Genomic DNA, 142,918 nt, shown 5'->3' with positions numbered 1-142,918 from the left:
TTTCTAAATACCAAAATATCACAAAACACAAACATATCAAAGTAACATCGAACATTGCAAGCATACAACGTAAATTATGTTTCGTTGACGCAATTCAATGTAGAATGAGGGCAGAGAGTTGCGTATTGTCAAAGCTCATATGACAAATTTTTAACAATTCGATAATAATTTATATGCTGAGTTTGTGAAATTTAAAATCCACAGAAGATGTATTTATGTCTAAAATTTATATGAAACATAGATAAATGTACTAGGAATAAACACATTCAAGTTGCAAAATTTAGTAAAATTGCTCTTTGCGCAATGTCTGTTTATTGCAGGTCAAATTATCCAGGGCCTTATTATGTACTGACAACCCTTAGCAGAAATTATAGAGAGTTAAGCAATCAAAATATGCATAAATCGATTATAACTGTTATGTCTAATAGCTCAAACTAAATACAGATTGTTTTACGCTGCATTAAGCCAAACTGTCATGGAATTGGGGGCTACTGTTTAGTTTGATCAGGAAAGAATGGAAATTAATTCAGTCTGGTGTTTCAACTGAATAAAGCAGTATTTTAACTGTTATTTTTAAGTATATAATTCATCATCTATATTACATCAAATCATTTACGCCACGAGTAACAAAAACTTTGATTCAGTTAATTACCTCAGACTGTGAAAATCTTTAGCGATCTATCTATGTACAATTGCCACTGACACTACACTTTCAGTTTCCTTAATTCACTTATAGGTGAGAAGTCGGAGTTAGACTCTATGGACCTTATGCAGAGTCGTTCTGACGCGGGATTAGTGTCATACTAAAAAGTTCGACTAACTCCGCCTTATCCAGAGTCGTTTTGACATATGATTAGCGTCATGCTAAACGCCCGACTTCTGCAGGAAGCATATGTAAGTCGAACGCTTTAGTATGGCACTAATCACACTTCAGAAGGACTCTGCATATGGCCCACTATGTTTCCTGCAGCGGTCAGGTCTTTAGTATGACTCTAATCATACGTCAAAACGACTCTGGATAAGGCCCTATATTTCTTTTGGAAAGTGGATACTGCATTACCAAATTCCTTTGTTTGTTACAGTAACAGAAGCGTTGCACGCCACACGTTGTTGTCCTCTATAGAAAATATAGAGTTCCCTTTCAATAAGTTTTCTGTCTTGTCCTAGAAATCAATTTAGTTGAATTACAAAGGACTAAAAAGCACGATTGTTGTGTAAGGTTTATTTCAGTAATAACACTTTATTCTAAAAAGTTTCGTGATTTATTTAATATTTAAATTTTCCCTCAGTGGACCTTCAATAAACAGGAGATGAAAGTAGTACAATTACTTTCACATTTTGAATGTATATGTGTACTATTAATTCTTGTACTGTAATAATGTATATTTTGACGAAACCATAAATGCAGAGTTCTTAAGGCGGAAAACGAAATAAATAAATAAATCTCCTGTTGACTGAAAGTCCAACGAGGGAAATCTGAAATCATCACTGAATGTATATACACATAAAAGAATGATGCTTAGATTAAAAGTCACTTGTTTATGCTTTTATTCTTTCAATAACCTCTTAGACATGTATTAATAATAATAATAATAATAATAATAATAATAATAATAATAATAATAATAATAATAATAATAATAATAATAATAATAATAGTATAGCCTGATTGAAATTAATATTTATTTCGTACTTTCACTCCAACAATTTATATCGAGAAAAAGTTCTCCCAACAGTTTGCACTATTCAAGTATTTGTAGAAGAAGGGGAAACAGAAATAATCTGAAGGGTCAAAAAATAATGTATCTTCTAAGACTTAATAACCTTTGATTTCATTTGTTACAAATATTTGATTGGACATAACAGAACTTGAGAATCGAGGTAAAATTAGTCATTTCTATCAGTTCGTGTTCTTTTTTTACTTTCACATAATTATACATTTTGTTTAAGACTGGTAATATTTTATTCAACATAATTCCTTATAAAGATTTATCATTTTACTTTGTTGTAGTTTTTTCCTCTGATGGAAAATTAATTACTTCTGTAGACTTCTTCTTTTTTTCTAAAATGGTTTTAATCGAGTATTCTTCTATTTCTAATACTACTTTTATAAGAAATGTTGCAGAAGAGTACCATCAAGTCATATGTGTATGTGAACTTGTTTTCAGAAATGAGATTACATATCGAGTTTCATCTTCGTAACATGAGAAATTCGTGAGACATTCTAATTTTTACATAAATTTTAAATCGTTTCTTCAACTTTGAAACCCCCTCTTTTCCCCTTAGGATACGACAAAAAGTTCTATATAGTCTACGATCTTTTCCGAACTATGATCTGCTTGATAAAATTACTTTGAAGTATGCCAAACCAACAATGTAGATTTGTATATCGGACAAAGCAACACACAAACATAAGTAGTATAGTGTCCTTTTTTCACGAGAATTGAGAAAAGTGCAAATTTCTCACGAGAATTGGTATAATTTTGCCTTATTTCTTACGAAAATTGGTACAAATTTCCTTTATTTTTACGAGAATTAGTGTATAGTGCAAAATTCTCACGAAAACTGGTACAAATTTCCTTCATTCTCACAACAATTGGTCAACAGTGCAAATTTCTCACGAAAATGGGTGTAAATTTCCTCTGATCTATTTTATCATATATTTTAATACAATTTATGTTGATTTATACAATTTATGCTGATTACTTACCGTTTTTCCTCAATTCTTTAAGAAACTTGTTTCCTCCTTTCTTATTTCGCCCTCAAGTGGTGAAGAATAGCTGAAGGAACTTCACATCATGTCCACACAGGTCTTTTTTGTTAATCTTGAACACAGTTGGTCTTGCTATTCAAGAAACTAATTCTATAGAAAGAATGGGATGTCGTAAGGTGAGATAACTAAAGGGGGAAGAGCACAGGAAGAGGGGGGAGGCAGTAGGCCTATGGCTATATGTGCTCAAAACAAGGGGCGGTAATTACAATAGCAAATGCTTGTAAACGTGAGAGAAGCTCTTATGGAGCTGTCTCGTAATTTGAACCTTGTGTCAATTAAAGAAAGAAGGAGCTGTCAATTTAATGTGAGATATGGATGTTGGACAATACTTTAACTGTTGGAAGGCAGAGAGACACGTCAAATAACTTTTAGAAACATGAGAAACATGAAAGAAAAGGATACAATTTGAAATTGAGAAGGTTCTTGTAACTGTCTCGTAATTTGAACCTTGTGTCATTAAAAGAAAGAATATATTGTCACTTTAATGTAACATATAGATGTCGGAGAATACTTTAACAGCAGGAAGTGAGAAAGTCATGTAAGCTAAGAATGGCATGGGTAGGGAGAGAACCCTTTGATGGAAAAGAGTAACGAAAGGAACATAGACACCTGCTTGTATGTGTGTGTTCCAAGGTGATGGAGTTGGGGGCGAAGTGTAGTGTCCTATGGAGTAAAAGACCATGTTTAATTGGGACTGTGACTTCTACCGCATGGAGACTGAAAATATGTGAAAAAAAGAAATAGGAATTATTATTCTAAGGACAGAGATTTTAAGAGTGAGATAGTTACGTGTCACTTTTTAAAAGTTAATGTATTGCTTCCCATACTGAGAGACCGCACATAAGATTGGAGGGGCGAACTGTGCTCTTGTTTTGTGTGCAAAGGACCAGTTTTTTAAATTGGCGTGGGAATTGTTACGCATTTTGTTAAGACCTTGCCACATACGTAGAGGGGAGAGAAAGGGTGGCTCTTCCTACCTGAGTTGCAAAGAGGAAAAGACTGAATGAGTCGTGTGCGTAAGGGAACTTTCACTTTTGTGCTTTTGGAAGAAGTGTTGAAAGAAGATTTTTTTAGGTATTTCCGCATAAATGATTTTATCCTTTTAAAAAACTAGATTATTGAATTAATTATTTATGAATATTAATGAAATGATAATGAATATTAATGAGATGGTAATGAATATTAATGAGGGGGTATTTTATGTATTGATATTGTATTTTCAGTAGCTGAAATGTGATTTTAGCATAGAATATCATCTTTTGGATACTGTATGGGTCTAATGGTGTACGAAGCTTAGACGAATAAGAAATTGCATGTATATGTGATTAGTTTGTAAGGGGGTACATGTATGTGTAGCTGATATGTGATTTTAGCATAGAATATTGTCTTTTGAATACTGTATGGGTCTAATGGTGTACGAAGCTTAGACGAATGACAAATTGCATGTATATATGATTAGTTTGTAAGGGGGTACATGTATGTGTAGCTGATATGTGATTTTTAACATAGAATATCATCTTTTGGATATTGTATGGGTCTAAGGGTGTACGAAGCTTAGACGAATGACAAATTGCATGTATATATGATTAGTTTGTAAGTGGGGTACATGTATGTGTAGCTGATATGGGATTTTAACATAGAATATCATGTTTTGGATACTGTAGGGGTCTAATGGTGTACGAAGCTTAGACGAATAAGAAATTGCATGTATATATGAATAGTTTGTAAGTGGGTAGATGTATGTATGTATGTATATTGGTTTTTGATATCGGCATGAATATATGTATCATATTGTAGACATATTATCTTTTGTTTGCATGTAAGTGTTTTAAGCATGTGTTGTTGGCTTGCATAGCTTTAGGGGCTATACTAGGCTGGATGCAAACACCTAAAGTGTTTCTATTGTAGGGTTATATATTGTGACTTTTTATTGAGGTAGCCTTATTTATCGTATTGTAGAGCTGTATATGTTGTTGTGGGGATATGGTATGTGAATGCAAACACGTATATTGTAGGCTTATATTCTGAATCCGCATGTATATAGATTACCTTGAATACCATGTTAGAATGTATATATTGTGATTTTTTATGTATTTATCCTCTCATAATAAATTACTCGAACATTTTGTGTGAGCATGCCATAGATGTTTGCTGATATTTGAAGCACAAAGGATATCACTGTGTTATAACCCATTTACATATAGATATCTTTGCACTACAGTATTCTAATCCTTTACTTACTTACTTCTAAGATGCTTGTTCACCTTATAGTAGACATTATGACATCAACATGGTTTCCAACTTAGAGTCATTTATTGTAGGAACATAAAATATGATAAATACGTATAAATAACCTTATATGAAGCATACGTATTCTTCCTTTATCTTATATAGAATACATATACTTCGTATTATATGAATATTTGTTTGGAGAAATAAAACATATTATTATAAATTGTAACGCTTTATTGTATTTATATACTCTACAATATTGTATTTTGGCATATTGATATACATATATAGTTATATTTAAATAAGATATTTACTATACTTAGAATATTTTTAATAACTTATTGACATATTTACATTATATATACGTAGAAGTACCAATTGATAGGAAAACTTATGGACATATTTGATGATATTATGACATCATGATACCTTTAGACAGTTTACTATTTACATATACACAGAATACCAAATTATTTAACACACTTAATACTTTGATAACCATATGGCAATGTTCTATAGTCAGTAATACTGTTATGATTTAATCGTCGTCTTTTATTTTGAACTTTTTGATGTGTTTTAGTTTCAGACTTGGATACGATGACAAACCCAGGCTTACGAACAATTCTTCCTGGATTATGTAACTGTTTTTTGTCAGCTTTATCTCGAACTAGTTGATAAAAATGATCAAAGTTAATTTCTTGTCGTGTACGATGATTTAAAGTAATTCCTCTAATTTTAAATACATAATCTACTTTCCCTGTTTGAACTTCTTTCATTCTATAGGCATAATTTTTTGGTCCTAAGCCTATAAAGGCATCAATTTCCCAGCCATCAGGAACTTCATTAGTTAACTGACCTAAATAGGAACCCAAAGAAAGTGGAGGCTTTTCATTACGTTGCTGCACAAACATAATACTATCAGTGTCACAGTACAATACACGCTCAGGATCTATAGCTGTTAGTAACTCATAAAGTTTTAGACGCGCCCAAGAGGTGATGAAGGCTGCAAGGACAACATTGGAAAATTTCCATGGTTTGTTTTTGTTTTCAATGTTTTTATATGATACAATGAGATGCCGCTCTCCAATAGGCAATACAGTTTGTACCTCATATTGCCTATTGCAGTTTGTAACTGTACAGTTTGTACAGTTTGTGCCCATAGATAACTTAAAAATTTTTCTGGAGTATCTACAATTACAGATTGAGATAAATCTGTTCTTTGTCCCCATTTCCCATACAAGGAATTGAGAAATATTTTGGAAATATATCTTAGACCAGGATTTGATTCAATGTTATTTTCCGTTAACTGAATGCATTCATGTTCATAATAGTCTGCAATATATTTTTCTTGATCTTGTTTACTTTTGCACCAGATAGGAAATCCTGAAGACTCCTGTTTCATTTTTAAGAAGGAATTGACATAATCTTTAAACAAATTATCTTCTGATCCGGATAATTTGAATTCCCAAATTTCGATAATTTGTAGAATTTTGTATCCGAGATCTAAAGCTACATGAAGTTCAGGAGTACAGTATGTACCAGTAAGGAGACGCTCGGCATCATTATGGATGCAATTGTTGTCACTTTGTTCCATACACGTACGACATAACCCAAACAAAAGGCGTTCATTACATGTATATGGTAAAATTGGAAAATATAAGTCTTTGGGAGGTAAGATACTACATTTGACTAATCCATGAATGCTTTGCACTTGTGGAAAGTCAGGCCCCTTGTATATTATAGGTTTACCTATAGGCAATGGCTTACGTGCCATTACCCACGGGTAAAGACTGGTAATATCATAATATGCCACAAACTCTTCGCTGGTACATTCGTACAAGGCATTAAAACATTCTGTACGTCCCCCATGAAAACTATCTTTAGGTACCAGATGGTCGACAAGATCATGACACTGTGTTTGAATAAACTGTTGTAATTTTTTATCATTTTTTACCATGAGGTCCCATTCACATTCCCACATTTCAATGACATTAAGATTTAATTTTTTAAGAAATGCTATTTTTGTGGTGGTGTTTTCATACCGATCTTGTACTGATGTACCTTGCTTAGAGGTTGAATCTAGGGACACGTGGCGTAGTGTAGGATAACAGTTTAAACACCCGTGATAGTAACATCCATGAAATTCGTAAACTGTATTTGTTTTAGTTTCAAATCCATCAACCTTATACCTCCCAAATCGTTTTTCCAAACCATTTCCAGAATGAAGAATTTTATTACCAGTAGTACGTTCTAAGTATCGCAGCCAGTACATTGCCTTTAGACTTTGACGATCACGATGGTCAAACCCATAAGGTGGAATAATTGGAATAATTTCTTTGGGTAAATATAAGGTACGATATGTTAGTATTGCCAAACTAGCAATAGTTGGTGCAGCGATAAAACATTGGATACCATTTGTTTTGTCTTCAATTAAGTTTGAAAATTTAATGACAGCCTCTGCTAAAATTTTAACATCATTCCGACAATATTCAATCATTTCCTTTTGGAGATTATACTCCTCATTACCTGCAACACGTTCTTTGTGCCATATGATAAGTTGCTCTCGATCTTCAGTGCTTCTTGAATCAGCATCAAAATATTTTAGATCAGGAATTTTGCCTATATAATTTTGGTTTTCTAATGTATTAAACAAGTACGGAAAATCTCCCTTTCGTAAATTTGCAGAAAGACCTAACGTCTTAGGTAATTTAGATAATTTAACTCCCATATACAAATATGTGTCACGAAAGTAAATCTTTTGTCCTAAACGCATTTCAATAATTTTTTGCCCTGACATTATTACTTCAGGTGTAAAATGATGGTTTATGATCAAAGTTTTAGCACAGAATTGCATATCATAATTACTGCCATTATGGGAAAGCACAATGATTTTTTTAAACATTGGTCGAGTTATTAATACATGATTAACAAATTCTTCAATGTTGTGAAAATCAAACGAACGGAATCCATTTTTATCGCCGCATACAAAGCATGTATCATCAAGCTTCATGTCCTTACACTTGTAACAAGCATGAATACAATTTACGAAATTTACGCGATGTTCTTGTTCTCCCTGTTCATTTTTAGGAAGCAACATTGTTTCTACATCAAAGATAATATACAAAAAGGTATCTACATGTTGCATCATAGCCGTTTGAACAAAACAAATATGGTCATCGCTTACATATGTGTAACATGTTTTACAATAACGTTCACCACATTCATGTTCAGACTTGCGTGAACGCATGTCATTCATAGTACCACAACGGACACAAATTTTCTTTGTTTCGCATAAACTTTTTCCGCAAACATTTATCGCTTTATGATTAGCAAAACATTCTTCTGAAGAAAACAGTCTATGACAATCAAGGCATTCAACTTTAATATTATTATCATTATTAGAAACATTATGATACTTTTCGCACATTGGACATTTGAAGTTACACTTATGATTTTGTGTATGATGATAACCTTTCAAACAATACTGACAATATTTCCGTTTGTTTAATAGTGTTGTAATGTTGGTAATTAATTCGTAGTGTCCTTCACTGTACAAAATCAAAATTTTCTTTGATGCATGTATTCCAGGATAAATTACATTATAGTTTCGAGTCAATCCGTTCTTTTCGTAAACAACAATTTGATAATGAGGCGTTAGCTTATTTTGAAACTTTTTTACATCATCAATAGTACATCCATCATGGATTTCAATGTCAACTTTAGCATTGACACACAATTGCTTTGCTTGTTTCATCAATCGTTCAGGATGATTTTTCAATTCATATACGTAGTTATAACGATGATCAGCCCTACCTATTCCAAGAATAATACTTTTAGGAAGACAATACACATCCTTTTCTACAGGAATAGTACATTGTTCCAGGTGTGTTACAAGATCAACAAATTTTGATGAACCCCTTGTTCGTCCCCTACCTTTACGTGAATCAACAATATGAATTTTGAAATTTACTTTATCACCTAATAAATAATTTTCATTACTATTTAAAACATTTTCAATTTTACGAAATAAAATGTCGGAGCTTAAATCCGACTTTTGACGCCACGAAATGTATATTGGTTTATTAATCGTAGAAGCAGAACTTTCTATTGTTATACCAACATACATATCATCATGGGCATCATTTAAAACATGATCCTTTACAAATTCAAATAACAACTGAATATATTTTTCAGGATCATCTATTCCACTAGTTTGCATACGTTCAATTGTGACTTCCTTTCCTGTAAGTCCAAAATAAGTATATTGTTTGATTTTACTATTAACAATACGAAAATATTCATTTGTTTTACCACTCCCATACATGGTAGGTTGTGATACAGTATTAGTATTAGGACTTGGAAACTTTATAAAATTTTCCATGAACACGCTAAAATCATTTGTAGTTAAACTATTAGCTTTTCCTTCAGACACAAGTTCCATAAACTTTTCACGAGCTAAATTCTTTATATTATCTTGACGAAAGAAGCCTACATGATATAAATCAATAATATCTTTTGCAGACTTACATTTTTTCAAAACAACATGAGGATCACAACCAAAATGCATAAACAACGCCTGCAATAACTTGGAATAAGCTTCATTGCTTACCCTTGCACCCGTAGCATGACATTGTGTTATCACTTCCCATGTAAATAAAACTTCGTTTGGATTTTCATATCCACGTGCTTCTTGTGCTGACAACATGGTACAGATGACAGACTGTCCTTCCATTGTATGATTGACACACTAAATATGTAATTGCAATTTGAATTTTTGTCTTATACAGTAAATATTTTATACAATGATGTACACAGAACTTTGATATTTCTTTTCACAGTTTTTTAAATGACAAGGTTTCGTAAGTAGACTTGTAACAGACCGACTAACGGCTGTTTACATTCTATTTAAGTTGGCTCCCGGATTGTAATTCTTACCGGTTGCTTATACAGTGTTGTAGTTGGTTCGTGCATTGTAATACTGCACCTGAGTGCCTCCGAAGATTCGTATTGATATTAGTCTGTTTCGTTGCCAATGAGATAAATGGCACAAAAAGGGTTACTAGTTTTATATGCGATATGCACACCTATGAGATACGCAAACACACCAATAATTCACCGCAAAAATTCTGAGTTGTTTCTTTCTTTCTACAATTGTTTCACGTTACGGTAATAATTCCACTCATTTACGGCTTAATATAGTGAAAATTTAATTTACACTCTTATTCTACTTAAATTTACTTTACCTTATCCGAATATCAATCTAAAACAAGTCTTGGTTACAGAAAATTTAACTGCTCGTGTTAGTTTGCTGTTTTCGTCGTTCATCTGTTATGAACGTAGCGATTATTTCTGGTTACTACCGCAAGAGGGCATTCGGATCACTATTAGAGAAAACGAAATGTCAGAATTCTCAATATGGCGATTTCGTTGTGAGTTGATTCCGCCGTCTCTAAGGAGATTCACAAACAACGGCCAGACAAAATCAAAGGAACATTTAAAATTTTAGTAAATATGGTTATCGGTAAGTTAGAAATTGGAAAATTATATAGATATTCGTGATCTCTAAGGTTAGACTCTTGTATCGATATGTATTTATGGTAAAATTGTGTTAATTATAGTCGAAGATGCAATATTTAAAAACGCGTTTATTAAGGTCTGGTAACGCGAAGATGATGACGCAGTGAAACGCCGTTTTACAATATAGAAAGAACGATGGCTTAAGTCGGTTCCTTAAAAACAGAAATTTTGTAATCAAAAGTGTAAATTTTGGACGTTAATCTATTATAAATTATTTATTGGAAAACCTAACTTAGTTTGGGAGGAAAAGAAACACTGAGGAACCGACAGAAGTGAAAATTCATTGAAACAATTTTTGGCCAAAGCCATCGAATATCACTTCCGCCATTACGAGTAATATGAAGTAATGGGGCAGGAAGTATAGCAGTTGGAGTTCATCTCGTCGGATAAAGGGACCAAGTCCCATATTCAATAGGACGTGGAACGATTATCCGAAGAGATAGATTGCGACGTGTAATAAATAGGTTTGGTAACCTATTCTGTCCTGTGAAGCCAAGGATCCAGGTGACAAGGACTGAGAGGAATATCTTGTAGGAACCCCATCGATTTGGTAATCTCTATCCATTTTATCTTATTTTCTTCTTGTTCCGATCATAAACAGATTCATTAACTCATCAAATGGAGTGCTTTGAAATAAATATGTGTAGTTAAAGTAAAGGGCGTTACGCGTTTAGACAGCTCATCTCGTTACCACTCAATAGAATGATATTATAAGAATATGTGATCAACATCGAAAATTGTTGGTGAACTTTACTTTAAGCGCACCGCTTGATATTAATATTTTCCATGTGAGAATTGATACGTTTTCCTTTATTGTTAGATTAAGTAATGTTTTGCTCTGAGATGTCATTTTAACGTGTGCCTTACTAAATAATGTATTTAGGTTGCTTAGATTAGGTAAGATTTAAATTTAACGTGTCCCATAATATACATCTATCTTGATTGTTAGGTTAGGAAATCAGATTGTGTGCTTGCTGTTGAATAATGTAGGAGGTAAAAGATTATATAGATATTTGATAACAAAATGGGAATTTAGAATTTTGATCTAGAAACTTCTCTTTTAGTGGCTTTATTGAACCTAAGAACTGAAATTGTGTAAAAGAACGGCAAGTTGAGTCAAATTCGTTTAGTCAGTGGAAATGATAATTTCAGCTTAAAAAAAAATAGTTAAACTCGCTGAAAAGGATATTTTCTTTTTGAAAAGGGATTATTCGGACTAACTTTGAACATTCAGGATTTGTTTACGTATCAGTATAGTATGCAGTATCAGAAATGTATAATCTAACAGTATAACCTACCTGTCAATTAATTCCTTTTGGGTCCAGTGATTCCTCTGTCTTTTTCAAACGTACTAATAGGTACTACGATCACATCTTCGTTATATTGCCGTATTCTTTTGTTGCAGCGAAGCTGGTCAGTAATAATAATGATAATAACAATAAAGTTTCCCATTTTGTTAGCTACTTTGATCTTAATTCGGGAAAGCAGATTAAGCAGTTGGTATTAAAGGAAAGCGATAATTGCTTGACTGAACTTCTCTCCTCAAAACAATATTTTAAATGTAAAATGACTTCGTTTCGAGATGAAGTAAGTTTGTACTGCCTTCCTTTAAAAAAAAATTATTGATGTATTTTGTTCTGAAGGAAGAAGGAAGAAGTACAGTGAATCGAAATAGGAGTAAAATGTATTCTGAACACAGGAGTCGAGCTGAACTTTTAAAATTATAATATTTGGCAAACCTTTTCAAAAAAAAAAATTCTTTTCGTTCGGTCAAGATCGACCTGTGCCCAGTATATATTTAAAATGCGGTTTCGGGAAAATGATAGTCTTCCTCTAGTATACCAGTATTTATAGTTAGAAATGAAAACTGAATTAAATAAGATGAGTAGTGAAATTTCGTCCTTGAAAGAATCTTTTGTGTTAGTAAAAGGGGAATTAAAAACCGAAATATCTAAGTTAAGAATGGAAATTGATGAGACAAAAACTAATTTAGGACAAACCGTAGAAAATGTACGCGATAGTTGTATGATGGAAGTAAATAATGTAAAACAGGATATGACTAGTCTTAGGTTAGATTTAGATAAAGTAACTGTAGATGTTAGTGAATTTAATGAAAATGTGAATTGTAAATTAGAAGCTACTACTAAAGAAGTGTCAGTGTTGACAACCCAATTCGGGAATATAACTTCCAAATTTGAATCTGAATTGAAAGGTGTCAAAGAGCGACAAATTGATGACTATAGGAAATTCCGGGATGTAAACGAACATACCGTGAATATGATAAAGATGTTAGAACGTGACATGGTGGACGCATATCGTCAAAATCGGGAACGATGTGAGCGGAACACCGATACTTTGAAAAAAATACTCGAGTCGGGTGATATAAATGTAAATAATGAAAACTTTCCTCTTGAAGAGAATTTGACGGCTAGTAACCGAGGTCATCAAGATGATAGGGAACCTTCAGTTCCAAAATTAGATGAAAGTCGATTTAAATAAATTATAAATATGACTGAGATGTCCTCCTCGTCCGATGTGGAAGAAATTAGGAATAAACCCCCACACAAACATAAGAAAATGAGACAAAGAAAGAAAGAATCGCGTTGTGAAACATGCACTGAGCGGTGTCCTCCGTTAGATCTTGTTGTTAATAATCATGAAACCGAGGGTATACCTAAATTAGATTGTGAACATGGAAATAATGACAACGGTCCTTCATATAAAAGAGGTGCAGGAACCTATTTGAAGGAATTGCATCATTTCCCAATATTTGATGGGCAGTTGACCCAGGGAATGGCGAAAATCTTCCTAGATGATCTTTTACACACGATGAACATGTATGTTCTCACGGATAGGGATAGGATGTATATCGTGGCAGGACTCGATTTTCGAGGAAAATAATTTGTATATTTTAATTTTATTTTTATGTTTGTGTCACGAAATCATTAATTGAGGTTATGGGAATTGAATGTTGTATATGTGAGTAAATGCAAGCTGCACAATGTCGTCAATGTTTGTGTCAGCAGTTTATTGTAAGCATATGTGTACAAGAATGTCATCGTCAATGAGTCTGGCAATGTAGGAAGGCAATGTTGACAATGTGTCTATCCTCACATTAGCCAGATTCTAGAAATTGTATAAGGTGAATCTGTAAGATTTCACGAATTTCATGAGATTACGGATGTACAGAGAATTGCTTAGAATCAGGAAATCAGAGCGTGTCGAGGATTGCAATTTTGAGTTTTGACACATGGAAGGAATTTGTCTTTCCATGTGAAAACGGTGTTACACGTGCCGAAGCAGACGAAAAAGCAGACGATGGTAGTTGGACAACGCCAAACAAAACCGGAGGACGAGAAGGTTTTGGGAACAGTTCCCTGGGAGTTTGAGAGACAGTTCTTGGACAGTTTACCGAGATTCTACAGTGGACAATTCTTCGAGAATCTATGATCAAGTAACCGTGATCATTCTTGGGTTCGAGTTTGGAGAACCCAGTTCTATTGGAAAATTAGCCAAATGATAGGAGGAGACAATACTTTGTATTCCAAAACATCATAACGACGCAGAACTTCGACAGAGAGTTGCATTGAGAGGAGCCATTCCTCAATGCTCATTTTCGTCTTCTACCAACAAGGAGTATCAGCTTAAGGGAGCAGAGTTCGACGCCAGAACGATGTGGGAATACACCAGTTTTATCCAGGTATGTGTGGCACCGAGTCAGAATTCAAAGCTCAATACTTGATCGTTCTGTACCTGTCTGGCAAATGAATCTGAATATCCGTCATAACTAATATTCTGAGATCTTACAGTTCACTCATAAGATTAACGAAATACAGTGTTTTATTTTAAATGAAGTGGACGTATCTTTATTTAACTAATCCCCAAAATGAGTAACCTCTCGCAAGTAAATCTTATAGTTTGTCCCACTCATTCTAGATGGTGAGTGGAAGGCGCCTAGTAGCACTCATCTTTGCATCCCCAATTAGGCACAGAGTGGCTAGGTTGTCATGATGGAGATACTGTTAGACGTAAAAGTCATGGTAGCGATTCCAGTGAATTATGTGAGTTTAGTAAATTTAAAACAATAGTAAATTTAAAAAACCCTCCCTACCCACCCATTCATGGTGAAATATGTAAAATTAGTAACTTATATATTTGTAAATGAAACCCACCCATCCCACCCTCGCTTCGATTCAGTATAAGATTATAACAAGTGCGACGACTGAGTTCGATTCTCGTCTATATAACAGAAATGTGCATCAGTGATATTTTTAAATCAAATAACGTATTACGTTCATCAAACATAGTAATTTCATGGTAGTTTGTGTTATAATATTCGGGTTAATAATAATAACACATATAGTGATAAGATATTACAAGTCTACAACAATAATAATAAGTGAAAAAATAGTGAAATAATTTTGTTGTTATGTGTATTCAGAACGTATATAACGTATATAGCACACAGAACGGGATGCATGTATCAGACAGGATCTGATGAGCGGACGACGATTGTCGCTCAAGCGCTTCAGCACGAGTGTAGCCGAGTAGACACGACGGCACACGATTACGTCAAGAGCCGCACGAAAAATCTGCTCCATTCCAAAACTACGAGCAGAGCAGGCAGAATAACAAAGACAAAACAGTTGTCGTATAATAGATTAAATAACCTACAATAATCTTAGAAGTAAACTATTTAGTATTTAATTAGTAGTAAATAGTAATTGGTTATTGCAATGTTGTCCTTAAAGAACAATCACAGGGTGCATTATCCTGTTCTTAAAGACAATGGAAAACCTGCGACGATGTTCAGTAAATCAAGGTACTATTCCTTAGATTTAGGAGTTTTAAAATACTTTGCGGAATATTATCCGACATACAACGAAACGAAGGAACAGACGTTCAGAGATAACGTTCTGGGTAGAAGATATAAAAACTATTATATGATTGAATTCTCAGAGAAGAATTTCAGCGTTGATGATTTGGTAGAATTAGGATTCAGGAGACACTTTTTGTCTATAATTACTGGTATTTCAGAGACAAATACGTTGATACGCAACGCTATATTTTTCGCGATCAAAGAGGATCAACTAAAATACAAAGTATGTGCGTTATTCACTAGTGGTGCTAGTCAAGAACTAGTGAATCAATGGCTTGATCGTTTTAGGAATAGATTTGTCTGCACTCAGGCAGTAAAAATATCAGATTTTATTAGTACCATAGCGTTATATGAGAAACAAGCAAAAATCGTAGTGGCGAGCGATAAATCGTTGCTAGATTTAGTAGCTTTTGCGTTGTTCTTTAAACAACGGACACCTTGGTTATTAGCCTAGAGATGACCAAGAAAGTAGAAGAGTTTTGTGTATAGATATTAGTATTATTATTAGTTAGATATATGTATAGGATAAGGATATATTATTAGTAATTATTAATGTTTTAAATATTTAGTAAGGATAATAATTTGATTGTTAGATATTTTGTTTTAGTAATAGAGGACATAAGTATATGGGTAGTTATAGTAGTATTATTAATATCGGAAGAGGAAAATCTGACTATCAATTGGTTTTATTGCAGTATGTCTTTATGGCATATAGTTTTAATGTAATTTTAATAGTGACGTAATAAAAAGAATAAAAGTAGGAAAAAACTATGGAGAAAAGAAAAGCAAAACAAAGAAAATGAAATATGAATGATTTTGTGATTAGTTTTTGCATTAGGATTTTAGATGTAAGAGAAGGCAAGAATGAGAAAAAAACAACAAAAATGAATGATGCAATTGAAGTAGATTTAATCTAGACATAAGTTAAAATTAAGAAACCCTGATAATTAGGCAAACCTTTCATTAGGGGAAACTCTAATCAGGAAGGAAATCCCATTCTCTTCGAGTTAAAATTGGGCGATTACCGAACGTCGATGAGAATATTTTATTTATTATGCAACATAAGTCTTCCGTGATTGTTGAAAAGAGACACAGGAGTTGACTCGTACATCACGTGAAAGCCGTGCAAATTTTTTTTTGGTGGAGATATCCTTCATTTTTAGCTAATCCCTTAGCGTAAGATTAAAATTAAGATAGAAATAATTAGTGAGTAAATCATTCGATATTCTAGGGAATACTAGGATAGTCAGAAGAGAGAGAGATGTTAGTAGAGCATCTAATAGTAGAAATAGAAGATAGTTATATTCTTCTAGTATAATGTAAAAAATAGTCTAGATTAATCGATTCAGTTGTATTAGTTAGTTAGGAAGAAAGAGGAAAAGAGTTGGTTTTAGGAATGAGAGTATTGAGAAGAAGGAAATTTTAGTAGAAGATAGATTTAGAATGTAAACAATCATAGACGTTAGACGTAAAGAAGTAACCACCAGTAGATCTATAACATAGACTATAATTAATAATAAATGTGGATAGAGAGAAGAAGAGAGAAATAATAAATAATGAATAATGTTTAATAAGTAAATAAGAGTAATAAGATAGAAGTAAATAATGAGGTTATAGATTTAAGCATGCATCGACGAATAGATATATATATGAAAATGTATGCATTTGATTAGCGCTAGGAGTACTCCATGAGAATATAAGAAGTAGATATATATATATGAATAAAGCGCAAGAAAAGAAGAAAATGGAAAAATGTTATCGGGGACATGCAGAGGATTTTTCCTGCAGAAGAGAAGCCCTGAACAGATCTAGAACTTATTCGAGTTGGAAATATGAAGTAGTTTTAGACTTTCTTCGAAAGTAGTCCTTCTCACACGCTATAGGCCCTGTCGGCAAATGTTAAAATAATGTAATAATTTAATATGTTAATGTAGAAATAAGTATAGTATAATAAGTTAAGAAGATTAATAGTAATAATAATAAGATGAAGTGTTAACCTAGTGTAATTGTTGCGGAATGGCCATCCTAGACAATGCAAGTAGGCAAATAAGTAAATAAGTAAATAAATAATAAATAAATAAGTAGTCTATGGTTATGATCTAAGAGAATAAATAGTCACGTCTTCGATATTGATATTGAAAAAAAAAGAGAGTCACGTCACGTTAATTCTATCAAAGTTAGGTATGGAGAAGAATTAAGTTTTAAATTTTGAAAACCGTTAGATTTTGTAGAACCATGTATATAGATAGTTATAAATATGCTAACTGTAGCCAATTGTTGATTGAGATGATACGGCAAGTCAGGCTGCCGTATTTAACAACCAAAGCCTTCAGGATTTTTAGGAAATGGAAAATCCATCATTTCTCTGAATCACAATCAATTTTTGTATGCAGTTAACAAGTGTTAGGGATAATAATAATTATAGGTTAAGAACAAGTAAATAGTCATAGTATTTAAATAAATATATATATTCGCGTGTAAAATTTTTGGTACTTACCCATATAGATAATCCAGTAAATAGTCCATTGTGTAATCCTGTGTAATGTCCATAAAGGAATTATATCCATTTAGTATATATCACATATTAATCAATAACATTTTCACTTTTAAACATTTTATCACTTTATAATATTTTAATTTTTAATATATCACATTTTGAATATTTTAATCACGAACGGATATGCCAGATTGGTAGAGTAATGGTTGAGTACTAGTATGAATTTTGAATATCGGTAACACTACTACAGTGCAAGAGATCCCGCACGCAATCCCACGAATAGATGTCAAGAATTGGAACATTTTAGTGAATCCATAAACATTCGGCATGGAAAAAGTATTCACATACATCATGCGACATAGTGGTTTTGTGAAATAAAGTGTTTTAAAACGAATAATGTAATAATTGCGACGGAATATTAGCACTCGATGTTATCCAGTCAACGGTGACGCGTGAATAGAAAGGCAGGAAGTTAAGTTAACCTTGACAAGCTTGATTGAAAACTGTTGATCTTGCAGTTACCATCCTGGAAATAGATTCAGGATATCCAATGCCCTGCGGCAGGATTTTCTTTCCGTTCATGTTAAAATGTCAGTGAATAAAATTTTCATGAAAATAAAACAATAATATTTTCAAGTTTTTACAGTGCAAAAGTGAATAATTTAACTAACTATGTTCTAAAAACTATGTTACAAGTTTTTGTTTTAGATTTCCATTCACATAGCGGTGGAAGTTGAACCATTACTGATACGGCCAATAAATTCATTGGTTGGCACGTATGGACAGTCAGAGTAATGGAAGTTTTTGGTAATATGACACTTTAAAAGCGTTGTCGCTAAGAGGAGATAACTCAAGAGTACTTGCAAACTAACATATATGTATTTATGCATAATCACTCTTGACAAAATGTGATGTGCAAGTATTTCAGCAAAAACTCGCTAGATGTCGCGAGGATATACTTTGCTACATTACATTTGAAATATTGTATTTTATAATTTTAGGAATTAAGAGAAAGATTAAAAATTCAAATATATATTTTTTGAATAATTTTAGGTGAAGGAATATCGATTACTATTTATATAATTATTTTTGCATAATAATACACATTTTATTTCATTTCAAGTTTATATTTATCTTTCAATATGGTTTCAGTATATATCAAGTACAGGGTGTTTATAAAAAATCGCCCTCTTCCGATGTCGAATTTGGTTTGCGGAGCAACCAAAGTTTTAAGGGGAGGCCATGTGGCAGGACTCGATTTTCGAGGAAAATAATTTGTATATTTTAATTTTATTTTTATGTTTGTGTCACGAAATCATTAATTGAGGTTATGGGAATTGAATGTTGTATATGTGAGTAAATGCAAGCTGCACAATGTCGTCAATGTTTGTGTCAGCAGTTTATTGTAAGCATATGTGTACAAGAATGTCATCGTCAATGAGTCTGGCAATGTAGGAAGGCAATGTTGACAATGTGTCTATCCTCACATTAGCCAGATTCTAGAAATTGTATAAGGTGAATCTGTAAGATTTCACGAATTTCATGAGATTACGGATGTACAGAGAATTGCTTAGAATCAGGAAATCAGAGCGTGTCGAGGATTGCAATTTTGAGTTTTGACACATGGAAGGAATTTGTCTTTCCATGTGAAAACGGTGTTACACGTGCCGAAGCAGACGAAAAAGCAGACGATGGTAGTTGGACAACGCCAAACAAAACCGGAGGACGAGAAGGTTTTGGGAACAGTTCCCTGGGAGTTTGAGAGACAGTTCTTGGACAGTTTACCGAGATTCTACAGTGGACAATTCTTCGAGAATCTATGATCAAGTAACCGTGATCATTCTTGGGTTCGAGTTTGGAGAACCCAGTTCTATTGGAAAATTAGCCAAATGATAGGAGGAGACAATACTTTGTATTCCAAAACATCATAACGACGCAGAACTTCGACAGAGAGTTGCATTGAGAGGAGCCATTCCTCAATGCTCATTTTCGTCTTCTACCAACAAGGAGTATCAGCTTAAGGGAGCAGAGTTCGACGCCAGAACGATGTGGGAATACACCAGTTTTATCCAGGTATGTGTGGCACCGAGTCAGAATTCAAAGCTCAATACTTGATCGTTCTGTACCTGTCTGGCAAATGAATCTGAATATCCGTCATAACTAATATTCTGAGATCTTACAGTTCACTCATAAGATTAACGAAATACAGTGTTTTATTTTAAATGAAGTGGACGTATCTTTATTTAACTAATCCCCAAAATGAGTAACCTCTCGCAAGTAAATCTTATAGTTTGTCCCACTCATTCTAGATGGTGAGTGGAAGGCGCCTAGTAGCACTCATCTTTGCATCCCCAATTAGGCACAGAGTGGCTAGGTTGTCAATATAGTGGGACGAGTTTTAGAGAAATCTGCAAAGATCTGGTATCATAGTGTTGTTTCTCAGATAAAATCTTTCCCTGACTTTCGCGGCTTTTCAAACTGCAATACATATCGGAGCGGTTAGAGAGGGCACAAAAGCGCCACCTCTACTCGCTACGATATGACAAATTGAAACATTCTTCCTTGCTAGGGTTTGTGCGGCATATTGTCGAAAGATATAATTCAATAGTAACTTCACCTTCAGATCAGGAGTTGAAGGATCTGATTTTAGATTGCCTTCCTGAGGAAGAAGCGAAAATTTTGAAGTTAGGTTCAGTCAGCACAGTGCAAGATCTGATGCTACAAAACCCATTTTCAATCGGATGCGTTTAAGAAAATCACACATAAGTATATGCCTGTATTCACAGGGCCTTTTGTTGCGACTCGAGTGCATCACAACTCTGTTTCTTTAAAAGATTTGGAGGGGAGAGAAGTGCCGACTCAAAATTTATTAAATATAAAATTGTTCAATTGCTCTCCGGAAAAGAGAGAAGAATTGTTAAAAGACTTTAAATAGTTATAAAAAAAATAATAAACTAAAAAAAAATAAAAAAATAATAAAAAAATTATAAAAAAATAAATAATTTTAAAAATGTTGATGTTTTAAGTAGTTAAAAAAAATTTTTTTTCTTTTTCAAAGCCGCCGGGAAAAATGTAACAGACCGACTAACGGCTGTTTACATTCTATTTAAGTTGGCTCCCGGATTGTAATTCTTACCGGTTGCTTATACAGCGTTGTAGTTGGTTCGTGCATTGTAATACTGCACCTGAGTGCCTCCGAAGATTCGTATTGATATTAGTCTGTTTCGTTGCCAATGAGATAAATGGCACAAAAAGGGTTACTAGTTTTATATGCGATATGCACACCTATGAGATACGCAAACACACCAATAATTCACCGCAAAAATTCTGAGTTGTTTCTTTCTTTCTACAATTGTTTCACGTTACGGTAATAATTCCACTCATTTACGGCTTAATATAGTGAAAATTTAATTTACACTCTTATTCTACTTAAATTTACTTTACCTTATCCGAATATCAATCTAAAACAAGTCTTGGTTACAGAAAATTTAACTGCTCGTGTTAGTTTGCTGTTTTCGTCGTTCATCTGTTATGAACGTAGCGATTATTTCTGGTTACTACCGCAAGAGGGCATTCGGATCACTATTAGAGAAAACGAAATGTTAGAATTCTCAATATGGCGATTTCGTTGTGAGTTGATTCCGCCGTCTCTAAGGAGATTCACAAACAACGGCCAGACAAAATCAAAGGAACATTTAAAATTTTAGTAAATATGGTTATCGGTAAGTTAGAAATTGGAAAATTATATAGATATTCGTGATCTCTAAGGTTAGACTCTTGTATCGATATGTATTTATGGTAAAATTGTGTTAATTATAGTCGAAGATGCAATATTTAAAAACGCGTTTATTAAGGTCTGGTAACGCGAAGATGATGACGCAGTGAAACGCCGTTTTACAATATAGAAAGAACGATGGCTTAAGTCGGTTCCTTAAAAACAGAAATTTTGTAATCAAAAGTGTAAATTTTGGACGTTAATCTATTATAAATTATTTATTGGAAAACCTAACTTAGTTTGGGAGGAAAAGAAACACTGAGGAACCGACAGAAGTGAAAATTCATTGAAACAATTTTTGGCCAAAGCCATCGAATATCACTTCCGCCATTACGAGTAATATGAAGTAATGGGGCAGGAAGTATAGCAGTTGGAGTTCATCTCGTCGGATAAAGGGACCAAGTCCCATATTCAATAGGACGTGGAACGATTATCCGAAGAGATAGATTGCGACGTGTAATAAATAGGTTTGGTAACCTATTCTGTCCTGTGAAGCCAAGGATCCAGGTGACAAGGACTGAGAGGAATATCTTGTAGGAACCCCATCGATTTGGTAATCTCTATCCATTTTATCTTATTTTCTTCTTGTTCCGATCATAAACAGATTCATTAACTCATCAAATGGAGTGCTTTGAAATAAATATGTGTAGTTAAAGTAAAGGGCGTTACGCGTTTAGACAGCTCATCTCGTTACCACTCAATAGAATGATATTATAAGAATATGTGATCAACATCGAAAATTGTTGGTGAACTTTACTTTAAGCGCACCGCTTGATATTAATATTTTCCATGTGAGAATTGATACGTTTTCCTTTATTGTTAGATTAAGTAATATTTTGCTCTGAGATGTCATTTTAACGTGTGCCTTACTAAATAATGTATTTAGGTTGCTTAGATTAGGTAAGATTTAAATTTAACGTGTCCCATAATATACATCTATCTTGATTGTTAGGTTAGGAAATCAGATTGTGTGCTTGCTGTTGAATAATGTACTTTTGTGTGTTGTCTTGTGATATATTTCGGGAAATTAATATTTCAATTGCGTGTTTAGGTTAGGTAAATTGAACTTGTGTGCTGACGGTTAAATAATGTGCTATTATTTTGTCTCGTGATATATATTTTGGGAAATACATATTTTGATTGCTTGCTTAGGTTACGTAAATTGAACTTGTGTGTTTACGGTAAAAATAATGTCCTGTTATTTTGTTTCGCGATATTTTTTTTTACATGTATTTCCAATTGCGTAGGTTAGGGCTTTATGTAGGTTAAGAATTTATATTTCGAAAATGATTTCGTCCATATGACTCGGGTCTTAAATGTGAAAAGGGTTTTGGTAAATTTAGGATAGTAAATATACCGGTTTTTCATTGTTGTTGTCTCATGATATGCGAGTGCATACTTGATCTATGCAGATTTCAGATATATTTAAAATCTGGTTCGAATATGCTTCCGTGCAAGACTCTGTCTTGGGCATATATTTAGTTTAAAGGTGCCATTCACGCGTCATGGAATTTCTTACATATTTGCCTCATCGGAAGTCAACGTAGCTAACTGATGCTCAACTTTACTGATAAACATATACGTACTTACATTTATTCAATTTGTCGATCTTAAACACAATTTGAAATTTATTATGTGTCCATTGCTCTTGAAAATTAATGACATTATATTATGAAGTTAAAAGTGATAATAATGTTGATAATGACGTTCTAATCTCTCATAAAATATGTAAACCCTGGCGTAGAGAAGTAGAAGTAGAGCATTTTTTCATTTGTAAATATATCATCTCATTAATAGTAGATTTTTTTTGTAGATGTATTATGTACGATTGATACATGCTACTTGATTGTTCTAGAGTACAATGAGAATGTAGTAGCAGTCATGTAGGCTTATGTTGTCGCCTAACTCAAATGATATTTACAGGGTTATGAATCGTGAACGTCTATTTAGTAATAATTTTAATAATGATAATGTCATCTTGTTAAATGAATAATTAGAGCATATGGACTGTTATTAAGATCAAAGTAGCTAACAAAATGGGAAACTTTATTGTTATTATCATTATTATTACTGACCAGCTTCGCTGCAACAAAAGAATACGGCAATATAACGAAGATGTGATCGTAGTACCTATTAGTACGTTTGAAAAAGACAGAGGAATCACTGGACCCAAAAGGAATTAATTGACAGGTAGGTTATACTGTTAGATTATACATTTCTGATACTGCATACTATACTGATACGTAAACAAATCCTGAATGTTCAAAGTTAGTCCGAATAATCCCTTTTCAAAAAGAAAATATCCTTTTCAGCGAGTTTAACTATTTTTTTTTAAAGCTGAAATTATCATTTCCACTGACTAAACGAATTTGACTCAACTTGCCGTTCTTTTACACAATTTCAGTTCTTAGGTTCAATAAAGCCACTAAAAGAGAAGTTTCTAGATCAAAATTCTAAATTCCCATTTTGTTATCAAATATCTATATAATCTTTTACCTCCTACATTATTCAACAGCAAGCACACAATCTGATTTCCTAACCTAACAATCAAGATAGATGTATATTATGGGACACGTTAAATTTAAATCTTACCTAATCTAAGCAACCTAAATACATTATTTAGTAAGGCACACGTTAAAATGACATCTCAGAGCAAAACATTACTTAATCTAACAATAAAGGAAAACGTATCAATTCTCACATGGAAAATATTAATATCAAGCGGTGCGCTTAAAGTAAAGTTCACCAACAATTTTCGATGTTGATCACATATTCTTATAATATCATTCTATTGAGTGGTAACGAGATCAGCTGTCTAAACGCGTAACGCCCTTTACTTTAACTACACATATTTATTTCAAAGCACTCCATTTGATGAGTTAATGAATCTGTTTATGATCGGAACAAGAAGAAAATAAGATAAAATGGATAGAGATTACCAAATCGATGGGGTTCCTACAAGATATTCCTCTCAGTCCTTGTCACCTGGATCCTTGGCTTCACAGGACAGAATAGGTTACCAAACCTATTTATTACACGTCGCAATCTATCTCTTCGGATAATCGTTCCACGTCCTATTGAATATGGGACTTGGTCCCTTTATCCGACGAGATGAACTCCAACTGCTATACTTCCTGCCCCATTACTTCATATTACTCGTAATGGCGGAAGTGATATTCGATGGCTTTGGCCAAAAATTGTTTCAATGAATTTTCACTTCTGTCGGTTCCTCAGTGTTTCTTTTCCTCCCAAACTAAGTTAGGTTTTCCAATAAATAATTTATAATAGATTAACGTCCAAAATTTACACTTTTGATTACAAAATTTCTGTTTTTAAGGAACCGACTTAAGCCATCATTCTTTCTATATTGTAAAACGGCGTTTCACTGCGTCATCATCTTCGCGTTACCAGACCTTAATAAACGCGTTTTTAAATATTGCATCTTCGACTATAATTAACACAATTTTACCATAAATACATATCGATACAAGAGTCTAACCTTAGAGATCACGAATATCTATATAATCTTCCAATTTCTAACTTACCGATAACCATATTTACTAAAATTTTAAATGTTCCTTTGATTTTGTCTGGCCGTTGTTTGTGAATCTCCTTAGAGACGGCGGAATCAACTCACAACGAAATCGCCATATTGAGAATTCTGACATTTCGTTTTCTCTAATAGTGATCCGAATGCCCTCTTGCGGTAGTAACCAGAAATAATCGCTACGTTCATAACAGATGAACGACGAAAACAGCAAACTAACACGAGCAGTTAAATTTTCTGTAACCAAGACTTGTTTTAGATTGATATTCGGATAAGGTAAAGTAAATTTAAGTAGAATAAGAGTGTAAATTAAATTTTCACTATATTAAGCCGTAAATGAGTGGAATTATTACCGTAACGTGAAACAATTGTAGAAAGAAAGAAACAACTCAGAATTTTTGCGGTGAATTATTGGTGTGTTTGCGTATCTCATAGGTGTGCATATCGCATATAAAACTAGTAACCCTTTTTGTGCCATTTATCTCATTGGCAACGAAACAGACTAATATCAATACGAATCTTCGGAGGCACTCAGGTGCAGTATTACAATGCACGAACCAACTACAACACTGTATAAGCAACCGGTAAGAATTACAATCCGGGAGCCAACTTAAATAGAATGTAAACAGCCGTTAGTCGGTCTGTTACAAGTCTACTTACGAAACCTTGTCATTTAAAAAACTGTGAAAAGAAATATCAAAGTTCTGTGTACATCATTGTATAAAATATTTACTGTATAAGACAAAAATTCAAATTGCAATTACATATTTAGTGTGTCAATCATACAATGGAAGGACAGTCTGTCATCTGTACCATGTTGTCAGCACAAGAAGCACGTGGATATGAAAATCCAAACGAAGTTTTATTTACATGGGAAGTGATAACACAATGTCATGCTACGGGTGCAAGGGTAAGCAATGAAGCTTATTCCAAGTTATTGCAGGCGTTGTTTATGCATTTTGGTTGTGATCCTCATGTTGTTTTGAAAAAATGTAAGTCTGCAAAAGATATTATTGATTTATATCATGTAGGCTTCTTTCGTCAAGATAATATAAAGAATTTAGCTCGTGAAAAGTTTATGGAACTTGTGTCTGAAGGAAAAGCTAATAGTTTAACTACAAATGATTTTAGCGTGTTCATGGAAAATTTTATAAAGTTTCCAAGTCCTAATACTAATACTGTATCACAACCTACCATGTATGGGAGTGGTAAAACAAATGAATATTTTCGTATTGTTAATAGTAAAATCAAACAATATACTTATTTTGGACTTACAGGAAAGGAAGTCACAATTGAACGTATGCAAACTAGTGGAATAGATGATCCTGAAAAATATATTCAGTTGTTATTTGAATTTGTAAAGGATCATGTTTTAAATGATGCCCATGATGATATGTATGTTGGTATAACAATAGAAAGTTCTGCTTCTACGATTAATAAACCAATATACATTTCGTGGCGTCAAAAGTCGGATTTAAGCTCCGACATTTTATTTCGTAAAATTGAAAATGTTTTAAATAGTAATGAAAATTATTTATTAGGTGATAAAGTAAATTTCAAAATTCATATTGTTGATTCACGTAAAGGTAGGGGACGAACAAGGGGTTCATCAAAATTTGTTGATCTTGTAACACACCTGGAACAATGTACTATTCCTGTAGAAAAGGATGTGTATTGTCTTCCTAAAAGTATTATTCTTGGAATAGGTAGGGCTGATCATCGTTATAACTACGTATATGAATTGAAAAATCATCCTGAACGATTGATGAAACAAGCAAAGCAATTGTGTGTCAATGCTAAAGTTGACATTGAAATCCATGATGGATGTACTATTGATGATGTAAAAAAGTTTCAAAATAAGCTAACGCCTCATTATCAAATTGTTGTTTACGAAAAGAACGGATTGACTCGAAACTATAATGTAATTTATCCTGGAATACATGCATCAAAGAAAATTTTGATTTTGTACAGTGAAGGACACTACGAATTAATTACCAACATTACAACACTATTAAACAAACGGAAATATTGTCAGTATTGTTTGAAAGGTTATCATCATACACAAAATCATAAGTGTAACTTCAAATGTCCAATGTGCGAAAAGTATCATAATGTTTCTAATAATGATAATAATATTAAAGTTGAATGCCTTGATTGTCATAGACTGTTTTCTTCAGAAGAATGTTTTGCTAATCATAAAGCGATAAATGTTTGCGGAAAAAGTTTATGCGAAACAAAGAAAATTTGTGTCCGTTGTGGTACTATGAATGACATGCGTTCACGCAAGTCTGAACATGAATGTGGTGAACGTTATTGTAAAACATGTTACACATATGTAAGCGATGACCATATTTGTTTTGTTCAAACGGCTATGATGCAACATGTAGATACCTTTTTGTATATTATCTTTGATGTAGAAACAATGTTGCTTCCTAAAAATGAACAGGGAGAACAAGAACATCGCGTAAATTTCGTAAATTGTATTCATGCTTGTTACAAGTGTAAGGACATGAAGCTTGATGATACATGCTTTGTATGCGGCGATAAAAATGGATTCCGTTCGTTTGATTTTCACAACATTGAAGAATTTGTTAATCATGTATTAATAACTCGACCAATGTTTAAAAAAATCATTGTGCTTTCCCATAATGGCAGTAATTATGATATGCAATTCTGTGCTAAAACTTTGATCATAAACCATCATTTTACACCTGAAGTAATAATGTCAGGGCAAAAAATTATTGAAATGCGTTTAGGACAAAAGATTTACTTTCGTGACACATATTTGTATATGGGAGTTAAATTATCTAAATTACCTAAGACGTTAGGTCTTTCTGCAAATTTACGAAAGGGAGATTTTCCGTACTTGTTTAATACATTAGAAAACCAAAATTATATAGGCAAAATTCCTGATCTAAAATATTTTGATGCTGATTCAAGAAGCACTGAAGATCGAGAGCAACTTATCATATGGCACAAAGAACGTGTTGCAGGTAATGAGGAGTATAATCTCCAAAAGGAAATGATTGAATATTGTCGGAATGATGTTAAAATTTTAGCAGAGGCTGTCATTAAATTTTCAAACTTAATTGAAGACAAAACAAATGGTATCCAATGTTTTATCGCTGCACCAACTATTGCTAGTTTGGCAATACTAACATATCGTACCTTATATTTACCCAAAGAAATTATTCCAATTATTCCACCTTATGGGTTTGACCATCGTGATCGTCAAAGTCTAAAGGCAATGTACTGGCTGCGATACTTAGAACGTACTACTGGTAATAAAATTCTTCATTCTGGAAATGGTTTGGAAAAACGATTTGGGAGGTATAAGGTTGATGGATTTGAAACTAAAACAAATACAGTTTACGAATTTCATGGATGTTACTATCACGGGTGTTTAAACTGTTATCCTACACTACGCCACGTGTCCCTAGATTCAACCTCTAAGCAAGGTACATCAGTACAAGATCGGTATGAAAACACCACCACAAAAATAGCATTTCTTAAAAAATTAAATCTTAATGTCATTGAAATGTGGGAATGTGAATGGGACCTCATGGTAAAAAATGATAAAAAATTACAACAGTTTATTCAAACACAGTGTCATGATCTTGTCGACCATCTGGTACCTAAAGATAGTTTTCATGGGGGACGTACAGAATGTTTTAATGCCTTGTACGAATGTACCAGCGAAGAGTTTGTGGCATATTATGATATTACCAGTCTTTACCCGTGGGTAATGGCACGTAAGCCATTGCCTATAGGTAAACCTATAATATACAAGGGGCCTGACTTTCCACAAGTGCAAAGCATTCATGGATTAGTCAAATGTAGTATCTTACCTCCCAAAGACTTATATTTTCCAATTTTACCATATACATGTAATGAACGCCTTTTGTTTGGGTTATGTCGTACGTGTATGGAACAAAGTGACAACAATTGCATCCATAATGATGCCGAGCGTCTCCTTACTGGTACATACTGTACTCCTGAACTTCATGTAGCTTTAGATCTCGGATACAAAATTCTACAAATTATCGAAATTTGGGAATTCAAATTATCCGGATCAGAAGATAATTTGTTTAAAGATTATGTCAATTCCTTCTTAAAAATGAAACAGGAGTCTTCAGGATTTCCTATCTGGTGCAAAAGTAAACAAGATCAAGAAAAATATATTGCAGACTATTATGAACATGAATGCATTCAGTTAACGGAAAATAACATTGAATCAAATCCTGGTCTAAGATATATTTCCAAAATATTTCTCAATTCCTTGTATGGGAAATGGGGACAAAGAACAGATTTATCTCAATCTGTAATTGTAGATACTCCAGAAAAATTTTTAAGTTATCTATGGGCACCACAACATGAGGTACAAACTGTATTGCCTATTGGAGAGCGGCATCTCATTGTATCATATAAAAACATTGAAAACAAAAACAAACCATGGAAATTTTCCAATGTTGTCCTTGCAGCCTTCATCACCTCTTGGGCGCGTCTAAAACTTTATGAGTTACTAACAGCTATAGATCCTGAGCGTGTATTGTACTGTGACACTGATAGTATTATGTTTGTGCAGCAACGTAATGAAAAGCCTCCACTTTCTTTGGGTTCCTATTTAGGTCAGTTAACTAATGAAGTTCCTGATGGCTGGGAAATTGATGCCTTTATAGGCTTAGGACCAAAAAATTATGCCTATAGAATGAAAGAAGTTCAAACAGGGAAAGTAGATTATGTATTTAAAATTAGAGGAATTACTTTAAATCATCGTACACGACAAGAAATTAACTTTGATCATTTTTATCAACTAGTTCGAGATAAAGCTGACAAAAAACAGTTACACAATCCAGGAAGAATTGTTCGTAAGCCTGGGTTTGTCATCGTATCCAAGTCTGAAACTAAAACACATCAAAAAGTTCAAAATAAAAGACGACGATTAAATCATAACAGTATTACTGACTATAGAACATTGCCATATGGTTATCAAAGTATTAAGTGTGTTAAATAATTTGGTATTCTGTGTATATGTAAATAGTAAACTGTCTAAAGGTATCATGATGTCATAATATCATCAAATATGTCCATAAGTTTTCCTATCAATTGGTACTTCTACGTATATATAATGTAAATATGTCAATAAGTTATTAAAAATATTCTAAGTATAGTAAATATCTTATTTAAATATAACTATATATGTATATCAATATGCCAAAATACAATATTGTAGAGTATATAAATACAATAAAGCGTTACAATTTATAATAATATGTTTTATTTCTCCAAACAAATATTCATATAATACGAAGTATATGTATTCTATATAAGATAAAGGAAGAATACGTATGCTTCATATAAGGTTATTTATACGTATTTATCATATTTTATGTTCCTACAATAAATGACTCTAAGTTGGAAACCATGTTGATGTCATAATGTCTACTATAAGGTGAACAAGCATCTTAGAAGTAAGTAAGTAAAGGATTAGAATACTGTAGTGCAAAGATATCTATATGTAAATGGGTTATAACACAGTGATATCCTTTGTGCTTCAAATATCAGCAAACATCTATGGCATGCTCACACAAAATGTTCGAGTAATTTATTATGAGAGGATAAATACATAAAAAATCACAATATATACATTCTAACATGGTATTCAAGGTAATCTATATACATACGGATTCAGAATATAAGCCTACAATATACGTGTTTGCATTCACATACCATATCCCCACAACAACATATACAGCTCTACAATACGATAAATAAGGCTACCTCAATAAAAAGTCACAATATATAACCCTACAATAGAAACACTTTAGGTGTTTGCATCCAGCCTAGTATAGCCCCTAAAGCTATGCAAGCCAACAACACATGCTTAAAACACTTACATGCAAACAAAAGATAATATGTCTACAATATGATACATATATTCATGTCCCGATATCAAAAACCAATATACATACATACATACATCTACCCACTTACAAACTATTCATATATACATGCAATTTCTTATTCGTCTAAGCTTCGTACACCATTAGACCCCTACAGTATCCAAAACATGATATTCTATGTTAAAATCCCATATCAGCTACACATACATGTACCCCACTTACAAACTAATCATATATACATGCAATTTGTCATTCGTCTAAGCTTCGTACACCCTTAGACCCATACAATATCCAAAAGATGATATTCTATGTTAAAAATCACATATCAGCTACACATACATGTACCCCCTTACAAACTAATCATATATACATGCAATTTGTCATTCGTCTAAGCTTCGTACACCATTAGACCCATACAGTATTCAAAAGACAATATTCTATGCTAAAATCACATATCAGCTACACATACATGTACCCCCTTACAAACTAATCACATATACATGCAATTTCTTATTCGTCTAAGCTTCGTACACCATTAGACCCACCCCGTCATTAATATTCATTACCATCTCATTAATATTCATTATCATTTCATTAATATTCATAAATAATTAATTCAATAATCTAGTTTTTTAAAAGGATAAAAGCATTTATGCGGAAATACCTAAAAAAAATCTTCTTTCAACACTTCTTCCAAAAGCACAAAAGTGAAAGTTCCCTTACGCACACGATTCATTCAGTCTTTTCCTCTTTGCAACTCAGGTAGGAAGAGCCACCCTTTCTCTCCCCTCTACGTATGTGGCAAGGTCTTAACAAAATGCGTAACAATTCCCACGCCAATTTAAAAAACTGGTCCTTTGCACACAAAACAAGAGCACAGTTCGCCCCTCCAATCTTATGTGCGGTCTCTCAGTATGGGAAGCAATACATTAACTTTTAAAAAGTGACACGTAACTATCTCACTCTTAAAATCTCTGTCCTTAGAATAATAATTCCTATTTCTTTTTTTCACATATTTTCAGTCTCCATGCGGTAGAAGTCACAGTCCCAATTAAACATGGTCTTTTACTCCATAGGACACTACACTTCGCCCCCAACTCCATCACCTTGGAACACACACATACAAGCAGGTGTCTATGTTCCTTTCGTTACTCTTTTCCATCAAAGGGTTCTCTCCCTACCCATGCCATTCTTAGCTTACATGACTTTCTCACTTCCTGCTGTTAAAGTATTCTCCGACATCTATATGTTACATTAAAGTGACAATATATTCTTTCTTTTAATGACACAAGGTTCAAATTACGAGACAGTTACAAGAACCTTCTCAATTTCAGATTGTATCCTTTTCTTTCATGTTTCTCATGTTTCTAAAAGTTATTTGACGTGTCTCTCTGCCTTCCAACAGTTAAAGTATTGTCCAACATCCATATCTCACATTAAATTGACAGCTCCTTCTTTCTTTAATTGACACAAGGTTCAAATTACAAGACAGCTCCATAAGAGCTTCTCTCACGTTTACAAGCATTTGCTATTGTAATTACCGCCCCTTGTTTTGAGCACATATAGCCATAGGCCTACTGCCTCCCCCCTCTTCCTGTGCTCTTCCCCCTTTAGTTATCTCACCTTACGACATCCCATTCTTTCTATAGAATTAGTTTCTTGAATAGCAAGACCAACTGTGTTCAAGATTAACAAAAAAGACCTGTGTGGACATGATGTGAAGTTCCTTCAGCTATTCTTCACCACTTGAGGGCGAAATAAGAAAGGAGGAAACAAGTTTCTTAAAGAATTGAGGAAAAACGGTAAGTAATCAGCATAAATTGTATAAATCAACATAAATTGTATTAAAATATATGATAAAATAGATCAGAGGAAATTTACACCCATTTTCGTGAGAAATTTGCACTGTTGACCAATTGTTGTGAGAATGAAGGAAATTTGTACCAGTTTTCGTGAGAATTTTGCACTATACACTAATTCTCGTAAAAATAAAGGAAATTTGTACCAATTTTCGTAAGAAATAAGGCAAAATTATACCAATTCTCGTGAGAAATTTGCACTTTTCTCAATTCTCGTGAAAAAAGGACACTATACTACTAAAATACATTCACTCTTATTTAAGACTAAACTTTTGCTAGCAGGGGGCTCCACCCTCAGACATCCGCGTTTGCTCAGCCTACGGCCTCACACCTCTTAAACCCACAATTCTACCGAATTTCAAGTTTCTTTTCGTATTTCAACCACCTAAAAGTAAGATTTTGTAGCCCAAGAAAACGCCCATTTAAATAACATGGAGATTTTTCTTTTCCTCTTTAGACACCCCCTAAAAACTAAAAATATTTAGGTTTGGAATTTTTTGTGTGGGTTACTCCTGGAAGGATAGAATCATTTCAAATTTCATCATTGTAACTATATAATAAATGCCTATACATTTTGGGATGTAGATGTCCCAGATATGGATGAATACCAGGCAGGATTCAGACCGGGAAGATCAACTCTAGACTAGGGATGGCCACATTTTTTCGAAAAATACTTTCTCGAAAAATGGATTTTTCGAAAACGAAAAACGAAAAACGAAAAATTTTTCGAAAAACGAAAAACGAAAAATTTTTCGAAAAACGAAAAATTTTTCGGAAAACGAAAAACGAAAAATTTTTCGAAAAACGAAAAATTTTTCGAAAAACGAAAAACGAAAAATTTTTCGAAAAACGAAAAATTTTTCGGAAAACGAAAAACGAAAAATTTTTCGAAAAACGAAAAACGAAAAATTTTTCGGAAAACGAAAAACGAAAAATTTTTCGGAAAACGAAAAACGAAAAAAATCGAAACAGAAGGAGATGGAACACGAAGGGACGAAACGAAACTGATGAGAAATTTGAAGTTGCGAAAGAGCAACATTTCCTTCCCTGCCTGGTTTGATTGAAGTTATAAACAAAATAAAAGAAACGCATCATTACATACAGATAAGCTTTACTCCCTGACTGAAATTGAATAGTATCTTATTTCGCTGATGCGGCGTGTTCTAATCGTAATAGCTATTTGAGACTGCTTTTAGCTAGCTATCTCGTACTCGCCTTTGTTGATACGGTACGTGGTTTCGTATTCGCTGTGACTGAATATTTTGGTAACAATAAAAGATTGTTGTTTAGAGAAAGGACACGTGTTCTACGATATCAACACTTCTGATATGTTTATTGGCCTAGTGGGAGAAGCATTAGTTCGTTATGAGGAATACCCAACTGAGTTCATTATATCAGTTACCAACGCAGAGCTTGTTTCGAACTATATAAGATAACTGCAAGAAGAGATATTTTCGGGAAGTATTTACAATGGGAAAGTCGAATATATGGGAACATTTCACTCGTGAAAATGATGGTGTTTCTTCAAAATGCAATTACTGTCGAAGTATTATCCACAATCGAAATTCAACGACTGGCTTGTGGTACCATTTAAGATCACGACACGTTGGTCTTATACAGGAAACATCAAGATAGCAGTCACTGGAAGAGATTATTGAGGCCGAGGGTGATCCAGAGATGGAGCCACAAAAGAAACAGAGGTAAGTGATTGTACATTGGTGTCATTTGAATCTTCTAGCCCCCTCCCCGAGTGGGGTAGATAAGATTTATTTAGAGGATACTCGTGTTTGACACTCTTAGAGTAAAAATAAAAAAATAACGTGACACGAACACACTTAGTGGACTATTTATCTTTACACTCTTGTAACTTTTAGAATAATATAAAAAAGGCTGAAATTTTGTTACAAACTAAGGATGCTACAGTATCACAAACATCCACAAAGATCCAGGCCCGTGCTGGCTTACTAATGAGGGCGGTGGACAAGTCTACCAAGAGGGCGCTCATACAAACGTGATTACGTTATATATATATATATATATATATATATATATATATATATATATATATATATGTGTGTGTGTGTGTGTGTGTGTGTGTGTGTCTGTGTCTTTTGGAAGATTTAATTCCTGTCTCCAAGATAAAAAGAAAAGTATAGACCAACCTGGGTGTAGAAATGCCTCGGAGCGATGACCATCCGAAAATTTTCGGAAAAATGCAAAAACAGACATACTCCAGAACAAAATGTCGGATTGAAATTGGGCAAAAGTGAATGTCCATTATTTTTAGTCATAGATTCCATTAGTGTACAATCGGATAAAGTGCAGTGGCGGTGCAAGGGTGGCTCCCAAAGAAACTGGGGGGGCACAGTTGTCTTCAATATTGGGAGACGGGCAGATTTAAGGCTTTTTTTGGTGGCGAAGGGGCAGATGAGACTCAGATGAATCTGCTTTCTGAGGTGAACATGTATATTATATATCAGGCGATGTAGATGAAATAGTGGTAAATATCAGTATTACAAATCAGTGCCATGAACTTATTCTGAAATCTGAATACATGCATATTTGTAATTGGTATGCTTCTACTTAGACCGCATTAAATTTTAGGACACTTATTTTATAATAACTTAAATAATGACTTTCCCAAAACTATGAAGAAAGAAAATAAATTATGTATGACGCAAGAATACTATTATTTGAGAAAAATGATGATGATCTCAATAGCATTATAGGAATCGTTACAGGAATTAAATAAATAGACTAACAATAATTAAAGACGAATTTAATGTATTGAAATTGGGGGGCAGGCTCCCCATTTCCTCGGGATTTATGCCCTATCTACAGCTGATACAATTTTCCAGCATGAGGAGAGGCACATATCCTTTTCTGACACTTATTGCAATTTGTGTCCAAGTAACGGGAGCTGAATTAATACAGATTGGTGTGACGTAAATACGCCAGGATACGAAGTTCAGTTTGAAATATGAAAGAATACGATTCTTTTTTTAAAATGAAACAAGCCAAGAGACATCAATTTCATCTCACTTTCCTTTGTGGCAGTCGGACACAAATCATCACATTTCTCCCCCAAAAACACATTTCAAATCGAATTATTGAGGGGACAGTCCCTCGTAGTTCCAAGGTTGGGGACATGTCCCCCTCATCCTCTCGGGATTTGCGCCAATGACTATATGAATTTACTATATAGAACTGATATACAGAAGGACAATTAAAACCACTTCCCTCTAACGTGGTGTTTCGCAGGGTGCTGTATGCGCGGGACGCACTGCACCCTTCACGGGTTCTTCACCCACAGTAACAGCATGTATTCATTTTATAGAACTAAGCCATACAGAAAAATAAATAAAACCGTTTATCTTTGATGTTGTTTTGCAAGGGTGCCTTGACGGGTTCTTTTCCAACGATAACAGTATGTATATTGTATAGAACTGTGCCATACAGAAGCACTAGCGGATCCAGAGGTATCGTTTGGAGGTGCGGTTCGCTTTCTGGAAGATGAGATAGCCTAAAAGTGACCAGAATTTTAATTTGCAAAAATGGGACACATATGAATCCGGGGCTGGAGAGGAGGGGGGGGCGTAAACCTGATTCTCAGATTATATTTTGTGACCCGATTTATTATTATTATTATTATTATTATTTTTATGAAAGTATATTCTTTCTCTAGAGTTAAATTAAATACGAACTTCCGTTTCGGAGGCGTGGCGGTATCATAATTCACTTCACACTTAGTCACCACAATATATCAGATGCACTGTCTTGCACAGTACTTACACAAAGTACTATATTGACGATTGCATTTATATGTCACCTGTTATCTGCCACGAGCCTCTCCCATATCTCCTCTGTGTATATAAATATAGCTTCCCTTTGTTTCACTAAAGTGATCGCAAGAAAACATGAAGTTTGATATAACTATCAATTTCATTATCCAATAGAATGCCTTGACGTTCGTCGACCCCTATCCATGACATTTTTTTTTCACTGTCTCTCTGATCTGATCTTTGATCTATGGCGCTATGGAAAGAACATTTCCTGAGGGCAAGATGTTGGATTTCCGTTACGTTTCGTTTTGCTAAACTCAATATTTCACCATGATTTCAGTTTATCAACATTATTGACATTTTCTTAACTGCGCGTTAAGATTGCGGCTACATAAGTCGTACCAAAATCTTCTGATGTATCAAAGATGAAGAAAACATTTCTATGATTGGTATAGAACCCAGGATTCACGAGGAGTTGGGGAGTCATTGATAAGCCTTGACGTTATGTGTGCATGGAATAGTTCATTTCTCAAGAAAAGCTCCCAACTATACTCAATTGATGCATTTAAAGATGAATGTGTAAGGAATTCAATTTCTGGTACATTCAGGAATTTTTAACTTAAGCAGGAGAGAGCAAGAAGACAAATATAGGATACTATTACAAAAGTGTAGACCTCTATACATAGGATATTTTGATTTGTTGCTTGAGCTTAACGTTCCATGGTAGTGACATGACGGCTAAAGGAGACGTGCACTTATTGATTGTAATGGAATCCGAACCACATTTTTCGTTGAAATGTACCCTCAACGGGAATCAAACTGGGGACTTTAAACACCGTATAGGGTATTTTGTCCGAATACTCTGCTTTTGCAGTGGTATAATTGAGTATGTAAAAAAAAAAAAGACCAGACGAGGAAGAGGGTGTTGGAAATTGGCTCTATTAATTAATTTCTTAAAAGCAGCATTTAGAAACATGCATGCCTACAACAACAATAAAATTATATTATAGTAGCCTTTACCTAGGTGGGATTTCGCTCCCAGACCCCCAATTTGTTCGGAATACGGCCCTGTACAATGTAGAAAATGCTTCTACGTGTATTGTGGCACAATATTTTGCGTTCTCCCTTCTGTGTCTTTCATATACATATAATTGAATCGAGCTAAAATGCTGTCACGAAATTCAAACACCTCGCAAGGCATTTTAGTCAACCCTCACCTTTTTTTTTTTTTTTTTTTTTTTTTGCCTTTCTACTGTACGTTAAGTGGCAAAAAATGCTCAAATACATGTTTCATTATTTTAAATGAATAATCAAATTAGCAACTTTCATGTCTCTAGCCGTAAGGAATCCCGAAATATAGGCATCTTATAATAATAATAATAATAATAATAATAATAATACAAAACGCTGAAATATATATTGAATTGTTTTAAGTGAGAAGTCCATATATCTAATTCCATGTTTCTAACCTTCAAAGATTCTTAGATATTGATATCTTATTATGATAATTGCAATCCCCGCCCCCTTTTCTTTACACCTCTTTTCCCCATTTTACTGAAGTATCAAAAAATGTTGAAACGCATTATTTTAAATGAGAAATCAAAATCAAAATTTCAGTTTTCTAACCTTAAGGGATTCGGAGAGATGATCATCTTATTAAAATAATTCCCACCCCATTCCCCCTTCCTTTCTTTGAATTTCCCAAAAATCCTTCCTTAGTGATACCTTAGATCGAAAATCTTATCTACTGTCCGAATTTCAAGTTTCTAGCTTAAGCGGTTTGGCCTGTGCGAAGATCAGGACGACTTCTTTATATATGATTACAATAACAGCTTGTAGCTTGTATTATTTCCTAAGAAAAGATGAAATGCCATTAAAAGTCACAATGAATGTTTCCGTGTTGAACGCCAAAAGTCACAGTTCTTTGTTGATGTAGTAGCTAGCGGACATACCTTTGATAATTGATGCATGAGGTTCTGTGGTTTGATACAAGGTAAGTGAACATAGAACGCACTGCAGTGGTTCAGATCCAACTTTAAACTCTAGTTCTCGTTCTGTAAAGCATCGTTTTTGACAAACGACATAAATACATATCAATCAATCAACCAACCGAAAAGTCTCCTTTTAGATTCAGAGAGCTTTTCGGTAAGGAGCGCTGAATATTCTATATTTCTCTTTATTCAAAGTAAACGTAATTGAAGATTCGGGTTTTGAATCACACATCATTTTTTTCTAGGATATAGTTTTAAAATATACATTTTTAGTTCAAAGAGTGATCCATCTTTCCTTCTTCCTACAGCTGTTCGTTCAACGAATAACTCATTCTCGCTCGTTTGCGGCTTATGGTGACAGTCTCAAGGAACTAGGGACAGAAGTATTCACAATTCAAATATGTCTGTATTAAGTACCATACATTTTGATTAGACTCTGTTAGGCTTGTCACACAGATTGGATCGGCCAGATTGAAAAGACAATATTTTTATTTCCGAAAGTAAACTGGAAGTAAAATACCTTTGGGGGAGCGGTCGCCCCCTCTGCCCCCACGTGGTCGTGGATCCACCAATATACAGAAGAATAAATTAAACTTTTATCTTTGATGTTGTTTTGCAAGGGTGCCTTACGTAAAGGCGCACTGTACTCTTCACGGTTTCTTTACCCACAGTAACAGTAAGTATTTATTGTATAGAACTGTGTCATACCGCAGAATAAATTAAACCGTTTATCTTTGATTTGGTTTCACAAGGGCGCCTTACATAAAGGGCGCATTGTACCTTTTACGGGTTCTTTACCAACAGTAATAGTATGCATTCATTGTACAGAACTATGCCATACAGAAGAATAAATAAAACCGTTTATCTTTGGTGAGGTTCCGCAAGGGCGCCTTATATAGAGGGCGCACTGTAACCTTCATGGGTTTTTTTACCAACAGTAACAGTATGTATTCATTGTACAAAATTGTGCCATACAGAAGAATAAATAAAACTGTTTATTTTTGATGTAGTTCGCGAGGGCGTCTTATGTAAAGAACGCGCTGTATTCACCACCAGTTCTTTAGCAATAATAAATGTAAGAATTTATTAGATCTATATATATAAAAAAGTTGTACCTTTATTTATAATGAGATGTTTGGGAGGGCGCACCGGGACATGTCCCGGTGTCCCGGTGGGCCAGCACGGGCCTTCAAAGATCCAAATGTTTTAGGCTTCTATAATACAGTAAAACCTGTCTTCAACGGACCCTTTATTAAACGGAAAACTGTCTTAAACGGAAATATTTCACGGTCCCATGAATTTTGGAGAACAAAACTTGTAAAATTCCCTTCATTAAGCGCAAACTGTGTTACGCGGACAACGGAAAGAAAAATAAACATTTAACGGAAAATTCTGAGTTCCGGACTACAGCGTTTAGAAGATGTTTAGACATTCTGTGAGACATATACATTACACTGTCTGCGATAAAATGTTCGTTCTTTTGTTAAATATTTCTGGACAGTGTTGACCTTCCCCAACCACCAGGTATACTCATATTGACCCCCACAAATTGTCCTTAATCCCCGCAACTTAATCAAGAATCATACGAAATGTCGGAAAGAAGAAAACGAGATAGAGGAAGAAGAGGAATACGATACCGAGTTCCAAGGAGAGTGTAGAATAAATACATGAAGATTCTCTCAGAAGTTTAAAGGAACTGCAAAAATTTGCCTTACGAAAAAATTATTCTGATTCACTTAGTATAATTTCTCAGGCTAAAGTGTATGCGGAAAGTCAAGCAGCAATGTACACAGAAAACCCTGCTTGGCTATTAGAAAAATAAAGAAGACGTGTGCATAGCATATTTTGTATTCATTTTATTTTATTTTTTTTTTTTTGTGTGTGTGTGTGTATTTATTCGTAGAAGAAAGAAGTACTGTAATCGAACAATGTACGTACAGCAATATATTTTCCCAGTATTCCCCTTTATAAGCATGCATTCTTTTTAAAGAAAGGAAAGGTCTACCTCCACTAAGCGGAAACCTGACTTTAACGGAAATTTTTGCAAGTCCCGCTCGATTCCGCTAAAGACAGGTTTCACTGTAGTAATAAATAATAACTTGGACGGGGCATGCACATCCACAGCACATTAGCACATTACATACTATGATCATGATATGATTTATTTCAAATAAATAGGTACAAAGTTGTCATCATAGGTATTCTGCCATTATTGGCAAGTCACTTGCCGCAACTGAGAAGCTTCCATGCTCCTTAGTCTTCACGTAAGGGATTGAAAATTTGACTTTTTTTCCAGAAAGATTTTATTTCGATAACTGCTTGGATGAGTATCATATCCAACAACATAGAAGGTTTTCAACGGACGTAAAGATCATAATGCAGTTTACAGCAATTTGATATCTCAAACTGATCTGGAGATGTGATACACATTGGTAAAGTTTGCAACACTGGTTAAAATTATGTAATTGCAAGAATTTATTGTAATTACAAGTACCAAAATCTGTTTTTGTAATGTTATAAAAGCAAAGAGAATCAAGATACATTACGAACAATCCCCAAATACGTCATTTTTAGGAGTATCATTATCAGTATTCGCGTTTTTCATATCTCCTGAACGATTTGAGATATCAAATTGCTGTAACGGCTCCGAGAAGTTTACGTCTTTTGAGAATCACCTACGTGATTAGACGTTCTGTTTATGTAAGAAATTTTTCGAAAACAGTCTAATTTTTAATTTCTTGTATTCATTCGAAATAAGCCATGGTCATAGTATTCGACACTAAGGTATTTCGGGTTTGCATTTCACTGTCCGTCTCACTTCTATTCATAGACAGATCCAGGGGGGGGAAGGTTATTCACCTCCCTGAGTTTCACAATCACCAGTGCTGCAAAAGTCGGTGAGAGAGAAAACAGAATCTTTCACTACCTTCTTTCCTCACCGTTGAATTCGTCCTGAATCCGCCTCTGCTTTTATTAATACTATTATCAGGTTTCTAAAGTTTAGATGCTTGTCATATTGCAGCGTCCTTAATTTGCAACACTGAATAACAAATTTGTGTTGTAAGGTTTCGTTTAATATTTAGGTTTGAGATATGTAATAACATGGCATAGTGGCGTTAAAAATATAACTTTATATTATGTTGGCAACACTATTAATTTGTTGGTACTGCAGAGTTTATTAGACAGAGTTCCCTTGTCGTTATTTGCATCTTACAAAATTCCAGCCATTTTTGTCAATTAGTTTCCAAATTACATGGGCGTATCAAGATAAATGGCCCATCTCAAATTTTTATACTATAAAGTGGAGAAGTTCCATATAATATAAGCCTAATTAATCATTTTTTTCTTTCTTTAAATGTAAAATCTCAAATGATTGTTGTGTTTTCTTCTTTTAAAGAGACTCAAAATATTTTTCAAGTGAAAAGAAAACATATAAATAGAAGATTCGCAATCTAGTTTTTATTTTAAGCTCAACACCTTGCAAATGTGTTCCGATGATGATGAGGATATTGGTTTTAGTTTAGCATCCTACTCAGCTATAGAGACGTGAACTCAGCATAACATGAGATACAAACCACTTAAGCTCCAGGCTGGAATCGAACCCGGTCTTCCGAACCGAAAACGCATACGCTAAACATATAGTCACGAGGGACCTCGAATGGGGCTGCGAAACTAAGGGAGATGCTGATGAGCAAAATAATGGATGAAATGGTGCAACGCTATGAAATGAGGAAACGGGAGAACCCCGAGAAAACCCACGAGCACGGTGTTTGTCCACCACAAGGTCCACACGGTGCGAGCTGGGATCGAACCAGGGACCCCAAGCACCGAAGGTGAACGCTCTACCACTGAGCCACCGCGCCCCCATAGGAAATTGTTCAAGGTTATGTACATACAAAGCTCAAGCGACTGAGACATTTTCTCAGGTCAACATGTTCTCTCAAATTATGAAGTATTGACTGTATCCTATCGTCAACTTTCATATACATGGCTTTTCCGTTCTTTTGAGTAATGCTCAGCATTTCCATTCTTCTGAAAACATGATTACATATAGAATCTTCCCTCAATAGTCTTCACAAGATTGGAAATGTGCAGGGGTTCTGGATAATATTTTGTTTAAGCGTTTGTGTCAGTCTTCTACTGCTTTATTTGTTCGATTCCTGTGACTGTTACAATTCCAACTTTCCGGAGAAAAAATTCGATTTTCCAGCCATTGCTCCTAATCATTGAAGACTTCGACTCTTCGTCTAATCGGACAGCCTCCATGTTGATCAACAAACCATCAGAAATATACTCTACGGGTACTAGTGCCAGTGTTGGACACATCCGGACGTGACTGCGAATCTCTTTAATCTTGAGATTAGGGATGGCCACATTTTTTCGAAAAATACTTTTTCGAAAACTAAAAACGAAAAACGAAGTTTTATTCGAAAAACGAAAATTTTTTCGAAAAACGAAAAATTTTTCGAAAAACGAAAAACGAAAAATTTTTCGATAAACGAAAAACGAAAAATTTTTCGATAAACGAAAAACGAAAAATTTTTCGAAAAACGAAAAACGAAAAATTTTTCGAAAAACGAAAAACGAAAAATTTTTCGAAAAACGAAAAACGAAAAATTTTTCGGAAAACGAAAAACGAAAAATTTTTCGAAAAACGAAAAACGAAAAATTTTTCGAAAAAACGAAAAATTTTTCGAAAAAGCGAAAAACGAAAAAACGAAAAATGAAATTTCCGAAAATCGAAAAACAGATTTTTCGAAAAAGGCCATCCCTACTCTAGACCACATATCTTCCATTAGACAAATGATAGAGAAAACATACGAATACAATATAAATCTACATCATCTGTTCATAGACTTTAGACAAGCCTACGACAGCCTAAATAGAATAGAATTAATGAGGAGCCTAAAAAGGGTGGGATTACCACACAGAGAAAATTGATAGAAATGACACTGAAAGACACAAAAGGAAAAGTTAAGGTACAGAACATCAGATCGGAAGAGTTTGAAATAAATAGTGGACTAAGGCAGGGAGACCCCTTATCTCCGGTGCTCTTTAACATTGCACTAGAACAAGCAGCAAGAATAAACGCAGGAGGATGCATTAATAACAGGCTAACACAGCACATGGCGTATGCAGACGGCATGCTAATATCAGCACGGACGGAACAGGCCCTAACAGGAACGTTTGAAGAGTTTGAACGAGAAACGAAAAACCTCGGGCTACGCATAAAGCGAGGGGAAAACAATGTATATGCTAACAACGAGAGGAGACGCAAGAGAACTAATATATATATATATATATATATATATATATATATATATATATATATATATATATGCTGAATTATACATTCGAACATACGGATCAGTTTAAGTATCTTGGTACCATAGTGACTGAAACAAATGACATAACAATTGATATTAAAGCAAGAGTAGAGTAGTAGCAGGAAATAGGTGCTTATACGCCTTACAGAAAATCATCAATTTCAAAAGGAGATCACGACAGGCGAAGGAAACCATATATAAAACAATCCTAAGGCCAATAGTAACATATGCTATCGGGACATGGACCTTAATTAAAGGAAACGAAACATTACTACTGCGATGGAAGAGAAAAATTCTGAGAAAAATACACGGATCGAAAAAGATAGAAGAATCGTGGAGGATAAGAACAAATGAAGAACGGTGCCAAATATATAAATGTTTAGACATAGTAGCACACATTAAACAACGAAGAATAAAGTGGGTGGGCCATGTCCACCGACTGCCGAAAAAATGCTGAATGGAAGGCCAGGAGGAAGAAGATTGACTGGAAGAGCTAGGCTGAGTTGGTTACAATGCGTAGAACAAGACTTGAGAGAAATGGGAATACGACGTTGGAGAACCGAGGCCGTGGAAAGAGAAAATTGAGACGTGAAGTTGAGGAGGCCCGAGTTCTACATGGACTGTAGCGCCGAGGAGTAAGTAAGTAATTAAGATGTCCCAGATAAATAACATGGGAAACATTTTTCAGTTACTCATAAAATCACTCTAAAGTTGTACATCTTCATTTTTGGTACTTCGCTTAGGTAACGCAACGGAAACGTACAAGCATATCAAATTTAAAGTTTTCATTCCAAGTACCTAAAATATGAGATTATAGGTGAAAAAGACCAAATAACCTTGGGAATTTCTTCATCTTTCTTACACCCTACTAAAAATTAAAAATATTCACTTTTGCCAATTTTCCTGTGGGTTAGTCCCGAAAAGCTGCAAGCATGAAAAATTTCAATTTCCTACGTTAACCAAAAGTACCCGTTTTTTTATGTCAGTGAGTATAGCTCCAGTACTATGAGACTTACTGTAGTCGGGTTAAGACTTCACTTAGGAACTAGTATGTGCCCTATCCAAATATCTAAGTTTCAGAATTCTGCAGTATTTCTGCAATACATTTTATGGAGGTAGTTCGTGAGTACTTCAAATTATATGCCCGTAGCCAAGTTCCCTCTATAAAAATTGTTGCGTGAGTACCTTAGGACTCTGAAACATGTATTTTAGGATAGTACGCATATTAATTCCTAAGTGAAATCTTGACCTGACTATAGTAGGTCCATTAGTTTTGGAGGTATGGACCTTTAAAGTTCATTTTTTCATGTTTTCGGCAGCCTTTAACTCCGAATGGAAGCATTTGTGCACCCAGGTTGGTCTATACTTTTTGTCTTATGTTGTTGTCAGGAATCACCTTCCAAACGTATGTGTTGTTTTGAAACACCCTGTATATATTGTGTCCATATATTTGTTTCTACCACACTGTACTGTTTATAATTACGGATAGGGTTTCCTAAAACAGATAGAAATTGTGTTGAACGTAGCTTTTAAAATCAGTGAGTTTTGTATTGATACAAAAGCATAAAATACGTTGTGTTTTCATTTTATTTTTAAATTTTAGATCGTACATTTTCTGAATTTGTTTGTATTACTTGATGGAAATAATGATCGAAACGCCACAGGAAGTTGTCAGTTTCTTGGAACTGAAACAATGTTTGTCACGAACGAGTGAAGAAATGAAGAAGTTCCAAGACTGCTTAAACCAATTTCACCCTGGCATACTGAAACAGCAAGATCCATACGGTTCGAAGGAAATGTTATTTACACATGGAAAATCCTCTAGAGAACAAATATGTACTAGTGGTTCAGAAACTGGGAGTAAACATTCGAAAGTAAAGCAATGGGAGAAAGGTTTATTACATTATCAAAGCCATCAACATTCAGGTAAACGTTTCTTACTATGTCTTTCTTTCGTAGTTAGCAAGTAAGATACATACATAGTTAGCAAGTAAGATAAGAAAAATAAATAATAAAACAGTTAAATATGTAGAAACTGCTACCTTTCTCGGAGTTAAAATATCTAATAATTTCAACTGGGAACCACATATAGAACATGTAAGAAGTAAGCTAAGCAAACTATGCTATGCAATTAGATGTGTAAGAGATAAGATTAATGTAAAAACAGCTAAGTGTATATATTACTCAAATTTTCATTCTACAATAAAATATGGCTTGATGTTCTGGGGAAATGCACCTAAAAGTATTGCTATCTTTAGGCTACAGAAGAAAGTAGTAAGAATACTTGCAGGAGTAAGATGGAACTCTTCTTGCAGAAATATTTTTAAGGAACTTGGAATAATGACTCTTCCCTCAATGTATTTGTTCCAAATATTAATGTATTTGAAAAAACATAGTAGTGAATTTATTGTTAACAAAGACATTCACAGTTATAACACAAGAAGTAAAGACGACATTCACTTGCATGCACATAGGACAAATATATACAATAAATCAGTTACGCACAAAGGTACTCTATTATACAATCTACTTCCATCATGTATAAAAAATCAGGTCTCTGTCAATAGCTTTAGATCCAAACTGAAAAGGTACTTGATAGAACATTGCTTTTACTCGGTTGAAGAATATGTAGAAAATAATTCGTATACGTAAAATTAAATGTATAGTAAGTAAATTAGTGAAACCATAAGAATCTATATGTAATAATAGTATGTATGTTTATGTATACTGGTATATATAGTCTATAAATGACACGTCCAATTTCGTTGTATGACGATGAACGGATGCAATAAATTATGATTATGATTATGCTATTTAATATTCTGTTAGAATTTTAACTGGGTAAAGTATCAATATAAGGAAATTTTGGGAAGTTTATTATCGTGAAATTCTGTTATACTGAAATAAGCCAATTCCCAATAACTCACCTCATATCCAATTTAGAATCTAGCTACCTTACTTCAACATAAATTTACGAACAGAGAAACTTTAATATTTATTAGATGAAAGGAAAATTATGGCATTCAACCTTGGTTTTAACAGGAAAAAGGGGGTAATAGCGGTCAGAGGCGGCGTTAGGTGCGCGCGGGGACTAGATCCCGCAGGGCCAGAGTATTAGTAAAAATTGCCGAGTGCTGGATTCAAAATTTAATATATATATAGTGTGTGCGTTTGTGTGTGTGCGGTGTGCTTTCGTATCTACTTCTTGGCCGAAAGATGCTTGGAACGCGGGGCCTGGGGCGGTTGCCTCATTGGACACCCACAAAATCCTTTTCTGAAATGAAATCCTCGAGTTTCGAGGCCCTAAGGTTATGCCAGCTAGGCTACAGAGAAATGAATGAAATGGTGGAATGAATAAAGTGAGAAAAAGAAAACGAGAGAACCCCGAGGAAACTCACGCACACAGTGTTAACCCAGCACAAAGTTCACTCGGCGTGAGAAAACCGCTTCTGACAGCGGTCCGGTGTTGGAATTTGTTCGTAAGATCCGTCATTGAATCTGCAGTGGCTTATTTCTACAATTAATATATTTACGGGAAGAAAGAATTATAATACTTTACTCTATTATCACACCAATCCAATCTGACCTGTAAAATGGGTGTGTATGGTAAATATACAAATATTTATTCAGCAATTAACAGTTTAACTTTAAAATCAAAGTTTTTAAACTGAAGTGGCTGTTCCAGATTTTGCCCGTTGCTTGCGATGTTCGTGAAATGGAGGTTTGTAAAACCGAAGGGTCAGCGAATACAGCAAGTACATTAATACGTGCAATATACAGTAATTGCAAGAAGTATTTCCATAGTTCTTCAGCATACCAAATTTTTACATTGTACACCTTGTCTCAAAAAGGTTGAGCGCATTCTTTATTGGTGTTTTGAGGCAAAAATTTTCTAAGTCCAGCTTCGGGTATCTTCGGGAAAAAGTAAGCCAGGTTCGAACCTCCAAGCCAGCCTTTGCAATCGGGAAAAAGTTTGCAGATGTGTTTTTCTTCTTTTAAATATAATAAGACTTGTTACCAAGTGTTTAAAAAAGCAACATTGATTGAAATACTTAATGATACAATATTTCGAAACCTTGCACATGCTTGTTTGTCATTTAGCTCTCTATACGTAATGGAGCATTTAAATACGTTAAAGAATCTTTCCATATGTAAAAGAATGCTCAAAGTTAAGAAATAGAACATAATTATCGCCTGAGTACTAAAATAAAAGTCAAAGTAGAACAGAAACAGCGTTTGTCATGGATATGAATGTCATAATTATCTTGAGATCCGTTATACATTGCTAGAAGCTTAGTTCTAGAAGTCCTTGTGTTAGCTCATTGGTAAGCTGTTGGATTTCAAATCATAAGGTTGTGAGTTCGAATCCAATCTGGGTCAATACTTTTTTTAAAATTATATTTTCCGCAATGCATGAAAAATTATATAAAATAATTACATTAAAATACATAAGTTGTTTATATATAACATAATAATTGCAGAACATAGTAATTATTATGTTTAAAATATAACATCTGAGATAATTTTCACAGTAGGTCGTTATTATATATGAGAATGTTAAATACAAGTTAGGAAAATCGTTTAATAGCAATAAATAAGTTATGTAGTGTATTTATTTGCAGCTATTTGTCATATAGAGAGTAATTCTCAACATTCATAATATAGAATGTCATTTATGTTCTTGAAAAGTTATTCGATGCATAAACAGAGGGTATAAACAGAGAATCCAAAGTCGGAACGCTCGCAAAAAAATTCATGAACCCCAAAGGTCACGTGAGCAGACTGGAATTGTCCTTATGAAGCATGCCACAGCAGAAAGTCTTTACATAGATTTTCAATTCAATTCCTGATATATGCTTTTGCAATGTGGAAGTGGTGATGCCTTGAGTCGCCCTCTCTCGCTCGCTCGCTCGCTCACTCTCTCTCTATTTATACAGAATATAAAAGTGGATTTATGTGTGTGTTTCAACATAATTCTGATATATCTAGAGCAATTTTAACTATATTTCTTACAGTCTGGAAAAAGAGTACTGTCGGGATACATATCAAAAATGCTAGAAACGGGTCGATATTATTATTGAATCCATAGTTTCGTGGTCGCTTAGGTGAATAGCTCTACTTTCAATTCAAGTCCAATTAAGCTCCCATTAGCACCCAGGGTGGTTACGTAGCGACATAAAGATATCGAAACCAACCGATATTAGAATCGAATCATAAGTTTTCAGCGCCGCTAGCAGTGCAGCATTTCCCATTAGTCCACATTAGTCCCATTGCCTAGAGGGCAACATATTTGCAGAGTGCAAATTTTAAAACTTGAATAATATTTTAATTTTTTCCGTATGAAAAAGTTAAAAATCATGAGCAAATATACTATTTCACGAACAATCCTCTTTTACTATTCTAATATGTTTAATAATAGCGTAAGAAATGTAATAGTAATTCAGAACATGTTTCACAGTTGTTATTTTTTCTTACATAGTTGTAGCTGTAGCATGTAGTGAGTGGAATTTAACTGTAATAAATTCACTAATTAACCATATTCGAATTAAGTTTTATTTTTAAGTTCGGAATGAAGGGGCGGAGAAATATGGAGTTATTGGGGGCACCGAGCTTTTCTACATTTTATTTTCAAGATCTCCATTTTTCTTTTGTCATTTGTTCCTAATAAAAAAAGTTCAGTCACTTTTGGATTGTCATAGGATAGTAGGAGTTGGATTTTGGGATGCAGCCTGTGAGATTCTAGAGGAGCTAACTGCTTGAAAAAATATTTTTGAATCATCTGTAACATATGAAATAAGGATATGTATCATAAAAAATTGAAAGTAACTATGTCTGCGTAATCATCACGGTCAAACTGCAAAGTCAAATGAATTGACGTTTGGTATATAATCAGGCTCCAATCCCAACTGGGAAGTTATCATACGCGTGTCACTTTCATTATAATACATATCCTTAGGGGGAGTAGAAGTCCGAATTTTTGCGAAAAATTTAGTATCTCACAAGCCGTTCAACTGAGAGCTGAAATTCAGCATATAACTCTTTATTAAAAATAAAGAGAATATGCCCTGGCATTTTTTAAAATTGTCTTTTATGAGCGGGGGGACGGGGGTGCATTTTCTATATATTGGAAATTGGTAGTGGGTTGATTTGTAAAAATAATCGAAAACGATTGATATTAGTTGAGAAAAAAATTGAGTAATGCAAACTAAAGTTCTTTTTGAATTTTATACCCACTGCTTTCTATTTATAATTGCTGAAGCTGGTGTTTAATATATGGAGCGTTCCGAGCATAAGGCAATCAAGCCATAAAGTTAGAGAAAAATGGCCATAAAATTTGTATTCTAAACTTAATTACATGGGCATTTCCAATTAGTACGGCATGCTTAATTATATAGAAAATTAGTTTTTCTCTCTCTCTCTCTCTCTCTCTCTTTTTTTTTTTTTTTTTTTTTTTTTTTTTTACGTTGGTCTACTTTTCCTTGATTTGAAACTTTTAAATTTCACCCTATTTTCTACTGAAATGTGTCTGTAAGGCAACAAAGAAATAATTACATATGATAAATTTAAATTCATTTTAATTCGGAAGATGAGAAACACTTTGCCATTATATATCGTAAAGGTCAGACCCACCAGTATTGTAACAAAGAGGTGCTTGAGCCAATGACGGTAGAAATTCAAACTCCGATAAGTGATAATTTCACAGTCTTGTTTTATTACAAGTGTAATCTCTTTAGTCAATGGAGAGGAGGACGTGGGTCATCGGTCAGAGTTGATGTCGATGGGTTTTGGTGGGTCGGAGTTGGTCGCAATGGTTCAGAGTGGTTCATAGTTGGTGGTGGGTCAGAGTGGATCACGATGGTTGATGGGTCAGAGTGGGCCAATGGGTCATTTGGGTGGTGGGTCATAGTGGGTCATGGTGGGTCGTGGATCAAATTTTCATTGACCCACACCATCTCTGGTTAAAATTGTACTAAAGATAAGAGGCACCGAAGATTCATGTCGGCTATTACGCTCAAATTTTGCGCATGGATAGTACTCCACCAGAAAGCAATAAATCTGAAACGGTTCACGGTATGACCTCCTAGAACTCGAGATGTAGGGGTTTGTCTGATTGGCTAAATTAAGACGTCAATGATTTATCCTTCAACAACCAAGCTTTTTATGATCGTTTCCGTGGGGAAGTCAGAAGAACACGTGCCTAGTAATCGTAATATTGATAGTTCGCGTCCACCCCGGGGTATTTGTTTTGTGTTTTTTTGTTTCACCTAAATATAAACAAATCACACATATAGGCATTTTAACATATTTTGGGAGAGTAATTTTGTGGTTCGTTGGCGTTTCATCGCGTCTCTGCCGCTGGTAGTAAAGTTTTCAATATGGAACTTGGGCCATCACGGATCGTCGCTGCGGGGCCACCAATTTCTGGCGAGAGGTTAATAGTTGACCATCTGTAGTCCACCTACGCTTACAGCTTAGGGTAATGAACGATGTCCTTGCCTTGTAGACTTCATGACTACCGACGTCGGCAGTCAACTAGCTTTTAGTATTCCTTTACTAACCATCTATCGTTCATGTTTGTACACGGTGTTGTCATAATAATAATAATAATAATAATAATAATAATAATAATAATAATAATAATAATAATAATAATAATAATAATAATAATAATAATAATAATAATAATTATTATTATTATTATTATTATTATTATTATTATTATTTGTAGTAACAGTAGTATAATTGATGATAGAATAATTATTGTCTATGTATTGTCTAGGTAGGACTACACACAGGATTTGGCTCGTTTTGGTTCGACTTGACTCTAATCCGAGTCGAGTTGGAAGATATTTTTCGCGCCGAGTCCAAGAGTAGACCTCAAAGATGTCTGTTTCGAGTCGAGTCGAGTTTCAAAGAAAAGTCGTTCGTGCCCATCCCTACTAATGAGAGCTTAATCGGAGTTAAGCGAAATTGAAAGTCTCACTATTTATCTAAGCGACCCCGAAAACTATGAATCTAATATCGATCATTTTCTAGCAATCTTTTATATGTATCCCCCTCCCATTCACCATAGGTAACCCGACAGCACTCTTTTTGAAACTATAAGAAATGTGGTTAAAATTACTCTAGGCCAGTGGTTCTCAATCTAATTCCTATCACGATCCCCTTTTATCACACGCTCTTGCCAGCGACCCTTTTATAATTTGTTTTATAATAAGCTTGTGTGGGATTTTTAACATACCTATTTCTATAATAGTAGAATCCATTTTTTTTGTTTATAGTGAACAGTGCCATGGAAAATCATTGCCCGGGGCGAGAGTATAGTACGATGTCACCGTATATATGAGTGACGTCGACAGACTAGCTACGAAGCGCCACCATGGTTGGCACGAAGCTCAATAACATTTTCAAAATAAACCCTACCTTTCCTTAATTTTGAGCACATTTTATTACGTTTTTCCTTCTATTTTACACATGTGCACATGCACTTTCCTAACTTGAGTAACACACTTCCTCCGAAATGTGTGGCCCCTCTTTTCGGCGCCCGGCACTGACAGTGGATACAGTAACTGTAATATCTATATTCCCAACGACGAATGTGCTGGTTCAAGATGGATGTTAAACTCCTTCATTGAAGAGGCCATTAACGTATCCGATCTAAGCCCACAACTTCTTGACCAAATAATAGAATGATCATGCGACAAGTCTTTGCAACTGGTTTTCTGTAACGAAGACTTGGACAAGTTCTGCCTGATGAGGAGAAAAGAATATCCTGGTCTGGTGATTGCTGCTTTAAAAGTAATAATTCCATTTGCTATATCGTACTTGTGCGAAAGTGTTTTTTTTTATGGTAAACATTAAAACAAAGATAAGAAATCGCTTATCAGTTGAAAACGGCTTGATAATATTTGTCATGAAGATTGAACCGGGCATTGCTGCACTAGTGAAATTACACCATGCTTAGGTATCTCATTAGGTTTTAATTTTAATTGTATTTCAATGTGCAGGTTTTGTTTCATGTGTATTTTTCTAGTATTTCTATATACAGTTCTCATTAGTTTTATATCATACCTCTTTGATTTAAATTCATTTTTAAACAACTCTACTAACTAACTAACTCTATGGCCTATGGAACCCGGAGGTTCAATGCCGCGTTCACAAAAGCTCTACACTGACTTCTATCCTTAGCCAATTGGATCCAGTTTCTACTTTGAATTCGTATCTCAGCGAAATCCATCTTAATATTGTCCTCCCATCTGCGCCTAGGTCTCCCTAATGGTCGTTTTCCGATTGGTCTTCCAGTCAAGATTTTGAAAGCGTTTCTACTTTCTTCCATTCTAGCTACATGACCTGCCCACCTAAGCCTTCTAGACTTGACGACCCTAACAATGTTGGGTAAACCGTATAAATTATGTAGTTCCTCGTTATGAAGTTTCCGCCATTCCCCATTCCCGTTCCTCTTGGGTCCGAATATTCGTCTAAGGATCTTGTTCTCAAATACTTTCAGTCTATGTTCTTCCCTCAGAGTAAGCGACCATGTTTCGCAACCATACAGAACAACAGGCATGATTATCGTTTTGTATATTTTAAGCTTCAAATTTCTCGACAGAATTCGCGATGACAAGAGACTTTGAACCGAATAGTAACACGAATTCTACACCCTTTGAAAATGTTCAGTAGACTTATTTTTTATTGTTCTTTACAGTGTGTATAAAAAATAAAAGTATGCCTATCAGAACAAAATTAAAAATAATATTTAAAAATAATTTCTGGTATTAGATTCTAACTATATTTGCCTCTTCCGCCTATCTTCGCGATCCCCTAGGGGCCGCGACTCCCAGGTTGAGAAACCCTGCTCTAGGCATACATGAGTTATGATGGAACATACATACATACACTTTTATATGTATAAATGCAGATAAGAGAGAGTTGAGAGAGAGCGATTAAGGAATTACCGCTCTCAATCTCTTCCCTTTACTTTTGCGATTCGTGAATTTCTTACGTGACAGTTTGGGGCTAGCTAGTTTTTTGTCTTGAACCACGATCCAATTTTCGATATGCTCTACCTAAATGCTGTAATGCGAATATTGAGAAGTTATCTGCGATGAAAGTAGCTGCAAATAAATATATTACATAACTTATTTATTGCTATTACACGATTTTTTAAATTTGTATTCAATATTCACACATAACACACCGACGTTCTGTGAATACCTCAGATGTTATATTTTAAAGATAAGAATTACTTATGTCGTGAAATGATATGAATATATATATTCAACTGATATATACAACTGATGATATGAATATATATATTCAACTCATATATACAACTGATGATATGAAAATATATATACAACTGATGAATTGTAATGTAACTATTTTACATAATTTTCATGCATTGAGGAAAGTGGAATATCATAAAGGAATCTCACCTGAACGGGTATCGAACTCACGATTTAAACGCTCGGTGGTGTACCACTGAGCTAATATGACCGCTTTTCGGAAGCTGCTTCTGAAATATAACTGAGCTCATACGTAAATGCTCTTTTCCGTATGGAAATCACAATGACGAAACGAGAGTGTGAATACATAGTCTCGAAATATTGTATCATTAAGTATTTCAATCAATGTTACTTTTTTCTACACTTAATACCATTTCAACATGTCTTATTATATTTAACAGAAGGAAAAACATATCTGTACATCTTTTCCCGATTACTAAGGTTGGCTTTGGAGGTTCGAACCAGCAGCTTTAGTTTACTGTTTTCCGAAGACACCCGAAGTTGGACTTCGAAAGTGTTCGTCTCAAAACAGCTATAATCATATCGCTCAATCTGTTTGGTATATGGTATATGTTTTTATACGTGTAAAGTCAGTATAACAATTCATTCTTTAAACAGCTTTTCGTATGTATTAATATTCCTTTATAAAAACTGTTTTTATTATTATTATTACGGCGCACCATTTTCAGATTTCTTTCGCGAGTCGTTGACCAAGTCGTTCGCCACCAGCGTTGCCAGACTCACAGCTCGGAATTATTCCAAAACCTGATCGAACTTATGCTAGATTCGGTCAAATTATGCTAGATCCTCATAATTACTAATTCAGGAGTTTTTTTAAAAAAAACAAAGTTGAGATACGATAACGTAACTTAAAATATACAGAGAGCAAGAATGCATGGATAGAACTCAATACTTCACGCACCAAAATTTTAACTCAACTAAATTACTGCAGTCGTTGCCAAACTCAATGGCGTATATATCGTATAAATGAATGCAAAGTTTTTGTTTACATATTTTGAAAGAAAATTACTTCGCAGCATAAGCGGAGTTGGGAATCGTCTGCTGGGGGAGGGGGCAGATTTTTGGTCGGTCTCGGAGCTGTCATTTCAGGAATAAATATGATCATGAAGTCAGAAGTAAAGATGGTGAAGTTGTCAAAAAGTTGGGGGGAGAATGGCCCCCATAGCTCCGCCCATACCTCGGAGTTAAAGGATTAGAAAACCCTGGGTGGAGCCACAAAAAAAAAGCCCAAAGCCGTTCCGAACTTACTTAGGAAAATAAGACTGCCTGTATGGTTTACCGAGTGTATGAATCAATGAAAGAGGATACATTTCTGCCGTTCTTTTTCTTCCCACGACCAACTTCTCCAGGTTTTACGGCTTTTTGATAACTTGCTGAAATTGTGCTAGATTTGGGCAGGATGCTAAAAGCAAGATGCTAGGTGCTAGAGACATGCAAATTATGCTAGATTTAGCATCATTATGCTAGATCTGGCAACGCTGTTCCCCACAATAGGCGTGTCGTGCAAGTAACCAATCACACGTCAGGTACTAGCTTTTACCTATTGCTTTCTTCTCACAGCTCAGAACATTGGTAACTATGGATAGACGTACAGCAGTAATTACTTTATGGGAGTTGGAAGGTTATTCTGCAACTGCAGCTAGGAGGCGAGTAGGTGTCCCGGCCTCTACAGGAAGGCAATGGATTCGGAAATATGGTGCTACAGGTCAGACTGGTAATTTACGATCTCCTGGTCGTCCGCATGTGTCAACCGAAGCCCAAGATGCGAGATTAGTAAACGAAGCCCGGTTAGACCCACTAAGGACGTCTAGACAGATAAGGGAAGCTTCTCTCTTTCCTGGTAGTAAGCATACAGCTCTGCGAAGGCTTCGTCATGCTGGGTTACGTGGCCGTGTTGCTGCCGTGAAGGAAAAACTCTCAGACGACCACAAAATTTACCGTCTCGCGTTTGCACAGGCGAATGTGGGTCTCAATTGGGAAAACGTAGTTTTCTCAGATGAATCCATATTCACAACATCAAAGGAGGGACGCCGTTTTGTGTATCGTCCGAGAGGCACCCGATATGACCATGGATATGTGGCTGCTTGCAATCGCAGTGGCCATGTATCTATTTTATGTTGGGGTTGGATTTCCAGTCGCGGAGCAGGACAGCTTCATAGAATTGAAGGACATCTGGACAATGCTCAGTACTTAGACATTATCAGTAATATCATGGTGCCATCTGTTTCAGCCTGATGGTGTAATTCAGTTCCAGCAATACCAGTCGCCAATACATAATTCCCGTGTGGTTCAGGGATGGTTCGCAGGGCACCCTGAGATTGATTTAATCGACTGGCCGCCTCGTGGAGCAGACCTCAATCTCATGGAAAATATGTGAGCAGAAGTGAAGCGTACTCTAAGGGAAAGTTGGCCTGAGGCAGATCCACCAAGAACTCAGGATGACCTGTGGCATCTTGTTTCCGAAGCATGGCTGGAGGTAGGGGAAGGAGATAGATTTGTCACCCATGTAATAGATTCCATGCCCAGAAGAATGGAGCGTGTAATAAATTCAGAAGGGTCTTGGACACAATATTAATGACCCCGCCTTAACTCCCGAAAACAGCCCTTTTCAGGGCTACCTAAACGCTTCTGAAAATATTTCTAGAAGTAAACCACTCCTTGTATCCGATTTCTGTGCAATCCTACTAACAAAAGAATGATAATTAGCTGTAGGCTTTGAACTCAAGACCTCTTCAGTGGCAAGTCCGTACTCTACCAGTGAGCTAACATGAACACGCAAAAATAACCTGAAGAAACACGACTTTCAATTTCTGGTATTCGATGACAATGATGCTCATATACTTTGCAAATGTTGTATTCAACTTGGGATATTCTGCAACACACACACACACATAAACAAAGCGAAAGAGAGAGAGAGAGAGAGATAGATGAATACACAAAAGCATATTCAACGTATTCGAATGAGACTCTAAGTAACGACATTCCGTTCTAAAGAGAATTTGTGTTTCTTCCCGTGACGTTAAGGGGATCGGGAAAAGCTATGTGTCTTGAAGCAGGATACGACTTTGGATACTCTGTTTATACACTTTCTATATCCGTAGGAATATACTGTATTTCACGAATATAAATAACATACTGTAATGAGAATATTGAGAAGTTAAATCTGTATGACAAATAGCTGCAAATAAATACACTACATAACTTATTTATTGCTATTAAACGATTTTCCTAACTTGTATTTAACATTCTCATATATAATAACGACCTACTGTGAAAATTATCTCAGATGTTATATTTTAAACATAATAATTACTATGTTCTGCAATTATTATGTTATATATAAACAACTTATGTATTTTAATGTAATTATTTTATATAATTTTTCATGCATTGCGGAAAATATAATTTAAAAAAAAGTATTGACCCAGATTGGATTCGAACTCACAACCTTATGATTTGAAATCCGACAGCTTACCAATAAGCTAACACAAGGACTTCTAGAACTAAGCTTCTAGCGATGTATAACGGATCTCAAGATAATTATGACATTCATATCCATGACAAACGCTGTTTCTGTTCTACTTTGACTTTTATTTTAGTACTCAGGCGATAATTATGTTCTATTTCTTAACTTTGAGCATTCTTTTACATATGGAAAGATTCTTTAACGTATTTAAATGCTCCATTACGTATAGAGAGCTAAATGACAAACAAGCATGTGCAAGGTTTCGAAATATTGTATCATTAAGTATTTCAATCAATGTTGCTTTTTTAAACACTTGGTAACAAGTCTTATTATATTTAAAAGAAGAAAAACACATCTGCAAACTTTTTCCCGATTGCAAAGGCTGGCTTGGAGGTTCGAACCTGGCTTACTTTTTCCCGAAGATACCCGAAGCTGGACTTAGAAAATTTTTGCCTCAAAACACCAATAAAGAATGCGCTCAACCTTTTTGAGACAAGGTGTACATAATATTCTGGTCTTTTATATCTTTTTTAAATGTAATTTTCTTCCAAACACATCGAGTGATGCAAAAGATCGTTGAAAGGTAGTCGCCATTCACAGCACGTGAATTTAACATTCTGGCACAACATCTTGTGACAGAAGAATATATCTTGGTTACGATTTAGTTTCTTATTTCTTCCATTGGAAAATGAGCTAATCTTAATTAATGGAATAACGTTCATTGGTTACTTTCGAAACTCACGTACACGTACACAGAATGGGTACCATATCATTTTAATAAAAACTATGTAATAAGAAAAAAAAATATATTATGAAACATGATCGTAGCACATACCCTGTGTGGTTTATCATTCATAGTATTATCTCTTTCTTCAATAGCCTATATAATAACACTAACAAGATTCATCATTCAAAGCAATATCTCTTTCTTCAATAACCTATATAATAACACTAACAAGATTCATCATTCACAGGAATATCTCTTTCTTCAATACCCTATATACTAACCCTAACAAGATTAATCATTAAAAGCAATATCTCTTTCTTCAACAGCCTATATAATAACCCTAACAAGATTAGTCATTCAAAGCAATATCTCTTTCTTCAACAGCCTATATAAAAACACTAACAAGATTCATCATTCAAAGCAATATCTCTCTCTTCAATAGCCTATATAATAACATTAACAAGATTAGTCATTCACAGCAATATCTTTTTCTTCAATAGCCTATATACTAATCCTAACAAGATTAGTCATTCACAGCAATATCTCTTTCTTCAATAGCCTATATAATAACACTAACAAGATTAATCATTCAAAGCAATATCTCTTTCTTCAATAGCCTATATAGTAACACTAACAAGATTAATCATTCAAAGCAATATCTCCTTCTTCAATAGCCTATATAATAACTCTAACAAGATTAGTCATTCAAAGCAATATCTCTTTCTTCAATAGCCTATATACTAATCCTAACAAGATTAGTCATTCACAGCAATATCTCTTTCTTCAAAGCCTATATAATAACACTAACAAGATTAATCATTCAAAGTAATATCTCTTTTTCAACAGCCTATATAATGACACTAACAAGATTAATCATTCAAAGCAATATATCTTTATTCAATAGCCTATATACTAACCCTAACAAGATTAGTCATTCAAAGCAATATTTCTTTCTTCAATAGCCTATACAATAACACTAACAAGATTAATCATTCAAAGCAATATCTTTCTTCAATAGCCTATATAATAACACTAACAAGATTAATCATTCAAAGCAATATCTCTTTCTTCAACAGCCTATATAATAACACTAACAAGATTAGTCATTCACAGCAAAATCTCTTTCTTCAATAGCCTATATACTAATCCTAACAAGATTAGTCATTCACAGCAATATCTCTTTCTTCAATAGCCTATATAATAACACTAACAAGATTAGTCATTCAAAGCAATATCTCTTTCTTCAATAGTCTATATACTAACCCTAACAAGATTAGCCATTCAAAACAATCTCTCTTTCTTCAATACCCTATATTATAACACTAACAAAATTCATCATTCAAAGCAATATCTGTCTCTTCAATACCCTATATAATAACACTAACAAGGTTCATCATTCAAAACAATATCTCCTTTTTCAATAGCCTATATACTAATCCTAACAAGATTAGTCATTCACAGAAATATCTCTTTTTTCAATAGCCTATATACTAACCCTAACAAGATTAGTCATTCAAAGCAATATCTCTTTCTTCAATAGCCTATATACTAATCCTAACAAGATTAGTCATTCAAAGCAATATCTCATTCTTTAATAGCCTATATACTAATCCTCACAAGATTTGTCATTCAAAGCAATATCTCTTTCTTCAATAGCCTATATAATAACAGTAACAAGATTCATCATTCAAAGCAATATCTCTTTCTTCAATAACCTATATACTAACCCTAACAAGATTAGTCATTCAAAGCAATATCTCTTTCTTCAATAGCCTATATACTAATCCTAACAAGATTAATCATTCAAAGCAACATCTCTTTCTTCAATAGCCTATATAATAACAGTAACAAGATTCATCATTCAAAGCAATATCTCTTTCTTCAATAACCTATATACTAACCCTAACAAGATTAGTCATTCAAAGCAATATCTCTTTCTTCAATAGCCTATATACTAATCCTAACAAGATTAATCATTCAAAGCAATATCTCTTTCTTCAATAGCCTATACAATAACACTAACAAGATTAATCATTCAAAGCAATATCTCTTTCTTCAATGGCCTATATACTAATCCTAACAAAATTAGTCATTCACAGCAATATCTCTTTCTTCAATAGCCTATATAATAACACTAACAAGATTAATCATTCAAAGCAATATCTCTTTCTTCAATAGCCTATATAATAACACTAACAAGATTAATCATTCAAAGCAATATCTCTTTCTTCAATAGCCTATATAATAACACTAACAAGATTAATCATTCAAAGCAATATCTCTTTCTTCAATAGCCTATATAATAACACTAACAAGATTAATCATTCAAAGCAATATCTCTTTCTTCAACCCAGACAACACGTACGTGTACGACACATGTGCACTATCCATGCATAAGCCGTACATTTGCACATGTGCATTTGTGTGGATGATGAACACATGCATAATCCGTGCATAAGCCGTACACGTGAATTTGCGTGGATGGAGCACACATACATAACCCGTGTTTGTGCGCATGTGCATTTACGTGGGTTATGCACACGTACATAACCAGTGGCTAAGTCGTGCATGTGCACATGTGCATTTGCATGGATAAAGTGCACATTTACATAACCCGTGCCTAAGCCATTACATACACATGTGCATTTGCGTGTATGAAGCACAACTACAAAACCCGTGCTTAAAGCCGCTATGTGCACATGTGCATTTGCATGGGTGAAGTACACATTCATGTAACCCGTGCTGTAGCCGTTATATACACATGTGCATTTGTGTGGATGCAGCGCACGCACGTAACCCGTGCTTAAGCCGTTATGTACACATCTGCATTTGCGTGGATGCAGCGCACGTACAGAACCCGTGCTTAAGTCGTTATGTGCACATATGCATTTGCATGGATGAAGCACATATTTATATAAGCCGTGCTTAAGCCGTTATGTACGCATGTGCATTTGCATGGATACAGCGCACGTACGTAATCCGTGCTTAAGCCGTTATGTGCACATGTGCATTTGCATGGATGAAGGACACATTTATGTAACCCGTGCTGTAGCCGTTATGTACACATGCGCTTTTGCGTAGATGCAGTGCATGTACATAACTCATGCTTAAGCCGTGCATGTGCACATGTGCATTTGCGTGGATGAAGCACATTTAAATTATCGGTGCTTAAGCCCTTGTGTGCACATGGGTATTTGCACGGCTATTGCACGTGTGTATGAGATGTCCATATTACCGTGCAAGTGTATAATTTTACTTTCATTCTTTTACTCTCATTCTCATCAACAGAAAGTAACCTCCATTTTTGGTAGGTGTCGTTTTCCCTTAAGGCGGGGTTATAGAGATTTTTCTACGAATAACAGCTGAATGATTGTAAAAACTCCATAACGTCCACTGAGCTAGGATACAAGATCAACAGGTGGCAGCATTGTACTGATGTAACTACAGTCAGACAGTTGATAGGTTTAAAAAATCATTTTCGTGACCGATTACAGCATAATATGTTGTGTTATTTGTTACTTGGCAAACATGTCAAAGATACTACCTAAAGCTTTGCTTGTTGCAAATAATAAACTCCAAAACTAAAATTCTCACTGACAATCATTATTTACGTGTTATATACTTTGAAGGTGATGGCTTTGCAGTTATAGATGGTGTTACTGCGTAAGACAGCAAATATATAAACTCCTTTTCGTTGCATCCCGAATTTGCTTTATCACCTCTGTACTACGAGGAAATCACCTGTGCACTACATGTAAGTCATCTGGGTACTGCTTCAAATCACCTCTATCGTACATGTAAATCATATGGGTACTGCGTGTAAATCACCTATGTGCTACTTGTAAATCACCTCTGTCCTACATGTAAATCACCTGAGTACTGCGTGAAAATCACTTGTGTGTTACGTGTAAATCATCTCTGTCCTACATGTAAATCACCTGGGTACTGAATGTAAATTACCTGTGTGTTACGTGTAAATCATCTCTGTCCTACATGTAAATCACCTGTGTGCTACGTGTAAATCACCGCTGTCCTACATGTAAATCACGTGTGAACTACATGTAAATCACCTGTGTGCTACTTGTAAATCACCTGCGCGGTAGGTGTAAATCACTTGTGCAGGACGTGTACGTGTGCATTGCACATGTTCTCTGCACGTGAAGATGTTGAATAGGACCTGGCATGTATATGTGCATCACATGTACAGGCGTGCATTTATACAGATGATGTACATGTTGCATCCGTGCAATTGTACATGTACTATACGGATACTGTACGTGCATTGTGCTGTCTGGGCAATAGCCTATATAATAACACTAACAAGATTTATCATTCAAAGCAATATCTCTTTCTTCAATAGCCCATATACTAATCCTAACAAGATTAGTCATTCAAAGCAATATCTCATTCTTCAATAGCCTATATACTAATCCTAACAAGATTAGTCATTCAAAGCAATATCTCTTTCTTCAACAGCCTATATAATAACACCAAATTAGATTCATCATTCAAAGCAAAATCTCTTTCTTCAATAGCCTATATAATAATACTAACAAGATTAATCATTCAAAGCAATATCTCTTTTTTCAATAGCCTATATAATAACACTAACAAGATTCATCGTTCAAAGCAATATCTCTTTCTTCAATAACCTATATACTAACCCTAACAAGATTAGTCATTGAAAACAATATCTCTTTCTTCAATACCCTATATAATAACACTAACAAAATTCATCATTCAAAGCAATATCTCTTTCTTCAATAGCCTATATAATAACACTAACAAGATTAATCATTCAAAGCAATATCTCATTCTTCAATAGCCTATATACTAATCCTAACAAGATTAGTCATTCAAAGCAATATCTCTTTCTTCAACAGCCTATATAATAACACCAAATTAGATTCATCATTCAAAGCAAAATCTCTTTCTTCAATAGCCTATATAATAACACTAACAAGATTAATCATTCAAAGCAATATCTCTTTCTTCAATACCCTATACAATAACACTAACAAGATTAATCATTCAAAGCAATATCTCTTTCTTCAATGGCCTATATACTAATCCTAACAAGATTAGTCATTCACAGCAATATCTCTTTCTTCAATAGCCTATACAATAACACTAACAAGATTAATCATTCAAAGCAATATCTCTTTCTTCAATGGCCTATATACTAGTCCTAACAAGATTAGTCATTCACAGCAATATCTCTTTCTTCAATAGCCTATATAATAACACTAACAAGATTAATCATTCAAAGCAATATCTCTTTCTTCAAGAGCCTATATAATAACAGTAACAAAATTAATCATCAAAGCAATATCTCTTTCTTCAAGAGCCTATATACTAACCCTAACAAGATTAGTCATTCAAAGCAATATCTCTTTTTTCAATAGCCTATATAATAACACTAACAATATTAGTCATTCAAAGCAATATCTCTTTCTTCAATAGCCTATGTACTAACATTAACAAGATTAGTCATTCACAGCAATATCTCTTTCTTCAATAGCCTATATAATAACAGTAACAAGATTCATCATTCAAAGCAATATCTCTTTCTTCAATAACCTATATACTAACCCTAACAAGATTAGTCATTCAAAACAATATCTCTTTCTTCAATACCCTATATAATAACACTAACAAAATTCATCATTCAAAGCAATCTCTTTCTTCAATAGCCTATATAATAACAGTAACAAGATTTATCATTCAAAGCAATATCTCTTTCTTCAATCTATATTATAAAAGAGAACGCACAAATCCTTTGTTAGCTCATCACGCTAATACGGCTGAACCAATTTCTTTTATTTTTGGGGGGTTATTAGGATTTGGACCCTAGATGGTTTTTATCATATCACTTTAATTTTTAATTACCAGTGTCTTGAGATAATTGACCATTCAAGTGTCCATACGTACAAATCCTTTGTTATTAGTTCATCATAGGTAAAAATAAACGTATTTATATGCAACCCGCATGACCGTGTCACTCGGCGGGTTAACATAAATGACAGGCGCTATAATTTTAACATTTACTGCAATTTGAAAGCGAAAAAGTAAAAATTATCTAAGTAACAAAGTTTATTGCGTTCCGGGGTGACCGCAGCGAAGCGGGGTGAACGCTGCTATCACTCGGCGGGTTAACATAAATGACAGGCGCTATAATGTTAACATTTAATGCAATTTGAAAGCGAAAAAGTAAAAATTATCTAAGTAACAAAGTTTATTGCGTTCCGGGGTGACCGCAGCGAAGCGGGGTGAACGCTGCTAGTAGCCTATATACTGATTAATAAAAATGGTAATTCAACATTCTTGAGTATCGGAAGTCAGTATTTTACTAAAGTTAATTTAAAAATAATGGTTCTTATCTCTTCTCTGAGGAAGTAAGTAAAAGAACCAGGAATTATACTTGAGCAAGCAACTTTATTAACACTGAGAGAGAGAGTATATGAAAATGCAAAAACACAATAAAATTACATTGAAATAAAGAGAATTTTGTAAACACAAAATATTATACACGAGAGACCTTACTTGGCTCAGATTCTTCTCTAACTAAGGTTTTACAAAGAGAGAAAAGGTCTTACATGAATGTTAGGTGGAATCCTCTCACCCACATGGCTGAATAACTTTTCTTTCGTCTTTGGCTGCTTCCGTCCCCTTTAGCCAGCCTGGATTTTCCTTATATCCCCCACCTTATCATGGTTTTCACAATTAAGAGGCCTTGTTCTTTTGTTTATCTTGTCCCTTAGGCCAAGTTATTTGAACAAAACATTTTAATAGTTCATCTTGTTAAAATTCATTTAACCACAGATTATCTTATCCATTTGTTTTTTTTCTTTAAATCTGTTTCCCAACACATTCCCCCACTGAAATAGTACAGGATTCGAATAACACCATTTAGTGTGTGTCTGTCTTATTCATATTTTTTTTCATTTTTTTAACCCGCAATTTTAGCTGTACGTTCAAAGTTAGTAATGAATAGGTCAGCTCTTTTTAACGGGCTAGCCGAAAATATGTTGAGTGAATTTGGATGTATGGGAATGGTGGGATCACTTGAATTTCCTTGTGTGGGTGGTGAAGTGGCCGATAATGTCGGCCCTGTGCTGTGAATTGGGGGATTAAAAACGGATAGGTTTGAAATGTTAGTTAAGGGCGATCCATTAACTTGAGGACTTGTTGTAACATTGTTAATTTGATGAGAGAAATGTTGTGAGGTGGGAGCTGGTGCTGGGGGGTTGGAATGTAACCAGGAATTAGTAAGATTGTTTGTAACCGACTGCATCTGGGTGAAGTTTACACCCAATTTCCGTGATTGAACTGCACTGCGCGTTAACGGCATACGGAATCACTCAACAAAACAAAAATTATAAGGATATTAAATTTATAAAAATAATTGCACTGAGAAACCCATCAGCCTTAACCAAGAAATAGAGAAAAAAATATAAAAAAATAGAATCTGGTATAAAATATGTAAAATGTAGCCAAAAAAGAATATGAGCATTAGTATATCGCCAGGGGAGCCATGATTAATAAAAATGGTAATTCAACATTCTTGAGTATCGGAAGTCAGTATTTTACCAAAGTTAATTTAAAAATAATGGTTCTTATCTCTTCACTGAGGAAGTAAGTAAAAGAACCAGGAATTATACTTGAGCAAGCAACTTTATTAACACTGAGAGAGAGTATATGAAAATGCAAAAACACAATAAAATTACATTGAAATAAAGAGAATTTTGTAAACACAAAATATTATACACGAGAGACCTTACTTGGCTCAGATTCTTCTCTAACTAAGATTTTACAAAGAGAGAAAAGGTCTTACATGAATGTTAGGTGGAATCCTCTCACCCACATGGCTGAATAACTTTTCCTTCGTCTTTGGCTGCTTCCGTCCCCTTTAGCCAGCCTGGATTTTCCTTATATCCCCCACCTTATCATGGTTTTCACAATTAAGAGGCCTTGTTCTTTTGTTTATCTTGTCCCTTATTCCAAGTTATTTGAACAAAACATTTTAATAGTTCATCTTCTTAAAATTCATTTAACCACAGATTATCTTATCCATTTGTTTTTTTTTCTTTAAATCTCTTTCCCAACACAATACTAATCCTAACAAGATTAATCATTCAAAGCAATATCTCTTTCTTCAATAGCCTATACAATAACACTAACAAGATTAATCATTCAAAGCAATATCTCTTTCTTCAATGGCCTATATACTAATCCTAACAAGATTAGTCATTCACAGCAATATCTCTTTCTTCGATAGCCTATATAATAACACTAACAAGATTAATCATTCAAAGCAATATCTCTTTCTTCAATAGCCTATATAATAACAGTAACAAAATTAATCATTCAAAGCAATATCTCTTTCTTCAAGAGCCTATATACTAACCCTAACAAGATTAGTCATTCAAAGCAATATCTCTTTCTTCAATAGCCTATTTAATAACACTAACAATATTAGTCATTCAAAGCAATATCTCTTTCTTCAATAGCCTATGTACTAACCCTAACAAGATTAGTCATTCACAGCAATATCTTTTTCTTCAATAGCCTATATAATAAAACTAACAAGATTAATCATTCAAAGCAATATCTCTTTCTTCAATAGCCTATATAATAACACTAACAAGATTAATCATTCAAAGCAATATCTCTTTCTTCAATAACCTATATAATAACCCTAACAAGATTAGTCATTCAATACAATATCTCTTTCTTCAATAGCCTATATAATAACACTAACAAGAGTCATCATTCAAAACAATATCTCTTTCTTCAATAGCCTATATAATAACACTAAGGTTAATCATTCAAAGCAATAACTCTTTCTTCAATAGCCTATATAATAACACTAACAAGATTAATCATTCAAAGCAATATCTCTTTCTTCAATAGCCTATATAATAACACTAACAAGATTTATCATTCAAAGCAATATCTCTTTCTTCAATAGCCTATATAGTAACTCTAACAAGGTTCATCATTCAAAGCAATATCTCTTTATTCAATAGCCTATATAATAACAGTAATAAGATTCATCATTCAAAGCAATATCTCTTTCTTCAATAACCTATATACTAACCCTAACAAGATTAGTCATTCACAGCAATATCTCTTTCTTCAATAGCCTATATATTAACACTAACAAGATTCATCATTCAAAGCAATATCTCTTTCTTCAATAACCTATATACTAATCCTAACAAGATTAATCATTCACAGCAATATCTCTTTCTTCAATAGTTTTTATAATAACACTAACAAGATTGATCATTCAAGGCAATATCTCTTTCTTCAATAGTCTATATAACAACACTAACAAGATTAGTCATTCAAAGCAATATCTCTTTCTTCAATAGCCTATATAATAACACTAACAAGATTAATCATTCAAAGCAATATCTCTTTCTTCAATAGCCTATATAATAACACTAACAAGATTCATCATTCAAAGTAATATCTCTTTCTTCAATAGCCTATATAATAACACTAAGAAGATTAATCATTCACAGCAATATCTCTTTCTTCAATAACCTATATACTAATCCTAACAAGATTAGTCACTCACAGCAATATCTCTTTCTTCAATAGCCTATATACTAACCCTAACAAGATTAGTTATTCAAAGCAATATATCTTTCTTCAATAGCCTATATAATAACAGTAACAAGATTCATCATTCAAAGCAATATCTCTTTCTTCAATAACCTATATACTAACCCTAACAAGATTAGTCATTCAAAGCAATATCTCTTTCTTCAATAGCCTATATAATAAGACTAACAAGATTCATCATTGAAAGCAATATCTCTTTCTTCAATAGCCTATATAATAACACTAACAAGATTAATCATTCAAAGCAATATCTCTTTTTTCAATAGCCTATATACTAACACTATCAAGATTAGTCATTCAAAGCAATATCTCTTTCTTCAATAGCCTATATACTAATCCTAACAAGATTAGTCATTCACAGCAATATCTCTTTCTTCAAAGCCTATATAATAACACTAACAAGATTAATCATTCAAAGTAATATCTCTTTTTCAACAGCCTATATAATGACACTAACAAGATTAATCATTCAAAGCAATATCTCTTTCTTCAATAGCCTATATACTAACCCTAACAAGATTAGTCATTCAAAGCAATATCTCTTTCTTCAATAGCCTATATAATAAGACTAACAAGATTCATCATTGAAAGCAATATCTCTTTCTTCAATAGCCTATATAATAACACTAACAAGATTAATCATTCAAAGCAATATCTCTTTTTTCAATAGCCTATATACTAACACTATCAAGATTAGTCATTCAAAGCAATATCTCTTTCTTCAATAGCCTATATAATAACACTAACAAGGTTCATCATTCAAAGCAATATCTCTTTATTCAATAGCCTATATAATAACACTAACAAGATTAATCATTCAAGGCAATATCTCTTTCTTTAATAGCCTATATAATAACACTAAGAAGATTAATCATTCACAGCAATATCTCTTTCTTCAATAACCTATATACTAATCCTAACAAGATTAGTCACTCACAGCAATATCTCTTTCTTCAATAGCCTATATAATAACACTAACAAGGTTCATCATTCAAAGCAATATCTCTTTATTCAATAGCCTATATAATAACACTAACAAGATTAATCATTCAAGGCAATATCTCTTTCTTTAATAGCCTATATAATAACCCTACTAACCCTAAAAAGATTCGTCATTCAAAGCAATATCTCTTTCTTCAATAACCTATATAATAACACTAACAAAATGTATTTATTTATTTAGTCTTATTTTACATGGCGAAGTTAAAGTAATCATGCCTTGTCTCCCACTTGACCATGCATTGATTAGAATTAATATGACAGTACCAAGTATTTAGAAAATAATAAGTGAAATTACGTACATTGAAATGACAACAAAAGTTACACTCATAATCACACACACACACATCATATAACATGCACACCTAGATTATTGCAATTAAGCATATATTCAGATATATCATTCAAAGCAATAGCGTATATAATAACACTAACATGATTCAACGTTCACAGCAATATCTCTTTCTTCTATAGCAAATTTCGAATTTCTCAGGTTATAAAGTAAATTTCTCAGTATAAAGTAATCACAATGTATTCTTCGACAGGGGTTTGCCATCTAGTGACTGTTCTAGGAACTAAGTGAAAGGAGTGTTCATGCACAAATGTTTATTACAATTATATTAATCTTAGTTCGTAACATGCCCTAAAGAATCTTCTAGCTTGCTCACCCAATATTGAATGCTATTCTCCCTTTATTTATGTTATTGATTAAGATTTGTGTATAAACATCTCTCATCTTAACACATAAATAATTTTCATAAATTAAAATTGTTTCTTTAGGACGGTTAACCGCTATTTTTGATATTTACAATTCTGTTTGCAAAAACTTTGAACTTCTTGAAGAGAATATACGAATAGCGGCATCTCGATACTTAGCGCAGAAGAAACAATTTGCAAAGAAAATACAAGAAGCAAAACAGGAGGAAGATCCTACATCTGTCAAGGAGTTATGTAATGAAGTGACCCAACAAGGTAAATAAACAAAGTACATCAAAAGCTCATATTAAAGGCATTCTAATGTCAAAGTACTTTAGGCCCAAATAACTAATGATTTTGACCTAAGCTCTTAAATAAACAACTCTAGTAGACCTCCAAACCATGGGGATTCAATATTTAAACCGAGCGATAAAGTTGGCGACAGACAGGGCCGTGCCGTGAAAAATCAGCGCCTGGGGCGAGAATATACGACGGCGCCCTCATATATTCCAAGCAATTTTTCCTATCTTTTTCCTTTTTTCTCCCGAATTTTTCGGCCCCTTACTTCGGCGCCTGGTGCCGTGGCCCCGCTCGCCTCTCTTCCACGGCACGGCACTGGCGACAGATGTTCTTGTAACACTGAACTCAAATCAGGAAACAGCTTCCCCGCTATCTATTACGAGGCACATGTCAAATAAAAGGTTGATTTTTTAATATGGAACTGGCAAAACTGACGATGCTGCGCGTGTACGGAAGCCTGCTCGAGTATTCTATGCCTACAATAGCGTCATAATTATCAGCGCGAGCTGCGAGTAGAAACAAGTTGACATGATTTCTGTCAAAGAAGATCTCGCCAAATACGAGATGACGTTTGAGATTCTATTTTCAACGGGAAACGACAGAGCACAGCTACCATCATAACAGATATGTACAGGTATTGCCAAACACTGTCTAATGTGTAGTGTGGAATCCAAAACCGGCGAGGAGGAATGTTACATTCGGTAATTTTTCTGATTCCTAAGGACGCCCGTCCACACACAGCTGTCCGTGCTTCTTAGATAATTCAAAAATTCCGATGAAAACTTTTTAATCACTCTTCATATAGTCCTGACTTTGCTCCTGGTGAAACAGACGAAAGAATTATCCTTAATCTATGCTAGTGGTTTGTTTATTTATTTGTTTTGTTCTTTCCTTGAACAAATGGTAGTTTGCTTCGCAACGTTTCAATGGCAGTGAAGTTTCAAGCAGTGATTCCTTGAGAGTTTATGCCACTCTACCCCCCCCCCCCAAAAAAAAACCTTGAAGCTTTATACTGACTATCTAGATAAATAGCCAAAGTATGTATTTGTATAGAATGGCAAAACTGATGATGCAATACAATTTTTCGCCTTTTATTTTCTTTGCAATGACAAATCGGCTTTTTTGCATGCGTTCCGTGTACCGTTTTTTTGTTCTATGGTGTGCAATGTTAAAACTGGAAATAGTTAGTTACTTCCAATTTTGGTTTTAATAGAAGATTAAGGGAAGAAATAGAATCCATATCAAAACACCGCTCCTACATATTTATTACCATTTTCCTTTCTTTGTGGTCAGTGTTAGAACTGGGAAAGGTAAATTTGTAGCCCCCCCCCCGGTTTAAATAGAGGGATTAAGGTTGAGATTAAACTTATTCTTGAGGCAGTGAATCTATATGAGAAAACGATTTTTATTTATTTTTATTTACTTATTTATTTTTGCACGGGATTAACCTAGACAGATATTCCCAACCACGAAGTGATGTCACCTGAACACATTTCATGAGCTCCTCCGTGGCTGGCTGATTAGTATACATGTTTTTGGTGCGGGAGCTCATGTAGTTTGGATCCCACGTTAAGCTGTAGTTCCAGATTTCATATAGCCTCGCTGCAGGGGCGTCATTTAGAGGGGGCTGGAGGGGGCAATTGCCCCCCCCCCCAACAGTTTGAGGAATACATATACTTTAATAGATTGCCTACTAATATACTAGTACAAAACGTGAAAGTCTTATGTCGGTGGTGCTCTTGCCCCTCCCCCAAGCGAAATCTGAAATGACGCCCCTGCCTCGCTGCTGAAAGAATCGCTAAACTCAACATCAAATCCAATCCAATGGACACATTTTACGTGGTCACAGACTGCCTAGTTCATGCAATCTGCAAAACAAGAGGAAAATGTTGTTTAGAATATTTGCCCATACTTTCACAAGAATCATTCAATTTAATCTTATTTTCATGGAAAATATTAACGTGTTGCAACCATTTCGTGAATTTACAGCCCACCCTGTAGTAGATTTATATTGGATCCCTATAATTTGGAAGTTTATCACAGTTTCGGAACGTTAAACGAAACTCATTTCTGTTGTTAAAGTTGCGAAGTTTTCCATCCGTCAATTTTGAATAAAAACAAATCCTTGGCTCCCTGTTCCACAGATTAGCCATTCAATCAATCATCATTACCCTAGATTCAAGGGCGCCGATTTCTCTATAAATTTGGCGGGGGGGGGGGGCATTCAGATGCAGAAGGCATATATGAGGATTTTTAAGACAAATTGCATTCAAATTATGGTAAATATTGTATATTCATAAATACAATGCGGAGGGCCCACATGAGCTTTGGGGGGGGGCCCGGCCCCTCCCGACCCCCTGAAATCGGCGCCCTTGCCTAGATTAGTCCAATATTTATTTCTATTGTAGATGTTAATACTATATGTTAGATGTAAAGAGTCATTCAATATTTTTCCCCCTGAATTTTAACCCTTCTAAAATGTTCTAACGACACTACTATCGAGAGAGAGTTGAAGAAAATGTTTACCTCTGTTCTAAACTGATTATTAGAGAAAGAAAGAAAAGACACAAGGATAATAAGCATTTCTGGAATTAAAAATTTATTAAAACAATATTGAATATAGTTTATTTTTTTCAGAACATGATCAGTATCATGATGAGGTAGAGAGTTTAGAGCAACAACTTAGAGTGAAAGAACTTGAAGTGGATGAGGAGTTAAATAAATTAATGAACTCGAAGGAAGTGTTTACAAAACTGAATAATGAAGTTCAAGAATTGACCAATAAACAGTTAGTGTTATTCTATTTAGTTATAAACTACTGTTTTAATACATTATTCCTGCAGATTCTAGTGTACAATTATAATTTTTACTTATGTGAATCGGGTATATATATAAGAAACAGGAAAAGATGATTCGGCTTTCGGTGAAAAGAAACCACTGTCATATTTACTTGAGTCAATGAACATATGACATTATCACTATCAAGGGCGCCCATCAGGGGGTAACGGTGGGGCGCTCGCCCCCCTAGGAGGAAATTGTGCTTCGGAAGATCGAAAACCCAATAGATATTTTAGAATAGTTACCGCAAAATTTGAGACTACATTTGAAATGTCGCTTATACTTGCCCCCCCCCCTCCCTTGGAAACCTCAACATGGGCGTCCTTGATCACTATATAATTCCAGAACATGCTGGAACATGTAAATAATAAGCATATTCCTCTGAATATTTGTGGAATCTGTAAGGCAAATTTTAAAATAAATGAAAAATGAAATGAAATCTTTGAGTTTTACGTCCCACGGATATGTCGGTGAGGCTAAAGGAGACGGTGATGATGAGTGATGAATGAAATGGTGGAATGAAGAAAGTGGGAGGAAACGGGAGAACCCCGAGAAAACCCACGCACACGGTGTTTGTCCACCACAAAGTTCACTTGGCGGGGGCTGGGATCGAACCCGGGACCCCAAGCACCAGAGGTGAACGCTCTACCGCTGAGCCACCGCGGCCCCATTTAAAATAAATAAATACAGGGTTTTCATAAAGTCTGGACGGATTCAATTTGCTTATAATTTTCATAAAAATGCTCATAATGAAATCAAATAAAGTGCAAACGGTAGCGGAAGGATTAAATTTTTAGTTGGCAACACTGTTAGATAAGCGGCAACTCTGAACACGTTGAGAGAGAGAGAGGGAAGGCAAGGGTCAGTTTCTTACCAAATTCCATCCATTGTTGTTTCAATGTTGACATAACTGTCGCGTTTGGGGCAAGGAAAACCCAAAGGAATTTGAGACACATGAGAGAGATAGCCCTAAAGTGAACGTTTTGTGCGCTGTGTCCTATGATCATCTGATTGGACCATTCTTTTTTGAAGAGGACACCGTGAATGGAGATTCGTACCTGGATATGTTGCAGAAATACCTCATTCCGGAACTGGAGGCACGTGGAATCCAGAACGACATCCTGTTCCAACGGGACGGGGCACCCCCTCACTATGCAATCAAGGTGAGACAGTTCCTTGACGAGAAATTCCCTAACCGATGGATTGGCCGCAGTGGCCCGACCGCTTGGCCGCCAAGATCACCCGACCTTACCCCCTGCGACTTCTGGCTTTGGGGTCATGTGAAAACGGAAGTTTATGCAAAGAAGCCAAGTGGTTTGGAGAACTTAAAGGACAAAATCAGGGCGTCTGTGGCTGGCATTTCGAATCAAACACGGCGGAACGCTGGGAGTGGATTCCAGCGCCGCCTACGCGAATGTGTGGACGTAAATAGCGCCCAGTTGGAGGTGTGGCGGTGAATGAACTGAGCTGGTGCAGATTACAGGTAAAAATTTAATCCTTCCGCTACCGTTTGCACTTTATTTGATTTGAATATGAGCATTTTTATGTAAATTATAAGCGAATTAAATCCGTCCATACTTTATGAAAACCCTGTAAATAAACTCATTGCTGTCGATTGCTATAGTTCAATTTTGCGTCATGTCTCAATAGATACACAGAATGATCTAAATCAATATTTTGGACAAGTAAAAGAATATCCATTAAGATGCGGTGCGGATTTCAAAAATTGGCAAGAATTAGGGTGACCAGACATCCTCTTTTACCCGGACTTGTCCTCTTTTTCAGACTCTAAGAGGGCGGACGGGGGAATTTTATAGAAAATAGTCAAAGAAATTCATTCTTTTTTCCGGGTCCTCTATGAACCTTAATGTTCATACAAATTAATATGTGAAAAGAAATATTTTTGACAATCCTAACAAAATTCCAGTCTTTTCTTAAATGCCGGTAATTTAGCAGATGGTGAACAGGTATCTAGCAATATTTGGGTTAAATACTTTTCTGAATCAAGAAAGGAAGAATGTTTCTTAGAGTTATTAAAAATTACTGATTTTCTTTTCTCATTGGTTAGTCATAATGCTAGCGTTGAAAGAGTGTTTCCTCTTATTAATATCAGTGGACAAAGGAAAGGATTAGATTATCCATAGAAACAATTAAAAGTATTACATGTGTACCGTATAATTTTAAGGAATATTTATGTTGTCAGGGGCGGACTGGCCCACCCTGCTACCCTGCAAATGCAGGGTGGGCCCCCCAAACAGGTGGGCCCCCTCCACCAATTTTAAAAAGATGTGCTCAATTAAACCTACCAGCATCAAAAATATGGCAGGGTAACTCCCGCAAACTTGTGTTTTGCATAATAAAGACGTAAAGTTAAACTTTCATGAACAGACCTTATTCTTCTTCACGTTTATCGACTTGAAAAGGTTCCGTCTATGAGACAATCAGGCCCTAAAACATTGCGGGGTTTGTGATACAACAACTGTTAAAAATGAGCACGTTAACTACTTTTTTTTTAATATAAGAAACACAGTAGATTTCAGGCTGTTATTGGATTTGGATATTATTGCCTACTCCGGTCCTCTTACAAGCCGGCGAGTGGCGATGTTTTAAAGAAACAATAGTTTCGTAGATATTGCTATTGTGGAAAGTGGAGGTGGAGCCGGAACGCTTTTGAACTGCATTGTCCTCAGACCAAGCTTCGAAGAAAGAAATCGGATCAGGGTTCGTTATTTTTTATTTTTTTCAGTGCGGAAAAGCGAAAAGAAATTAGTTGCCACTATCAACGATTGTTTTATACAAACCTCAAACAATTACTATGAAGTTGCTGCCCTCGGCTCGTGTTTTATTTGTATATTACATCGAAGAGCAAATCCGATAGCAGCAATTCAATTATTGGAACACCAGTTACGTGTCGTTTGTCGTGGAAGACAAATGTGGTTGTGTCAGTATGGATGGTAGTAGGAGTGATAGTAAGATTACTGTAAAGAAAAAATATAAAAATGGTGCTAAACAGCGAGAACACAAACGAAGATGTGATTTACAAAAACCTGCATCTGACCCAAAACAAAGTAGGCTATTTGAATCTGTGAAGCCCCAAGAAACAAATGAGCGTGATAGGACTCATTCGAGTACTGCAGGACAGTTTCCAGGTATTTGTTTTTGCTTTTCTGTCTAAGGTGTTTATAAATTATAATGTATACACCACGTCTTTGGATGATTTCAGTCAATTGTAGCTTATCTTTTATGGCTATTTTTACTTGAAATTACACTGTAACAGGCGAACACGAAATTAACTGAACTGTTCACTGCCGCGTAGTGCTTTCAAACGGGTCAGGGGTCGAGTCAAGCCTGCTTGAGACACGGGTCGGGTCAGTGGGAGACCCGGGTTCGATTCCCGGCGGGAGCTCATGTGGTTCGGATTCCACGTTAATCAGTAGGTCCACGTCTCATATAGCCTCGCTGCTGAAAGGGACGCTAACATAAAAATCATCATCATCACGGGTCGGGTCAGGTCATCTACGCTAGGGTCAGGGCTGCTCTAGCCACGGGTCGGCTCGGGTCAACTTTCTTATGCGCCGTTTCGGCTAAATCCTTCTCGGGTCGAGTTGAACGTCGACCCGACCCGACTCATGACCCGAATAGGTTTTAGCCAAAACAACGCATAAGAAAATTGATCTCATTTATTTAAATAAATGGTTTAAATTCATTAAATAAAAAAAAACAAAACAATAGCACTATATAAATAACTGAAAGCACCAATTCCGGTATTGTGTGTGTTTACAATAAAAAATGATAATGCCAATTACACACTGTATGAGTTACTATTAAGATGTTCCTACTTCAGATATTTTGAAATTAATGTTTTGCTTTTGTATGAATATATGGGATACTATTTATGGGTTCGAAGATGGACTTTTATATGTAATACATATGAAGAATGCCAAGTACATTTTTTACATTTTTATACAGTGGGCCCTCATTTCAGTTTAGCAGGGTGGGCCCTATGGTTGCCAGTCCGCCCCTGTATGTTGTAAATTTTATGATTTCCTTTTGAAAAATAAACAAATGTTAGGGGAGATAGGAGCATCAAAGAAATATGATATAGATGAAAATGAAAGCAAATCCAATCAAGGGCGCCGATTTCTCTGTAAATTTGGGGGGAGGGGCATTCATATGCAGAATGTATATCTATATATATGAGGATTTTAAGACAAATTGCATTCAAATTATGCCAAATATTGTATATTCATAAATATAATAGGGAGGCCCACATGAGCTTTGGGGGGCCCGAGCCCTCCCGCCCTCCCCCCAGGTTCGGCGCCCTTGATACAATTAACCATGAGTAATGTGTATGAGAAAATACATCATTAGTGATTCAGTGTAGCATTTTAAGTTTATTACAGTAATATAGTATACTATATTTTCTACTTAAATAAAGTTTTTTACACAATCTTACCGTTCAAACAATCATTTTTGATCATAATGCCAGGTTTAACAAAGGGATATAAAATTTATAAATATTGCTTAAAGCTCTCAGAATGTCTGTCTACATTATATATAAATTCTTAACCCTTTCACAGTATGATAGATAGTATGTGCTATTGCTTACTACTCTTACAACCACCTCATCAACTTGAAACGATCATAGGCGACACCCTAAATCCATAATGAAGCTATTTTCGGTATACGGTAATCAGTGGTGCCCACCCCCCCTTATGTCCATGACGCACCCCCCCCCCGCAATTGTCTATCCATAGGTATTCTTCCATGAAAAAATCTTTTCGATTAATTTTTACCCCCCCCCGTCAAACATTTATATAGATTTTTAACCCCCCCAAATATTTCAATGACGCAGTTTGCGTCATAGCCCCCTTGTGGGCACCCCTGCGGTAATTATTATAGGTATATATTAATTCGGTCCACGTTATTTTAGACAAATGTCCTCTTTTTTTGAAGTCAGTTAGCTGGTCACCCTAGCAAGAATACACTAACTTACTTGTCAGAACTGCTACAAAGTTAGTACCAATGAAAAAGTTAAAGATCCTTAAAAAAAAAAAAGAAAGAAAGAAAGAAAGAAAAGAAAAAGAAATGCTGTTTATAGTAAATATATATCAATATTCTATATAATGTTATAGAATATACAAAATTGAGCTACTGAGCTCAGAAGATTTATATTAAAGATGTGCATAGTTAATTAGGTATGGTATTCGTAGAATAAATTATTTTCGTGTTATTCACACACAAACAATGTACTCCAAAAAGATATCAGTAGTAGTGGTCCCCGTATGGCCGATTTGACCTTGAACTCATTTTTGTGACGTCATAGGTCAAAGGTCAATGACCCTGGCCCGGGGTCAATGACCTAGGGGTACCTAGGACCACCCCCTCTAAATTTTGGCAGGGGTACCATGGCCCACCCCCTAAATTTTGGCAGGGGTACATAGGACCACCCCCCTTAAGTTTTGGAAATTGCCAAATTTAAAAATTGGGTATGGTAGCCTAGGACCATAGTATGTACCTCTATCAGTATTGGGTGTCTATGTCGTTCCCTTTCATGGGTAAAAAATTGCCAAAAAGTCAAATTTCGGGGGTTTTTGACCTAATTTATCCCCTTGGATGAGGTGTTATTACCCTATATACTTATATGGGCGTATACAGGGGTCCATTACCTTTCATAAGACATGGGTATATTTGTGCACCCTTTGAAAAATTTGGGAGGGGTACCTTGGCCCACCCCTTCAATTTTGGAAATTGCCCAATTTCAACATTGGGTATTATAGTACAGGACCCTAATATGTATTAGGTTAAATTTGGGTGGTCCACCTCATTTCCTTCTAGGGGTACAAAATTGCCAAAAATATAAACGTAAGCAATACGTTATACCACGTGTTTGGTTTTTGGCTCAATTTATCCCCTTTGATGAGGTGTTATTACCTTATATGGTTATATGGGCGTATACAGGTGTCCATTACCTTTCATAAGACATGGGTACATTAATGCACCCCTTGAAAAATTTGGGAGGGGTACTTTGGCCCACCCCTTAAATTTTGGAAATTGCTCATTTTACATATTTGGTATTATACTACAGGACCCTAATATGTATTATGATACATTTGGATGGTCCACTTCGTTCCCTTCTAGGGGTATCAAATTACCAAAATATAAAACGTAAGCAATACGTAGTACCACGTGTTTGGTTTCGACATAAGTTATCCCCTTGGATGAGGTCCTATTACCTTATATGGTTATATGGTCATGTATAGTGGTCCATTATCTATCATAAGACATGGGTACATTTGTGCACCCCTTTAAATTTTTGGGAAGGGTACCTTGGCCCACCCCTTAAATTTTGGAAATTGACCAATTTCAACATTGAGTATTATAGTATTGGACCCTAACATGTATTATGATAAATTTGGGTGGTCCACCTCGTTCCCTTTTAGGGGTACAAAATTGCCAAAATTTTAGTACAACCACGTGTTTGGTTTTTGGTCGATTTTATCCCCTTTGATGAGGTGTTATTACCCTATATAGTTATATGGTCATGTATAGGGGTCCATTATCTATTATAAGACATGGGTACATTGGTGCACCCCGGGAGGGGTACCTTGGTCCACCCCTTAAATTTTGGAAATTGCCCAATTTCAACATTTGGTATTATAGTACAGGACCTCAATATGTATCATGATAAATTTGGATGGTCCACATCGTTCCCTTTTAGGGGTACAAAAATTGCCAAAATATAAACGTTGTACCACGTGTTTGTTTTTTTGGTCCATTTTATCCCCTTTGATGAGATTCTATGATTACAGGGGTTCATTTCTTATCATAAGACATGGGCACCCTTCTTAAATTTTGGCAATGGGGGTCCACTGAAATTGTCCAATTGAAGCATAGTACAGGACCTCAATATGTTTCGGTGGTCCTATTACCAAATTTGTTTAGTACAACCACGTGTTCGGTTACTGACTCAATTAAGGTTATAAGGTATGGATGGGTATCCCCTTTCAATTTGGTAGGACCCTTCGGGTGTAGTACAGTCACGTGATCGATGATTTGGTTTTAATGCGCGACGAGGTCCCTGGTCAATGTTCTCTAGGAATTAGGTGGAAACTTTGAACAAGATTCTTGGCATTTAAAACTTTTTTTTCAACTTTTCAAACTAAAAAAAATCAAAATAAAAATTGAAACGAAAACTTTTAAACAAAAATCTTGAAACTAAAAATTTTTCAAAACAAAAATTTGAAACGAAAAATTTAAAACAAAAATTTCGAAACAAAAATTTTCAACAAAAAATTTGAAACGAAAAATTTTCAAACAAAAAATTTTGAAACAATAAATTTACAAACAAAAAAAAATTTGAAACGAAAAAATTTTTAAACAAAATTTGAAACAAAAATTTTGAAACAAAAAAATTTTTAAACAAAATTTTTGAAACAAAAATTTCAAAACAAATTTGAAACGAAAAATTTTCAAATAGAATTTAAATCAAACAGTGATCAGCTTTCACGGTTAACCGTTAAACTTTATCCGGTTTTTAACTATTCGATTAACAAATAAACGGTTTTCAACTATTCGATTAACAAATAAACGGTTTTCAACTATTCAATAAACACATGAACGGATTTTTCCTTTTCACACCAGTGAGTGCAAGAATTGTTGTACTCGCTTTAAATACGCATCATTTTTGAAACAAGGTGTTAGTGTTCATCATGGATACACAGTGGAAACATCCATTTACCTGTATTCTCGCAGGGCCTAGTGGGTGTGGAAAAACGTATTTTGTGAAGCGATTACTGTCACATCTCCCAACCATGATCAATGCAAAATTTCGTAAGATATACTGGTATTATGCAGAATGGCAAGACGTGTATGCAACAATGCCAGTTCCAGTAGAATTTCACGAAGGACTTCCACGAATGAAAGATTTTCAGCCTCAAGATGGACCACATTTGATTATTATTGATGACCATATGCGAGAAGTGAATAGTGATATTGTTGATATGTTCACAAAAGGATCACATCATCGAAATATTAGTGTGATTTTTATAACACAAAATATATTTCATCAAAGTAAAGCAAATAGAAATATGAGTTTAAATTGTTCGTATTTGGTGTTGTTTAAAAATCCACGTGACAAGTCACAAATCAAGCATATGAGTTATCAAATCATGCCTGAGCATCCACTGTTTCTACAAGAAAGTTATGCAGACGCAACAAGAAATCCACATGGCTATTTACTGCTGGATCTTAAACAAGATACACCCGATGAAATGCGATTTCGTACAAATATTTTTCCCGACGATTTGCATCATTATGTTTACGTACCAACAAAACATGTTTAAATTATTGTGCATGTGAAAAGAATGACTTAGTCTGTCACGATGTCTCCTACAGTGAAACACGCTGATCTGCTACGTGCTCTGCACAAAGCTAAACCAAGATTGCGTAAAGCTATTATTGCCAATGCAGACGCTTCATTAATTCATAGTATTTGTGAATGTTGTTATAATGTCTTAAAAGGCAATGTTCCACTGACAAGTGCGCAGAAGTCAAGATTAAAGCGTTACAAGAACACGCTCCGCTATCTCGTAGACAATACAAAATCATTGGATAAAAAGAAGAAACATTTAGCCGTACAACAAGGAGGATTCTTACCTGCATTACTTGCACCTATTGTAGGAAGTGTGTTATCCAGTATTTTGTTTAAACAATAAACATCATGGAACATAGCAAGAAGATGGTTTTAGTCCCACCAGAAATGCTTCAACGAATGCATGCATCATCATCCCGTGTGAGTGAAAATCGAGAATCTAATCTCGATCGTGAAATGCAATCCATATTGAATACATCGTATCCAAGTGATGAAGAAAAATGGAATCAGTACAATAGAATATTACAGAAATATCTTTATGTGATACGTAAACAAGAAGAACCAATACCACTTACAATTACATCAATGAAACCTGATGGTGACGTCCCGAATGTTGACGATAGCACGAAACAAGAAATTTTAGCCGCAATACCACAAATGTATCGTAAGAAAGCCGAACTACTATTCCGTCGTTTAAAACAAGATGACGCAATTACGTGGGATCATAAAGGAACAGTGTACATCAACGATAATAAACTACATGGATCCAATATTGTAGATTTAATGTGCGATGTGACTCGACCGAGGAAACATTCTAATCCTCAAGGCTGGGAATTGTTTTGCAACTACCTTGCATCGTCAAACACACCTCAAGAATTGATTGGTAATCCACGAAGATTAAACTATATTGTCAAGCATAATAGTACAACAGCATCTGAAGGATCTGCACCACCAAAACCGGCACCTGAATTATTTTCTTCCGGAGAAGAAGAAGAAGAAGAAGACGATGATGATGTTTTAGAAGTCCGACCAAAAAGAAAACGTATCATTCCACAATGGTCAACGTACAAACCATGAACAAAAAGTTGAAATCCATTTATTACAATCCAGCACATCCTGCATCGTTTTCTACTGCAAAGAAATTATGGCAAGCCACAGGAAAATCTATACCTCTAACCAAAATAAAACTTTGGTTAAACAAACAACCTACCTACACGTTACATCGTCCTGTACGTCGTCGTTTCCGTAGAGATTTTTATCTTGTCAACAATATTGATGATCAATGGGAATGTGATTTAAATGATTTACAATCCCTTCAAAACTATAATGACAATTACCGCTATATTCTTACAGTGATTGATGTGTTTAGTCGGTACGGGTGGGCTGTACCACTAAAATCAAAAAGTGCCGAGGATATAGTGAATGCATTTGAAATGATTTTCCAGGAGAGGAAACCAATTGTACTACGTAGTGATCAAGGAACTGAATTTACCAACAAGACAGTACAAAAGTTTCTCAGAAAACACAACGTGCAACATGTTACAACAACGGATCCAGATATTAAAGCCAGCATCGCAGAAAGATTTAATCAGACATTGAAACATCGTATGTGGAAATACTTTACCAAATATCAAACATACAATTACATCAAAGTATTGCCTTTACTTGTAAAAGCATACAATGAAAGTCGGCATTCCAGTATTAAAATGGCACCTGCAAACGTTTCTCAGGACAATTTACTGGAGGTGTGGCATAACTTATACGACAAAAAGCTACAACGTTCAAAACAAGATACGGATTTATCTGTTGGTGATACTGTTCGTATAAGTAAAACAAAACGTATCTTTGACAAGGGTTACCTCGAGAACTGGACTTGGGAAATATTCAGAGTAAAAGCCATTGTACCAAGAAACCCACCAGTGTATCGACTAGAGGATTTAAATCATCAACTTATCGATGGTGTTTTCTACAGAGAAGAATTACAACCAGTACCGCTCCCTTCGATGTTCCTCATCGATAAAATATTACGTACAAGAACAAAAGGTCGCAGAAAGGAGTATCTCGTCCAGTGGAAAGGATATCCTTCCTCATTCAATTCGTGGATCCCTGCAACTTCATTGAAGAAGAAGAAGAAGAATGGAACCTGATCAAGATTTTTACGTTACACTTCCCAGTAATAGTTCCATGGATTATTTTCCAGAAAATACATTGACTTCATATATTACGAAATTACAACGACGTGTAGAGTTTCGCCAGAAATGGGATGTGGCAATTGTAGAGATTCATTATCCACATTCTTTGCTGAACATTAACAGTAAAAACAATAAAATATATTACAAATCATCAAGTAGTAATGATCAAGAACCGTGGAAGGTTGTAACGATCCCTGTACGCTATTATAACAATATACGGGATCTTATTCATGCAATTAATATACATCATAAAGAAACCAATTTATTTATATCTCATGACGCAACTAATAATATATGCCTCATAAGACATCCCAAAAAGGAAATCCATACTTCTGTACAATTGTCACCAAGTGTTAGTTTAATGCTTGGATTTGACCCGAAAAGTGATTTAAAAGATATGGAAAAGGGACAATATACACCGGATGTACGATTAGGCTTACCATCACAAATGTACGTCTATTGTGACATTATTGAATCTGTCATTGTTGGAGATACAATGGTACCATTGCTACGAATTGTCAACATGGATCCTGTGAATCATACTTTTGGAAGTCATGCAGTACAAATCTTTAATCCTGCACATTATGTTCCGGTGGAAAAAATGAATTTTGAGCAAATACAAATCGATATAAGGGATAGCACAGGTCATCCTATGCCATTCACCTTTGGAACGGTGTGTACAAAACTACATTTCCGACGTCGTCGTCATGACTGATCCGTATTTGCAATACTACCAAAAACAAGCGTTATCCGGTATCGGCAACGTCTATGTGGGAAGTCCCTATCAAGCAGGACATGGCATTGGAAGTTTCCTTGGTGGCTTATTTCGTTCAGTGTTACCACTTGTGAAGCAAGGCGCTAAAACTGTGGGAAAAGAATTATTAAAATCAGGTGCCAATATGATTAATGATGTTGTGATCTCGAATCAACCGCTGGAAGAATCGTTTCATCAACGTATGCAAGAGGCAAAATCGAATTTACAAGAAAAAGCTAAAAACAAGTTGAAAACTATGCTGGGAAGTGGATATCATAAACGAAAATGGGATGACTGCTCTCAGTTTGAGGTTGACCTTCCAACGATCAACAACACCATCAATCCTACAAAGAGACGTAAATTATCACATAAGAAGAAGAAGAGATCATTGGCATCGTCACCAGATATTTTTGATTAATTCAACGATGGCTTTCTTACATCATCAATCCTGTGAATGTGTAAAAAGTGAATTGGACATTTTTTCAACGTTGCCCACGCAAACCAGTGTTCTGGACAATCGTATTATAGGCTACAAACCAATTAGTTCAATAGCTGAAAATTCACCAATAGAATTTGTAGTGAGTGGTAGCAGTGATGAATATATTGATTTACCACAAACCTTATTATACATCCAAGCACAAATTGTGAAACCAGATGGTTCCTCCTTCATCAATACGGATAAAGCAATTGCACCTGTCAATGATTTTCTAAATGCTATGTTTAGTGAAGTACAAATCTACTTGAACAATAAACTGATTTCATTTCCGTCACATAATCATCCATATCGTTCGTACATGGAAAAACTACTCAATTATAGTGATGGAGCTAAAAATACACATTTACAAACAGCAATGTGGTTTCAAGATACGGCTGGTCATATGAACGCAACCACAAGTGAGAACAAAGGATTTCAACAACGCTATGAACTGACAAAACAAAGTATGAAATTCGATATGATTGGACATCTTCATTGTGACATTTTTAATCAAGATAAATTTTTAATTCATGGAGTGGAATTACGTGTGAAACTTATTCCTGCAAAGCCAAACTTTTGTCTCATGGCCGGTGAAAGTGGTGTCAGTGCAAAAATCAATATTCTAGATGCATCGTTGCAGGTGAAAAAAGTCAGCATCAGCCCTAGTGTCAAATTGGCACACAATAAAATTTTACAATCTACACCGGCAAAGTATCCTCTGACAAGGGTTCAAATGAAATCATTTACCATCCCGAAGGATATACAATCCAAAACTATTGATAACCTGTTTATGGGAACATTGCCAAATCGTATTATTGTAGGATTTACATCGAATGAAGCATCCAGTGGAACTATTACCACCAATCCATTTGAATTTCAACATCTAAACATTAATTTCTTTACATTGTACGTGGATGGAAAAGCTGTACCATCAAAACCATTGCAACCCAACTTTGAAGAAAATCTCTACATTTCATCGTACCACACATTGTTCTCAGGCTCTGGCATACATTTTACCAATACTGGAAATACAATTTCAAGAGCCGACTACAAGAATGGATATACACTGTTTGTATTTGACCTAACTCCCGATTCTTCTGCTGGAGATTGTCACTATTGGAATTTACAACGACATGGCGCCATCCGATTGGAAGTTCATTTCCAAGAGAAATTAGCAGCACCTGCAAACTGTATTGTGTATGGAGAGTTTTCCTCACTCCTAGAGATAGACCACCAGCGCAACATTATCCTGGACTTTTAAATTACAAGGTACGTATACGTTATGTATCATTTCCATTCACGATGTTGAATACATTACAATTAGCTAGTGCTTTACACGGTAGTCCATTATTCAGAAATCATTTTACCGGGGTATTTGCAAGCGATGAGTTGCCCTCACGGATTTCTCTTCCTCTGGCAATCATTGTAAATACAGATCCATCCACAAAACTAGGAAGTCATTGGATTGCAATTTATATTGATCATCGCGGTGTTGGAGAATATTTTGACAGCTATGGCCTTCCTCCTTATGTACCACAACATGTTGCATTCTTAAAACTTCATTGTATATACTATAAATATAATAATAGCCAAATGCAAAGTCTTGGTTCATCCGTATGTGGCTATTATGCTTATTTTTATTTGTGCTGTAAAGCCCAAGGAAAATCTCTGCGTGAAATTCAATATTTGTTCACAACAGTACCCACGGTTAATGATCGTAGACTGTTGCAATATACCTTCCAGGTAATTTTATCATATTTATCATTGTAAGTGTATTTGTTTTATCATAATCTATTTCTATACTAATCATCTTTTTCCTCGTTCTTTTTTACAGAATTCACAATACGAAGCTTTGCAAACGGGTGCTATGCTGCAAAACATGGAAACAAATCATCGCAATCAAGAAGAGGAGGCAGTCTAATGAAGAAACCCAGCTCAATATACAAACATTGTCAATAAGAAAGAAAAAGAAGAAACCAGAAAAATGAATAAAATACAATTTATGCTTATTTATGTGTTTTTATTGTCCATTCCATATACAACGTTATCAGATTCTCCTAAAGAACTGTGCGATATAAGACGAGAACCCTGGACAAAGTTTCCACCTAATTCCTAGAGAACATTGACCAGGGACCTCGTCGCGCATTAAAACCAAATCATCGATCACGTGACTGTACTACACCCGAAGGGTCCTACCAAATTGAAAGGGGATACCCATCCATACCTTATAACCTTAATTGAGTCAGTAACCGAACACGTGGTTGTACTAAACAAATTTGGTAATAGGACCACCGAAACATATTGAGGTCCTGTACTATGCTTCAATTGGACAATTTCAGTGGACCCCCATTGCCAAAATTTAAGAAGGGTGCCCATGTCTTATGATAAGAAATGAACCCCTGTAATCATAGAATCTCATCAAAGGGGATAAAATGGACCAAAAAAAACAAACACGTGGTACAACGTTTATATTTTGGCAATTTTTGTACCCCTAAAAGGGAACGATGTGGACCATCCAAATTTATCATGATACATATTGAGGTCCTGTACTATAATACCAAATGTTGAAATTGGGCAATTTCCAAAATTTAAGGGGTGGACCAAGGTACCCCTCCCGGGGTGCACCAATGTACCCATGTCTTATAATAGATAATGGACCCCTATACATGACCATATAACTATATAGGGTAATAACACCTCATCAAAGGGGATAAAATCGACCAAAAACCAAACACGTGGTTGTACTAAAATTTTGGCAATTTTGTACCCCTAAAAGGGAACGAGGTGGACCACCCAAATTTATCATAATACATGTTAGGGTCCAATACTATAATACTCAATGTTGAAATTGGTCAATTTCCAAAATTTAAGGGGTGGGCCATTGTACCCCTCCCGGGGGTGCACAAATGTACCCATGTCTTATGATAGATAATGGACCACTATACATGATCATATAACCATATAAGGTAATAGGACCTCATCCAAGGGGATAACTTATGTCGAAACCAAACACGTGGTACTACGTATTGCTTACGTTTTATATTTTGGTAATTTGATACCCCTAGAAGGGAACGAAGTGGACCATCCAAATGTATCATAATACATATTAGGGTCCTGTAGTATAATACCAAATATGTAAAATGAGCAATTTCCAAAATTTAAGGGGTGGGCCAAAGTACCCCTCCCAAATTTTTCAAGGGGTGCATTAATATACCCATGTCTTATGAAAGGTAATGGACACCTGTATACGCCCATATAACCATATAAGGTAATAACACCTCATCAAAGGGGATAAATTGAGCCAAAAACCAAACACGTGGTATAACGTATTGCTTACGTTTATATTTTTGGCAATTTTGTACCCCTAGAAGGAAATGAGGTGGACCACCCAAATTTAACCTAATACATATTAGGGTCCTGTACTATAATACCCAATGTTGAAATTGGGCAATTTCCAAAATTGAAGGGGTGGGCCAAGGTACCCCTCCCAAATTTTTCAAAGGGTGCACAAATATACCCATGTCTTATGAAAGGTAATGGACCCCTGTATACGCCCATATAAGTATATAGGGTAATAACACCTCATCCAAGGGGATAAATTAGGTCAAAAACCTCCGAAATTTGAATTTTTGGCAATTTTTTACCCATGAAAGGGAACGACATAGACACCCAATACTGATAGAGGTACATACTATGGTCCTAGGCTACCATACCCAATTTTTAGATTTGGCAATTTCCAAAATTTAAGGGGGGTGGTCCTATGTACCCCTGCCAAAATTTAGGGGGTGGGCCATGGTACCCCTGCCAAAATTTAGAGGGGGTGGTCCTAGGTACCCCTCGGTCATTGACCCTGGGCCAAGGTCATTGACCTTTGACCTATGACGTCACAAAAATGAGTTCAAGGTCAAATCGGCCATACGGGGACCACTACTACTATATCACATACATGTATAAAAGATTATGAACATGTTATCTACAAATTAAAAGCGAAGAAGAGTAATGCTAAATTTAACATACTTCTTAAACACTAACTTTAGGAAAACTACTTTCATATTATTCACAAGTTGTATATTTCTGGCTCTAGTAACACGTGTTTACGACCTGAAGTTTTATTTAAGAAATGAAAGAACAACTCATATTTCACCCAGTAAAATAATGCTTACTTTCTTGTATTTAAAAAGCAGGGACTTAGCTAACAAATTCGTTGAAGATAAACAAACAATTTCAGATATGCACAGTGATAAAAACTAATATGTATAGAATAGACTCATTTTACAGATCGCAACTTCAAGCAAAACTGTGCACAGAAAAAGAAGCCCTTGGAGATGTGATTCAACGTCTTCGCAGTGAAACCAATGTGTTCAAAAGTACTTTGGATCTCAAGGAAAAGACTAAAGCTAAATGGCTGTGTGCGAAACAAAGAACATCGGTTCAGGAAAGCCAACCACCAAATTCCCAACTTCAAAAAAGAAAACAAATGGTCAAAGAAGCTGAGTAAGTATTGCCTAAAGAGCTGGGTAAGGGTGTATAAGTAATATATTAGTATGCTACCCACAGTCATAAAAAATGTACAAAGGGTGCGAAAGATTTAAAACAGCGTTGCAGAAAATTTCAATATACTGAATTCAGATGATGCTAGTATCAGTTAATGTATATACACTTTGCAATCTTTTCCCCCCAGGGTACGAAATCATAACAGTCAAAATGGGACGAGGGAGGGATAGCAATTTAAAATAAATCAATTGCACTGCAATGTTTCAACATAGAATGTTCACATATTTGAACATCTGTAATTATTAAACTGTGTAAGATTAGGAATTCCGCTAACCAGTAGTTTACTCTATAGGAAATAATGTTAAGTATAGGCCCCTATATGAGCTAATGTAATTTATTTGCAAACTTCTGACAATATTGTCACTTTCTTGACCTCTAATAACTTATTAATGAGGAAAATTCCCCATATTCTAGGTTTTACCCCAATGAAGCCACTCTTGCCTACAAACGATAAGTCTAGATGAATCTATGTGGATGTATCTTCATTTATTCTTCCACGTTTTTCCAAACTACGTTAACAAACGTCTAGCGAGCAAGTATTAACATTAAGAAGATTCTACAGAGGCCTGTGCGAGTACACAAATGAAACACAACAATTCCCGTTGCAATTACTCCACCGAAATTATCTTTTTTTGCAGTTTCACTTGACTGTTGTTGACTGACAATTGAATTGGTTATATAAACTGAAACAGTGTTTCGGTCGCCACGGAGTAATTCTATTAGTTTCTTATTACTATTTACATTGAATTCTCGTTCTTTGACGTTGTTGACGTCTCCATTTAATCAATCAATTATTTCTCAACAAAATAAATTACGTAAAAATCACAAACATGGGCGCACAAACAAAATTCAATTGATACAACTTGTCCCTTGTGACAGTTGCTTTCCTCTGTTTTTTCCCTCCTGCACGTGGTCATAACAATGAGCCAAGAAGGACTGTTTCCTATGGCAACAGCGCGTTCAGCCAATTATAGTGGCTCATTTCTCTCGCTCTGCAGTGATGAACATTCCACCCAAAATAGAGGATCTGCCCATACAACAAAATCGTGAAGCCATACGTCACAGCTTCGCCACACCTACTCTGCCCACTTCTCGTCACTAAGATTGTAATGTTTCGAGCCAACAATCATGGCGAAAACGAGAGTAGCCAATCAGACGTCCCGGCTCAGATGATGCTCGGTTGTTTTTTGGCTTCATTGAGTTGATATGTTGAAGATACGTATGGGCAAATCCTCTATTTTATAACATCCTTGATTCCACCCTCTCCACAACGTTGTCAGTTTGAATATAAACAAATGCACATTGTTTTAGTCGAATGTCGACTTGAGTAGTGGACCTGCTGGTTATTGAGAGCATTCTTTTTGTTCTCTTTTGTCATTTAATTTGATAAAACTGAGATTTACTTGTAATTGAATAATTTCGTGTTTCAATACCCGACGCAAAAGCTGGCAACGCATCATTGAGCACAACGTGCACAGAGAGAGCTGTCACAAGGGACAAGTAGTACAGTATCAATTGCACTGTAGTTTGCAAGTATAATAATAATAATAATAATAATAATAATAATAATAATAATAATAATAATAATAATAATAATAATAATAATAATAATAATAATAATAATAATAATAGATTATTAGTAAGAATTGTAGCGTCGATGAAAATGTATAGTTACTGTATGGTCGTCATGAATTAAGTTTGAATTACAGTGGGATCTTTTTCTTCGTTTTTTTTAAATAACATAAGCTTAATTATATTTATTCATCCCTTCGATACAAAATGAAATAACGAAAAGATTATGAGAATTATGAAGTGAAGTTCCAGCAAGAAAAATTTATTTTAAATAATATATTTCTCCATATTTTTCAATCTTGTATACTGTATACCAGTTTCATTGCTGCCCCGTGCAAATGCATGTGTTGCACTTATGGCCCACGAAAAGCTTGTCCACCAGCATGTTTGCAATAAAACTCCTTATTGTTGTCGGTACAGTCGGCACCAGTAATTGTTGCTGTTGATTGTGTGTTGTCCAGATCTTTCCATTAATGATATGTGTGTATTTTTTTCTGTGCCATCAGACGGTGTTTATTTTTACAAAACCATTCTTCATCATGAGATGCGGGCCGGGTTTTCGTGGGCCACCCTGTATCTTTCTTGTTCTCTTGGTGGTGGTGCATTTAGCTCCTGAAATTATTTGGAGACTAAATTGCTAAGTATCGTATTTTACTGTATTTTAGATATGTATTCAGTTCCGAGAAAATGAACAATACGATAATGTAATGAAACCAGAGACTATAGTAAATTTTGAATTCATGTTTCAGAAGGAATCTATATGAAATTACGGAGGACATTAAGAGAATAGAAGGGGAATTTGGTAGATTGTCAAATACACAGAAGGACTTCGACGAGGAACTACTAGAAACGCTTCAAGAGAAACGAAAACTGGAGGATTCTTTCAAAGAAAAGAAACGAGTTTATTTCTATGGAGACCAGGAAATTAGGAGATTAATTTCACAATGTCAGTTGTTGTCGGAAGGAATTTGTCATCTTTCAACTGAACTTGAAGAGCGCCAAAATGCCTTCAACGAAATGAAAAATAATTTAGATCTCTTGTACAAAAGTAAGTGTGAAGAATTTAATAATCTTCAGAGTACTGTCACTGCGCTGGAAACTGAGGCATCTTCTTTGAGTAAACAGTTAGATGAAAGGTAATTAATAGAAAAAAAAAAACATTTATGCCTTATTAGATCCACGTAGTGTGACTTATAATATTGTAATGTTAGTACTTCCGTCCGTCCGTTACACCGCACGATAATCGTGAACGGAAGCGAATTTTTAAATCCTTTTTTTTCTCAATAGATAGCTAGAGCAATCACCGCGGCTGATGTCGTTAACAGAGTCAATCCATTAATATCTTAATGGGTAACGGTACCTTTAACGGTAGCTATCCACATCCCATTGTCTATTATTGAGACAAAAATAGTAAAGTTACACGTCTCGCCAATATTTTCTTATTTATATAAATAAAAATGAATTTGACTGTATTTGTGACTTAATAACTCTTGAATCACCCGACCGATCTCGATCAAATTGCTTCTTCCTCCTGAGACACCCTATATATATATAGGGTGTCTCAGGAGGAAGAAGCAATATTTTGGGAAATGGTAGTATGAGTGATTCTAAGCAAAAAAGTTCATGTGAACATGGGTCCTAATCTCAACAGTTTGAAAGCTACAGGTTGTGAACCATTTTTTACTTTATTTTGCGTATTGCTCACCTTGTATTGTTTCTACAGAGGTGAGACATGGCAAATTTGGAAGGTGATGGAATGGCCTATCCAAAGGTATGCAACATGTGGCAATGCTGTGTTTAGAAGGGAAGCTATTGAGGGAAATTTGGGAAAGTTACGATTATTTAAAGAAATAGAATGGCAACACTGATTCTCAATATTCCCCAACGGATTCTCAATATATATATAATCGAAAATGACCGATATTAGTGTGGAATCCATAGTTTTCGGGGTGGTTGAGATGAACAGAAACACTTCCGATGTCGTTTAAATCCAAATTCAGCCTCGCAACTTGGGGATGGAGGAGGGGGAGATATATAAAAAATGATCGAAAATGACCGATATCAGAGAGTGCTTCAGTAGTAGTTAAAAATAATTGACTAACGGAACATATAGATTATTTCAATATGCAGGTGTTACGCAATTTTTCACCAGTCTTATTTCTCTTTTATTCCAATTGTTTTTAAACGATTTTTCAAGACTTAAATCTTCTGTTATGTATGTTTTGCTGTATTGATAATAAGTACGAGCATAAGAATACCTTATTTCTGTCAAAATAAGAAATAATTGAAACAAGAAATAATTAAAAATAATCTTTAAAAATATATTTTATTTTACTACTGGCTCCTTATTACATTTACCTTTTTCACACCCGTTCGCGATTCCTGGGTTCAGAAACCCTGCTTTATATTCTAGATTTCTTGAGAAAATATATGTAATCTAGATATCAAACATGAACTAAATCCACATATTTTGAATACCAATTCAGAAATTATATTTAGGAAAGAATAGGAGAAAGCAAACTGAAAATTCTCTACTTCATTAGAATAATGGTTTTGATGACGCTCTACTAACCGATCATTAATTATTACCAAACATATTGGGCCTTATGCAGAGTCGTTTTGACGCGTTATTAGTGCCATACTAAAGAGTTCGACTAACATATGTTTCCTGCAATAGTCAGGCCTTTAGTATGACGCTAATCATACGTCAAAACGACTCTGCATAAGGCCCATTGTATTTAAGCGAATTCCACCATATAAACAATTAATTTTGTTGAGATTGGCGTGAGAGCACAATCATGGAAGGTTCTCAAAGTTTGGCCTTGTGACCTGTCACTAAATGGAAGAATAAGAAAACTTATTATGATAATGATAATAAAAATAGTAGAATACCAATTCAAATATTCATTAATTTTTTTATTTACTAAAAATGAAATCCGTATATTAGATAATTTAAGAAGAAGAAGTAGAAAATATGACACGGATAACTGCAATTATTATCAATTGTCTTTCAAGTTACCGAACTCTAAAGTTGAATTTATTTATTTATTTATTTTAGACAATTGGAACAGAAAAAGATTTCTGAGAACATAGAAAATTTAAAGAAAACTAAAGCTCAAATTCAGTCGAAAGTGAAGTCAGCTGATGAAGATAAAATGTCTTATTTGAAGCAATACGAACCTCTTAAAGAAAAATATAATAAACTGCGAACAGAAGTAGATAACGAAATAAAAGTTGCGCAGGTTAGTAAATTGATCTGATCTTTCTTGTATATTTCCTTATATGCATGTTGTCACACTCTTCATTCATTCATTCATTTATTTCGTCTTTTTAGTCATACATATTGCATGATTACGTGCGTATGAATAAGACTCGTCAAGGGTACAAATATATAAAATACGTAGTAATGACAAATAAATACCTATTGAATTAAACTACTATGCTACATCTACGATATAGAAGCAGTACAAAACAATATATATTTCCAAAACTATCAATAGACAATTGAATTAAACTACTATGCTACATCTACGATATAGAAGCAGTACAAAACAATATATATTTCCAAAACTATCAATAGACAATTGAATTAAACTACTATGCTACATCTATGATATAAAAGCAGTGCAAAAGAATATACATTTCCAAAACCATCAATAGACAATTGAATTAAACTACTATGCTACATCTACGATTAGAAGCAGTACAAAACAACATATATTTCCAAAACTATCAATAGACAATTGAATTAAACTACTATGCTACATCTATGATATAAAAGCAGTACAAAAGAATATATATTTCCAAAACCATCAATAGACAATTGAATTAAACTACTATGCTACATCTACGATATAGAAGCAGTGCAAAACAACATATATTTCCAAAACTATCAATAGACAATTGAATTAAACTACTATGCTACATCTATGATATAAAAGCAGTACAAAAGAATATACATTTCCAAAACCATCAATAAACAATTGAATTAAACTACTATGCTACATCTACGATATAGAAGCAGTACAAAACAACATATATTTCCAAAACTATCAATAGACAATTGAATTAAACTACTATGCTACATCTATGATATAAAAGTAGTACAAAAGAATATATATTTCCAAAACTATCAATAGACAAATTCACTTACATATCTAAAAATTCATTTATAGAATAAAAGCAGTGCTGCAACAGATATGTTTTCATTAACCTCTTAAACTTTCCTTTTTGTTCTGTCCTTCGAATATCCTGAGGAAGTTTATTGTACAATATGGTACCCATAAACATTGGATTCCTTTCATATAACTTAGTGCAGTACTGTTTGGTGGTGTTAAAAATGTATGTTCGTTTTGTCTTGTTTATACCATACATATATATAATATATGGTTGGTTCGACGAAATGTCCGATTTTACGTCTGTGGAAGACCACTCTTCGTAACGCAACCAATGGATGAACTGAGGTCACGTGTACGGCGTGAAAAAATCAAGCATGTCCAGAAAACAGGCTGGGATGCTCAGTCAGTCGGGTAGCAGTGTGTTGTTGAACAAAGTCGTGTGAAAGTGCACCATGAATGCAAATAATTGCGAGCGATTTTTCTTTCCATGTTGAAACTAGGATATTCTTCACCTTTGGCCGCGAGAAATAACAGTGCACTTTAATCAGAAGTGGTGAATGAACGTACCATGAGACGTTGGTTTATTAATTTTCGTGCCGGTGACACAACATTTAAAATTGAGCCTCGCGGTCACCGACTAATTATGTTTTAACGAGATTCCCAGGAATTCAGTGGAAGCGGTCCTTCGAGAAGGTGTTCTCATAATTGCAGACGAGTTAGGCATATACTATACACTGTCGTTTGGTGGCTCCGTGTAATTGGTAAGGTGCAAGGATTTCCGACAAAAGCTGTGCAGATCTCTGAGTAACGAATAACTGGAAGGGTCTCCTGCATTAGATTGTCATTGTCTATTAAAAATGGATCTGCCATGATAATCGCATATAATCTCAACAGTGATTCGATAGTGATCAACGTCCAGAAAGGTTTCCGAAATCATTCATCCACCCGCAGAAGGTGCTGTTGTTGGTGTGGTGGTTTGTGATGAGGGTGGGGGTGATCCATCATGTCATTCATTCTCCGTCGAAACAAAATAATCACTACAGTGCTAAGCAGGAACAACATTAATGTACACTCATGTCCAAAGTGATTGTCGCATATCTATAACTGTCTTCTTGTAAGAATATAATTTGATAATGATTTTGCAGGGTGCTTTTAATACTGGTATTATACGTATAATCAGAGAATGTATATTTGTGGTAAATTTCATAGGAAAAGAATTATAAATACGAAAATTAGAATGAGTAAAACAAAACGTTGCTAAACGGACAAGAAAGTCTTATTTTCGTTTTGTTCTTATTTACTGCTCTTTTGACATGAAATTTGCCACATACATGTCTTTGCCGATTACACACATACTAACATTATAAGAAATACCGGGCGAGTTCGTTATCAAATTATATTCTTACAACATATTTATAGACATGCGGCAATAATTTTGGACATGAGTGTACATATGAAATAGTGTAGGGCATAAAATTGATCCTTGGGGAACTCTGTGCTTTATGTGCCTTATGTATGACTTAATTGTCCTAAATTTCACATACAGCATTCGGTTAGTTAAATAGGATTGAAATCATAAGTTGTAACCATAACCGATTGCAGGTGGGAGAGCACAAAACATTTAATTTCACAATCATTCATTTTCATTAATTATATCTGTCTCTTTTAGCCTAAAGGCCATAATCGTGAACATTAAACTTTAAAAAAAAAATCGGTCTTAAATAGAGTAATTGTAACGCGAAATAACTGTTTTTAAGACTCTTACTAAGCGAGCCTTTCGTTTTTATTGCAACTACATATTAATATCTAATAGTTCTACAATCACTTTATCTCCACTGAGTTATAGCATAAGGAGACACCAACTCGTTACATAAGATGATATAAACTTTTCTTCACATCCTGATGAAACGAACGGAAAAGCAAAGTGAGTGCATTCTGAGCAAAGTGAGTGCAAACCACTTGGCGCAAAGGCCCATTTGTGGGCCTAAGCCTCCTCCAGCGCCATCTGCTAGCAACCGGCGGAACTAACGGCGAGCACGTGATGAGCGCGCTGCAACGCCTTGTCCCTAACAGGCGCTTCCTACATCTAGTGGCCGTCACGTCTTGTTTCCACGTGACTCCCCATTTTGCCCCACGACCGAAAATTGGGATGCATCATCCGGGAATCGAACCCGGGACCACGCGGACATGAGTCCGACTCTATAACTACTAGGCTACGGTGTTCCCTTATTGTCTTCACAGTCTCCGGATAATTTCATATTTATAATCCCAATTTGTATATCTCTATTTGGCATTTAAATGTATAAGTGTTTCTATATTTTACTTCAGAATGAAATGATGAAATTGAAGACCGAAGATCTGCAGAAATACGAGGCACGAAGACGTTTACAATACGAATTACGAAACAGCCAGATGCTTTTGAAGAACATTTCGAGGGAGATCAATTCAGAGAAACACAGAGCTGAAGAAAGATTCAAAGCTACGAAAGCGGAGATTCATGCTACGTGTAATCGGTAAGTCACACCTATTCCGTCAGACTGTCTTTATTTATTTATTTATTTATTTATTTATTTATTTATTTATTTATTTTCGCTTTCTGCGTGATTTGTTGAGCTCTTTGTAGAGAACAGTTGTTCTTTCGAATCTATATCTGCCAATTGTACGGCCCATTACCGAACTACACAAATTTCAAAAGTAATGACAATAATAGGAAATAATAAAGAAATTACATTTTAATTTCAAATAGTCAAATATTTTTTAAAATTCATTGACTTGCTTCAGAAATATTTAAATGAGCAATAAACAGACAATAAGGTTCAGTGGCGTACACAAGAGAAATTTCGGATTTTTAACCCTTCCCAGTAGGATATTATGCAAAAATTGTCATTTGTAACGTGTACAAGCACTTTATATTATATGAACTTAGGAGTTTGAAACCCCTTTATGAATTTCTGCGTACGCCACTGGTAAAGTCAGTTACAAAGAAACAAAAAAACAGTAGGTCTGAGAATTTTATAAATACAGCAAATTTACTTATTTTATTCGCAGAGTATTCAAATCTTATTACTAATATTAATACTGCCTATAACAATTAGAGCTCATTACTAACTAATGCTGCCTATAACAATTAGACAATGCTCATTATTAGTTAATACTGCCTATAACAATTAGACAAAGATCATTACTAATTAATATTGTCTATAACAATTAGACAAAGATCATTACTAATTAATATTGCCTATAATAACTATACAAAGCTCGTTACAAATTAATATTGCCTATAATACAAAACTCATTACAAATTAATACTGGCTATTACAATTAGACAAAGATCATTACTAATTAATACTGGCTATAACAATTAGACAAATTAATCATTACTAATTAATATTGCCTATAACAATTAAACAGAGCTCAGTACTAATTAATACTTCTTATGGTTGTAGAGTTCTCACTTTTCAAAGGCAATTCTAGTTTGTAGTACGTATAAAACAGCTCATTTCCGAAAAATCTTTCGGAACATCGATTCAATAGACCTATTACACAGAAAACGCTTATGTCACTATGTAATTATTTCTGGATAAGTGTTCTGGTTACACTCGTTAACAAGGTTGTTTGCTACGTGGCTGAAAATAGGCGGAAGTAAATTAATTTTTTCTGCTATTGGTGAATATGTAGATGACAATGTTCCATCATTCTTCATTTTAGAAAAAAAGAATATTAAAATTCATTTCATACTGAGTTATTTTGTACGAATAGGTGTTTTCACATAATTACTTGTCTCTGCTGCTAGAATTACTGCATATTAGTGAATAGTACTTTTTTTTTTTTGGTTCAATTGGCTCAACAATGCTTCTAAACAAGACAACTAACTTCTAACAAGACAATTAATTTAACTGAAATCGAAGGAAGTGCATGTAATTCCACAACTTTTTTTAATCATTACGTTTGTACGATGGTTACTAAAAAAACTGTATTAAGGGAAGGGGCCCAGTTTATAATTGTTAATGGGAGGCCTAGCTAAAAAGAAGGTTGAGCCAATGCCTGCATCCCTTAATAACCGTTCGTATATTCACTTTCTGATGTAAAATAATAATAGAAGTTTTGATAAGCACTACCTTCGTTTTCTACCAGCATTTCTAAATAACCACTCTGGCTATCAGGGTGTCTACTAAAATTCCAAAATGAAATTTCGTGACTTTTTCGTGACCTTTTCTTTACCAAATCGTAACATTTAGTAATATTCTCATGAGTGAATGTGAGTGCGAATGACGCCAAATTTTCATGCATGCGATAGAAGCGTGCGTTGTTTGTGATTTGGGAGCGTCTAAAGCCGACCATAAACATTTTTGATGGTGAGTTTTGACATTTTATAGAACAAAATTTTCCAGTCTGTACTTATATTTGTATACCGTTAAAAAAAATCGTGACCCAAAAGCTAAATTCCGTGACTTTTTCTTGATTTTCATGACGGTTTTCTGATTTCGTGACTTTCGTGACCGATAGATACCCTGCTATTGATCTCTTTTTTAACTAACATTAACATTACTCCTTACATGCATTACTCAATAACTATTTTGTGGAGGGGGGAAGGAGACGATTTTGATGGACACCACTTTTGTTTTCTGACTATTCCTGAATAACCGCTGTAGTTGACTTTTCAGAAGCAAATCAACGGTACAGAAGAATCTGGCAAACACTACCTTCGATAATTGTCTGAAATGTTGAATAACCGATGCGATTATTGACTTCCTGAAACAAAATAACCATATAAGTAGTCTCCTTGTTTCCTTCTTTTCCTATCTGACAGGGATTCTCAATAAAACCAACAACAAAGGCATTTTGACAAGTAACGTTTGTTTTCCATCTGCAGTCCTGAATAAACATTGTGATTAACACCTGAAGCAAACCATAATAATACAGATCGTTTTAGACAATCATGCGCAGAGAGGAAGACAGGGTTATCAAACTAATCCTATCTTGGGGGATATTTTGAATGAGTAAGTCAGAGGTGTAGTAGAGCATTGTGTAGATAGAATCTTTCATGTGCACACGTGGCTGAAAGTCGATTATGCTTTTCGAATTCAAACGCTACTGTCAAACTTTATGAATTAGAGGAACATAGAAGCAAGAATTAGAAGATGTAGGAGGGACAGGGGGGAGAATTATAAGGATAGCGTGATTCTTGTTAGACTTCTCTGTACACGGTCCACAGACTGTTGCCATAATTCATTCAAACTAACACACCAAAACCAACGAGTCTGGGCTCGAATATGGGACTTCTAGATTGCTTCCACTCGGACTAGGTGTGGTGCACTGTCTTTCTCCAACCAAGAAGAGTACTTTCCATCATTACTCGGTGTGGACTATGGGTGTCCTTTGACCCACAAACAACTGGCTCTCGCTTTCCATCCAAGATTCAAGGAAACTGTGAAGTTAGAATCGAATTCACTACTAGCAGTGTGTTAAGTACCAACGGCTACCAAACGAAGACGACTGATAATGACGAGACGATTACCAAAGAGAGATCGACTGAAATCTTTGACCTCTGTGATCTGGTACCGGTATTTAAATGACGAATCTGTGATCTGGTATTTAAATGACAAATCTGTGGTCGTTACGACAGCCTGATGTGAATCATTCCTCCAAAAAGTAGTTCTCTGTGTTACCGAAGAAGTATCAGGTAATGCTGACTACAGGAAAAATTTAGAGTAAAATTAGAAAAGTGATGATTTAAAAGAAAGAGGGTAATGTAACGATGGCATGTATCTTGGAAGATTTCTGCAGATTTTATTTGTATTTATTTATTTGTTTATTTTAAAGTTACATAAGTTTTATGCAAGGCAAATTTTCAGTCAACATGGAATGGCCTATGCAACCGAAGAATTTTCGTTGCTTGCTTCTTGCCTGTCTCGGGCGATGACCTAGTAGGACACTGGCTTCATAACGGATGCCAGTTCACAATTATAAGTTAAATTTCGCTTTGCTCTCATGTTTGAAATAGAAATTATTCATGTTCCTGTAGCTACCCGCTAACCCTGGTCAGACATTAGCTGAATCCAAAATATTCACTACATATCTTGAAGAAATGGCTATCCTTAAGATATAATGCGTGACCTAACACTTTTTATTTGTTTGTTTTGTTTGACATTGAATATATATCTACGCCACTAAAATTAAAAACTGTTCAAGTATCTATATACACGGTGTAGAAACATATGAACGTCAAATCCATATTCTCCTTTACTAATATGATTCCGCCATCTTTAGAACTAGTGGATGGTAACAGTAAGTAATCGAGATCATACTTTCGAAAAATAAACCGAGCCCAAATAGGTGAGTAATTTATAGTTTTCCAAGATTTAGCTTTATTTCTGGAAAACTAATATTTGTTATTAGAATTGTGAACCCAACTACTAATAATTCAGAATGTTCTTGAAATTTTCTTCGTATTATCAACAAGTAAAAAAGCACAAATAACTCTATTACATGCTTCTTTTGTTTATGTATGTTTCCTAGAGGCCAGCATAGATGTAATACCAAGTTATAGAGGATAAATTTAGCATCTGATACGTAAGAATCAAGTTCCTGTCAAGTTCCAAAATAGACAGATGGCCGCTTATACGACGAGTAATAGCAGGATTCACACTGGAATTCTGGTATTGCTTTCCCTGATTTTCCATGAATAAGCACATATGTTTGTCTCCAATCATTTTGACAATGAGATCTCGAAAACCACAAGTGCTAGAAACGTGCCGTTTTTGCTGGTCGATTCCAAATTTTGTGTAGATTGTCCAGTTCTAACTGAATATTCAAAACAATGTGGCCGTTATTTCTGTATTACATTTTTAGGGATACACTGGAAGTGTTGAAGTTTTAGAAAAGAAAAGCATCATATCCTACGAGTTATAAATTCCAACAACATAATGGTATATAGTGGTTATATATCTCTCAGGCGTTTGTTTCGTGGTCAAATGATAATGAAAAACGAAGGATAACTATTTCTCCAATCTAAGATGAATCTTTATTGTTTGGAGTGTTTTGCACAATGAGCACCATGTATCACTGACCTTATAATTAATTATGTATGTAATATATTTGCTTATTACATACTGCATGCATGAAGGAAGAAAACACTGATCATACATGAATTAGAAACTCCTACTGGAAGCAGGTTCAAATCTTGCAAACGGTGCGAGATATTGAAAAAAAAAAAAAAATCTTCCATTTATGGTACCCTTTGTCGATTTTTATCAAGACGTCTTTCACTTCTGTCTGTAAAGGGACATGTACAGATGTTGTGAGGAACGACAAGGAGATTCACGCTTATATGCGAATGATGCGCTGTGGGGAGAGCGCAGGTTCAGCTAGTTTTATTTAACCGTTCAACGCCCCCTATTTAATTTTTACATATAGAATAAGCTTTCTTTCTTTCGATAAATACTTATAATAAATTAAACTTCCGCGTTTGGAATACAACAAAACACTAATGCTGAGTGGCATATTTAGGATTTTGTTTCGCGGCGGGATTTGAACAACGCGTGAATAAGCACTTATATTTTTCCGTTTGGGTGCCGACAAATTTTAATGAAGTTCATTTTCCTTCCTTTAATATTTGTATAATGACGCTTTTAGGTAAAAGGAGTGAAAACATTGAGCAAGAGTGGGGAGGGGGTAGAAATAACTGAAAGGTAAGATAATACCTAAATTATCAAGAAGAAAATGCGCGGGGGGAGATGAAATTCGGTGGCGGCACATTTGAGAAAAATAAGTTAGTAATCTATCGTTTAAATCTAAATACAGATCCCGCGATAAGGAAAAGAAATGTAAGTCATTTAAAGGAAAAGGCGAAATTTGAATGAAATAATCGAAGAAGAAAACAGTTATGAACAATAGAAGGATATTAATATTATTACACTAGATTTTATTAAACAACGTACAACATTGTGTTCTTACATACATTTTTACAACTAATTTAATAACTTTACATTAAAAAAAAAAAAAAGCTCCTTGTGAACAGTATAATGATTAGGGCCTATATTAAGATATATACTTCCTTAGTTTTGGTGTTACTGACGACGGCCGACTTGAGTCACAACTAACAACGGTCGAAAGTAAGATAGGAGAAACGAAAGAAAGTAACAACTAAGAAAAAGAAACAAAAGAGTAGAATGAACGAAAGAAAGAAAAGAGAACACAGTTCTTACGTGGAATGAAATTTGACAAATATAGTATTATTTCTGAACAAAGAGCATAAGAAAATAGAAAGTCCATGAAATTCTTAGAAATGGTAAGAAGGATTATTGTTGTACGTGGAAATGCGAAAAACTAACAAGTTTATTTCGGCGAGGCTTCAGCCCGATAGCCCCACCCCCTAAATACGCCACTGCTAATACCAAACGATAATTATAAACTAGCGGTATCTGTAATATCTCGACATTCTGAGTACACTCCTAAACATAAACAGGTATATCATAATTTGGTCTACGTTTTTGATTATCTACAACCAACAAAACTAACTTATTTTGGTTTCTTTTTTTTTTTTTAATTTAAATTTGTTTGTCTTTCAAAGCTTGAAGTTTTGCCATCTTTTGGTACTTCTCAAGCTTTTTTATTTCTAAAGATAATTTTTTTGAGCCATTTTCTTAACATCATTTTGTATCTATCATGATTCTTTGAGGTGTCAAAAAAAAAAAAAAAAAAAAAAATCCCGACATTTCGGTGAAATATAGCAGACTTCCCTGACTTTCGGCATATTTTAAAGCATTTCCCGGACTCATTTTAATTTCCATGACCTTCAAGATCAGTATGAACTCTGAATAATGTCTTATGGGAAATTATATGTTCAATAAATTAAGAGCCTGCCTTACTAAAAATAATACGAAATTTGCCATTTTCTTTTGCTTGATTATTCATCAGTAAAAGGAGATAATGAAATGCAAATTAGCACAATCATCGATAATGCTATTCCACAACAGAAAATATGAACCTGAAGAATGTTCAGTGTTGCAATCCATAGAAATTACAGTGTTGACAGAAAAACAATTTCCCTAAAATCTAACTTAAGACAGCGAGTACAGGAATGAACTCAACTGCATTTGATTACGTATCATGTTATTTTGGCTTCTTGTGAACTACTTTTTAATTAACATTATTATTTAGTTTTAATAACTGTATGTTAAAACTATTTTGTTTATTACAGGCTAAATACAACTATTATTTGAAAAGTAGTTCACAGGAAACTAAACAATATGATACGTAACCAAATGCAGTTGAGTTTGTTCCTCTACTCACTGCCTTAACTTAGATTTTAGGGAAATTGTTTTTCTGGCAACACTGTAATTTCTATGGATGGCAACACTGAACATTCTTCAGGTTCATATTTTCTGTTGTAGAATAGCATTATCGATGATTGTGGTAACTTGCATTTCATTACCTCCTTTCACTGATGAATAAACAAGCAAAATAAAAATGGTAAATTTTGTATTATTTTTAGTAAGGGAGGCTCTTAAGCGAGTATTTAAGTAAATATGGTTTACTATAAATTCGTTCACATTAACTTAATCTGGAATTATAATATTTTTACGTTTTTCTTACAGTTTGGAAGAATTATTACAAAAGAAAAAGAAACAGACTGAAGAGATTAGGGAATTAAAGGCCAAAATAAGTTCTTTAAAGAGCACATGCCATGACAAAGACAAGTATCTGGATGGATCCTATGTTGAGCTTCTACGCAGAAGACAACGACTCCAGGTATAAAGAAAATAGAGAAGGTAGATTTGAGAAGTTCCGGGAATTGCGCCTACTGTTAGAAATAGTAATGGTAGATGTATGTGATAGATTTCCTAGGATGAACTGAAGGCAAAGCCGAAGACAGGGGCACTTGTGTAATTAAGGAAACCAACTTGAAATTGAGTATTTGCGCATGTTATACAAGGTAACCAAGCAAGTTCCTGCCGTTTCTGATGTCACGGTTAATGAAGCGCTCACAGAGACAAACGAAGTGACGTACGCGCCGGATAATCGATGGGAGTTAGTGTGATTACTCATCAATATACTCCGAAATTTTCCACACATAGCAATAACAACTCGTCCAGTGTCAAAGAGACATGGAAGTATCGAAACAGCTCATTCGTGGTTGTTTTTCTACATGACTTTAAGGTTGGTCTTCCATCAGCCGCATCAAGTCATCGAATACGTCAGGCACTTGAGAAGGATGCCGTGAACTAATGCACTGTCAAGTATTGGTTTCGGAAGTTCAGATCGGGAAATCTGAGCCTCTGCGAAGATCCACACAGTGAGAGACCACAGGCGCAAGATGATGAAGCCCTGAAGGCAGCCATACAGGAGGACAGCAGTCCAACGTATAGTGAATTTGCCGAACGCTTTCAGGTTTCCAAAGAAAAGTTAGACTTCACTTCGATCGCATAAGAAAGACATACAAGTTGAGCAAGTGAGTACCCTACACATTGTTGGCAGCCATCAATGAACAATGAGTGATAGCTTATTTCGTTGCTGTCTTGTCTCCGCAACATACCCATATTTGGTCGAGTGTTAGCAAGTGACGCAAAATAGGCCCAATATGACTCCTAAGTGTATCAGACATTGAACCTTGTGCATCACACCTCAAAACTTCATCAACGTATACCATGCCCTGTGTTTAGTGGACTATTCACTAAGTGGTACATTACGAGCTTCTTCCACCAAGCTGCACCATCACTGCAGACTTGTATTCACAGCAGTAGTAAAATATGACGTCAATCCAATAAAATGGCCGTCATGATTCTAAATATCCTAAAATATATATACCACCTTATTCCATTTACATTGGTGAAGTCGGATCTGCCGTAACCTCATCTATGTTGGAGGGGCCGTGCTGGCTCAGTGGTAGAGCGTTCACCTCTGGTGTATGGGATCCCTGGTTCAATTCCAACTCGCGCCAAGTGGACTTTGTGGTCGACAAACACCGTGTGTGTGGGTTTTCTAGGAGTTCTCCCGTTTCCTCCCACTTTATTCATTTCACCAATTCATTCATTTCTCATCATCACCGTCTCCTTTAGCCTAGCCGGCATAACTGTGGGATCTAAAACTGAAAGATTTAATCTAAGTTGGAGGAAAACGAGTACCTTGCGATTCAGTATTTCATTTCCTATCAAGTCTACATTAAGTACACAAGCAACTGGTTAAGACTACTGTTTTGGTACCAACTTTAATTCTTTTACTCGTACATTCTACAACAAGCCCACACGGGGTTTTTCAATACTTTATGACTTCCAAAATATCCAGACTAATTGTTTCGTACGCAGACCTTATCTTCTCAGTAGCTAATATATGCTGATGATGTAGACCTCACACACTACGAAGTACAGTGGACCTAGTTTTGTAATACGAGTATGATATTATTTACTTTTCAATATATAATTTTGATCAATGCTGTAATCTTTGTCGATATCCAGACTGAATGTTCACTGACTACATTAAATTTTAAAAAATGATGTGGAGGTAAACAGGTTCCAGTAAACAGTCCGATTGGATGTCAATAAAGGTCACAGCGTTGATCGAAATTATACATTGGAAAGAAAATAACTTCGTAGGACAACGATAGATCCACTGTGCTTGTGTATTATGTACCCTATAGTTTCAATCAGAGAACTAAACTATCATACCACAATTTAATTCAATTCGACCACTCTATATATAAAACAGTTAGACAGAAGAGTTTCCCTAAATGCACAAGAGAGAAGTGTTGAAAATCTAATATAAATATATGACGATTATATTGTTTCAAAATAAGAAATACATGACAGAGACTTATCAATGAAAATTGTTCTTAATTATGTATGTTTCAGGATCAGTGTAAAAATTTAGAAGAAATACTTCTGAAGACTGAAATGGAAACAAACAATTTGATAAACATGATTCCATCTTATAGAAGTAATACTGACGAGTATGCCTCCCGTTACGACGCAGTAAGGGATGATTTGGAAGTTCAACGGTAAATAAATAAATAAATAAATTACGTAAATAAATAAATGTTAAATCATGTTAAGGTGAGTGTAAAGGCTCAAATACGTGGTCATAGATGGCAGCACGTTTCCTATAACTTTCCAATGTATACGTAAGGAGGGGCGAAATTCAGAAGTATTCAAATTCAAGATATCAATATTTAAACTTTATCCTAGCACTTTTTGAAAATATATATTCAGAGGATAATTCGTGCAGTTTTAATAATTCTGTTTTATTCATTGTTTGTTGCATATACTTTTCTTATACTTTTCAGTAGCATATTCCCAATAACGAAACTTTCAAAAATAGCAAGATATAGAAAAACTGCACACATTATACTCTAATTATTATAGATTGAATGTCTTTTGGAACAATGTTTCGAAATCAATCTCTTGATTTTGAATGAATTGTTGCATATATTGGCACTTCCTAACTAAATATATTGGAAAGGTAACGGAATACCATTTTGGTGATTAAGCAGCCTTTCAAACCCACCTTAAATTCAATTTCTAAGGATTACTCATATCTACCAAGTTTTTAGGAGTTACTAAATACAATAAACAACAGACTTACTTGGGATGAACATATTATCGACCTAATTAAAACATTAAGTAGTATTTGTATTGTGATCTATAGATGTGGTGGTTTTGTTTCAAAAGAAACTTTGCTTTCATTATAATATACTAAATTCTAGTTCTTATTGGCGCCGAAGATCCGGATTCGATTCTCGACAAGAGCTGATATGGTTCAGATTCCACGTTAGGCTGTAGTTCCACGTCTCACATAGCCTCGCTGCAAAAAGAGACACTAAACTCAAATTCAACCCAATCCAAATAAAATTACGTGTATGTTCAAAAAAATGAACACATTTTTATTCATGTTGATGGTATACACTCATATGATGCACAACAAAAGAACAAGATATGCACACTATACAAAAACTATACTTGCACACAGAAAGTCCTTCTAATATATCCACTAAGCTGTACAATAAATTGTCGACTTGCTTAAAAGATATTAAAACCACAGCGGAATTCAAAAAGGAGTTGTTCAAGTTTCTATGTAACTAAAGGTATTACGATATTAAAATTTAATGAATATTTAGTGAACAGCATTACGTAAATTATCTCAACATTATATGACAATATATGACTAGATAGCTCCTATTAGTACTTGTCCTAAATATACGAAACTTATCCATAAAGTAAGGTTACAACCCCTTCCGCTTTCCTCTCGCGGCTGTTCTTCATTGCTACGTGAGTTTAGTGTAGCACGTGTTTACAAAGGCTGCGCAGATTCAAAATGCCATCAAATGTGTGCGCTCCGTCATTCGTTTTTCTCCACGCATAAAGTAAGAGTCTAGCGGATATTCACAAGGCACTTCTTCCCGTTTATGGAAACATTATGAGTCGACATGTAACGAAATGGTGTCGTGGATTGTCGGGAATCAGGACCGATGTCATGAACAAAGAAGAGCTAGGCTGTCTGTGTATCTGAAAACTTCTTCAAAACACAGAAGAAGCAGTTCGTGCAAATCGATGTCTCATACTAAGACAAATGCGTGAAATCATTCCGGAATGTTTAAGATCAAAAACGAAGTTGAAATGTGGTGCCAGCAGCAGGCGCTAGGATTCTATGACTATGAGGTATGGAAAATAGTATCCCCACTTAACAAGTGTTTGGAAAATGGCAGCAATTACACCGAAAGATAATCGCCTGTATCACTAGATACGTTTAGTAGACATTTTGAAAAATACACATTTTTTTGAATGACTTCTAGTCGTTGTAACCTTATTTTCCGAATCTGTCTCATAGTTTAATCCATTTATAATATTTCCAAAGCGGTAGTAGCTCTAGATATTCTTAACTTTGGCCCGTTCAAAAGGTAATGTAGTCAGCCCCATGCTCTGGTAGCATTTACCAACCTCCCCCCTCCCCTTCGGTCCCAATACTCATTTTACAGAGACCGATGAAGCCCACGGTCATTTTTGAAACGAGATTAGAACAGAAATAAATCTATCCCCATCAGGGATCGAACCTCAGACGTCTGGTTGATAGATATACATCTTACCGACTACGTCACTGCAGCTCTAATATCTTTTCGTAAGTAACAGCTAAAGTATAAAGTATAATAAAGAATAAATCTTCTTACATAGTTACTACTTTAAGCTTAATTTATCCTTCACAATCACTTCGGCTGAACATTCTACAACTACCTACGGACCAATTCCTCAACAGAAAAAAAAAAGGTAACTTGTTACATCTTGTTGCATGTCCTTCCTAGAACTACGAAATGTCCTTTATTTGGAGATAACTTAAAGAAAATTAACAAGTATGAAACTTTTTGAGAAGAAATATTTGTAATACAATGCAAATATCAGCAAACAGTCAGGTGGCCAAATTAATAGGTTTCATTATAAAAGCAAGGGTAGGAATGGCGAAAGAAGCCTTTAGGATGAAGAAAATACTATTTTGTAGAATCCTGAATGAAAAGTTGAGAAAATAACTTCTTAAAATGCTTCGTGTGGAGTATTGTGCTGTACGGGTCAGAAGGACATTACGCAAAAATGATAAAAAAAAAAAAGGACTAGAAGCTTTCAAATGTGGGTGTAAAGAAGAATGGAGATAATTAGCTGGGTCGAGCGGAAAACGAAGAAATGGGTGTTAGAAATGGTGGGGGGAGAAAAGAACCCTTTTTGATATTATTAAGAAGAGAAAGAGAGAAACTTGTTGGGACATTAGCTTGTATCATGAGGGACGTGCTAGAGGGTATGGTGGCAGGAAAGAGAGGGAGAGGGCTAAGAAGACTATTATTGATGGACGATATCATAACACTATAATCGTACATGAAGACGAAGAGGTTATTAGAAGACCGTGGAAGTTTCTCAGTTACAGCAAGAGACCTGCCAATAATGGCAGAATACCTATAATGATGATGATGATGATGATGATATTTAATAATTATGATAGCTTTAATACGTATTTTACGGTATCTGCCACGAATATTCAATAACATTCCGTCTGTTGAATAATCTTTCTTGTTTCTTTCAGAAAGCGTCGAAAGGAAGAAGAAAAGTTACGTCAAGTAATAAATGACGAACTGGATGTTATCAATAGTTATATTGCAGAGCGGGAAGTAAAAAATGAGCATGAATTGAAAATATATTCTGATTATAAACTGAGACAGGACGGTGTTATACAGAAGTTACAAGAATCAATATCTGCTGGTTTGAAATTGAATTCACAGCTTATATCAAAGCATAGAATGCTTACTTACAAGACATGGTTCTTGAAAACTTACTTACCTGTTATTTTATTCCCCAAATCATCACAAGAAGCTTTCATCGCTAGGTTGAAAGAGGTTAGTGGAGTCATTTGTGGGTTGTAGATAAACACTGTGGCTGGTAGACTTAAGTCGTTTATGACGAGAATAATTTATAATGTAATTGAGCGACCTGAGTTGTAGTTCAATTGTATAATGAAAAAAATTGTTAAGTATATGTATGTCAGTGTGTGTATAGAATATTGCTAATGAAAACGTGTGTTTGTAATGGTTGCGTTCTATGGAATGACGTATTTGTTTCGAGGAACTCTTGTTAGTTTGTTAGAAATCAGGTCTTAGTCTGAATTTGCGCACTTCTTGCAAATACTAATTTACTGAAATTGCGTGTAAGGTGTTAACTTATCACGAATGAAATACCAGATTTAAAGCTACGTAAACTGATCAACCTCACCTTCTCGAAAGAAAATTGCTTTATATACAGTGTGCCTCAAAAATCCTCTGACATAGGGTAACTGTTATTAGCAGAGTTAATACAAAATGTAAATATATATGAACATTTGAATAACCAAGGGTAATGAACCACTTGATAGGAAAGGAAAACAGTAAATCGATGGACACAATGGGTTTTCTCGTTCGAACGAATTGTTTGTAGAGATAGTGGAATTAATGTTCTACCACAAAAATGTTTCGCTGAAAATTTAATAGTGTTAACAATAATAGATCTGAAAATGTTGACGCAATACGAAAAGGGTTTCTGAAATATCAACCTCAAGAGAAAGAAAAACTGCTTTCAAGATTGGTTTGAGTGTATGCAAAAGTGCATACTTTGATCGTAGGGGTGAATACTTTGAAAACCAATAAAGCCATTTCCAGAATTTCACATACATGTCTTTTTACATATTGATTACAGAAACTTTTACAGCAATCCTCTCTTAATAGACATTAATTTGTTCGATTCGACACTTAAAAAAAAATTTAAAAAATTATATATATATATAAAGAGATAGATAATAATAAATTATTTTCTACTTAAGTACTTTATTATTATTATTATTATTATTATTATTATTATTATTATTATTATTATTATTATTTTCTGCTTCTAGAGCTTTTCTTGAAATCGGTTCATATACTTTTTTATTAAGAAGATTTTACTGGATAAAGTATATAGCGAAAGAGCTTGTTATGTACAATCTTGAGTTTTCAATATAATAATTACGGGTGGGCAAAACCGTTTTTTATAAGCACCAAAACCCGGTTTGTCAAAAAAAAAAAAAAAAAAAAAAAAAAAACAGCTCAGCATTTCATAAAGCTTGTTCGATTTTTCGCCGAAACCGGTTTCGGCTTTCTCGAAAAACCTGTTTCAGTTTTTCCAAAGAACCAGTTTGGTTTTCAGCGAAACCGGTTTTCATTTTCTCAAAAGGAATTTTAAGTTTCTATTGAAACAATGTGATTTTCATCGAAGCCGGTTCTGTTCTTGTTTTTGTAGATCTCATTTCCAAACAAGTCAACAAAAAGCAAAAAAGGTCTTGACAAAAAATCTAACCGATTTTAAAACAGTTAAAAAAAAAAAAAAACTTTCTGTGCCAACCAATAATAATAATAGTTTTTACTATTTTCTGGTAAGTAGCTCATTCCATACTCGCTCCAGGATTCATATTACAAAATAGAAAGAACATTATAACACACTGCAATTATAAAAGCCACTATATATAACCTTTCACACAGTGCTTCATCAAATAGGAAAGGAGACAAACAAAAGCAGAAACCTGAGAAGCGCCACCATGATGGCATCACTGGCGGAACTACGTGGGGACGGAGGAGGTGACCGCCCCCTCCAAAAGTTTTTTTTTTTTTTTTAAACTACCAGCATTTATCATTCCCGGGGAGAAATACAAATAATGATCTTTCCTCGCCCGACCCAATCTGTGTGACAAGCCTAGCAGAGTCTAATTAAAATACGTAGTACTTAATATTATTTAATACAGACATATTTGAATTGTGAATACTTCTGTCCTTAATTCTTTGAGGGGGGTCACCGTAAGCCCCAAAGCAGCGAGAATATGATTCATTTGTTGGACTAACAGTAGGGTACTAGTAGGGTAAGACGTCTCACTCTTTGAACTAAAAAGGTATATTTTAAAAATTGTGTCCTAGAAAAAGGATATGGAAATGGAATTCGGGTCCGGAAACTTCAATTACCTTTACCTTGAATAAAGAGAAATATAGAATCTCTAGCGATACTTACCGAAAAGCTCTCTGAATCTGAGATGAGACCATGGGCGGAGTTATGGGGGGCATTGCCCCAAAAATTTTCTACAAGAAATAAAAATGCCACCTATAAGATGGTCACCTACCAAGACCTGCGAGACCGACCAACGAACGGGTCTGTCCCCCACTGTCCCTCTTCTCCCAGCAGACAATTCCTAGCACCGCCTATGGATGAGACTTTCCGGTTGGTTGGTTGATTGATATGTATTGTATTTACGTAGTTTGTCAAGAGCGATATTTACAGAACAAGAACTAGAGATTAGAGTTGGATCTGAACCATTGTAGTACTTTCGATGTTCAGTCACCGGGAATCAAATCATGGAGGTATTAAAGATCAAAGGTACGTTGGCTAGCTACTAGATCAACAAAGAAAGCCGTAACTTTTGGGGTTCAACACGAAAAGATTAGGAAAGGATCTGGAATTCATTGTGACTTTTAATGCCATTTCATCTTTTCTTGGCTTGGTATATATATATATATATATATATATATATATATATATATATATATATATATATATATATATGCTAGGTTTGTCACAAGCTGTTATTGTAATTCATATATAAATGACGAAGTCCTGAGTAAATAACTGATCTTCGCACAAACCAAACCACTTAAGCTAGAAACTTGAAGTTTAGACAATAGATAGAATTTGTGACGTAGGCAAGGGCGCCCATGTTGTGGTTTCCAGGGGGGGGGGCAAGTATAAGCGACATTTCAAATATAGTTTCAAATTTTGATGTAACTATTCTAAAAATTCTATTGGGTTTTCGATTTTCCGAAGTACAATTTCCTCTGGGGGGAGGCGATCACCCACCTTGCCCCCCCTGATGGGCACCCTTGGACGTAGGGTATCACTAAGGAAGAATTTTTCGGAAATTAGAAAAAAAGGAAGAAGGAATGGGTTGGAAATTATTTTAATAAGATGGCCATCTCTCCGAATCCCTTAAGGTTAGAGACTTGGAATTTGGTATTTGGATTTCTCATTTCAAATAATTTGACACGCATTTCAACGTTTGTTGATACATTAGTAAAATGAGGAAAAGAGAGGTGGAAAGAAAAAGGGGCGGAAATTGCAATTATTATAATAAGATATCAATAGGTCAAGTGGGGTAATTGTGAAACAAACAAACAAAAAAAAAAAAAAAAAAATTTTGAGTGTAGAGCAAAAACTGCTTGAATTAGAAACATTAAATATATATATATATATATACAAACATCTTTGAAAATAACTCAGGTGCTTTTCGTTATTACATGTAGTTTTCCTGAAAAAAAATGAAAATGTGTTTCAAAATAGCCCCAAATGCAGGGGCTATTTTGAAACAGCAATGGGGCTCTTGTGAAACGCCCGCATAGTTTACAGGATTGAAGACTCTAAAAGAATACTGGGGGGCTATAATGAAATGCTTTGAGTATAATGTTTCACATGACAAAATTTGATGTATATATATATTTCAGATAGTTACTCAGAGATTTCATATCAAAAATGAAATGAGTAATAACTCTTGTTATTGGTACTTACTTTATAAGTAATAACTTTGCAAGTGATAATGGAGAGCAGGCTTGAAGGTAACAAAAGTTATTTTCATGTTCTGTCTCCACTAAAGATTCCCTTGCTTCCGTAAAAAAGCTGTATATCAGGCAGAAAATATCAATTATAAAATATCATGTCGTTTTCGTTGTTTAACCTGATCCCATTAAACGCGGAAAAATAAAAAGATGCACCTTTCACAGCTTGTACTGAACAATAAAGTAGACACATACTTTTCTGTTGCATAACATGAAAAATTCCAAGAATATCATGTTCTCATTAGAGCACCAAGAAATAGTTCTAGCTTTTACACTTCAAACACATCAACAATCTTTTCAAAACAGTACTTATACCTATCATCAGACATTACCATTGCAGGAATAGGCATAATGCTAATGTTATCCGACTTTTTAATGAATGAAATGTCAGTTTCAACAGGTTTAAATGTTTTCTTGTTCACATCTGATTTAGGGCCCATAACTTAACATTCATCATGAGGTAGCACCCTTAATACTGTAATAATATAACTATATATGTGCTATTTCGGCGACGTCCTTTAAAATTTGCAAGAACAAAGCATTCTCATCTAATGCACTCTGTTTCAGGGTCCTCTACTTTTTCGACGAAATCGTCAGGTTGTGGGTCATCCAAATTATCATTATCAGAATATGCTGTCAGACAAGGAAGCATTCTTCAGCAAGAAATTCTTCGTCGCTGCTCGAAGAGTCACGAGTCTTCTATTGTTTATTCTTAGATGCTCTATGAGATAGTGGCACTGAAACATATCAGCATGCAGTCCTTCATATATTTTAAATGCAGGGTTCTTACAAATTTGGAAAACTGGGAAAACAGGGAAAAGTAAGAGAAAATGAAACGAAGGTCAAGGAAAAGTCAGGGGAAAATGGTGCTTAACCTGGAAAACAGGGAAAATTGGGGATTTTTCTTAGGAAATTAAACTGTTGTCCGTCTTACCTATTTGTTAAGATAAGCCAATAATTCAGCCATTATTTGTTTAAAGAAGCACAACAAATAAACGATTTTCGTTGAATTTTAGGAGTTGTATTTATGGTATGTAAACTTGTTAAGTGAGGTAGTTGCTACATGTTCAGTTGTACACAACATTATTTCTAATATTAAGAATGTAATTTATGAAGATATTTTGATTTGTTACACTTCACGTTTAAAATGGTGGCGTTTCTTTCTGTTGAAAACATAATAGTGTAAGTAAATGAGGGTAATTTGCTATTACTCGATGCTTTTTCACACCATAATAAACTGTAAACATGTTTTTAGAATATAGCTATGATACAATTTAAATGCCGATGTCCAATGAAGAAGACTAAGGGCAAGCTCTAGAAGTTAAAAGTAATCTGAAAGTCCCAAAGAATGTAGATATAGGATTTGGGGCAGAAAAAAAAAAAAATGCATTGGGAAGCTTAAAGATGTCAAGGAAGTAGACAAATGCAGTTTCTTCAGTATTTGTAAAAAAATTTTGATAGGCACTACTGAAAAAATACTCGAAAAATGTCCTCTTACTCGTGCTATTTCATGCCTTGATCCTGAGGTTATCTTATATAAACTTATAAACCTAAAATTGCCCGGATAAGGATGACGAAGTGCTTGGAAATACTCCATCAGTCGTTTCATCTCGATGATGTTAAAGCAGAGCTAGTTCAGAAATAGTTCGAATCTTTTCTTTAGCCGTCTAAAAGTGTGTTGGCGTCTTATTTTAGTTCATATGGAAGCAAAACAAATCTTGAGTTTTATAAATTAGTTCTAAGTAACAAAAGTGAATTCAAACACTTGTGGAGTCTTGTAAAAATGACATGGATTATTTCACATGGAAATGCAAGTGTAGAGTCTGGTATTTCTATTAACAAAAGTTTATTGGTAGAAAATTTGCTAGAGGCTTCTTCAGTTTCCAAAAGACAACTGGTATATTGTTTGGCCTACATAGGTGGAATTAGAAGTCTCAATGCTTCAGATCCAGAACTCTCTAACTTTTTGTAAAAGGTGCGAGAACAAGACACAATTCGGCTTTGGAAAAGAAGAAAAAAAAGAGAGAGAAAAGAAAGAGAAAATGAAAGGTCTCAGGCAGTACTTAAACGGAGAAAAATGGCAAAGTTAAAAGAACCAGAAAAAAGAGAGATGACTTAAGGAAAAACGATTGGAATCAGAATAAATTGAAAGTGAAATCAAAATTTTAAAACAGTAAATCTAAGTAACTGAAAGAAGTAATCATAGCTATTATTGTTAAAAGCTTTTAAGTAATGTTCCTATTTATTTAATATCATTTAAGTTCTTTTCGGATCAAAAGATCCAATATATTTCAGGCAAAAATTTTCTTGTACTTCTTATATCTGAAGAACTACATATAGTGTAGCCAAGCCCGAACTATCACTTAACTCACTATGGTATGCTTACTCCATAAAAAAAAAAATACGAAAATTCGATTTAGGGGCCGTTCGAAAATTTTGTAACTCCTGATCCAAAAACTAATTATCGGCCAAGATCGCAATCTTTTGATGCATTTTTTTTAGGGGGGAGGGGATCATTTCTAAAATTCTTGACCAAGATCGCAATCTTTTGATGCTTTTTTGGAGGGGGGAGGGGATCATTTCTAAAATTCTTGACCAAGATCGCAATCTTTTAAGGCATTTTTTGTGGGGGGAGGGGATCATTCCTAAAATTCTTGACCAAGATCGCAATCTTTTGATGCATTTCTTTGATCATTCCTAAAATTCTTGTTTCCTTTTAATAGTTGTATAATATGTATAAGATAATAAATTTATGTTTTATTGTGATAACAATTAGAATCTATTGAAATAACTGCGAAAAAAAAATGGTACAAGAACATAGAGGTTAGGGAGTTGGCATGGGCAGATGTAATGTTCGCTTCCCATAACTTTCATTATGTTAAACTTTAAAATATTTTTGCGTTTGAGGGGAAAAAATCCGAATTTGCATTCTCACAGTTGCATATACATTTACACATTACTTTGAAAAGTAACTTATTGTTTAATTTTCTCATTTTATTGAATTCGAAGAAATATTGAGAAATTCCCTTAAAGTATTGTTTTTTTTTTTTTTTGTTTGTTTGTTTGTTTGTTTACTAAATTTTTAGGAGCGCCTCTTAATTTCTTCGATATTAACAGAAGCAATTTGTTGACATTTTAAAAAGAATTCTTAAGTTATAGCTGCTCATTGGGAAGAAGGGTGTCCAATTTCTTAGTTTATTTATTTATGTAAAGAAATTTAACATTAATGTGTAACATTATTTGAAGATGTCTTATAAAGTTTCTTCACTAGCTCAAATAGCAATTCTTTGATTAGCTTACACTGGTTTGCTTGTCTACTATTATTAGCTTTTTGTATGGCTCTGTGTCTACTGTTTAGTGTTGCAAACGGAAAGTTGCTGATCTTATGCAGCACACAGGTTGAGAATCACTGGCCCAAGTCTTTATTTAGCTTCTACAGGCATCAATCATCAGTACACCATTATCTTATTAAATGTCGCGGGTCAGGAAAAATGATTGGTCTTGGACCTGGAAATCAGGGAAAAGTCAGGGAAAATGAGAAAAGTAAATTTGTAAGAACCCTGTAAATGTGATCTCGTTTCATAATAGCCCATTGACTTTGACTCATGTTGTCCTTCCACTATGCATCATTTTACATATTACTTACATGGCCTGAAAAGCTCCAATATCCTCTACAATAATACATATTTAGTTAGTTAAAGAGACATTTGGTATACGAGATATAACAAAAATTTTGCAAGAAAAAACAATTTTCTTTTTTCGTTGAAAAATGGATGCTTTCAGATTATATTTTTTTCTCTCAAAAACTGTCATACTTCAGATATTTGAGATATATACAATAAATTTACTGTCTTGTTATATTTTTCTTCAGACTTCAAAGTTATAGAGTACTGAGAAAGAAGAAGAAAAAAAATAAAAAACGGGTGTTTCACAGTAGCCCCACTTTTTCTGTTTCACAATTTCCCCACTTGATCCTATCTAAAAATCTTTGAAGGTTAGAAACATGGAATTTAGTATATGGACTTCTCACTTAAAATAATTCATTACGTACTTCAGCGTTTTTGATATTTTACCTAGAAAGGAAGAAAAGGGTCGGAATTATTATTATAAAATGCCCATATCTCGCGATCCCTTATGATTAGAGACATGAAAGTTAGTAGTTTGATTTTTCATTTAAGCGTTTTTTGCCACTTAACATAGAAGGAAAGTAAAAGAGATGGGGGTGGTTCACTAAAATGCCTTACGAGGTATATGAATTCCGTGACAGAGTTTTAGCTCAATCCAGTTCTATACAAAAGACGCAGAAAGGAAGAAAGCGAAATATTATGCCTCCGCAGCACGTAGGAGCATTTGTTATACTGTGCGAGGTCATATGCTGAGCAAATTGCGAGTGTGGGGGCGAAGGCGTGTATAATTTTATTGTTGTTGTAAGCATAGCTATAATTATACTATGTTTTGTAGACCCCACACAAATATAAAGATAGATAAATTTTGCATTATTCTTTATGCATGTATACTTCTGTTATCTATTTTTGCGTAGGACCGAGCCTCTTTTTTTCCAACTGTTGTCCCGCAATTGTTATTCAAAATATAAATGATTAAAGCAAATTGTACACTCTTTCGTTAAAATGAATGCCATCGTCAATACAATATTTTCCTTTGTGCAAGTACTGTGCAAGACAGCGCAACTGATATATCGCGTTGACTGTTAAGTGAATCATGACACCGCCACGCCTCTGAAACGGAAGTGCATATTTAATTTAAATCTGTAGAAAGAATATGCTTTCATTAATAATAATAATAATAATAATAATAATAATAATAATAATAATAATAATAATAATAATAATAATAATAATAATACAAATTCGGGTCCCAAAATGAAATGGGAATCAGGTTTACACCCCCGCCCTCTAGCTCCGGATTCATACGCGTCCCATTCTTGCAAATTAAAATCCTAGTCATTTTGAGGTACACTCATCTTTCAGAAGCGAACCGAACTTAGTGAAAAAATGAAATTGAATCTTTAAGTTTTACGTCCCATGGTTATGCTGGTGAGGCTAAAGGAGACGGTGATCATGAGAGATGAATGAAATGGTGGAATGAAGAAAGTGGGAGGAAACGGGAGAACCTCGAGAAAACCCACGAGCACGGTGTTTGTCCACCTCAAAGTCCACACGACGTAAGTTGGGATCGAACCAGGGACCCGAAGGACCGGAGGTGAACGCTCTACCACTGAGCCACCGCCCCCTTTCCCCGAACTTAGTGAATGACTATGCACTCTTGTACAGATGGAGAGTAAATTTCGAACTAAGTGTTCAGGGATACGCAGGAGAGTAAATTTCAAACTGTGTGTTCTGGAACAGGTAGTTTCAAAGTAAATTTCGAACGTAACTACGGGAACACTAAGCACTAACAAAAAAACTCTTTTCTTTGCCTTCCAGCTACAATTGATTCAACAAATGTTTAAGCTTAAAATGGCATCCTATAAGTTAACAAGAAAACATCAAGCACGAAATAAAATATTATCGCTGTGTGATTTCGCAGAATTTGAACCTGATAAAATAGAGATGACATGTGCAGCATTTTTGGAAGACATCATCAAGGTAGCAGAATCATGTCAGACTTTCACTAGTGAATATCGTCAACAATTTCCAGAAATATCAAGCTTAACGTCGAAGAGTTCTGTAAAGAAAGATGAATCCATACAGAAAACTACATCACAGTAATATTTATTTCTTAATAAGGGTGACAAATCTTGGTAGTATTCATATAATTTTGTACCAATTAAATAAAAAAATAAATAAATCACTCAAGCATAAATGTAATTTTATTATCTACCCAAATAATTCTACGCAACAATTTAAAACTTTTTCAGGGTTCCCATTCTCTTTCCCAAAACAATTTCCAGGACATTTCCACGACAAATCACCAATTTTCCAGGACTTCGACACAGGAAGGTATAAAAGGATTGCAACTGTACGTTCAAATCTCACATCAGTAAAATGAAAAGTACAGTAGCTTATGCAGTGAAGTACAGTATTGGTACACAAAGCGGAGCGTAATGGTGTTTTTTTTTCCCCTCACCGAATAAATTTACAAACAACAAAAATCTATTTTTCGTACATAGCATCTTTATTATGTGAGTGTGACAGATATAATTAGGAAAAAAAAGGGCATTATATTACAAGTTTTTCAAAAGAGTATGGAGTTGTGTGATTTCCTCATCTATAGTCATAATCTCTTTTTTCTTTAGCGAAGCTGGTCTACGGATAACATTTGACTTTGTCAACAAATTAAAGCAAGATTTCTGCTCTGCTTCATGTTCGAGTTGATTTGCTTGTCTCCAAAGCTTTACTTGTTTCTATCAATTTCATTTTCTTTCTCTGTAGCTGCTGTACATTTTCACTTCTCTCTTTCCTCTTGCTCTGCCATATAGCGCTGCCTTGCATGGAAGGTATGATGCAGTATTTCTTTTATGATGTTGATTGAAGTAGTCTTTATGCACCATACACCAATCTCAAACCGACCAATGATTTCTCCTTCATATTTTCAACAAGCAGATCTTTATTTATGCTGTAGCCTCGTTCGACAGCAGAAGCTTCTTTATGATTAACAACAAATTCTTTCGAACCATCCAACAGTTTGTGTAAAAACAATCCAGCCTCTCAGGATCCAACTTACACCCAGCAAGTGCATCTTTAAACTGCTCAGTAAATTTTCCATACAAAACAAACAGCTGGCCACATTCTTTGGGTGTAGCCCATTTCTTCTCCAACAGTGACTGAAGAATACCACGAAAACTTTATGGATGACACACTATCTGGATCTAGCCATGTAAGGTCTCTCACAAGCCTATATTTCAGTGGACTCTTCTGTATGACATAGAACAGCAATTTGCACAGGAATGTCTGGCATTCAACTCTAAACTGGCATTTTTTTCTTTCAGTAACGTTCCTCTTTTTGTATGTACTACGGTTGCAAATCCCAAGTCCACATTTGATGCACTCACCATGTTGCTCTTTGGTGGGGTGAATTGTGATAGTTTAGCATCAGAAGACAATGTCCCAAGAACAGATTTATTTTATGCGTGCCACTTTCATTCGAACTTTATACAAATCTTTACCTAGGAATGAAACCAGAAGTTCATCACTTTGGTACCGCTGGAGGAGTGGTCTTAAGAGACTAGTTACAAACACAAGAAAATTAAACACATTGCATTAGACTACAGCACAAGCAACTTTCAAACACTGGAATGCATTTGACTTTTGGTTCAGAACTCCTGCCAGACATGCTCTTAATGTAAGTTTCCACTGATGGTCACATTTCCAAAGCTCTTTCAGCTACCACTACGTCTTCCAACCACCTGTAAGCACAAAACTTCAATGGAAACGTTTTGCAGCCAGTAACAAAAACAATCACGTTTTGCCGGAGACTCTTTAAACAGTCGCCACAGGGATGTTAATACTGATCGCAGGTCCCAGTCTGTTGATGCACACGCCACACGAGGAGCCCACCAACCACAAATACATGCAGGATCATGACAAATTATTATTCAGCACAAAAACAGGTATAGCAATCAAAAATAGCAATCAATTAAAATCTTCATTATACTTATGAAAAAATCTTAAATTCAGTATTTCTGTAAATTTCAAGGACATTTCCAGGGGGTTTCGTGGACAAAATCAATTCAAGGATATTTCCAGGATGAGTGGGAACTCTGCTTAAAAAAAAAAAATCATACAACCCACTTGCTTCTTTAAAACGTTACAGTATTCCGAAACTTTGCAATAGGACTCCTGTACTGTTATGCAACCACAACCACATTAAAGAATGTATGGATGCCTGTATGCACTTAACTTTGCGCCAGCATCCGTTGAAGCTTTTCATAGTTTAGTCCAGCGTTTCCCAACCTTTTTCAACTTGCGGCACACTATGGGTGTAACTTGAATTCTCGCGGCACATTCATAGTTATTATTATTTGTAAATATATACAATACCGTGATATTTTTTTCTGTGATTACTGATCTCCTTCTCACAGAGAAGAAAGCTCAATCACTGGTTCTTCCCCGTGGTATATCATTATGCTTATTTTTAATTCTAATTTAAAAATAGAAAACAATTGCAATGAAATATTGGACTCAGGTTTTTAAAACTAAGTTTTCTTTTTCGAAAACTGTATCCAACCTTTCACTAAGAAGAAAGATCACTAAATAACGAACGAACAAACAAATCTCTTTTAGTTTTAAACCACAAATGTAGGTAATTTGTATGCATGTTCGCTTTGTCGAAAGGATTGAATGATATTTTAAAATTTCAAGTTACGAAATAGTCTGCAGCAATAAAGAAGCAATAATAGTCGTAACAATGATAACAAATACTTTTTTTTAACATTAAAAATGAACAGAAAAGTAACACGGTATGAAACTTAAAGTTGTAGATTCATAGTAGACGATCATAATAATGTGAAATACAAATATACATTTTTCCTTTGTCTTGCAATTTGATTGATATAGAATTAATAATTTGTTTCGATTTCCTCGCGGCACACCAGCGGCCCATTCACGGCACACCAGTGTGCCGCGGCACACCGGTTGGGAAACGCTGGTTTAGTCCGAAGTTTACTATTAGATCCTAAAGAGATTTATATAAGCATCAAAATCGGTTCACCTTATGTCGGAATTAGGACTACGCATGAACAGATCTATAACATATATGTAAACGGATTGAATTTGACACTAAGAAATATTTAATGAAATTCCGTTCCTTAAGTGTCAATTCAAATGTTATTAGGTACTTGAATATAAATAATTTAATATTCGAGATATTGGGTTACTTAAGTTCTACCGACTATTTGAGATACAACGCCCTTTGAGTCCTTCGAATGTTTGAGATACTACGTCCCTTGTTTGAGATACTAAGTTTGAGACTAGGGAGGTGGTCAAAACAAGGCACGCGTACAACTTCAAGGTCATAACGTAAATTTTTCTAATCAACTAAATTATTGCAAAGCAGAATTTCAACACGAAATAGAAAATGAAAAAGTTAAAAATGAGAGTGGAGAAATTGCTTTCCCTAACTGAAAATTCACAGCTTTTTTTTTTCAAACAAATTACTTTTTCCTCCCCCCTTTTTTTTAAAAGAAAAGAAAATAATTGATGGACGTCGCCAGCAGATCTGACAGTTCTTCTGAGACATCTCTGGGACATTATCTTGGGTTTTCCCGTAGATTGTATAAACTTAGTCTGCGAGCTTTATAAACAGCCAGTAGAGTAGCACTGACTTTCTTTTATAAGTCTGTTCCTCGTCTGCAAATACGAGGTAGTTTCAGAGAGAGTACATCAATAATATGAATGCAGTTCGGAACACATCGAAAAGCATAAAGTAGGGTCACGGTGGCTCAGTGGTAGAGTGTTCACCTCAAGTGCGAGAAGTCCCTGATCCAACCACATGAGTTTGTGGTAGACAGTATCATGTCCGTGGGTTTTTCTAAGGTTCCTCATTTCCTCCCACTTTCTCATTCTATCAATACATTCATAATCATTCAATTTCAATGATCAACTGTCTCCTTTACCCTATAGGGCGTAAACGTGGGACACTAAACATTTCGTTTCATTTACGAAGCAAGTTCCACAGAGGATTGGGCATCAACAACAAAAAGGCAAAATAATGAAGTTTACTTTTGGACCCACGGCCGCCTTCATTTTAGTTTATGTTGATATTTCAACTCGCTCGGGGTCACGTTCACACTTGCTGGCTGGAACTTCTACAATACTATCATTGACTACTTATGCAAATCCTGTAAAGGAAAAGAACTCGAAAGCTGGGCTATACTATCTTTGTAGACACTTATTACACTTCTAACTTCGTTTGCAATTATTGTTCGTCCACTAACAGGAATAAAGACCTGTTATTCCATGTAATGAATTTGGCATAAAATATTATTTCTTGATATTAACTTGTCACTTTTCATACTGGTTTCCATGTATATTATACTCACTGTTAATAAACGATTGAGGATCCTGCACGTGCAGGAAACAAGGCAGACATATAAGAAGTCAAGGAAGCTAGGAGGTGGCTACAATTTGCTGTATAATGAAGCAAGTCGACAAGGAAGAAACGACATGGGAATTGTTCTTTCTACTGACCTGAAAGATAGTGTTGTGAGTATGAAGAGAAGGACCAACAGTAATGAGTATCAAGATATGCAGAGACGAAATTATCAATCTAGTGTACACTCATGTCCAAAATTATTGTCGCATGTCTATAAATATGTTGTAGAAGTATAATTTGATAACGAATTCACCCGGTATTTCTTATAACGTTAGTATGTGTATAATTGGCAAAGATCTGTATATGTAGCAAATTTCATGTCTAAAAATCAGTAAATAAGAACAATAAAACGAAAATAAAACTTTCTCGTACATTTTGTTTTACTCATTCTAATTTTACTATGAAATTTACCACAAATGTACTTTTCCCAATTATACACATAGTATCAGTATTAAAAGTACCCTGCAAAATCATTATCAAATTATATTCTTACAAGAAGACAGTTATAGATATGCGACAATCACTTTGGACATGAGTGTACGTATATACTCCGTAAGTACGATGCGAAGAAAAGAGAATTCTGGAAAGATTCGGATCACAAACTCCGCATTATCTCGCTTTAGGAAAGTAATTGTTTCTGGGGAATGGAGATGTCGGTAGAAGCTGGGAAGGGATTGAGAGAGTTGAGTTGAGTTGATTTTGAGTTTAACGTCCCATTCAGCAGCGAGGCTATATAAGACGTGGTCCTACTGATTAACGTGGAATCCGAACCACATGAGCTCCCGCCGGGAATCGAACCCGGGCCTCCCACGCCAAAGGCGCGTACGCTAACCGCTTAGCCACGGAGGAGTTCTGGGATTGAGAGAATATACGGTGGCTGGTGTGAGAGAAAGGGACGAGGAAGAAGAAAGAGTGAAAACTTTGCAACGATAGTCGACTTAGCGATTTGCAATACATTATTTCAGAGGAGGACGGAGCATGTTTTGACTTCCAAGAGTAGTAAAAAAAGAAAGTCAAATCGATTATATTTTGTGCCGAAGACAGTGCCCAAGGACATTAAAACTGCAAGGTAACGAATAGTGAAAGCGTGACTCCACAGCATAGAATGGTGAGCGTAGACTGGTAGTTCGTAAGTAGACATGATAGAAGGCCGCGAAATGGAGAGCCAAAACTTAGATGATGGAGATTGAAAGAGGAGGAATTAATGGGATCGTTCAAAGAAAGTGCTATGGAAGGAGTAAACCTGCAAGAGGAGAATGTGCAACAGTGGTGGAGTAATAAGAACAGTGGAATCATACTAGTAGTCACAAAGAAGACTTTGGGTAGAATTACATGAAAAATTCCCTCTACAGGAAAAGAGACGACGTAGTGGTAGAAAGAGGAAGTGGCAGAAGCGATTTACGCAAAGAAAGAAGCAAAGAAAAAGTGGGATGCTTCTGGCACAGAAAAGGATAAGCGTTTCTTCAAGGCTGCGAATAAGGTAATAGAGGGCAGTGGTTAGACCAAAAGCGCAAGCCTGGGATGAAATTTATGACAAACTTGAAGTACCAAGTGATATGAAGAAGTTATACAGGTTAGCAAAAACTGGGGACAACAAATGATATTACACATATTAGGCAAATAAAAAATGACAAAGACTGGTGCTTACCGAAGAAGATAAGATCAGAGAGAGAGATGAGTCAGTTATTTCGAAAAGCTTCAAAATGAAGGAAATGTAAGGAGTTTTCAGCGGTGGAACTCCAAATCCTGGATCAAGAATAAGCCGAAAAGAAGTAGAAAAAGCGTTAAAGAAAATGAAAACAGGAAAAGCAATAGCTCCAGATGGCATATCAGTAGAAGCATGGAAGAGTTTACAGGCAGAAGGTATAGATATCGTATGGGATCTGATGCAGAAAATTTATGAACAGGAAAAATGCGAGTCAATGGAGGAGTAATGTTATTATACTTATTTCTAAGAAGGGAGATGTACAGAAATGTGGAAGCTACAGAGTAACCAAACTATTGTCACATGCCATGAAGGTTTAGGAGAAAATTGTAAATGGGCGATTACGGGAGGAAACATCAATAGAAGAAGAGCAATGTGGATTTATGCTGGGGAAGAGTACAAGGGACGCAACTCTTATATTAAGACAAACTATTGAAAAGCATAGAAAAAACGAAGATGATTGCGTATGGTCTTTATTGATTTGAAAAAAGGCCTACGACAAAGTACTACGTCAGGAAGTATGGAGATGTCTGAGGAAGAAAAGAGTGCCATGGGCATATGTAAGGATAATCCAAAATATGTATAGAGAAGTTGCGACCCATGTAAGTAGTATGATTAACATGCCAATTCCCTCCACGGTTTGGATTACACCAGGGGTCAGCCTTAAGCCCATGCCTCTTCAACGTTGTCATGGATGTTATAACCCAAGGTGTGAGAGATCCCCGCTGTACGATGTTTGTCGATGATATTGTACTATGCAATTTAAACAGAAAAAAAAGTTGAAAGAAAAGTAGAGTTGAAAGAAATCTTTAAAATATAGGGGCTTAAAAATTAGTAGAAAAAAACTGAATATCTCGCGTTTAACGAAGAAAAAATGGAAGAGTAAGGGTACAAAAAAGATTGAACGATGTGAAAAATTATAAATATTTAGACTCATCTATTGCGAAGAATGGCGATTTGGACATGGAAATAATACACACAATAGAGGAATAGCGAAATTGGAAGCAAGTATGTGGCATTTAGTGAGACCACAGAAACGTTCTAAAGAATAGAGTTGATTTATAAAACAGTGGTTACGCCAGCAATGATTTACGGAGCAGAAACAAGACCAATAAATAAAGCAAATGCATGTTACCGAAATGAGAACGCTACACTGGATGTGTGGAATAACAAGGAGAGACAGTAAGGAATGAGTCAATACGGGGAACAACCAAGGTTAAAGAGGTATCTAAGAAGATCGAAGAAAGAAGACTGCAGTGGTATGGCCATCTAATAGGAAGAAAATGACTAAGACCAGAGGGTGAAGGCAATGGAAGTTGATAGGAAGAGAAATAAAGGAAAACAAGGAGGACATGGTTAGGAATGAATTTAGGAAGGAAGGTTTAATAGAGAAAAAAAAATTCCAGGACAGGGTTGTATGGAGAAGACTCATCAGAAACATCAACCTCACATACGTACGATAAGACGAAGAAAAAACACCTTTGTACAAATACCTCCCTGAACAAGTTATGCTTATTGCAACGTACACTCATGTCCAAAATTATTGTCGCATGTCTATAAATATTTGTTGTAGAAATATAATTTGATAACGAATTCTCCCGGTATTTCTTATAATGTTAGTATGAGTATAATCGGCAAAGACATGTATGTGGCAAATTTCATGTCAAAAGAGCAGTAAATAAGAACAATAAAACGAAAATAAAACTTTCTTGTCCATTTAGCAACATTTTGTTTTACTCATTCTAATTTTCGTATATCTAATTCTTTTCCTATGAAATTTACCACAAATATACATTTCATGATTATACACATAGTATCAGTTTTAAAAGTACCCTGCAAAATCATTATCAACTTATATTCTTACAAGAAGACAGTTATAGATATGCGACAATCATTTTGGACATGAGTGTACATAATGATGTATTAACCGGTGTGGTTTGGGATCAAGGAGAAACCATCGATAACTGACGGTGCACAACACTTCTGGAATATGATCCACTTATCCCGATTTCTCCCACATTACTTGAGAAATCTGAAGGATACGGGCATTCAACAAAACGCATTCTTCGCCCATCTTGAAAATAATCAGCTGACTTTCGTAACTGACCAAAACTTAAGACATAAGAAATCTTGAGTAGCGAGGAATTAAGAAAAGGCAAAAAGACTTCGCACTTTTGTTTCACCAACCATCAATTTTAATGCAGAGCAATACTATGACATGAATGATTCGGCTTTATGCTCCCCCTATGAACCTCTGTTGACCAATAGTATTATAAATGAAGAAGTAGATAACTATATTTAAAAAAAAAGGAAAGTATTCAAGACTTTCCCTGCCACACCCAAGGAGGGAACAACTTGTGAAAATCATCACAGACGCTGCTTCTTCCGTTTTCGGCGTCTGCGCACGTAATGACTATATAAAAGGGAAATTGGAATCTAGAGAACACATGCCGACATTTCGAACAAAAAGTGCCTATAAAGTCCAAGAAGAAAACTAGAAGAAAATCTTCGACACCCCTTAGTAAAATCATGTTTGTCAACATAATTTGGGGTAGGTGGATGGGTGGACCTCGCACTCTGGCCACATTCTCATGCTGAGCTCTGGATTATTTTCAAAATATAATAAGCTATGAAAATAACCGAAGCGTTGAACAGTAATTAAGGAACTGTTAGAAATTAGAAAGCCAAATCTTTTATTTAGTCTTTTATATAGGAAACTTTCGAATAAATCAAAATCTATTAGAAAAATCATTAGAAAAAGGAATTTTTAGCCTAAAAGTGGTATTTTTTTTTAAAACCAAAAGCGTAAGCAAACACCACAGAAAACCTCCTCTGAGGCACGAATTTAAGGTATTTGTCATAAACAACAACCAACCAACCATAATGCAGAAAACAATACATTAAATAGCCATATAATAAAATTATTGTGAAACTGTTGTGCGTGTTGCATAACCAAATCACTATCAAAGTTTTAAGTTCAATACACGCCACCTAAACGACCTCTAAAAAAAAAATCTTTTAACACATTCGAGTCGGAGTCCGTTCCTGCGATGTTTTCCCCTCAAGTCAGCGGGTTTTGCGATACTTCTCGATTTTTATATTTAACCCATTAACGCCGGAATTATTTTTTTGTTTCCAATTTTGGTGAAAGTGGTAATTTTGACTTATTTAGGTGTGAAGACCACGCATGAGAAATTGTGAGCTCGTGACGTAAGCGGTTTCGTTGGGGTACCCCGTGATCATATGAACACGCTAGGCTTTTAAGTAAGCACTTTCGGATAGCATGAATATATGAATCCCTGTTAAATTATTCACACATATGTTAAAAAAAAAAAAAAAAAAGTCTTAGAAACTGCTACAACCTAGAAGATAAAATAAGCACAGTATCGGGATTGCGGAGTTGTAGGTTATGAAGGCCATTAGGAACTTTATCAGGGAGTCCGAAAAAACTTAAGGGGGATATTCCATGGTTGCTATATTACGTCTGGTATTTAATATAAGTGGTTTGCTATATTACGTAGGGGGCCCGGGCCCCACCTGCCCCACCTTCGGGCGTACATGGACTTTATGGAATTCTTTAAAAAAAACTATCAGTGTACGTACAAGCCCTCATTACATTTGAAACATTTCGTAAGAACTGCTTGAACATAGGGTACATGCACAACGTTTTCGATTAGAGCTAACCTTCAAGTGATCTCTCCCATCAAGATGAACGTAACCACTTGCACGTTATTGTTCATTGCTGAACTTAGAAATAGCTGGAAATCCTGCACCTAATGGAATGGCTTTATATTTCTGCAAGCAAGTTCGGAATTGTAAGTGTGAGATGTGTGTCCTGTGTTTGCTCAACAGAAGACATGTATTTCGCACCTGTACGTCTATCATCCAAGAGAAAAGTGCCCACCACCACCACCATTTGGACCTGATTCCAATGCGATGAGATATTCTGGTTTATTTGATCAGCATCTTTCATGTCCTTGCTGTATTTTACTAATAAAACATAGACGAGTTACACGTGTTTTCTTCTTTTCACTCTGACATGTGAGAATACCGTTCAACATTAGGAACAGACTGAGCCCCGTGACATATAGACGTGGTTGTGACCACATTGTTGTCACACCATCTTCACCAAGTCGAGTATTATCTGCAAAAAAACAACTTCAGCGTGATTGGTAAATTAGCACCCTGTAAGGTTGTCAATTCTTCTGAATCATTGCAGTCCTCTTCTGAATCTTCATCCGAAAAGATGTTTAGAGGATGTATGACTTGTATGTCTTGTACGCCATTCGACTCCACAATATCAAAGATTTGTTGAAGTAAAAGACCTCTCTAATGAACGCAAAAGAAAAAAATAGCAAAAGTTGTAGCAAAAGTCATATAATAATAATAATAATAATAATAATAATAATAATGAAGTGAAAAGCATAAAATAAGTGAAATGAAACCACGTACAAACTTTTCTAAATTAACTTATCTGCAAAAGTTTACTGTACTATCAATATTTTTACGTACTGTACATACTTAAGAGAGAAGGATCTACTTAAACGCCTTGCGTGTTCATACGATCACACTGATGAAATACCTGAATAAGCATGCCCCAAATATTTTCAGATGAATGAAATGTAATCTGTTGCAACCTTTGACATCTCTAAAATATAACCAAACACAAAATAATTTAAAAGGATAAAATATAAGAATATCTTTTAATACCTACTGTGACGGCAATGCCGTTTTTATTCTATTTTTGGTTCACTGCCGATAACTGTGCCTCCAGATCGCATTGAAGCCGCAATATGGAACTTGTTTTGTTTGAATAGTGTTTCCAGAAACTTCTAGTAGGCAACGCATATCATGTAAAGAAACCACTGACAGAAAGTTACACAAGACTTGTTTTGATAAGTACTAACCGCTGTGATCATATTATCACGCACGGCGCTAATGGGTTAAAAAAAAAGTGTAAAATCGTTAAGAGCAATGAAATATTTTCTTGAAATTTGAGCCTAGTACTACAGAATACAACATTATCAACCTCTTTTCTCATTTTTATGTATCTTTTATTTATTTATTTTTTTTAAATAAATGTATCTTTTTCAATTATGGGAAAAAAGTACGATAAGCAATATGATTGATTTGGCGCATTACAGCCCTTGAAATTTTACAAACCATCAATACAAATATTAGATACTTTGAAATGGCAGAACGGTGTAAGTATAAACTAAAAATTAGTACAATGTTGATTATATCTATTTTTGGCCTGTAGTCTCCCTTTCGTCATTCGCCCTTTTTGCATTTGCTCTTCTCTCATGCTACCATTGCCAGAAAATGTATAAGAATATAAATAAATAAATAAATACGATTATTGTACCTAAGAAAATATTACAAAGAGAGACCAAACCCACTTACATAAATGCTTATTGTTACAGTCATCCTTATTGGACAGTCATTACAAGATAAAAGAAAAAACTGAACTTCCCTGCTATAGAACTGCCGCCAACATAATCTAGATCAATATCTGAATCATCAATTTCAGATCTAGAATGAACAACAAACTCATCAAGCATATTCCGTACCACTTCTTAGGATAAATTTCCCATTTTGAGTCAAAAATGTATATAAAGCCGCGAAAGTAATGGCTGCTGGCGAAGAGAGAATGCTACTAAACACGTGGGAAACGTATGCCAATTGTTATCACTCTTAACTCGCTCTGCGCCTGGATTTTTTCTTTACAAGTAGTAAAAGGATCACAAAGTATATTTGAGAAGTCGAAAGTCGTCTACGGATAGCCATCCAATGTTCAAATTAATGGAAATTTCAGCACGTCGGAGAAATGTGATCCATCCACTGAGGAAAAGAAAAACATCACGGTTACGTGACGTGCTGAGACTCGAATGTGTTTTAAAAAATCAGGTGTCTTTTCCGTCATAATTGGCCACTTTTCCGCTCTACCCATAGTTTGTTTTTAGTGATTTACCTTTTTTTTTTTTTTTTTTTTTGCGAAGTTATATATATATCGGGTGTTCTAAAAATGAAACCCACGGACTAGAGAGCGCTATTCTACAAGTCAAAATAAGGCAGAAACTATATATATAATTATATACCCTTTAGGTGTTCGCCTGGAGACACGAACTGCACGATGTGGCAACGTCGCAAATATAGGGCCACAAAGAAAATTACCAATCTATCAAACAGTTACATTGATTCTCTCCAGTGGCCCCGCGTAGCGTAGTCGCTAACGCTCTCGCCTTCGGTGCGAGCGGTCCCGGGTTCGATTCCCGGTAGGGGCACTCGGTCGAAAAGGTGTAAGAACGCTTTCTCAGGCCAGCCACCCTGAATGAGGTTTTCCTCATTCACATCAGGCGAATGCCGGGTTGGTACCTAACTTATAGGTCCCAGGCCGCTTCCTTCCTTCCCTTTTCCCGGATAGTGTGCTCGCCGAGGGACGTCATCCCTCAAAACGTGACGATGTAACTGCTTGATCGATTCGTAGAACAATGCTAATGGTTCCAAGTTAATAGTGAAATTTTGATTCCCTATAGTGGCTGAAGGAAGCCCTGGAGGGTATGTCATTATGTAGTATTTTCGCTTGATTTTGACGAAGGATAGCGCTTTGTTGTTCGTTGGCGCCATGTTTTAGAATATATTATATGCTACTCAATTTCTTTACATCTTTCTAATTATACTACCTGATAACAAAAGACTTCCATCTGCAACAGCGTAAAGGCATTTGATCATATTATATCGGGTGTATTGAAACTCTAAAGCCACAGGCCAACTTTGTTATGAGTAAAGATGTGAAAAATGGAAAGTTATTATTGGAAATCTGATTTTCAATTTAAAATGGTGGAATTATTCCAATCTTATGGGGACCAAAGTGGTAAGGCATCCTACGTTAAGGCAAAAATCAACATTTCTAGCTCGGCGAACTGCTCGAACGGCACGCAAAAATGTCACGGAATACGAATCGACTGTTATGTGAGGGAATCCATTCCAAATTATGTTGTATTGTTGGTACTGAGAGAGCTCAAGAAACAGCCTGTTAAACTGGCAACATTGCTTTTCTATATATATATATATATATATATATATATATCTTAGAGCGCTTTACCACTGCTAATGCGATTGCAAATATTCCACCTATTCCAACATTTTCAATTGAAATCCACATATTTCCACGAACATCTCTCTACATTTTTAAATATATATATATTAGCTGAAATACCCGTTCTTCGCGTATTTGGAAGTCAACGCCTGTGGCAGTATCATAATTGATCTCAGCGACCGCGAAAACTATGGATTTGACACTAATATCGGTCATTTTGGATTATTTTTACATGTCTCGGTATCCCCCCCCCCCCTTCCGCGAGGACCCCCGACCCGCAGCCAAATGGGGTGAATTTGGAAGTTAATGCGATCGGGAGTTTCACTATTGATCTCAGCGACCGCGAAAACTTAATTTGACACTAATATCAGTCATTTTCTACTACTTTTACATGTCCCAGTAAACGTCCCCCCTCCCCCTGCTTCGAATTTTGAAAAAAAAAAAAAATGCTTTGTCTTGGTCTGGAGCCTCGACCAAGATACCCGTGACCAAAATTTGGTAACTCTCGGTCCTAACGAAGTTCAACTGTTGAACGTGGGTCATAACCAAGCTCGGTGAAAATGTCTGTTGCACCAACAACGTTCAAGCTTAAGTCTCGGTCAAATGGTGGATAAAATTGGTTTAAGCTTAAACAGTCGAATTTGGGGGTTTAAACTTCGTTGATCCAAGTCAGTCTGTAGTATCAGTGGAATTTGTTATTGTGATACACACAATATCCGAAGGTGATCTTGAGGATTTCGAGTATTTAGAGGAGATTTGGCCTCATAGAGTAATGAAAGATCGTTGTAATCCATTTCAAACGTTTAGCGAGGAAGATTTCCAAATAAGAGTCCGGTTGAATAAAACTTCAGTTTTAATGTTGTTGGGTAATATTGAAGAGCAGTTTTTAGGACTAGCTCGGGAGAGTAATACTCCCGGAATAGAAACTAAATACACGGTTAGAAGCCTCTCAGGGCTCGTTTTGTTCCATTTGACCCCCATGATATATATTTTGTGACCAACTTAAAACAGCTGACTAGGGTAGCACGCGAAAAAACGTACCCTCGGGAGTATCACACTTGTGTTTTGCCTTTAAATTGCTTGCTAATTACATTGCGTTTCTATGCTACTAGAACATTTCATCCCCAACAGTCCATTTATATTCAATAATGTCTTTGTATTTTCCCACTAATGAAATTACAATACATTTCTCGTGTTCGGATAACTTCTTTGCTCGTGATTTCATTATTTTTGCCATCACAATTACGATCACTGAAATTAGAGTACTCAACTCTACGCACAAAATCTCGAAAGTCGAAAAGACCGGCACGCGGTATGCTTTCTTCATTTATTACTTTGTTAAAAGAAGATTAGACAAAAGATGACAACCAATGAGAGTCGATTTTACAAATTGACCGAAGTTTACTTAAACGAGATGTACTAACTTCGACTTTCAATGGTGCGACAAAAGTCCTGGAACCACGTTTAAACTTAATGTTGAACGCGTTTGAATGAACGCTCGTTTAAACTTCATTGATGCACATGGCTGTTTGTGACGTTAATACCTCTTGAACCACCGGACTGATCTCGATCAAATTTTCAACATAAATGAGGTTCGGGTCTAGGATGGTTTTTATCATTTCATTATGACGGTGCAACTTCGGGGAGGGGGAAATATATAAAAGAAATGATCGAAAATGACAGATATTAGTGTCAAATCCGTAGTTTTCGGGGTCGCTGAGATTAAGAGTCGTTTAAGTCCAAATTCAGCCCCATAAATTGACGGAGGAGGAGATATATAAAAATAATTGAAAATGACAGATGTTAGTGTCGAATCAATAGTTTCCGGGATCGCTGAGATGAAATGACACTTCCGATGCCGCAAAATGAAACGTATTCTCCCTATGCGAGGAACGGGCATTCTGCTAGTATAATATATATATATATATATATATATATATATATATATATATATATATATATATATATATATATATATATATATATATATATATATATATATATATATTATTATATTACTCATAACGCAGTTGGTGTATAGCCTCGGACACTTGATACTACAACCTCGATAGTAAAAAAGTACCCAAGAAACAGGTGTGGTGGACAACATAGTTTCCCGTGAGCTCCTCCGTTTCCACCTACATTTTCATTTCACCTATTTTTTCGTTCACCCGTTCGGATTATTTATCCATCTCTTTTACCCTACAGGGCATACTGTGGTACGCAGAACTGGAAATTTCATTGAAATAGGTTGAGAGGTTCAAAAAATTACTGCTAGACAGGAAATGAAATCTTTGTTCTACGTCCCACGGTTATGCAGGTTAGATTATGAGAAATGAATGATATGGTGGAAGAAATAAAGGGGCAGGAAACGGGAGAACCCCGAGAAAACCCACGAGCACGGTGTTTGTCCACCACAAAGTCCACACGGCGAGAGCTGGGATCGAACCAGGGATCCCAAGCACCGGAGGTGAACGCTCTTACTGCTAGACAGGGTATTGAAGGTTGATAAAAATTAAAACAAAGGCATCAATGCTTACTCACTGATATTTAATATTGTATCATTGTCTGCCTGGACATACAATGTAAAATAGCCAGCCATATGCAAAATTAACAGGGTTGCTACAATAATATACATTTAAAAAATTACTGAGCAAGAACAATGAATATTACTTACGCAATTAGCAACAACCCTGTGATCATCTCTGAGACATCAAGCGAGAGAATTATAAAGCCAAACAATTCCATCCCCCTTCCCAACATAACTTTATTTTTTATTATTATTATTATTATTACAAGAAACCTCAGAAACGATACATATTCATATATTTCGTAGGCCTAGTTTTTAAAAACCACTTTCTCCTTGAAAAATTACTTCTTTCTTTTTTAAATACAAAATTGCATTGTGAAGTATCAGTCAAAAGTGTTTTGCTCAATATGAGCTTTGGGTAGATACACTATTTTGACGCTAGAGACTAGGGAAGAACAACGTAGTTTTAACACTACTTGTTTTGTCATTTTTATGTCTTACTAATTGAAATCAATGACCACCAGGCCTGCTGGAACTCTTCTGGAGGTAAGACTAAGCACTTCGTTCAATGAATTACAAAAAAAAAAAAGATAATTATTGTTGCTCTCATTCTGAAAGACAAATTTCAGTTACTACTTTTCTTTTAATTTCATGTATAAGCACTTACAACATTTATGTAATTTGTGTGTTATCAGGTTGATCTATGGTAACCCATACTTATTTTTTCTCCCCCATGTATAGGTGAATATGGTATATCAAGCATATAAAAAGCAGAAAAGGGGAGGCATACATACAGAGAAACATCGAAAAATAATACTAATATGGACGAGAAGCTCTGAAAAAGCCACACCTAATTTTCACCATGACGTTACTTTCCTTTTTTTTGGGGGGGGGGGGGAGTATCAGTACTTTTTTGATTTTAAAAAAAAGAATTTTTACTGTTTTATTTTAGATAAATAACCTCAAATATCAGAAAATTATTAACAAAGGCTGCTTTTTTTTTATATATATAATACTCTTATTTTTTGGAAGTTATACCATTTAAGATTGATTACTTAAAACTGAGAATTGCACCTTACTCTCAAAACTTTCTTTTTTCTGTGCTTTTCACACACTACGTATGTACATTCACCCACAACAATTTCATTAAAAAAAAAAAAAATAACTTTATTTAAGTGGAAAATAAAGGTCGGGTCGCCCTTCAATGCCTGGACTCGGACATGTCCTCCAAATTGTATGCTAAGAAGCTTTATCTAGATTACGCTTTTCGCTAGGAAACACCCAGCATTATCACAACTGAAAAGTTAAAACAGAAGTTTGTACACCAAATAATGGTAGAATATCATTAAAAGGTATCTTCCAATATTCTCTTTTCTAATAGATATGTGGAAACTCGTAATGAATGTGTATTAATTTCTTACGTTTTTTTTCGAGTTGCGATGTTACTAGTGGACAATTATTAACCCCTTCATCGACGCATCTGAAAAGGAGATCAGAAGAAATTTACACGTGGACAGTTCGTTCATCACGTTGACTCAAATATACTAGGACCAGTATATTGGGAGATAGATTTTTAATATTTTTACTGGATTGTAATTACTTTTGTTGACAATTTCATATTACATGCCCTCAATCCTATTCAACCTTTGATTTCAACTCTTCGTTCTTGATAATGTTGGGACATTCACTTCCAGCGAAAATTCGGAAACCAGATGCTGCTTCTGCATGCTAAACTGGAAGGAACACCATTTACCCTCCTGTGTGATTCCCATATGACAGCTTTCCTTTCATCATTTGACGAATTCTGTTCAAATAAGATCTCAAGTAGGCATAAAATAGCTTGCCTGGATTAAATATTACTTGATTCCTTATAAGAATGTGTCCGTGGATCAGAATAACAAACATAGAAAGGTTAATCACGATTTGAGATTCATACAGGTCTAATACTTAGAGAAAGAGAGAGATTTGTAAAGTTCGTCATAATTTTGTGAAACTAAATAGATATAACCATAAGCTCTTTACTTCTATTTTGTAAGCTGACCAGTTTCGTTTCGGAACAAAAGTTGGCTAATTCACGCAAATTTTATTCTACTATAACACAAAGTGGTTAATGGCTTTGATATATTGTTCATCCCTCGTGTCCCATTTATGCCGAAATCAATTATGGGCGATCGAATTAGGCTATGTTAAAGTATATTCTAGACACTCACTACTTTGGTAAGAAAACTATGTAGAAAGCCAGTACTCACTGCAAACCAAAGTATTCCTTGAAGTATCGCTTTCGGAAATCCCAGTTTCCATCTTCAGCTTAAAACAGTTCAAAGTGGATTTAAAACATGGAAGAGAAATATGTAAAAGAAAAGGTTAAAAAAATGAACAAAAATAATGAAGCACACGGCCTCTTGTCAAACAAGTCACTCACTGATCACTGTTCACATATTACTAAATGTACTGCTACTATTGCTGTATACATACTAGTAGTAATATGTGAACAGTGATCAGCGAGGACTCTTTTAACAAGAAGCCATGTGCTTTTTTTTTATTATTATTATTATTTCTCTTCCGTTTTAAATTCACTTCGAACTGTTTTAAGCTGAAGATGGAATGGAATACTTTGGTCTGCAGAGAGAACTAGCTTTTTTTTATTTTTTTAAATTTTTTTTTCTTAAATATAATCAACACTCGCAATACGTAGTAGCATTCACTACTTTGTTTCATAGTACGGTAAAACCTGCTTAAGTTAGTCAACGTCGAATTCAAAGAAACTGTCAAACTTACACAAGTGACCAACTTACAGAATAGTACTAGCATATGCTTGTATCTTTCTGTTTTCTAAAACAAAATGGCGAACTTCACAAGTTTTTACTACATTTTCTGAGAATAGACTAGAACTGTGTCCAAGTTTTTATACCGATTCTTTTTGTTTTGTGTGTCTGTTTCGAAAATTTAGAATCCACACATTTTTCTTACCATTTAACACAGTTCTAATAATAATAAGCTCAGTATTGGGAATATGATCCTTAACACTGGAAACAACGATAAATTTGCTACTAGATTCAACAGTAATAGTGTTTGTTAAAAAATAAATAAATAAAGTAATAACTGATACTTTGCCGATTGTATTAGAACGTTCTATCAAACGCAAGATAGTTTTAATGTTGTGAACTTTTTCGTTTTCTTTCTTTTTTTTTAATAAAGCAGTTTTATTTTTTTTTAAAAAAAGAATGGTAACTATACAAGCATTTGTAAAAGTAGTGATTGGTTCAAAAAATTTTATAGTACGTAATGATCTTTTGATAATGGGAAAGTACACAAATTATTTAGGAAGCGAAAAATAAAGTTATTAACGTATACCCTGATAAGATGTAGCTTTCTAGAATAGGAAAGCATGCCTCTCGTTCTTGTATTTGGACTGTTCATAATTTTCAAAGTTTATCCCTTTGCTCAACTTGAAACCGATTTGAGTTTTACTTAAGTAACTGAAACCTTATCAGTCAGTTACTAAATGAGAATATAAGGTTGTAATGCAAAATAATAAAATAAGAAAAAGTTTACCGTGCATCACACTGTCATGTAAGGACTGTATAAAATGAAAACTATACAAATTAATAAAAGTCCTGATGTAATTAAACCGAAAGTTGTCTTAATATCTGCGTGAGTCGCGAACTAACACTTACGTAACTGGAATATATAGTTTCAAACCCAACTAGTTTGAAGCCGTAAGTTTTAATTCGGACACTGAAATTACATTTCGAGTCTCGGAAACGGAACACATCCCTTGATAATTTGACTTAAATTCGAGTTTAGTTAAGTTAAATAAACAATTTGATTTCACTTACTTTTCACACAATGTTAATTTCTTTTAACTCGTTTAGACTTATTACTAGTAACAAACAAAATCTTTTTTCTTAAGTCTAATCAGATAAATACTTCCAACTGTTTCATTAAATTCTCAAGTCACGAAATATATTTATCAACTCTAATACTTAACATTACTACAAGATTGATTTAACAGACTAGACTACTTTTTTTTTTTTTTTTTTTTTCTAATCAAGAAACGCAATAATAATAATAAAAAAAAGGAATTTCTCAAATTTATAATGATTTTAAAGCAAGTATTGCTGGTTTGAAACAATTCAAATGTACGGTTATCAACGAAACATTGACAGCCCACTTGTTTATAAATTTTTGTAAACGCTCTCGTAGGTTGCATATTTTGCAACAAACGCTCAGAAGAATGATCTGCAAAGGGCATTAAATATTATATGCCTATTTTTGCTGTAACTTATCCTATAGATAAGAAGGAAGAGCTCCTTTCTGAAAGGCGTTGGCATTCAACTTCTTTTTTCTTACTTTTGTTATTAATGTAAGTTAGTAAAGTTTCTTTTACTACAATATCTGTTGTAAACTACTTTTTAAACGATTTTAATGCTTCCTTACAATTTTTGTTGTGTTCTCACGAATAACGCAAAGGCAGTAAAAACTTAGGAAACAAATCCCCTAATATTACAAAATGTATTAAATAAATTCAAGGACAACAATTCTGAAGTTCCTTCTTACAGTGTGTAAATCTGAGATTTCAATTTATGAGGTCGAGATGATCGTGTCTTGAAATTTACCCAATGCATGACAAATGTTGAAGATAACAACTCGTTAAAAAAAGAAGAAGAAAAAAACGGCCTATTATCCAAATCATCAATTTGCTCTTTGTTAGTGTGTGAGCCAGAATTCGAAAGAACTAAGAAGCAAAAGCTTTTCTACAATATTTTGAGAAAATCACTCATTTACTGGATGATTTATTCTTTCATCTGGTAAAGCAGTATTTCATGCGGACCACCTACTTTTACTTATTTAAACTGAAAACTTGTGTCTCCTTTATTACTCTGTATACGGTACACAGTATCCTAAGCTTAATGGAGATAACATTTCTCGTTCTCCAACTATTTCAGTCAATAATTTGAAAGTTTAAGATCTATTTTTAAACTAATTGCCGTATGCTAATCTGCGTATGGCTGAAAATTGTATAACATTTAAGAAACAAATCTTACTGAAACCATTATTTTCGTTTCTAACTCATTATACCTGATTTTTTTTCTTTCTTTTACATATGTAAGATATATAATCTAAAATGTTAAATGCACTTTAAAAAAAATAGGGAAATACTGTCCAGGGAAATAATGACAAACAATGCTATCATCATCAAAAGTAATGAACTGGTAAATATATTTTTATATCATCAGGATGTGAATTTTGATCGTAGTTACATAAAAAATTTTGATTGTGGGTGCAGGTACATAATATTGAGTATATCTTATATTTTTAATATATGTATATATTAAAAAATGAAAGATCTTATCTCCCCACCACAATAAATATAGTTCAAGACAATCAATCCCGCCAATAATTGTGATTAAGCTATTAAAATAAATGCTGATTTCCTCAAACACACTCACAAGCAACAATAAACACAAACGTAGCCAAACTAGTATATATATGAATTTATATTATATATATATATATATAATGTACGTATATGAAAAAAATTACATATAGTAAAAATAATCTTTTCTCACTTGACAGACTACTTTGGAAGGTTTTTGCAAAGCACAATGCATTACTTACACGTACTCATCTATATACTTTCTATATTTCCTTACAAGATTCTTTTTCTTTTAAAATTAGAAATTCAGCCTTTTCTCTTCACGATGAAGATATTGCCATAGAAATGCCAGAAATTGTAGGGGCACATAACACATTTCTATGTAATTTTTTTTTACACTCTATGTTTCAAGCAGCAAAAATAATGTATTGTTTTGCCATGTCACTCTTTCGGTACTCTTAAGCTAACATGAAAGACAATACAATACATAACTGGCCTAAAATCTGAGAGACATGTTACAACATAAATATCATTCACCAGTCAAAAATTGTTGAATGTGTTCGTATCAAGTAAGCGAATCTGATTTAAATTGATATTTTTTTTTTTTTTTTTTTTTTTTTTAAGGAAAGGTGCGTTTTGCTGAATTAATAAAGTTTGCCATTTACAATTTCTTATATTCAATAATGTATGTATATTTATATGTGTATATTGCTGCTTTCAACTTATCCCTCCTTCCCTCTGTTGGGTTATCTTTGGACAAAACATTCTTGGTATCTTGTCACATGCCACAAATTTACATAAAAAAAAAGAATAATTTTAGTTTAAAAAAAAAATAAGAATAAACTGTTTCTGAAAAACACTTAGATTTTTTAAATGTAAAACCTTTGAAATGTACCTTAAGGCATTATTTTGTGATATTCACTCTTTTATCTGAGTATTTCAGTACCTTTAGAAGAAAATAACCTCTTTTCACTGATTCTGCTTATTATACACATAAATAACATTTTTTTAACAATATAAAAATTGTACATAAATGACAACCATTTCATTTGCTATAGTAATGGGTACATATAAAGACACTTGGGTAATATTTGGAAGCATTCATTATTATTTTCTTATGTTTTTCATACAGACTACCTTCCAAATTTCTGACTACAATTCAGCAACTAAATCAAGGACTTCATTTTTCTTTCTTTTTTTTTTAAACTATGGAACAGAAACATTTTCTCTTTTTTTTGTTGTTGAAGCTGTGGAAGGACATTTCATTTGAAATGGAAGAAAAAAAATATACAGACATCAATAATAATAATAATCATAATTCCCCACAAAAAATTTTAACAGTTAAGAAACATATTTACAAATTTATTCCGAAAACGAACAATATGCTGATATTTGCGGTTCGAATTATTATTATTATTAAATATTTCTTAACAGGAGAAAATTGATTACAATAGTTGCGTTTTTTTTTTCTCTCTCTTTGTTAAGTCCAAATAATTGAGGTTATTGGAACATGTATGGGGAGAAAATATTGTGGTGTTGATCTCGATTCGAAACTGTGGATATGACTAGCTTTCCGCAATAAGCACTTTTTTCACATATTTTTAATTAGGTTAAAAATATATATGTATATATAATGTATATATATATATTTCTTTCAAGTTTTGGGCTTCTAGTTTTTGCCGGTATCAAATTCTTCACTCATACAGATGTTCAGCACTGTACATACACTACACACATTCTGCCATACACCAGATCCACTGCATCGAAAAAAAAAAAAAAAAATGAAAACAATCTATACACAGTATATTGATCAGACTTCTTACGTACAATAGAGAAGCACAAATGAAGTAGTCATTAACTGCCCGAATTAACTGT

At 34.8% G+C, this 142,918-nt stretch overlaps 2 protein-coding genes across 4 annotated transcripts in view; one reads left to right on the top strand and one right to left on the bottom strand.

Moving 5' to 3' along the window:
- Positions 1-45,770: 45,770 nt before the first annotated feature.
- On the top strand, positions 45,771-120,089 carry LOC145675926 (uncharacterized). Its single transcript, XM_081746733.1, has 11 exons — positions 45,771-46,068; positions 70,055-70,246; positions 72,908-73,058; positions 89,182-89,397; positions 91,779-92,165; positions 94,088-94,271; positions 97,476-97,660; positions 104,747-104,900; positions 106,997-107,142; positions 110,205-110,514; positions 119,721-120,089. Exons 1-11 carry the CDS (start codon positions 45,780-45,782, stop codon positions 120,003-120,005), a joined length of 2,499 nt encoding a protein of 832 aa, XP_081602859.1. The 5' UTR covers positions 45,771-45,779; the 3' UTR covers positions 120,006-120,089.
- Positions 120,090-136,674: 16,585 nt separating this feature from the next.
- Madm (MLF1-adaptor molecule) overlaps positions 136,675-142,918 on the bottom strand; it is a 236,947-nt gene continuing 230,703 nt past the window's right edge. For all 3 annotated transcript variants that reach the window (XM_081745202.1, XM_081745203.1, XM_081745204.1), the window contains exon 10: positions 136,675-142,918. This exon is cut by the window's right edge and continues 144 nt beyond it. In XM_081745202.1, the coding sequence (XP_081601328.1) occupies positions 142,898-142,918 (21 nt within the window). In that variant the 3' untranslated portion in view covers positions 136,675-142,897.

The sequence above is a fragment of the Thermobia domestica genome, chromosome 18, assembly GCF_964235325.1.
Source record: "Thermobia domestica chromosome 18, izTheDome1.hap1.1, whole genome shotgun sequence".
Classification (NCBI taxonomy): Eukaryota; Metazoa; Arthropoda; class Insecta; order Zygentoma; family Lepismatidae; genus Thermobia; species Thermobia domestica.
The sequence above is the reverse complement of the archived record's forward strand: the minus strand, read 5'-3'. Positions and strand labels throughout refer to the sequence as shown.

What these genes read in the sequence shown, in the direction of transcription:
- LOC145675926 (XM_081746733.1), top strand. Translation starts at nt 45,780, where the DNA reads ATGGAAATAATGATCGAAACGCCACAGGAAGTTGTCAGTTTCTTGGAA. An exon ending in TCAAAGCCATCAACATTCAG is followed by an intron (nt 46,069 to 70,054) that starts GTAAACGTTTCT and finishes TTGTTTCTTTAG; the next exon opens with GACGGTTAACCGCTATTTTT. An exon ending in GATGATTTGGAAGTTCAACG is followed by an intron (nt 107,143 to 110,204) that starts GTAAATAAATAA and finishes TGTTTCTTTCAG; the next exon opens with AAAGCGTCGAAAGGAAGAAG.